The sequence below is a fragment of the Tamandua tetradactyla genome, chromosome 4 (genome assembly GCF_023851605.1).
Source record: "Tamandua tetradactyla isolate mTamTet1 chromosome 4, mTamTet1.pri, whole genome shotgun sequence".
In the NCBI taxonomy this organism is placed as follows: domain Eukaryota; kingdom Metazoa; phylum Chordata; class Mammalia; order Pilosa; family Myrmecophagidae; genus Tamandua; species Tamandua tetradactyla.
Window position 1 is genome coordinate 85,683,502 of NC_135330.1, and position 144,179 is coordinate 85,827,680.

A 144,179-nucleotide genomic window follows, 5' to 3' on the forward strand; every position below is an offset into this window, starting at 1 on the left:
GTGGAAAAGCTGTGGTCAAATGAAATCCATCTTCATGGGCCCCTGTCAGAATGGATGCCCTACTTAGTGCAGTGCTCAGTGTGTACCAAGGTGAGGCCCTTCACCTCACAGGGAAGAGGGCGTGGAGGTGGTGGACTCTGCAGTGTCATCCGCATTTCAAAGTTTCAGGTGATCTCTTTGTTGGATCGCTGTGATATTCCAACTGGCTCTTGCCCCATGATTCTCTTTAAAGAAACCTGTGTGTTGCCTTGTGTGCAGATGTGTAGGTGTGTATGTCCAGGTTTATAGGTGCCCTTAGCCCAAAGGGCTGTGCAAAAAGAGACACACGTTCCGTAGAAATAAAACAAGGCTGCCACCTGTTCTAGGGTTTCAGCATGACTGTGACCAAGCCTTTTCATAGATTTTCATTCCACAAAGGCACAACACTCTGAAACTTTGAAGCTAACAGCATTTTATCCCAACAGGATAAAATTAAACAGGACTCTCTGTGCACGTGATTGCTGTGCTCATATTGCATAGTAGAGGGAGGCGTATTCTTATCCTTTCTCGTCTCCAGTTTCTTCACCCTGTCCCCAAGCCCATGTTCTGTTGTTGGGTGTTGAATGGGCCCATTCTGTGCAGAACCACAGCTGTGCTTCCCCAGACGAGGTTGGGTTGAGACTCCTCTTTTCTAGACCCACACAGCTTCACTGGCTTGTTTGAATTCTTCTAGGATTTGGAAATGGTGGAAATTACAAGGAGAAGGGGAAAATATATTTTCTCTTATTTTCCTACTATGGACTTTACTGTCTTTTCTCAAGCTATCATGTTTCACCTGAAATCTCACAGTGAGTTGCCAAATTTGAAATGCATCAACCAGTTCTCTGCATCTGGAACCATTCAAGCAGTGGCTGTAGTTTGAACAAGTTATGTGTACATGTAAAATATATACATATATACAAGTGTGTGCATGAAAATGTTTATCTTCATACTTTTGATACAATGTATTCTTTATTTGTTAATTTTTAATTATATTTGATATAAATTAAAGGTTTGTTGCAAAAGTTTATATTTAAGAACAGTGTTTAAAAAAAAATAGATCCCAACCATGCAACTCAACTGGGACTTACATAAAAACAAAATTCTGTGATTGGCTAGTTTGCTGCCTGAATGCTATTTATCAACCAAACTTTGAATTCTGCTGTTGTTTCTACAATGACATTTTGTATGAAGCAAAGTCCTTGGATTAAAATAAAACTCAGTAAAAAAAAAAAATCAGAAGCAGAAACACATCCTATTTCTCGGTGGTGTGTGTAAAGGGATTGAGGCCTTTCAGGGCCGGGTGATGACAGGAATGTCTCCATCCTAGTGTGCTGTGTGGGCAGGACTTGCTCTTGAGTAAATGTAATTGGGAGCTTAGCAGAAAAGTGCGTTTAGAGCCTGTTTACACTGGAAAAGTGGGATCAGGTGGAGAATCAGGGTTACGATCAGAACAGACATTTGGCATTAATCAGTCAGGATAAAGCACAGCTCAGGTTGTGGTTGGGGCTGGAGTTTGGATTCAAGTGAGAATTAAACTTATGCTTGGAATTGAGAGGAATTAAGTTTTGATGACCATAACACTTTGGGTTACATTTAGAGGTTAGAAGTTAGAGTTACAGGTCAGAGGAGAGGAATAATATTTAGCTCAGGGTTGAGGTTGGGATTAGAAGCTATGATTTAGGACAACAGTTAAATGAAAGATTAGGCAGGGTGTGCACCAACAGTGCAGGATTATGCAGAGTATTGGAATGAGGGTTTGGTTAGGGTTCTATTAAATAATAGCGTACAATAAATTAGGCTTCCAGTACAGACTAAAAGGTGAGTTGAGGTTAGTGTTAGGATTTATGGTTAGGTTTTAGGGTTTAGGATTAGATTTAGGGTCAGGGTTAGGTCAGAATCAGGGGTTAGGGTTGGGGTTAGAGTTAGGGTTAGGATTAGGGGTTATGGTTATGGTATGGTTAAGGTTACTAGAATAAAAATTAAAGGAAAATACTTAGGCCTGTACAACACAATGAACTCTGTAGTAAATGATGTTCTATATTTGATAGCATATTTGAAAAACATTCTTCCATGAATTATAACATATATTTCTTACTAGTGCAAGGTATTAACAATAGGATGGTATGTTGGAATTCTGTATTTTCTTTTTAATGCTTCTTATTGCTATAAATCTACACCATCTATAACAAAATGTATTAATTAAAAATAGATGCAAACTTCTCTGGAATCCTACTGAGGGTGCTGGTGGTTAAGAAAGGCACAGTGTGCTGGAGGCCTGGGGTCAGAGGAAATGGACTTCAGGGGAAGGTTCCTGAGCCCCCCAGAGTGATCTCAGGTTTGGAGAAAAAGCAAGAGATCCTGGACCCCTAAGTCCCCCCGTACAGGGGCACAGACACTGGGGGGCACAGCTCTCTGGAAGCTGGGGACCTGGTCCCTAATGGCAAAGACAAAATTGCCCTGGACAAGGTAACACAGGCAAAGATGCCTCTATTCCAGGGTGGCTAAAGCAGGAGAGAGACTGGAGCTCCATTCCCAGGAAGGCCTGTGTGAGCTGAGCTCTATGGTCAGGGCAGGGGCAGTGGAGGGTCCTCGTGGGCCTGAGGAGGAAGGGAGGGGTGAGTGGGACACTAGGGATACCTCCAGTCTGAAGTTGTACATTTATTCCCTTGCTGTCCAGGCTGTTTCCCTCTCTGCTATCAGACAGCTGCAGGACTAGGGTAATGGTTGTCAGGCATGGGAGAGGAGAGCAGATGGGGTCAAGGCATAGCTGCAGCTTTGTGGTATATAAAACAGTAGAGATCCCATCCCAGGGTCCCAGGTCAGGCCCAGGGCTTGGGAGAAGGGACTGCGGGTAGGCCCAGGCCCTCCAGCACTTTCTGCTGGGCCCTGCATGAGTTCCCACTTGCTTTGTCGGGGTGCAGGACCCCACGGTACTCGCTGTGGCACTGACTGTGAGGTGGTAAACCTGTGCATGGTTAAAAGATCCCAGATGCTCCCTGCACCTCCCAGAGGTTAATGGCCACCCCAGCCCCCAGTCTCCTCCTCCCCATGGCAAGCTTGGCTCTTCCCTGGACAGTGGAGGGGGAGCTGGGGCTGCAGGGCCCAGGGTGACTTTGACTTGTGGATTTGGCCTGAGCTTGAAGACATAGTCCCTGGTCTGGCTGCCCACTGGGAGAATCAATGCCTCCAAACCAGGGTGTTTCCTTTCTGTGTGGCGATATGGGGGACAGCCAGAGGACACCCCAAAGGAGACCCACCCCATTATGGTGGTCTCTGGAACTCCCAGCTGTCAGCCACATCAGAGAACTGTCCCATTTCATACCCCACCCCAGTCTCATGAAGAAATGAAGCTTGGAACTCCTGTGTCACTCAAGTGAGTCCAAGGGCCTCTGTGAGCAGAGAGGAAGGAAGCAGATGTGGGTGCTGGGGACACCGCAACACTTCCTCTGACTCAACAGGCTGACCAAGGGCTATACAGGCCAGCCAAGAGGAGCTGCCCATGCCCCAGCACAGGAGGTCTGCAAGTGGACAGATGCGTGATGAGTATGGGGATGGCCACAGGCCCTGGCGCCACGGAGAGGCTCCTTCTCTGATGGGGTGCAGGTGTCTGGGTCAGGGCATTGGGATCTGGACTCTACCTTTAGATGGGGACACAATCTTGGATGGGTTGCCCCACTGAGCCTCTAAGTACTTGTAGATAAGTCACAATTCCACCCCACATACATCCAGCATGTTGGGAAGACCAGTAGTGTGGGAAGGCATCTGCTCCTACATGCATCCTAACCCTCCGTCTGTCAGCTCATGGCCCCCAGTCTGGACGTCTGTCCAGACTTGGGTCCAGCCTGACCTGAGTGGAGAAGGTCGCCTGGGGGAACTCCTAAGGCCATGGCCAAGCCTGCCCTGACACCTTCGATTCCCACTGCTGGGCTCCAATTTGCAGAACTCCACACAGAGAGTCAGTGAGGGGCTGATGGACAGGGTGGTCCATACCGGCCCCCTCTGCCAGGTGCAGGATCCCCACATGGATCAAAGATGCAGCATGGGCCTAGGGTGAGGGTGGGTGCAGTGGGGTATTCCTCCCACCCCCAGAGCCTTGAAGGGCAAAGCAGGACACCTGGCCCAGACTCCACCCTGGAGACCAGCCTGAGCTCACACCCTGCACTTGCCTTGGATTGGTCAACAGTCCTCTCCCCAAGCACTGGGACCTCTACCTCTCCCCATCCATGACCCCACCACCCTGCCTGTCCTTGGCAAGATGCAAAGTCAGTCTTCCCATATTAGATGGAATATAAGAAAGGAGGATTTATACTGTTCATTTTTCTCATTGTGTCACATTCATCTTCACGGCCTGCCATTGTATTTATAGTTTACCCTCTGATCCCAGGGATCCAGGGAGCAATCTGTTGGTCTTCCCTGCCACACCTTCTCCCAGCCTTACTAATCATCCCACTCAGATAGGTGTTTTCACTCTGGAAAAGCTGGGGGCTTATGGATCAATATTTGACACACCCCTCATGACCCTGGGAATGTGCAAAACTACTCTTCCTTTTGTATGGGAAATCTGAGATTCCATCTAGGGGGTCCCCATCCCTGGCACACTAAGTACATGTTCCCCAAGGCCTGGCACAGGACCCAGGTGCACTCATTACTGGAATGATTCTGGTCGTGGCTCATTCAATCAACACAAATTTACTGAGCCCTTACTATGTGCAGGCACATTTCAGGCTCTAAGCATAACACAGTGAGCCGGACAAAGATCCCTGCTTCCTGGGCTTCCATTCTAGTTGGGGAGTCAAACAAGGACCCCAGACCACATGAGAAAAGAGGGGCAGGGGCACAGCACGTTAGAGGGAACCCCTGAAGGCCCTATAGATAAGGATGTGTTTCCCATGTTGTAACAGTTCAGGTAACCTCTAGGATAAACTGAAAAGGATAGTGGGCTTTGCATCAGGAAGAGAGGCCCCTGCTCCACAGACCAGGTAGGGAATTTGGAGGACTGTCCCTGGGAGAGGTTGGGCAGGACCCTGTTCCCACATATCTTATGATTTCCACCAGAATCCTGGGTCTGGGGGCCTCCCCTCAGGAGAGAAGGAGTCAGAAGGAGACCTGAATGGGGTCTGTACCTCTTGGGTACATAGGGAGGCTGGTGACTTAGAGACACATCCCCCGAGGGAGCCTGTCCAACATGGAGCTCACCATTTAAGCTCTGACATGCTCTGTTCTCAGTTTCATTTATTTCTGTTCTAATCTCCATTATTTCTTTCCTTTTGCTTGCTTTGGGGTTAGTTTCCTATTCTTTCTCTAGTTCAACCAAGTGAACAGTTAATTCCTTGATTTTTGCTCTTTCTTCTTTTTAGATATAGGCATTTAGGGCAATAAATTTCCCTCTTTGCACTGCCTTTGCTGCGTCCCATAAATTTTGATATGCTGTATTTTCATTTTCATTTGCCTTGAGATATTTACTGATTTCTCTTGTAATTTCTTCCTTGATCCACTGGTTGTTTAAGAGTGTGTTATTGAGCCACCATATATGTCTGAATTTTCTGGCCCCCTGGCTATTACTGATTTCCAACTTCATTCCTTTATGATCTGTATTGGTTAGGGTTCTCTAGAGAAACAGAATCAACAGGGAGCACTCACAAATATAAAATTTATAAGTGTCTCACATGACGGCGGGAACACAGAGTCCCAAACCCGCAGGGCAGGCTGTGAAGTAGACAATTCTGATGGAGGGTCTGGACAAACTCCACACAGGAGAGGCTCTCCAGATGAAGCAGGAAGAGAGCCTGTCTCTTCTGAATCCTCTTTAAAAGGCTTCCAGTGATTAGATTGAGCATCACTCATTGCAGAAGACACTCCCCTTGCTTGATTACAAATGGAATCAGCTGTGGATACAGCTGACACAATCATGATTTAATTCTATGAACTGTCCTCATTGCAACAGACAGGCCAGCACTTGCCCAACCAGACAAACAGGTACCACCACTTGGCCAAGTTGACACATGAACCTGACCATGACATGATATAAGAATGTGTTTTGTATGATTTAATCTTTTTTAATTTATTGAGACTTGCTTTTTGACCCAGCATATGGTCTATCCTTGAGAATGATCCATGAGCACTTGAGAAAAAGGTGTATCCTGCTGTTGTGGGGTGTAGTGTTCTATAAATGTCTGTTAAGTCTAGTTCATTTATTGTATTATTCAAGTTCTGTTTCTTTATTGATCCTCTGTATAGATGTTCTGTCCATTGATGAGAGTGGGGAGTTGAAGTCTCCAACTATTATGGTAGATGTGTCTGTTTCTCTATTTAGTGTTTGCCTCATGTATTTTGGAGCACTCTGGCTCAGTGCATAAATATTTATGATTGTTATTTCTTCCTGTTGAATTGTTCCTTTTAGTAATACATAGTGTCCTTCTTTGCCACTTTTAAAAACCTTTTTTATTGTATAGTATAACATATATAAAAAGCAAAGAAATAAAAAAGGATTAGATTTCAAAGCACTCCTCAAAAAGTGGTTGCAGGATAGATCCCTGAGTTCATAATGGGCTACCATATGATACTGTCATATTTTTCTTCTAGCTGCTCCAGAATATAGGAGGCTAGCAGGCTTAAATACTTTGTTATCATTACAATCAACTTTTTTTCCTTCTTTTTTGTGAACAATAACATATATACAAAAAAGCTATAAATTTCCAAACAACACCACAATTAGTTGTAGAACATATTTTAGACTTTGACATGGGTTACAATTTCACAATTTTAGGTTTCTACTTCTAGCTGCTCTAAAGTACTGAAGACTAAAAGAGATATCAATTTAATGATTTAGCATTCATATTCATTTGTTAAGTCCTATCTTCTATGTATAATTCCACCATCACCTTTGATCTTTCCCTACTTCTCATTGGGGTCCTTTGGGCTATGGCAATTAAAAATTTTTGATATTGAAAGATCTTTCACTAATATTGGGTAGGGAGATGGAACTAACTGATGTTCTGGAGAGGCTGGGCTAGGTTTCAGGACTTATCTAGACCAGGGACCCATCTGGAGGTTGTAGGTTTCTGGCAAGTTACACTACTGCCTGGAACCTTTGTGGAATCTTATAAATTGCCCTAGGTGTTCTTTAGGATTGGCTGGAATGGTCCTGGTTGGGGGTTGGCAGGTTATGATAGGTAGCAAAGTCTACATGAAGCTTGCATAAGAGCAACCTCCAGAGTAGCCTCTCAACTCTGTTTGAACTCTCTCTGCCACTGACACTTTATAATTACTCTTCTTTTCCCCCATTTGTTCAGGATGGAATAGTTGATCCCATGGTGCCAGGTCTGGATTCATCCCTGGAAGTCTTCTCCCACATCGCGAGGGAGACTTTCACCCCTGGATGTCATGTCCCATGTAGGGGGGAAGGCAATGATTTCACTTGCAGATTTGGGCTTAGAGAGACTGAGGCCACATCTGAGCACACCAGAGGTCCTCCAGAAGTAACTCTTAGGCATGCCCATAGGTAATTTAAGCTTTTATGGTACCTACATAAGCTTCAGAAGAGTAAGCCTTATGATCAAGGGTTTGGCCTATTGATTTGGGTGTCCCTAAAGTTTGACACAGTATCAGGGGATTCCTGGATGGTAAGGTTTAATAATTCCATATTCTTTCTCCCCTCTCTCATGGGACTTTACCAATCCTTTTTGACTATTTGGTTAATATACTCTAGGATGTCTCCAGGCATTACAAATTCTATAAAGGATTAAATGACCTTGTTCTAATTCTGTGCTATCTGTGTTTCAGTTGTTCAAATGAGCTATACAGATAGGTTGAATTAGATTATGCACTACTGAAAATTTCAGTTTCAGATCAAGTAAATCTTTCTTCCATTGGCTTCGAAGAGTATGTGTGGTTCTAAAATACTGTTTTCCTTACTCTTATGTTCTGAGTTACTTTAACCCCAACCTGTTTGGCTTCATTCTTATCTCTAAACATCAGGTTATATATATATAAAACAGCCTCTCAAAATCCAGAAGTAATAATCACCACTCGGACTTAATGTGTCTGCTCTAAAAGCTTACAATCTAGGCCTCTGTTTTCTTATAAGCATTTTCTAAAGGTGACCATACCATTGTTGTTTTTTTGTTTCTGGCTTATTTTGTCTCACCAAATGTCCCCCATGTTCATTCACATCGTTGCATGTCTCATGACAAGCAGCACAGCCTTCGTTCATAAGTATACACCATCGTTCACCATTCTACTCTGTTAGTGCGTCCTTCAATCACCTGCATTCATTGGGCATCATGTAGAGGGCTCAAAGTCCACAGTCCATCAACATTCTCAATTTTAGATAATTTCATTGTTTCCAATAGAAAGAAAACCAATAATACACACTTACAAATAGGAGACCTAAATCTCTTCTTAACTCTTGTCCCTTCCCCCATTATTTACTTCTGCTGTTGCCATGGTAGTGCTGATGGTTTCCTTTTTTTTTAAAAAAATTTTTTATTAATTAAAAAAAATTAACAAAAAAACATTAAGATATCATTCCATTCTACATATACAATCAGTAATTCTTAATATCATCACATAGTTGCATATTCATCATTTCTAGAACATTTGCACCAATTTAGAAAAAAACAAAAAAGACAACAGAAAAAGAAATAAAACGATAACAGAAAAAAAAGATTATACATGCCATACCCCTTACCCCTCGCTTTCATTTACCACTAGCACTTCAAACTAAATTTATTTTTAACATTTGTTCCCCCCATTATTTATTTATTCATTTGTTTTTTTATTAATTAAAAAAAATTAACACAACATTTAGAAATCATTCCATTCTACATATGCAATCAGTAATTCTTAATATCATCACATAGATGTATGATCGTCATTTCTTAGTACATTTGCATCGATTTAGGAAAAGAACTAGCAAAACAACAGAAAAAGATATAGAATGATAATACACAGAAAAAATTAAAAAAATAATAATAATAAAAAATAAAAATAAAAAATATATATATAAAACAAAAAAACAAAAAACACAAACAAAGAAACAAAAAAACTATAGCTCAGATGCAGCTTCGTTCAATGTTTTAACAAAATTACATTACAATTAGGTAGTATTGTGCTGTCCATTTTTGAGTTTTTGTATCTAGCCCTGTTGCACAGTCTGTATCCCTTCAGCTCCAATTACCCATTATCTTACCCTGTTTCTACCTCCTGCTGGACTCTGTTACCAATGACATATCCCAAGTTTATTCTCGAATGTCGGTTCACATCAGTGGGACCATACAGTATTTGTCCTTTAGTTTTTGGCTAGACTCACTCAGCATAATGTTCTCTAGGTCCATCCATGTTATTACATGCTTCATAAGTTTATCCTGTCTTAAAGCTGCATAATATTCCATCGTATGTATATACCACAGTTTGTTTAGCCACTCATCTGTTGATGGACATTTTGGCTGTGTCCATCTCTTTGCAATTGTAAATAATGCTGCTATAAACATTGGTGTGCAAATGTCCGTTTGTGTCTTTGCCCTTAAATCCTTTGAGTAGATACCTAGCAATGGTATTGCTGGGTCGTATGGCAATTCTATATTCAGCTTTTTGAGGAACCGCCAAACTGCCTTCCACAGTGGTTGCACCCTTTGACATTCCCACCAACAGTGGATAAGTGTGCCTCTTTCTCCGCATCCTCTCCAGCACTTGTCATTTTCTGTTTTGTTGATAATGGCCACTCTGGTGGGTGTGAGATGATATCTCATTGTGGTTTTGATTTTCATTTCTCTAATGGCCAGGGACATTGAGCATCTCTTCATGTGCCTTTTGGCCATTTGTATTTCCTCTTCTGAGAGGTGTCTGTTCAAGTCTTTTTCCCATTTTGTAATTGGGTTGGCTGTCTTTTTGTTGTTGAGTTGAACAATCTCTTTATAAATTCTGGATAGTAGACCTTTATCTGATATGTCGTTTCCAAATATTGTCTCCCATTGTGTAGGCTGTCTTTCTACTTTCTTGATGAAGTTCTTTGATGCACAAAAGTGTTTAATTTTGAGGAGCTCCCATTTATTTATTTATTTCTTCAGAGCTCTTGCTTTAGGCTTAAGGTCCATAAAACTGCCTCCAATTGTAAGTTTCATAAGATATCTCCCTACATTTTCCTCTAACTGTTTTATGGTCTTAGACCTAATGTTTAGATCTTTGATCCATTTTGAGTTAACTTTTGTATAGGGTGTGAGATACGGGTCCTCTTTCATTCTTTTGCATATGGGTATCCAGTTCTCTAGGCACCATTTATTGAAGAGACTGTTCTGTCCCAGGTGAATTGGCTTGACTGCCTTATCAAAGATCAAATGTCCATAGATGACAGGGTCTATATCTGAGCACTCTATTCGATTCCATTGGTCGATTTATCTATCTTTATGCCAATACCATGCTGTTTTGACCACTGTGACTTCATAATATGCCTTAAAGTCCGGCAGCGTGAGACCTCCAGCTTCGTTTTTTTTCCTCAAGATACTTTTAGCAATTCGGGGCACCCTGCCCTTCCAGATAAATTTGCTTATTGGGTTTTCTATTTCTGAAAAATAAGTTGTTGGGATTTTGATTGGTATTGCATTGAATCTGTAAATCAATTTAGGTAGGATTGACATCTTAACTATATTTAGTCTTCCAATCCATGAACACGGTATACCCTTCCATCTATTTAGGTCTTCTGTGATTTCTTTTAACAGTTTTTTGTAGTTTTCTTTGTATAGGTTTTTTGTCTCTTAGTTAAATTTATTCCTAGGTATTTTATTCTTTTAGTTGCAATTGTAAATGGAATTCATTTCTTGATTTCCCCCTCAGCTTGTTCATTGCTGGTGTATAGAAATGGTACAGATTTTTGAATGTTGATCTTGTCACCTGATGTTGAATCTTGTCAAATGCCTTCTCTGCATCTATTGAGATGATCATGTGATTTTTCTGCTTTGATTTGTTGATATGGTGTATTACATTAATTGATTTTCTTATGTTGAACCATCCTTGCATACCTGGGATGAATCTTACTTGGTCATGATGTATAATTCTTTTAATGTGTTGTTGGATTCGATTTGCTAGAATTTTATTGCGGATTTTTGCATCTATATTCATTAGAGAGATTGGTCTGTAGTTTTCTTTTTTTGTAATATCTTTGCATGGTTTTGATATGAGGGTGATGTTGGCTTCATAGAATGAATTAGGTAGCTTTCCCTCCGCTTCGATTTTTTTGAAGAGTTTGAGCAGAGTTGGTACTAATTCTTTCTGGAATGTTTGGTAGAATTCACATGTGAAGCCGTCTGGTCCTGGACTTTTCTTTTTAGGAAGCTTTTGAATGACTGATTCAATTTCTTTACTTGTGATTGGTTTGTTGAGGTCATCTATTTCTTCTTGAGTCAAAGTTGGTTGTTCATGCCTTTCCAGGAACCCATCCATTTCACCTAAATTGTTGTATTTATTAGCGTAAAGTTGTTCATAGTATCCTGTTATTACCTCCTTTATTTCTGTGAGGTCAGTGGTTATGTCTCCTCTTCCATTTCTGATCTTATTTATTTGCATCCTCTCTCTTCTTCTTTTTGTCAATCTTGCTAAGGGCCCATCAATCTGGTTGATGTTCTCATAGAACCAACTTCTGCTCTTATTGATTTTCTCTACTGTTTTCATGTTTTCAGTTTCATTTATTTCTGCTCTAATCTTTGTTATTTCTTTCCTTTTGCTTGCTTTGGGGTTAGTTTGCTGTTCTTTCTCCAGTTCTTCCAAGTGGACAGTTAATTCCTGTATTTTTGCCTTTTCTTCTTTTCTGATATAGGCATTTAGGGCAATAGATTTCCCTCTTAGCACTGCCCTTGCTGCGTCCCATAGGTTTTGATATGTTGTGTTTTCGTTTTCATTCGCCTCGACGTATTTACTAATTTCTCTTGCAATTTCTTCCTTGACCCACTTGTTGTTAAGAGTGTGTTGTTGAGCCTCCACGTATTTGTGAATTTTCTGGCACTCCGCCTATTATTGATTTCCAACTTCATTCCTTTATGATCCGAGAAAGTGTTGTGTATGATTTCAATCTTTTTAAATTTGTTAAGACTTGCTTTGTGACCCAGCATATGGTCTATCTTTGAGAATGATCCATGAGCACTTGAGAAAAGGTGTATCCTGCTGTTGTGGGATGTAATGTCCTATAAATGTCTTTTAAGTCTAGCTCATTTATTGTAATATTCAAATTCTCTATTTCTTTATTGATCCACTGTCTAGATGTTCTGTCCATTGATGAGAGTGGTGAATTGAAGTCTCCAACTATTATGGTATATGTGTCTATTTCCCTTTTCAGTGTTTGCAGTGTATTCCTCACGTGTTTTGGGGCATTCTGGTTTGGTACATAAATATTTATGATTGTTATGTCTTCTTGTTGAATTGTTCCTTTTATTAGTAGATAGTGTCCTTCTTTGTCTCTTTTAACTGTTTTACATTTGAAGTCTAATTTGTTGGATATTAGTATACCTACTCCCGCTCTTTTCTGGTTGTTATTTGTATGAAATATCTTTTCCCAACCTTTCACTTTCAACCTATGTTTATCTTTGGGTCTAAGATGTGTTTCCTGTAGACAGCATATAGACGGATCCTGTTTTTTAATCCATTCTGCCAGTCTATGTCTTTTGATTGGGGAATTCAGTCCATTAACATTTAGTGTTATTACTGTTTGGATAATATTTTCCTCTACCATTTTGCCTTTTGTATTATATATATCATATCTGATTTTCCTACTTTCTACACTCTTCTCCATACCTCTCTCTTCTGTCTTTTCATATCTGACTCTAGTGCTCCCTTTAGTATTTCTTGCAGAGCTGATCTCTTGGTCACAAATTCTCTCAGTGACTTTTTGTCTGAAAATGTTTTAATTTCTCCCTCATTTTTGAAGGACAATTTTGCTGGATATAGAAGTCTTGGTTGGCAGTTTTTCTCTTTTAGTAATTTAAATATATCATCCCACTCTCTTCTAGCTTCCATGGTTTCTGCTGAGAAATCTACACATAGTCTTATTGGGTTTCCCTTGTGTGTGATGGATTGTTTTTCTCTTGCTGCTTTCAAGATCCTCTCTTTCTCTTTGACCTCTGATGTTCTAACTAGTAAGTGTCTTGGAGAACGCCTATAGGGTCTTTTCTCTTTGGGGTGTGTTGCACTTCTTGGATCTGTAATTTTAGGTCTTTCATAAGAGTTGGGAAATTTTCAGTGATAATTTCTTCCATTAGTTTTTCTCCTCCTTTTCCCTTCTCTTCTCCTTCTGGGACACCCACAACACATATATTTGTGCGCTTCATATTGTCCTTCAGTTCCCTGATCCCCTGTTCAAATTTTTCCATTCTTTTCCCTATAGTTTCTGTTTCTTTTTGGAATTCAGATGTTCCGTCCTCCAAATCACTAATTCTAGCTTCTGTCTCTTTAAATCTACCATTGTAGGTATCCATTGTTTTTTCCATCTTTTCTACTTTGTCCTTCAATCCCATAAGTTCTGTGATTTGTTTTTTCAGACTTTCTATTTCTTCTTTTTGTTCAGCCCATGTCTTCTTCATGTCCTCCCTCAATTTATTGATTTGGTTTTTGAAGAGGTTTTCCATTTCTGTTCGTATATTTAGCATTAGTTGTCTCAGCTCCTGTATCTCATTTGAACTATTGGTTTGTTCCTTTGACTGGGCCATATCTTCAATTTTCCTAGCGTGATCCATTATTTTCTGCTGGCATCTGGGCATTTAATCAGATTTCCCTGGGTGTGGGACCCAGCAGGTTGAAAGATTTTCCTGTGAAATCTCTGGGCTCTGTTTTTCTTATCCTGCCCAGTATGTGGCACTCGTGGCACTCGTCTTTCTGTGGGTCCCACCAGTAAAAAATGCTGTGGCTCCTTTAACTTTGGAAAACTCTCACTGTGGGGGAGGGTGGCCAGCCGAAGCGGCTTGAGGGAGTTCCAGTTCAAATCTCCCAGCCGGCCCGTGAATCCATGCATGGGGGGGCGTCGGCCTCCGTGGCTTGGGGGACCTCCTATCCAATTCTCCCAGCTGGCCAGAGAGGCCGCGCGTTGGGGGAGCGCTGTTTGCCGTGGCTTGAGGGGACCGCCTGTCCAATTCTCCCAGCCGGCCCAGGAAGAAGGGAGGGAGGGACTCTGGCTGCCAGCCGCTCCGGCCCAGGGAAGCACACGCCCCTCGGGTATCTCACCGCAGCGGATTCTCCCTGCTGGTTCAGCCGCTCCAGAATGGGGTACGCTGTCTTTTTGGTTTCTGTCGTGGCTCCAGGAGCTGTTCTGTACCATTTCTATTTCTTTAGTAGCTGTTCTGGAGGAGGAACTAAGACCCGCACGTCTTACTAAGCCGCCATCTTCTCCGGAAGTCTCCGGATGGCTTGTTTTTACTCCACAATGTCTGGGACCTCAGCTTCACTCAGCGGGGTCGTGGCTCCTTCCCATCTCCACACTAGGGCCCGGCAATGTCAAGGAATGAATTCTTGATACCTGCCATGCTGGAGACCTGGGTTCAATTCCTGGTGCCTGCCATTTCCCCTTTCACTTCGGACTCCAAGATGTGGCTTGGCCAGACTGGCTGGTCCCTCAACTGCTGCAATTGCATGTGGCCCAAGTAATCCACGAGCTCTGGGCCCATCCTCCGTAGGTCCCACAGGAATGATGGTTTCCTTTTGAACACAGCTCATTCCATGCAATAGCAGTTTCCCCCTGTACCCTGGACTTAAACACTCTTTATACAAGAATAATATCTTTGAAGTAATTCTTATGAGAACTCATTCATATTTCTAGTGTGAGCCAGTGGGACACGTAGGTCTATACAACACCTTTCAATCTTGTTCATCTTCAATATGGTAATTTTACTTCTAGACCCACTAGAGAATCTCCTTCGCTCCTATCTGTTCCCTTACATGAAAGTTCAACCTCATTTAGCTAATGGTTCACCCATCTGTAGCTTCTATGTATCCCTAAGTCCCCTGTATTCTGTATTATAAGTCTCTGATTATACCTTTACGCTGGTCATAAAAGTGGAATCATGCAGTGTCTGTCCTTTCGTGTCTGACTAATTTCACTCAACATTATGTCCTCAAGGCTCATCTATCTTGTCATGTGTTTCAGGACATCATTTTGTCTTTCTGCTGCATAATATTTCATTGTATATATATACCACATTTTGTTGATCCATTCGTCTGTTGATGGGCCTTTGGTCTGTTTCCATCTTTTGGTGATTCTGAATAATGCTGCTATGAATATCAGTGTGAAAATGTCTGTGTCATTGCTTTCAGCTCTTTTGGGTATATACCAAATAGGGCTATTGCTGGGTCATAAGGAAGCCAATATTTAGTTTCCTGAGTAACTGTCAAACAGTCTTCCATAGTGGCTGCACCACTGTACATTCTCACCAGCAGTGCGTAAGTGTCCTAGTTTCTCCACATCCTCTCCAACATTTATAGTTTCCTGACTGTTTAATAGCAGCCATTCTTTTAGGTGTGAGGTGGAATCTCATTGTAATCTTCATCTGCATTTCCCTTATAGCCAGTGAAAATGAACATCTCTTCATGTGCTTTTGAGCCATCTGTTTTTGCTCTTCAAAAAAATGCCTATTCATATCTTTAACCCATTTTATAATTGGGTTGTTTGTTCTTTTGTTGTTGAGTTGTATGATTTCTTTGTATATACAGGAAATCAAACCTTTGTCTGATATGTGATTTCCAAATATTTTCTTCCATTGAGCTGGCTGCTTCTTCACCTTTTTGAGAAAGTCTTTTGAGGTGCAGAAGCATTTGATTTTGAGGAGTTCCCATTTACAGTGGTCATAAAAGCACAGTAATGGCACAAATATAGCTATACTGAACAATGAACTTAAATGAGTGTTCAGAAATAGACCCTCTCATCTATGGATAATTGATTTTTTTTCACATGAGCAGGCACTGGGAATCAAACCCAGGTGTCCAGCATGGCAGGTGAGTAGTCTGCCTACTGAGTCACTGTGGCCCACCCTGGACAATTGATCTTTGATAAGGTGGTGAAGCCAACCCAACAATGTCACAGCATCCTCCTCAATAAATGGTGTTTGGAGAACAGAATAACTATATCCAAAAGAATGAAAGAGGACTCATATCTCACACCTTGTACAAAAATTAACTCAAAATGGCTGAAATACCTAAACATTAGGGCTAAGGCCATAAATATTTAGAAGAAATTATAGGGAAATATCTCATAGATCTTGTGACAGGAAATGTTTTCTAAAACTTACACCAAAAGTGCAAGCAATGACAAAAGAAATAGATAAATTGAATTTCCTTAAATTTAAAAACTTTTGTGCATTAAGGGTCTTAGTCAAGAAAGTGAAAAGTCAAGCTATGCAATGGAAAACTGTATTAGCTAAGGTTCTCTAGAGAAACAGAATCAGTAGTATATGTCCATAAACATAAAATTTACAAAAGTGTTTCACATGACCATGAGGATATAGAGTCCAAAGTATGTAGAGCAGACTGCAAGCTGCCAGCTCCAGTGAAGATCTCCAACAAACTCTCAGGAGAAGCTTGCTGGGTCAGTAGTGGGATATAAGAGTCCAAGATCTGTAGGTCAGGCCACAGGCTGGCAGGTCCAATGAAGATCTTCAATGAACTTTCAGGAGATGCTGGCTGGCTGAAGTAGGAAGAATGACTGTCTCTTCTGAACTCCCCTTAAAAGCCTTCCATTGAAAAAAGAACATTTTTGTCTTAGAACAGACCATGCCAGTATTTGACTTTGATGAGATTTGTATTGTTTCTGACTTTGTAATGTATTAGTATTGCTACTGAAATGCTTTAAGGCTTTGTGATACTGTGATGGAGTGAATGCATTTTGTATATACAAAAAGCACATCTTTTTTGGGGCCCAGAGAGTAGAATACGCCAGTTTGAAAGTATTACATAACCTAGAAAAGCTATGTTTTAATCCTGATCCATTAACATGGGAGCATAAATTTCTTTTAATCCCTATTTAGCACTGTAGGTTGCTTGATTAGATTATCTCTATAGAGATGTGACACACTCAATTGTGGGTATTAACTTTTGATTACACGGTGATGTGACTCCACCCATTCCAGGTGGGTCAACTTAATTTACTGGACTCTATTGAAAGAGGAAACATTTTGGTGAGAGTCAGAAATGACAGAAACCACAGAAATCATAGAAACAACAGAGCCTAGAATAAGGACAGACGCGTCAGAGCCAACAGAAACTTCACAACAGAGGTGACACACTTGTGGACACATGGAGAGCAGAGACATGGACATTTGGAGATACTTGGAGCCCTGCAGATATTGCCATGAAAGGTTAAGCAAGCCAGAACCATGAGCAACCCAAAGGAAGCCAATAGATGAAAGCCAGCTCTGGAGAAGCAAATTGAGTTACTCTGACAGGAACAAAGGCTGAAAGCACCAAGCCCAGGACTCAGGGACCAGCAAGCATTCACAGCTGACAGAAGAGTTGCAGATGCATCAGCCATTCTTAAATTGAGGAATCATTCTTCAGATACCTCAGTTTGGACATTTCCACAGGCTTAGAACTACACACTTATAACTTATTATATTCCCTTTTTTTAAAGCCATTTCAGGATGGGCCATGGTGGCTCAGCAGGCAGAGTTCTCACCTACCATTCCAGAGACCGGGGTTTGATTCCCGGTGCCTGCTGACAAAAGAAATATATAATTTGAATTTCCTTAAATTTTAAAACTTTTGTGCATTAAGGGTCTTAGTCACGAAAGTGAAAAGTTAGGCTATACAGTGGGAAACTGTATTAGCTAAGGTTCTCTAGAAAAACAGAATCAGGTTCTCTAGAGAAACAGAATATCGTATTACAGCAGCTAGCAAACTAACACAGCATGTAGCAATATGGATGAACCTTGAGGACATCAGACAGAAACAAAAGGACAAATAGCATATGGTCTCATGAATATGAGCTAACGTTGGTGAGTAAACATTTAGAGTTAAAGTTAAGAACAAATGTTATCAGGAGATAGAAAGAAGGGAACAAAGTTAAGAACAAATGTTATCAGGAGATAGAAAGAAGGGAACGAATGGACATTTGATACTGAGGGAGTACAGAATGTTCAACAGCACTGATTGTGACAATCCAGAAATGGACAGGAAAATAGTCTTTGATGGTACCATGATATTGTAAGCACACTGAATTAAGCTAAACATGAGTGTGGTTGAAGGCAGTGGGCTGGGGACATGCATGACACTTGAAGGAAAGATAGAATAGAAAGTCTGGTACAGTATAACTTATCAATACTTAGAGTGGACAATGATGGTGGTTAAATGTACAAATATAAGAGCATTTTTGCATGATGAAGAACAAATGAATATGAACATTTCAAGGTGTTGCAAAGGGGATGGTATATAGCAAAAAATACAATAAAAAACTAAGATCTATAGTTAATGGTAATGTTGGAATATGTTTCCTTGAATGTAAAAAGGGCAATATGCCAAAGCTAAATGTCAGGAAGTGGGGGAAATGGGTGAGAAGTATGGTATTCTTTGTGGAAGAAATGAAAATGTTCTCCTATAGATTGTGGTGGTTAAGACAGGGCTATTCTATGGGGAACCACTGATATTTTATTTAGGCTGTATTGTTAACAACATAAAAGATATGTTAATAAAACTGTTTAAGAATGAACAGAGAGATATAAGTGCTGGAGAAAATGTGGAGAGTGAGATGTACCTATTTACTGTTAGTAGGAAAGTAGAGTTGTGGAGCTCCTCTAGAGGGCAGTGTGGTGACTTCACAGGAGGATAGGGCTGGGGTTTCTGTACGATCATGCAACTGCATAGTTAGGCATATTCTTGGAGTAACTGAGAGTGGGAATAAGAATGGACATTTGCACACTGGTGTTTATGGCAGCAGTGGTTGAGATTTGCAATGAATGGAGGAAGCCATTCATTGTATGCATCAACTGAGAAGTGGAAGGGGGAACTGTGATATATGCATACAATGGACTATTGAGGTGCAGCAAGAATGAATGAAGTTGTGAGGCATACAAATACATGGATGAACCTTGAGGACAGTATGTTGAATGAAATAAGCCAGAAACTAAAAGACTAATATTATAGCACCTCACTAATATGGATTGACTATAATGTGCAAACTCTAAGGATGGAATTCACATGCATGGGCTAGCAGGTGAAAGACTGTTGCAAAGGTTCCTAGATTGAAAGGTATTACAGCAATCACATTTATTCCAGAGTTGTAACAAGTTATTTCTAAATTCTGAGATGCTGAACTCTTTGTATATAATCTGGTTATTCCCTGTAATCAAAGGTATTTGTATGACACCTGAGACTCAGAGCAAAAGTCAGCATTACTCCAATCAGCAATCATTAAAAAGACTGAAAAAGTGATCACACTTCAATTAGAAATATGAATGAAGCTGATCAGGGTAGGAATAAGGTAAATTACACTAAAGTGTAGAGGATAATACTGACAGTATCCTAAAACTTCAATGTCTGTTGTGAGACCTAAGAAAAAGATGTTTATTTGGAGCAAAATGCATATTTTTGGTAGCACACTATCTAATTTAACTTGTATGGTCAGCTTATTCAAACACCATAATTACATGTACCTTTAATAGGAGGTGAAATATTTTTGGTTAGTATGGTATGGTTTGATGCCATGATACATCCCCAAGTAACCTGGGCAGAAGATAAAAAAGTATTTGCAAACTTCCTTTGAGGAACTGGGGTTAAAGGTGCAAATAATAAAGTCCCTCACCTAGAAAGACCTGATATTCTTGCAACCATTCTAGCAACCACTGCCAAATTGATGGGACAGCCCCTTGATCTTTGGGTTTGCCCTTGTGAAAAATTCTTGCAAAGGAGAAGCTAAGCCTACATATGATTATGACTAAGGGTCAACCCCAGAGAACCTCTTTTGTTTCTCAGATGTGGCCTCTCTTGATCACTGCCTTCTCCCCACAGATGGGACATGACTTCCAGTGGTGAAAATCTCCATGGCAATGTGGGATGTGGCTCCAGGTGATAAGCTTGGACCTGGCATTGTGGGAATTGGAAAGCTTTCTTGACAAAAGAGGAAGAAAAATGAAAAGTTGCTGAGAGATTGCAAACAGAATTGAGAGGTTTAGGGAAGTTATTATTATGCAGTATATAGATATCCCATCACAGTTTTTGTGTATTGGAGTAGCTAGAGGAAAATACCTGAGACTGTTGACTTATAATCCAATAGACTTGGCTCTTGAAGATGATTGAATAACTAAGAGCTTTTTTTTTTTTTTTTTTTTTAAGACAGAGAGAAGGAAGGAAGGATAGAAGGAAGGAAGGAAGGAAGAAAGGGAAACATCTTTAAACATTTTCTTGTTTTTTATTGTATTTTTTGTTTTTCCGTTTTTTGTTACATGGGCTGGGGCCGGGAATCGAACCGAGGTCCTCCGGCATAGCAGGCAAGCACTTTGCCCGCTGAGCCACCGCGGCCCGCCCCACTAAGAGCTTTTAAGTATAACCATGTGTTTTAGTTTGCTGGTGCTGCCATAATGCAATATACCAAAAATGAGTTGGTTTTTATGGAGTGAATTTTTTATTTTAATGTAATTTTATTGATATATATGATATACTCAAATATCATGCAATCATACAAAGTGTACAATCACTGTTTCACAGCAGCAGCATATAGCTGTGCATTTATCATCAAAATTGAATATTTTTCCTTTTTGTGAAAAATAATCTACATACAAGAAAGACATAAATTTCAAAGCACACCACAAGCAGTTGTAAAATGGAATTCAGAGTTTGTTAGTATAATTCCACAATGTTAGGCTTTGACTACTAGCTGTTCCAAGACACTGGAGACTAAAACAAATATCAATATAATGATTCAGCAGTGATACTCATTTTTAAACCCTACCTTCTCTGTATAACTCCAGCATCTCCTTTGATCTTTTTCACATTCTTTATGGATATTTGTGCTATGCCAATTCTAAGTTTTTCATGTTGGAAGGGGTTGTTGATAATATAGGATAAGGGGATGGAACTAGTCCATATTCTGGAGGAGCTGGCCCATCTGAATTTCAGGAATTATCTGATCTAGAAATCTACATGGAAATTGTACACTCCAATTTTCTTGCATGCATTTTATAAATAAGATGATATAATGTTTGCTCTTTTGTTTTTGTCTTATTTTGCCTCACCCAATGTCCCACAGTTTCATTCACAACAATGTATGCCTAAAAACTTCATTCTTTTTGTAGACACACAATATTCAATCATATGTATAGCCCATTATTCATCACTCTACTTCTCAGTCAGTGTATCCTTCAGCCACTTCTATCAATTTGGCATCATATACAATGTTTAAAGTCAACAGTGTATCAACACTTAATTTTAGACAATTTCATTGTTTCCAAGAGAAAAATAACCAATAAGCACACTCTAACCAAATAGAAAATCCAAACTTCCTCTTAACTCTTGCCCATCCACCAATAGTTTTACCTCTGATATTGCTGTGGCACTATTGATGTTTTCCTATTAAACATAATCCATAGCATGCAATAGCAGTTTTCCCCCTATGCCCACAAATTATACATTCTTTCTGCAAGATTCATACTTTTGCAGTAGTTCATGCAAGAACTTATTTATATTTGTAGTATTAATTGGTGAGACACATGGGTCTATATAACCCCTTTAAATCATGTCACCTTCAATTTAACAATGTTACTTATAGACCCACTAATGAATCACCTTCACTTCTATCTATTCCCTTACATTTAAGTTCAACCTCATTAGCTAAACATTTACCCATCTTTAGCTTCTGTGTATCTCTAAGTCCCCTGTACTCTGTAGTACAGGCCTCTGATTTTACCTTTATCATAGTCATAAAGTGGAATCATAGAGTATCTGCCCTTTTATGTCTGGCTTATTTCACTCAGCTTTATGTCCTCAAGGTTCATGCAACATGTCATGTGTTTCAGGACATCATTTCATCTTACTGTTGTATAATATTTTATCATATGTGTATGCCACATTTTGTTAACCCACTCATCCATTGATGGGTACTTTGATTGTTTCCATCTTTTGGCAATTGTGAATAATGCTGCCATGAATATTCTTGTGCAAATGTCTGTTTATATCACTGCTTTCAGCTCTTTTGAATATATGTTCAGTAGTGGTATCAATATTTACTTATCTGAGGAAATGCTAGACTGTCTTCCATAGCAGCTGTACCATTAGACATTCCCACCAACAGTGCATAAGGTGATAGTGTAAATGAATGATTATCTACTTTGAATGTTTATATGGTATGTGAATATATATCTCCATAAAATTTCATTAAGATAAGTTACAAATATAATAATAATAAAACTTATTAAAAACCCAAGTAATCAAAACAGCATGGTACTGACACAGGATAATCATATAGACCAATGAAATTTAATTGAGAGCTCAGAAATCTGTCCTTGCATTTATGGCCAACTGTTATTTGACAAAGTGATAAAGACCACTCAATTAGGAAAGATTAGTCTATAATGTAGGAATATTGATAACTTCATTTGCAAAAAACAAACAAACAAACAAAAAGAACAAAAAAGAGAGGATGACACCTACTGTTCTAGCTTGCTAGCTGCCAGAATGGAATATATTAGAAATAGAATGGGTTTTGAAAAGGGGAATTTAATAAGTAGCAAGTTAACAGTTTTTAGACTGTGGAAATATCACAACTAAAGTAAGTCTATAGAAATGTTCAATCTAAGGCATCCAGGGAAAGATACCTTGATTTAAGAAGGCCAATGAAGTTTAGGGTTTGTCTCCCAAGTGGAAAGGCACATGGCGAACATGGTCAGGACTTCCCTCTCAGCTGGAAGGGCATGTGGCGAGCATGGCATCATCTGCTAGCTTCCTCTCCACCTCTCCAGGTGTTTTCCTTCTTCATCTCCAAAGATTGCTGGCTGGTGGATTCTCTGTTTCTGGGTTCTGTGGTGTTCTCTGTTGTGGAATTCTCATGGCTCTCTTCTTCTCTGCTCTCTCTCAATCTCCCACTTTCTCCAAAATGTTTCCTCTTTTATAGGATTCCAGTAAAGTACTCAAGACCCACCTGGAATGGGTATAGACGTGTCTCCACCTAATCCAATTTAACACACACTCTTGAGCAAATCACATCTCCATGGAGATAATCCAGTCAAAGTTTCCAGCATATGGTGCTAAATAGGGATTAGTAGAACAAGTTGCCCTCTCAAAATGGGAGTAGGATTAAGACATGACTTTTCTAGGGATACATAAACCTTTTCATACTGGCACACCTACCTCACTCCATATTCAAAACTCAATTCAAAATGAATGAAAGACATAAATATAAAACCTAGAATTATCAAACTCCTAGAAGAAAATCTAGGGAAGCATCTTTTGTACATTGAGTTAGGCAATGATTAATTAGACTTTCCCCCAGTGTGCAAGAAACACAAGAAAAAAAAAGAGAAAGGAACTTTATGAAAACTAAAAGCTATTGTTTTCAAAGGTCCTTATCATGAAAGTGAAGTGACAACCTATGCAATATAAAAAGTATTTGAAAATTACATATCCAACAAAGTTTTTAATATCCATTACATATAACAAACTTCTTCAACTTGACAAAAGTTGAACATCCCAATTTAAAAATGGTCAGAAGATTTAGTAGACATCTTTCCATAGAAGAAATGCAAGTGGCCAAGAAGCACCTGAAAAGATACTCAACATCATTAGCCACCAGAGAAATGGAAATGTAAATCAAAACAATAAGATACCATTTCACACCAATTAAAATGGCCATTATTAAAAAAATGGAAAATAAAAGGTATTAGGGAGGATGAAGAAAAACAGAAACATTTGTTCATCGCTAGTGGCAATGTCAAATGGTGCAGTCACTTTGGAAAGCAGTGTGACAGTTCTCCAGAAAACTAAAGATAGAACTACAGTGTGGCCCAGCAGTCCCACTACTTGGTGTATACCAAAATAATTGAAAACAGGGACCAAAACTGTTCTTTGTACATAAATGTCCGTAGCAGCATTATTCACAATTGCCACAAGATGGAAGTAAAATATGCCCATCAATTAATGAATGAATAAATAAAATCTGGTATATATATAAAATGGAATATTATTCAGCAGTAAAAAGATTGAAGTCCTGATACATGTGATTTCATGCATGGATCTTCAAGCCATCACGTTGAAGGAAATAATCCAGATACAGAGGGATAGGGTATGATCACAATGATTTGAAACATTAGTATGAACAAACTCGTAGTGTCAGAATCTAGATTATAGATTACCAGGGGATAGGAATTTGGAAGTTAAGGCTTAAAATGTACATGTTTCCTGTTTGGAATGATGGAAATGTTGTGGTATTGGATAAGTGGTGATGGTAGCACATTTTAAACACAATCAACAGCACTGACACATACATCTGAAAGTGATTAAAAGGGAAAATGTTAGTTTGTATATACAATAGAATAATAAATAAGGAAAAATCCATGGGATTGCAATTCATAGAGAGTGAACCCTAACTGAAACCATGGACTGTAGTTATTTGTACAATTATAAAACTTTGTTTTTATCAATTGAAACACATGTTCCACATGAATGCAAGGTGCCTGGGGTATGGAGGCGTTTTGGAATCTTGTATTTTATGCACATTTGTTTTCTAAACCCATAATTTTTCTACCAAAGATAAAAGAAAGAAAGAATATATTTAAAAAATAAATCCTATTGTAATAAACTCACAGCCACTGTGAGCTTATTGTATTAAGTTGGTATTAATGTATTAGGTTTAAGAACAGATTTTTATGGAGTACATAGCTTCAAACCACCACAGTCACTCTATAGTATTCAGATTTTAATCTCATATATTTAATGGAGAACTTTAATTCTTAAACAGATCTGTTTTCCATGTAAATAAAAATCAAAACTACTTCTTAGCACATGACTTGTCAAAATTTTAGATATTTCAGCAAAGTGGACCCAAATTATCAGTTTTACTTAATAGCCCCATTAGTGCTTATAATGCACTTATATGATGCAATCCCTCCACTTCCTATGTTTACTGTTATTGGTTCTGTACTCTTTCTGATTTACTCTCTGGCTACAAGCTGCCATTTCTAGCTTTCATAAAACTTCAGAGTCCTGACACCTTAATCTCATAAGGTTCTACTTTTAATTTGCTAAAAACTGAGAAAACAGAATATTTTGCTATATTAAGTATCAATTTAATATTCTTAGGTCACATGCTAAGCATGTGGCACATGCTCATACACCATTGATATGGCAAGAAATTCAGGCAATGAATTTCAGATATCTCTATACTTACTTCCATATGTTAAAATGCTGAATATTTGATGTTCCTAAATGATCTCACATTATTGTGATTCAGTGTTCAATCCAAACAAATAAAATGATTATTCATCTTCCAAATTTCAAGACTACTAGTTGTTGATTAGATTGCATTAAGCTATTTGATGTTAACAGTATATTAAATACCAGAGACCCAGGTTCAATTCCTGGTGCCTGCCCATGTAAAAAAAAGTATTTTAGAGACTCATAACAGTAGACTTAAAGAGGCAGAAGAAAGAATATGTAAACTAAAGATAGAAGAGTTGAACTCGAATGCTCAAAAGAACAAATGTCAATAAAAATGGGAAAAAATGTAATTCGATGTCAGGAAAATGATAAACATGAAGTATAACAAGATAAGAATTATTGATGTCTCAGAATGAGAAGAGAAAAGTAAAGGTATAGGAAGATGAGTTGAAGATATAATAGAGGAAAACTTCCCAACCCCTTTAAATAACATAAATATTCAAACCAAACATGACCAAAGAATATCAAATAGAATAAATCCAAATAGGCTTACTTCAGGACATATACACAAGAGAATGTCAAATCTTGAAGAGAAACTAAAAGTGATGAAAGCAGCAAGAGAAAAATGATTCATTACAAGCAAAGGAAAATATAAGACTGAGCTCAGACTACTCAACAGTCACCATAGAGGCAAGCAGGCGTGTAAGATATGTTTAAGATTTTGAATGAGAAAGACTTCCAGTCATGCATTCTTTATCCTGCAAAGTTTTCCTGCAAAATTGAGGAAGAAGTTTAAATCTTTGCAAACAATGGTTGTGGAATTTACCAACAAGAGACCAGCCCTACGGGAAATATTAAACGGAGCTGTGCCATCTGAAAACAGAGAGGGATGTCTCAAGGAGGGTACACAATAGAAGAGCATTAGCAAGGGTAACTTAAAGGATAAAAAGTGAGAGAGAGAAGAATATATAGATTTGACAAAAGCTGTAGTCAGCTCTAATAATATTAGATAAAACAAATTTCTGAAATAAAAAACTTGAAAATATTTAGTAACATAGGTCATTACTATAGCAAAGTTGATATGTCTAAAATTTTATATTTAATATTTTTAGAACATACACAGTTTTGATAGCTAATCAATTGTTATTTAAGATAGTTAATATTTAGAATTTAAGTAATTCTGATATCTGTATCTTTAGATTTTACCTTGCTTGTTCTAATTTCAAATTGGTCTATGAAGTGAATTTGTACAAACATAGGCTTCACAATGATTATTGTTTAATATAATTAAATAATTACTTAATTATGCCTATGGCTAAGTTAAATAATACACCCATTTTTGGTGGTTCAAATGGTATTTGTTTTCTTAAATAAAGTTATTTAAACAACATTTAAAAAGTTAAAAAAAAACCCTCCAAACAAAGAAAATCACACGGCCAAATGAGTTCACCAGTGAATTTCACTAAAAACTACATAGCCATCAATCCTATTCAAATTCTTCCAAAAATCTGAATCACAGACAACATTTCCTAATTCATTCTGTGAGGTAAGCATTACTTTAATACCAAAGCCAGACAAAGGAAACACAATAAGATTCAGAATGACATTGCTGTGTGCATTGAGACATAACAAAAAAGTCAAAGATTAAGGATCACTGACAACCAGCCCCAGAATACCACAGTCTTCAGGGCAAAATAATCACTTTTCTCGTGCCTTCATTTTGAACTTCTGTATTTGGCAATGGTTTTTCAGCACTAAAATCAAGAGCATAAGAAAAACAACAAAATGATAATTTGTACTTCATCAAAATGTAATACTTGTTTCCATCATATTACTTTAACATAAAAGAAAAAAAACTGCAACCTACAGAATGGGAGAAAATATTTGCAAGTCATGGATCAGATAAGGGCTTATTATCCAGAACATATAAAGACATCTTGCAATTTAACACAAAATGCCAAACAACTAAAAATGGGCAAAATTTGAGTATGTTTTCCTCCAGAGATGATATATAGACAGCCAATAAGGACAAGAAAGGATGCACAATTTCATTACCATTAAGGAAACACAATTCAATAAAATAAGATACAACTCCAAACCTACCAGAATGTCTGTTATTGAAAATTGTAAATAACAAGTGTTTTAAAAGATGTTTATGAATGACGAGATTTGTTCATTGTTGGTGGGAATATAAAATGGTGCTGGTGCAGCTTCTGAAGGAAAAGGTTCTGTGGATCCCCAGAAAGTAAAGTATAGAATTATCATATGTCCTGGCAACACCACTTCTAGGAATATACTCTAAAGACATGAAAACAGGGACTCAAACAGATATTTGCACATCAGTGTTCATAGCAAAATTATTCAAAATAGCCAAAAAATAGAAGTCACCCATTGTCCATCATCAGATGAGTTGATAAGCAAAATATACTGTACACATACAATGGAATATTATTAAATCACAAAAGGATTGAGGCTCTTATACATGGTATAACATGAAAGAACTTGAAGGTACTATATTGAATGAAATAAGCAAAATGCAAAAGGAAAAATATTTCATTGATATGAGATAATTACAACATGCAAATTTGTAGAGTCAGAAAATAGAATACAGATTACCATGGGCTGAGGTGCAGGTAGAGAATGGGGAATTGAAACTTAATTTGTACAGAGTTTCTGTTCTAGGGTTATTGAAAACTTAAGTAATATATCATTGTGATGGCAGCACAATATTGTGAATATTATCAGCACCATGAATTGTATATTGGCAAGTTATCAAAATGAAAAATTTTAGGTTATATATATTTTACAGTGTAAACAACAAACAAACAAACAGAATTATGTGAAAGAAGAGTGAACTCTAATATAAACTATGGTAGATGGTTGAAAGTAAATTTATAATAGTATTATTTCAACAACTGTAAGAAAAGTACCACACTGATGCACAATGCCAATAGGGAGAACTGCATTTGCAAGGTGGTAGATGAAATCTCTGTATATTCTGCAGGATAAAAAAAAGAAAAAATATGTCATTATACTTCCTTATACAAAATGTAAGGACCTAAACATTTCCAATTTCATTTGTCCCTTTTCATTTCAGCCATTGATTCCACATATATATCTTAACTATCTCCATATGACATTTGCATTTCATTAACATTTGCACTAGATAGAACTATTTTACTTTTTGCCTTGACGTTTGTAGATTACTTTTCTTCTTGTCTCATTGCTCCTTATGAGAAGTCAGCCATAACTGATGTATTCCCCACTCCCCCAGAAGGTCCCTCCTCCATCCTCCATAGGCCCATGACATGTATTTACCCTATCCCACTCTGGATGCTGTGAAGTGTGTCTTTGCATCTTTCCTTTTAGGTAGCTTGGTTAGGATATGCTTCTCGATGTGTATGTGAGTTTTTATATTGAATTTATCTTCTTTCAGACATTCAGAATTTCTTAGTTCTATAAGTGACATCTTTTCTCCAAATTTTATGCAACATCACTCTTCATATTCAACTTTTTGTCCTACTTAGGCTTTGTTCGTGTTTATTTAAAATGCTTTTTGCGTCATTGTCGCTGTATTTGCTTAGCTCCTCAGTTTGCAAAACATTTATTGGCCTGGTTTCAAGTTCACTGTTGCATTCTTCAGTAGGCTCCAATCTGCTGTTGTACCCTTCTGGCAAATTTTTCATTATCATATATTTTTCTTTTCTTTTTGAGCATTTCTACTTAGCACATTATTTTAGTCTGTTTTTTTTTCTCTGCTCTGATTTCCCATATACATCATCATTTGGATCATGTTTTCCTTAAGTCAGTAAGTAAATGTTTAAAGCTCTTTTAAAGTAAAGTACTTGGTCATTGATGCAAACTTTGGGCTCATTTTGAAATGTTTCTATTAACTTTTGTTCATTAACATAGTTCACATTTTCATGCTTTGTCTTATGTATTGTAGATTTTTTATAAAATACTGCACTTTGTGAATGATATGTTGTAGGGAATTTGAATTATGCTATCTTTCCATAAAGTGTATTGACTTTTGTTCCTGCAGGCAATAATTTACTCACAATGTCTTTTAAACCACTCAGACTTTGTATTATTTTTTATTAAGGAAGATATGCTCTGTTTTGTCTTCAATCTTAGGGCATGGTATATTCCTCATGTATTGTCCTTACTACAATTTTTTTTGGTTTAACTTCATGCCTGAGTTAATCAATAATGTTCATCATACTTTTGATGGTAAAGTACTTTGACCATATTGAGTTTCTCTCAACCCTTCATGACCTTTGATATTCAAGTACTGCCCTCAGCCAGATAGTAGTCTCTCCTGGCTGTTTGTTCTCCATCTGCACAAACACAGGTCAACATTCACCTAAGGACCTACAGCAAATCCAAATACCAACGTTTGAGGTAATTTTGTTTAACTATTTTTAAGTTCCAATTTCAGTTTTGGAAACCCAATATTTACCTCCTCATCTCTGTAAAACCTTTATGCTCTGTCCCTAATTAGCAAAGTAGTACAGAAACAATGGCTTAATATGAGGCCCTTCTCATATACATCTGTTATATTATGGATAATTGATCTGCCCTGTCTATTGTCAATGATTGAAAATAGTTTTCACATGCATTTTACACAGGTTGAGAGTGGTTTATGGTTGCAGGGGAATTCTTGGACTACTTACAATGTCATGGCAGAAGCCAAAAACTGACCAAAGATTTAAAATCTCTTCTGATGTCTAAGACAGAATGGTTTGATCATCTAGCTAGATTTTTTACAATTATCATCTTTCCTTTCTTTGAAGGCTCATTCTTTTTTATTTTTTGACTTCTCTAAGAATGCCTCTTTATCTTTCTTTCTTGATAAATATTGTTTGGTTTCATTTGTTTGTAATTCATTGTTATTCTAGTTTTATCATTTTATTTCTCCTAGTTTCTTAGGTTAAATTAATTTATTTTATTCTAGGAGTAGAAATAAGATTATTTAAAACTTTTGTTACTGGTATAATAACATGAGAATTTAATATTTCCAGTAACCATCTGAGTGTCACTTTAAATCACCTGCAGTGTTATGCATTATTCATATCAATATTCTTTATATAAGTATTCTAGAGTTAAATATTTTCATTCCTACTTCACAAAGAATAAGGTAGGCTTTTATTTCACCAAGAATAAGTTAAGCTTGTGATTTTAGTTTAATTTTTTTGAATTTTCAAATTGAAAGGTCTTCCAATATTTGTATTTTGAATATCAATTTTAATATATTGTAGTTCTCTTAGATAATGTTAATAACTTTAGAATGTGAAATTATGTTGAAACTTTTGGACAGTTATAATAAATTCTATAAGTTGTCTCAGATACTGGGAAAGTAAGTTTTCAAAGTTTTTATGCAAATTTGTTACCGTGGACTATATTATTCAGTATTTGCAAATATATGGAAGCTGTTTTAAAGGTGGATTAATTAGACATAGATGTGTTTTGTTCATTATGCCACTTTATTTTATTCACTTATTCAGTTAATAATTCATTGAATAGCTACAATATACTTGAAATTACATACACAGTTTAGCCAAGAAGAAAGAATATTTTTATTCTTGGCACCTATATTCCATCTGGAAAATACAGAAAATATATAAAATTAAGTGATTTGCCATTTAGACTATGAAAAATAACTTTAAAAATTGAAAATATAGGGCAGACTGGGAGATGAGAGATTTGGGGGCAATGGTATAACAAAGCAACTAGAAATAGTAAGGTCAGGGAAGGACTCAGTGAAGAGATGGCATTTGAACAAAACTTGGAGTGGGAATGAGTTAGTCATTAATATTCATAAGAGGAGAATGTTCCAAACAGGGGACACCAGTGCAGAAGCCCTGGAAAGGAGATGAACACTGTAGTTTGAAGAACTTTGAGGAGGTCCATCTAACAAGAGTGACACACTACCACATGTGGTATGGGTCAGTAATGAACCAAGATCATAATAATGAACTAGGTATAGGTGGTGATAACTCCTATGGAGAAAAAAATACTAAGTAGACGTTGTCCATGTAGACAGTAGGGTTAGTTCCCTTAAAAACATAAATCCAGAAAATTCTTCAAGGATTATGTCACATTTGAGCAACCTGAAAGAAGAAATTAAGTTGAGTCATAAAATAGCAGGAAGAAGTGAGGTTCAGACAAATGTAATAATAAAAACAATGTTCTATACCATTAGTTACTTCATGTCCTTTTATTGCAATGTTTTGCATCATTTTATTTTTATAAAATTACATAAAACTATAATGTATTGATTTTGTATTTTGACTCTGATAATCTTAATCTTTTTAGAATGTATTTTTCCTAGCCATTAAAAAGTAAAATTTTACCTAATAAATGAAATTTCATTATATTAACAGTTCTATCCTGTTTTGAAATTCTTTTCCTACCTTGTGTGTTCTTGCTTATTTAGTTTTTTTTAGCTATTTTTAGATATTTGTTCTACTTTACTTTCTCAAATATCCAGGGAATTCTTGACTTCATTTGTGAATGAACCTCTAAACCTTGTGTATGAATATGAGTGACTTCAAAACTACATTATAGCAAAGTATTAATTTAATTTCATTTAGTTTATATGCATTGAACACTTTGGCTTTTAAGAAATTCTTGAAATGTTTCTTGACATAGTATTTTCAGAAGAAAAATCATGTTTTAGTGAACTTGATATAAAAAGTATCTTAATGAAGGTGGGCCATGGTGGCTCAGCAGGCAAGAATGCTCACCTGCCACACCAGAGGACCTGGGTTCATTTTCTGGTGCCTGCCCATGTAAAAAAAAAAAGTATCTTAATGAAAGCTGTCATCATCAGGTTCATGCATCAACTTGGCCAAGTGGTGGTACCTGTTTGCCTGGTTGGGCATGTGCTGGCCTGTCTGTTGCAAGGAGGACATTTCATAGAATTAAATCATGATCACATAAGCTGCATCCACAGCTGATTCCATTTGTAATCAGCTGAGGGGAGAGTCTTCTGCAATGAGTGTGCTTAATCTAATCACTGGAAGCCTTTTAAGGAGGATTCAGAAGAGACAGGCTCTCTCCCTGCTTTGTCTGGTGAGCCCGTCCTGTGGAGTTTGTCCAGACCCTCCATTGAAATTGTCAGCTTCACAGACTGCCCTGCAGATTTTGGACTCTGTGTTCCCATAGTTATGTGAGACACTTTTATAAATTTTATATTTGTGAGTGTTTCCTGTTGATTTTGTTTCTCTAGAGAACCCTAACTAATACAGGAGCTAAACAGATCATAAATTCAAGGAAAACAGAGAGTTTACAGGAACATTGCCCAGGTACCCAAAACTAAATAGACTTTAATAAAAGTTAAAAGTAACTTCATTATTTCCAAAGTCTGATATATAAAACAAATTTTAAATTGAGCATATTTATCAGCATATTCAAAAGGAAACTGTACCAGGCAAATTTCATGCAGTAGGGGTTTTCTGTATGGTGTGGAAGAGAACATGAGAATTGAGAGAACAGACAGAAATAAAGAGTAAAGGAGAGGCAAGGAAATGTATGGTTCATTCTGGAAAAGGTGATATTACTGGGGAGCTATGGGGAATGTCTAGAGAGAACTGCTAGAAAAGAGGATGTTATATCCCAATATAGAAAGAACAGTGAGAAAAATCAGTATAGATATTTAAGCAAAATTTTGGTACAAGTAAAATATATTACTGAGTCTTATGATGAGCAAGTGAAAGTGTGGCATGTTTAGTCCCCTACAAGCAGAAGAGCAGGTGCATAATGCTTTTAAAATGATAATTAGATAATCTTACTAGATATTAAATAATTGAGAAAAGTACTTTAAGTTTTCTATATAAGAATATGTATTCACTGCAATTGCAGCATAAAAATAGTGCATACAAATTAGAACCAAGATAAATATAAATAATATGTGAAAGTTGTGATGTTTCATACAATATTTGAACATTATATTTAGAATGAATGAATGAAAAATTTTGGTGTAAAAATGTATGTTTAATAAGTGCCAATGATGATAATATATTCAAGGCAACCAGTCTTAATCATATACTGTGATTTTAAGGAAAAAAATGCTGATGTAAGCAAAATAATAGAACAACTATAATAATATAATTTTCTCAATTGTAACCAATGACCACGCTAAGGCTTGTGTTAGTTTTAGGGAATTCTGCATTTCCTGCATGATTTTTCTTTGCTGGTGGGATGGCCCAAACTTTGATTCCTAAAGGATCAAGATGATGAGTAATTCAACATGGAGTGGGTTGTTATAGTATTCCATTAATTCTAATCATGAGATAAGGCAGTGCTAAGAGGAGCCCTAAGGGATCTCTTATATTCCAACACATACTATCTCATTTCCATTAGCACTCCAATTTACCTTTGATAAGCTGGATCAAACACCCCCAGGCAGTACAGTAATTATGTTTTTGCCTATTGGTCAGAGGCATGTGGAGATCAAAATGGCCAGATGGCAGTCTTATGTTCCACTTATATGGAATAACTGTTATGTCACCTGATGGAAACATTCCTCCTTCTGGGGAACTCTGGTCCAGGAGAGCATAAGATTACAAGGACAAGAAGCAAAATGTTCCAAGTGAATCTCATGGTAATAGTGATGTGCCAATCACCTTGTGATTACTGCACACATGAAATCTGGCTTTGGAGAAAAAGTACTATTAAGTGCACTCTGATTTAGAGAATGTAGAACCCCTGTAAAACATTTATTCAATTCTGCAATGTATTGTTTTCCTTCTGGCACTGTGACTGAATCTTCATTCAACCATTTCATAGTTCTGTCATTCTAGCTGACTTAAGATGATGGAGAACATGGCAAGGTCAGTGAACCCCATGAGCATGGACCTGATGCACATAATTCATTTTGTTGTGAAATGATTCCTCAAGCAGAAACAAAGCTTATTCAATACCATAACCTTAGATAAGGCATTCTATAAACACATCGATGGTGTTAGCAGAAGCTTTGTTGCACAAAAGTTAAAATAGTAGACCAAGTAAATGTTTTTTCCAGTAAAAACAGAATGTTAACCCATTCATGTATATAGTGAAGAGAGTGGCTACCTGCTCACAGGTAGCATGGCGATCACCTTGGGGAATAGTAACAAATGGAGAACGAGTGTTAGTCTCTACTGCTGATAGACAGGGCATTTAGCAGAGACTATGGCCAGGTCACTCTTGGAGAATGGAAGTACATGTTGCTGAGTGTATATATACAACATGAGGATACACATGTTGTATATCCTCCATCCATAATACTGTGGTCATTTTGTTCATAAGCCCATTGGAACTTGGGGTGGTTGGAACAAAAGGCTGAATGGGATTCACAGCACAGTTCATCCTATCCACTTTTTAATAAAATCCTCCTCTGCAAAAGAAACTGCCTGGTGAGCATTAACATGGGACATAAATATCTTCATGTTTTTTGCCCATTCATTAAGTTCTGTCCACATATCTCTCCCTCATGCCAGTTAGTCTCAAATTTTCCATTCATGTTTCCCCCAAACCCTTAACATAGAGTCAAGAAACTGGCCACAGTCCATGAATATGTATACACATGAACAACCTTTGGCCATTTTTACTTACAAGAAAAATGAACAAGAGCACTGCTTGAATTTTTGCCCTTTGGGATGATTTCTCTCCACCACTCTCCTTCAAGAATGTCTCTGAATAGGGCTGTACTGCTGCAGCTTTCCACTTTCGGGTGGGGTCTCCATAATGTATAAAATCCTCTCTAAACAAAGTTGGAGCTTCTACTTTGTGTAAGGAACTCCCTAAGAAGTCATAGTATAAGCTGGGGTAGAGAAAGTAATGTAGAAAGAGTGAAGGCCATGGACATTTGATCCCCTTCTTCAGTAAATTACTTGTGCCTTCTTTCCCTGTCATAGCCAGAGCTCCTATAAGCCACTTCCATTTGATGATGAAGCACTGCAGTGCACACCAAAATTAATGACTTAATGGTTCAGACAATACCCATTTCATAAGAGCAACTCAGGTCCCATGATAATTGGGTGGCCCATGGTTAAGCATTTAGTCTCTCCAAAGGCCCCATAATAGGTCAAGAGCTGTTTCCAAAAGGAGAGTAATCTGAAAATTATGGCAAGCTTCACTTACAGCTGCACCACATTTCTCATATAAAGTCTCAAACAGCATCTCTATGTGCCACTGATATATCAACTACCCCTGAATATGCTGGATCATTATCGTCTGCATTGCAAAGTAGTTTCCATGACAGTTTGGACTTGTTTCAGAGCCTCTTCTTCTTCTTGTCACCACTCAAAACTTTGAAACTTTTTGGGATACTCAGTAAATGGGCCAAAATAGCACACCCAAATGATATGTTGCCTCCAAATTCTTTAGAGGCCTGGCATTCTGCTTCTCTCTCGCTCTCTTTGGTTTTAGAAGGTGCCAGAGTTAACAGATTTTCCTTCACCTGAAATGGGATATTTTGACACAGCATTCTCCTTTTGATTATAAATTTCATGGATGTGGAAAGTCCCTAAATGTCTGCTCAATTTATTGTTCATTCTCTGACATGCAAATGCCTTATCAATAAGCCTAGAATAGTCCCTACTTCTGGTCAATAGGCTGAATCAGCATATCATCAACTATGGAACACTGTTAGGAAGGTAATTCTGGGAAGTCAATCTGCAAACTAGATTATAACATAGGTCTGTAAATCTACTATTCCCCTGAGGAAGGACAGTGAAAGTTTTTTACTGACCTCAGTAGCTGAAAGCCAATTAAAAAGTAATGGACTAAAATCATATTTACCAAATCAATAGCTATATACCAAATACCTGAGGATGTCTTAACTTGTCCAAGCAATGATATCATGTCTAAACCTCAGCTTCAATTAGAATAACTAACTGGTTATTTTTATGAGAATCTATCTTCCTTCAATATCCATCTGTTTTCTGCACAAGGCAAATAGGAGAGTTGAATAAGAGCATGATAGAATCACCATCCCTGCATCCTTCAAGCTAATATTGGTGGCACTAAACTTCACGTATGTATGTGAATCTTTTTCTAAACTCTCTATTCAGTTCCCTTGATCAAGGTATCTATCCATTCAATAATACCAACTCTCTTGATTATTTTAGCTATTTTGATAAGTCCTAAAATCAGGTTATGTAAACCTCTAAATTTATTCTTCTTTTTTAAAATTGTTTTTACTATCTTAATCCTTGGATTGTTCATATTAATTATAAAATCAATTTGTTAATCTCTGCAAAAATGCTTCACTTAAATTTTAATTGGGTTGCATTGAATCTATAGGTCAATTTGATTACATTAATTAATAGATCTTTTGCTCCAAAAAGACTCCCTACCCGTATCATATTTTGTTGTTTATTTATTCAAATTCCATGGTCACATTTACCTATCCACTAAGTTAGAATCTCATATATTTTTCAAAATTATTCTGAATGTTTTTTATACTCAGATACTGAGTTTATAGCCTGGTACTGGTATATTGATTACTATTTGAGATACCCAGGACAAAGTAAAACCACATAAAACTAAAGCATATGTCCCTTTACTCTAGAGAATATCTCCAATTCTAATATTCTATCACATAGAATATTACAATTATTTGTCTATTGTCAATGACTAACTCTCCTGTTAATACTTCTTATCCATATGTTTACTCCTCTGTGAGAATCCTAATGAGCTTAAATATCTCTCATGCAACAGAAAGAGTAATATTGTAAAATATAAATAGAAAGCAAAGAAGTTTTATTAAACAATTATGAATTTCATAATAGATTATGCTTTCATATGATTTTATAATATAGATTTTTATGGATTTTTGAGAAATTAAAAAGATTTTATTCTAAGAAACAGGAAACTGGATTTCTAGGAATTTAAATTATTAACATAATGACACATGGGTTATATGTATCAGTGCTAGGACTAAGTACCAGAAGATAATTATTTGATTTATTTTCCAATCCTATGCTATATAGTTTTTCCACTGATGGATCACTTTGTATTGAAAGTGCCTTGCTGTACTTTGTGGTTCCAGAAACTTTCACTTGTGTATTATACAGGAAAAAATCTCATCTCATTGCTTTCATTTTGCAGAAGAGAGTTTCTGTGTTTTCTCCTTGGGCATCACCTATGAACTCTGAGATGAGCTTAATTAGCTGTCATAAGTATCCCAATGCATAATATTCACAGTGTATTGTAATCAAGTGACCAGATCAGTTCCAAAAATAGGAAGAAAACTTTTCATTACTTACACAATATTTTAGAACTTTATTTTATTTTACTGTTATCCTGAATTTCAAACTAGACTATATGCTTTAATATTTAAATGGAAAAAGGGTCTCCTAGTTTACTCAAAGTTGTATTAGAATTGAACCACATGCATTTTATGGAACATAGCTGGGAAAATAGGGAGTAGTCTCTATGTATTTAGGTCAATAAATAAATAAGAATTTTCCTTTACTTTTCTTGAAGAAAAACAATAGAATAGTACAGTAGAAATAAGGAACTATATTTACATATTAAAAAATACATAAATATAGAAAGAACTAATTTTCAACCATATATTTAATGTATGACTCTTTGATAACAGAATTTTATTTTCTGACAGGATTATAAATGAATTTTTAATTTAGTTTAATAGTTACCTTATTAATTTCAAATTCATTTAATTTTATTATTTTAAAATTTCATTGTCTTGTAAGTTTGATGGATTTATAAAAAGAATTCATATAGATAAGGATCATGGCTTATATTGTCTCTAGGTGACAATCATTCCATAATTTTTCATGTAACAATGGAATTATATATATAGTCAAGTGGCTTAGCATGTGGTGGGAGAGAAATCTGAGCTTGAATCCTAGTTCTGCTAATTAACTGCATGTTTTGGTCAAATTATATATCAAGCTTCACATGAGTCTTCTTATGAATACAATCATGCTTATTGCTACATAGATTATATAAAATCATTTTCAAAAAATCCCTAGCCTTAATAACCACAAAACAGTATGTGTGTTCTTATGTCTGTATACTACAATCCGAGAGATGTAAATAAAACCATTTTCTCAACTCTCACATAGTTGGATATCTATAATTTAAATAAGAGTTGGATATCTAAGTAAGAATTGAGAAAAAGTTTTTATTCATATCTTTCAACTTAATATTTTAAAATAAAATTTATGATATATATTTTTCTAGTTTCTGTTTCCTCTTAAAGTGAAATAAGCTACACACAAACACAACCAGTTTAACAGTCCTAAAATAATAGCTAACAGCAATACTTGTTTGCAGACCAGAATGGATGAAATAGCTACACTCCATACACTTTCTCTACTCTATTTTCAGTTCATTATTTTGATAGTATGTCTGTAGTAGGGCCTGATTTGCTATAAAATATGCCTTCACTTGTAAACCAATTTCTTGCTCTATAGAGAAGATCAGTCACCAAGAAAATTACATTCTCAAGAGTATTAGGAGAATTTAAGTAAAACATACCATCATACTACTGACATGTGCATAAGCAGAATGTGGTAAAAGAGAAGAGATATTTTGGTCCCATATAACATAGAATATTGGTGTTCAATTTTATTATCAATAGAATGATATTTACTATATAGTTACTTTCATATAGCAATCATATAAATAACTTAAAGAAGAAATATTTTGCTTCAGGTTTAGGGTACATTCATTGCTTAATGCTTTGATTAAAATTTTGATTTTATGACTTCCTGGTTACTTATTTTATTTATTTTTTATTTTTTATTTTTTGCATGGGCAGGCATTGGGAATTGAACACGGGTCACTGAATGCAGCTTGGCCCAATCCATGACATGTGCTTTATTCCTTTAAACACTGGAAAATACAGGGGCTAATGGTTTAATATTGATTCAAGTACCTTGGTCTATGACACACTGAAGGAAAAACAGGAGTTACCCTGCTGAAATCTTATTTTTATTTATGGATACTGGATTAAATTGTTTTCAATTCACTTACAGGTTCCTTTTATTTAATTATTTATTGTTGGCATGCACTCTTTCTCTTCATATTCCAGTGAGTGAGAAAAGTCTGATGGCATAGAGAAGAACATCAGAAATCAGGTAATTCTTAGGGCAAATTTTATAATTTAATTGTGTCAGCAGTAGCTTTTAAAACAATTCTATTAATGATCATTGGGTAATATTTATTTGACAGTTATTTAGAAACTGCATAAACAGCTATGACATTTTAATGAAATATCTATGTTCTGTTTTTGGCAAAAATAGTTCTCAAAAAAGAATCCAAGAAGCAAACAAACAAAAAAATCAATCTAAGGTGTGGCGTGGTCTGCACCACGGAGGAGGCGGCAGCACTGGCAGCAGAAACCAGAGAGGCAGGGTGCAGCAGAGGGAGCTGCAGTGCGTGGTTGAGCAGCTATGGCTCAGGCTACATGAAAAAGGCTTTATTAATGATAGACAACATCATCTCAATACTTACCCAAACTGCTTTGTCACAAAAGAACTGATTGAACACAAAGAGACTTCTGACAGAGAGATGGCAATTAAACTCACGCAGAAATTAGTAGACTGGGACATTGTTCAAGATGTGTGTGGTAAGCATAAGGAATTCAAGGATTTCAAATGTTCTACCACTTTAGAAAGGATGATGGCATCTTCTAATTGGACAATGAAGTGAGGGCCTTCTTGCAATGACAGGATCTATATGAGAAGCTGATGAGCCCTGAAAACACACTCCTGCAGCCCAAGGAGGAGGAAGGGGTGAAATATGAGTGTGCTTTCGTGGCATCTGAATTCTTGGATTGGTTGGCTCAAGAAGGTGAAGACACCACATGGAAAGAGGCAGAGCAGCTTTGCCACCAACTTATGGAGCATGGCATCATACATCATGTGTACAAAAAGTACCTGTCTGTGGACAGTAATTTTCTCTCCCAGTTCAGAGTGAACTTCCATCGGAGGCAGAGACTGACTGAGCTGCTCAAGGGAAATTCCCACCCTTCCAGGGAACCCATGACCATCCTTTCTGCTTGAAGAAGTAAAGTCATGACAATTGAAAATCTAAGAATGTTATGTCAGTCAGCACCAGCAAGGAAATCAAGATCATGTCTGCAGGAAGGAGGAGAAGCAGGAGCAACTGTGGCAGCAGTGGCTGCTTCAGCAGCAGCACTATGCTCTGCAACAGCACCCCTGTATTCTGCAACCCCAAGTCTGTGTTAAAGAGACCTGTCTCTTCTGAGGAACTCCTAACTCCTGGGGTTCCCTGTGCAAGGAAGACATTCACAATTGTTGGTGATGTGGTTAGATGGGGCTTTGTGGTTTCAGAAAGTAAGCCATGCCACATCCAGGCCAGGGACCCCAGTGGCCTTGCAGCTGCTGCCAGAATGAAGGTCTGTCAGTTTGTCACCTCCACAAATGGACTCAATGTGCTGCATGTAGACTACTGGACCAAGAATAATCTGATTCTGAGTGACTCAAGGACAACTGTCATGGAAGTCATGGAGGAGTTAAAGTTCTGAGCAAGAGAACCTCCCAGCTTGCTAGTGACCTAGGGATGATCAAAGCCAGGAGAACACAAAGCAATGCAATAGGCTTTCATGCAAATGGATGGCTTTGGGCAAATGGACCTTTTCTCTGTATATATGCATCTTAATTTGAGTTGCAAACACTATTTGAATGTGGAAGAACCAGAAAATACTTCTTCAAAAAATTATGTCAGTGTATAAAACTTTTGGGAAACAGATTTTTCTACCTGGTAGAATTGCCTTACTAAATTTCTATTTGTAGTTCTTACTCTGTTTTTACCTCAATTCAGTTTGCAGAAATTTTTTGAAATGCTTTTCTTGACAAAAAAAGCAACATGTTAAAATTTCCTTCTTGGAAATTGATAGAACATTGTTTACAGACTTCAAATGTATTCTCACAAAAATTAGCATGAAATTGTTTAATAGCAAATCCAGATTTTATGTAGCTTCAAATTAAAGAGCATGAACAGTTAGCTAGCATTTTGAAGAAGGTTCTAAAGCATTCAAGTACTTAAAAACCATCAAAATTATTTTTTCATAAATCTTACCTTTAGTTGCAACTTTTAAATTCATGTTCTCAATTATGGCATTAGCTTAATTTTGAAGAAGGTTCTAAAGCATTCAAGTACTTAAAAACCATCAAAATTATTTTTTCATAAATCTTACTTTTACTTGCAACTTTTAAATTCATGTTCTCAATTATGGCATTAGCTTAAGAAACAAAACAAAATTTTGTGATGCTATGGGGTGGGGATGGATAGGGCAATACTACTTAAAATTGTGTGCCCCCTTATTTTATTTTTCTGGGCCTAAATCAGTTTGGTCTTTAAGCCAGCTATAAAAGCTTTCTAATTAATCCTAAATGTGTTGAAAGTAAAAGCACAAAAATTTGAGTGTAAACATAACTCAAAATCGAGTTTTCTTGCAAGATATCACTTAACGGGTGTCTCTTTTTCCACTTTTTGTGCCACTTATGTTCTAGGACTTGGTACATATGTGATAAAACTTGAAACCCTAAATTGCCTTCATGGCCTGAAATTTTACTAGCTTTCTGGTGTAACATGTTCTTACAATGTGACATGCTGCTTATTAGGTTAGAGGGGGGTGGGTAAGTATTTTTCCCCCTAATCACCAGCTTGTGCTGTAGCTTTTCAGCTCACTTGTATATATGAATGTTTCTTCTTTTGGTGTATGGAAGAGTGCATTTTGGGATTGGTACATAGAGCAAATTCCTCAAAGTGCTAAATTAAGAAGACAGGGATTGTTAAATTATTTTTAATTTTATATAATGAATTCTGAATGACCAGGTTCTTATCTTATCACACATTAGCAAAGTAAAACACAAATGCTGTACCTCAGCCATTTTTTTGTGATAGGGAGCACAGCATATATGTATTGGTGGAATGTGCATATCATGCTAAAAATGTTATATAAATTTAGCTTTTCTGATTGGTTGGTTGTAGTCAGAAAATAGAATTTGGAAATAATATGGAATGTGTAACATTAATCCTGTCCATCTATGTGGTTTTGGCCCAACCGCTAAACTATCGGGGACCCTCTACTCCTCAGCTTCTCACTGCTTACTAGACAACACTGCCACATGCAGAAAAGGGGCTCGAGCCGGGGGTCTGGGTCCAAGGGGTGCGCGCAGGAGACCTCACTGCAGGTCTAAAGGACTGGAGGCCAAGTCAATTAAGGCATGAAGTGAGGTAGCTTTATTGTTAGTAGATGCTTATGCCAGGGCCACCAGTAGCTAAAGACCACGAGGCTCAGCGAGCCCTGGGTTATATACAGTTTGAGGAGAGGTGGAGTTAGGGCGTGGCCTCCAGGGGAGGGTAACCAATCACACAGGGAGGACGGATGAGTGACTGTGACCATAGAGATGCTGTTCCTGAGTGTACTTGTAGCAGTGGATGTTGGGTAGGTGGAGGACTAAGGAGAAGACCAATAGGGTTAGAGAGACAAGACTGCATCATCACTAGTCTCCGGTGAGGCTTGTAATTCAGAGGTCTAGAAGAACCCGACGTGCCAAAATGGCGAGGGAGGGAGAGAAAGAGACTAAGCCACCAGGCCAAGAATAAAATTATGCCACACATCTACATTGGAGAAATATTGTCTTAGTGTGTTTTCTACCATAAGCCAGGTTCTGTGCTATAACATTTGACATTTGTCTCCTTTCATCTTCATCACATCTCTGAAAGGTAGGTGTTATCACCCTTAAGTTTTAGATGTGAGAACTGCATCTCAGCCAGATTTACACTAGATCCTAAATTCACACATTTGCAAGGGCTACTAAGCAATGTGGCTTGGATTCAAATACATGTCTGTTTGATGTTAAAGCCCAAGGGATCTCAGATTGGTGGCTTTTAATGTTTCAGGAACTGAGCTGAGCACTTTACATAGCTTATCCTTATTGACCTGCAAGGTCAATATCATCATTATCCCCTTTGGCAAATGAGGAGACTGCCCAAGGTCACTGCCCAAGGTCACATGCCTGATAAATGGGAGATCTTCCCATTCTTCTTTAAAAGTTTTTTTAAGATCTTCAAAATATGAGGCTTAAAGGCTTTCTGTCCTCAGATATTCATTAACTTATTAATTTGTTAGTTTATAGGAAGATGGAACTGTTTTCAGAAATGGTATGTTCTTGCCTGCTATTGCTATTTTCTTCTCATATCTCAATGCCCATTACCTTGGACCCCAGCGTATCATGATTGCCACATAACTAAACTAAGCACTGACAAACCTCTCTTCACTCCACACAGCCTCCTACCCTATGAAGTTTCTTTTTATCAGAGGATTTCATTGATGCTCTTGGTCAAATGAAAATGAAGGGAGGAAAAAAAGCAATATTATTTCCTTTAGCTCCCATTACTCTCAGTTTAAAGTCATAATGCCAGAGGATACTAAGTGCTTAGCATTGAAAGAGCTTTCCTTAGCTACCCCTGAAGCCGATATCAACAACTTCACATTGTAATTAGATTGGGTTCTCCTACTTTCCTAGGGGCACTGTCTTGACTGTCTGGCTACAGCATGGGCATTCTCCTCTCTGAAATGTTCTTCCTTCTCTATCTTTATCTGGAATGTTTTTCTCTTCTTGACTCCCCTTAGATATTATCTCCTCTGAGAAGCCCTTGCTATTCTCCATTTCTTGATGCCATTTTTCTGCATTCCCATAGAGACTTGTGTCTGTGTTATAACATTGATGACATTTCCTTTGAAACTGCACCTTTACAGGTCTCTCTCATCCATTATACTCTAAGCATCATTCTATGCACTCTAAGGGACTGTGTCTTGTTACCCAGGGTGTCTATTCCTTTCTCCTAGCTCAGTTCACAACATATGTCAGCTCTCCATTCCTGCCTAACAAACCACCCAAAATCATGGCATATGAAAACACCATTTGTTTTCTCTGTATTCTATGGGTTGGCAGCCAGGATAGAGCTCAGCTGGGATGGCCCACCAATGTATCAGGTGTGGTGGATTGGTTTCACATCTACATTTGTGATCAGTCAGCTGGTCTGCTGGTTGGATGGGGGCTGGCAGGTCCCAGATGGCCTCATGCATATGTTTAGTACTTTGATGGGGCTATTGGCCAAAGTTCTGTGGTTCCACTCCATATAACCTTTCCCCATAGCTAGCCCAAGCTTCCTCATTAGGTGGCTGAGATCTAATTGAGTGATGGGAAAAGCTACAAGCCTTTGTAGACTTGCTTAGAAGTGATACAGGGTCACCTCCATGGCCAAAGCAATTCTCAAGACTAACTCAGAATCAAGGGGCAGAGAAATAGACCCCACCTCTTGATGGGAGGAGATGTGAAGATTGTGTCACCATTTTAATAATACCATTTTAGTAGTACTCTATTTGTTGCATAAGTGACCAAGAAGATACCAAATCCTTGGGAAAGTTGAGCAATCCAGATGCAAATTACTGAACACTGACTGGGTAGTAGGGGAATAACAGGTTGTGAACAAAGCCTAATGCCAAATGAGACTTCAAAGTCAGAAACTTCTGAAATGATAGTGACTGCAGGGGGCCATGAAAAGTAAGCATGTTTAGTCTTCTCATTTACTGATGAGGAAACTAAAGCATGGAATTAATCATGCCAAACTTTATGAGGCTTACTGGGGTCAGAGTCTGGGCCAAATGCCAGTTTCACCTTCCAGCCCTATGGCTTTTGTACTATTGCTGCATTCAGAAGTTACAGTAATGCGATGAAAATGGGCCTTCAGCTCTAGGTCATTTATAAAATAAAAGTGGTCATTACTGGGTTGTTAAATAATAGCACAAAAATAAATAATGGGGGTGATAATTTGATAATTGACCTGCTATAAATTATTAAAAAAAGTTCTAAAATGTAACACCAAGAACTTTCCTTAATTAGCAAAAGTGATGTTCCTAAGAGCTTTCATTCCATATGTTTGTGTGTGCCTGTGTGTATAATCTTCAGATAAGTGAGTGTATTGTGTGTGAGGTTTCTCTTATTGAGAACCTCTGAGAAGGCTTTTTTTGCTCCCTTAAAAAATACTTTTAATTTTAATTTTTTGGGTGTTTGTGTGATGTGTTTATATATTTGTGATGAAGATGGAAGTGATCTTTGTTTCTTCACTAGCATAATATGTGTTGTCAATGTAAATTTGAAAGTGACATTTATTAATTGTATTGTGAAAGACAAAGTTGTCTTTAGGTTTGATCCTATTGTCTGATGTCTCTTAATCTCTGTTGATCAATTACATAAATTGATTAGGGGACTAATTTAGAAATGATGGGTAGTATTGAGAAGATACCCATCCAGTGTAGATTAAATTTAATCAACTTCATGCCATCTTTTAAAAAAGGGCTGTGTTAGAGTGGTAGAAATTAATATTTTAAAAAACCACAGCTTTCACTTCAAATCAGAATCTCACATTTCCAAAAACTCATTCCTTTCAAATATGTTGTGAAAAAAGCTGCTTTGAGGCCCATTTTAAACTGATGGTATTAACTGTTCTCTCTTGCTGAGTATTAATCCTCTCCCATTTGATTGTCAATTAACAGAAACTCCAGAATATTTTGGTTTTGTTAATTGGTTCATCTACTGATGTCATTAATCATAGTTTACTCATGTATGTCTGAATTTCATGTGTAATATATTTTTCCTCAATTTGATACCAAAAGAACAAATCTACAGTGGACCAAAATGAAGTTCTTCATCAAAGTTATTAGATGTTGTTGTAAGATGCATTAACATATATATTTTTAAATTAGTTTGAGATTTATTTGCTGCCTTTATTAAAAAAAATTGTAACACCATACTGGAAATTATGATATGAAATAGGTATGCATGTAGCATGAAATAAATGTTAAATTTTTTAAAACAATGACTTTAGGGTTTCAGCTTTTCCTGTCTTTTAAAACAGATTAGCTATTCTTTTCTAAATCCTAAGAAAAGTTTGCATTATAAAGCTGGTCTTATAATGTGCCAGAAAAAATACATGGGACTCATATCTAATTCTCTAAAGTAGCCAAACATGCCATTTATAAAACTGCTTAATGATAGATGTTTTCTGAAGTTCTACTGCCTGAAAAAATGCCTTAAAATGTTTTTCTGTAAAATACAATCAGTCCAAGGACTTTGCAGAGATAATGAGACTATGAATAAGGAAACATCTTATATTGTCATTAAGTTAAAATTTGAACAGAACAATAAAGGTACAATAAATTGCAAAGGCCAAAATAAACAATTTATTGATATGCATTGCAAGAATGAAAACTGAAAAAAAAGACATTTGACTGTGTTTTTTTGCAAATACATTGCATCTACCTCCAGGGTACCTTCTGAAGGCCTGTTCACCATTATTCTTGAAGGACTAATGGAAACATCATTCCCAGAAAAGAGCACAAAATTGCTTGGTATGAAGGGTTTACCTTAAGACAAGTTGTAAATATAAGTCATTTGGAAACATTTTTAAATTATGTAATTTTTACACCTGATTTGCATTCAAATTTAATACTATATTTGTGATATGAATCCATTTGAAACATTTTATAATTACAATGAGCATTAAATATGGCCAGTATTCAGATGTGTGCTCTCCATTGTAACATTTTTGGATTTAAATTTGAAGATAGTGTACCATGAAAATAGGATATAGGAAACTGATAGAAATAAACTGAAAATAAATATGTATATTGATAGTTTTTTGAAGATTGATTTAAACAAGTGAGTGATTTCTTCCTTTAAATTACACAGGGAAAGTCATCCAATTGGACACAACATCTTTGTCAATGCCTTGGATATCATTATTCCCTTCCAAGAAACAAAGACAAGAATATAGCTGTGTGGACTCTATGTTTACAGGTTGTTGTCTTGAGGACATATACCTATAACATGAAATGTTGCCATCTGACTTGGATACATAAAAGATTCAGTTGAATAATGTGACTCAAGTCACCATGTTTCTATTCAAGGGCTTCATGGATGATTTTGGCATGCAATTTTTACTATTTTTTTATTTCTAAGAGTTTATCTCTTTACTCTGGTAGGAAATTTGGGACTTATTGCATTGGTCATTCAGGATTCCTGGCTCCAAGATATAATGTATTATTTTCTGGGTGTTTTGCCATATTCTTGGATGCTTGATAGTCAATTTTCTGGCAAAGAAAAAAGCCATTTCATTTCATGGATGTGCAACACAGATGCTTCTCTTTGTTACCTTTGTGGCCACAGAATGGTTTCTATTGGCTGCAATGGTTTGTAATCACAAATTAGCAATCTACAACCCACTGCTGTATTCAGTTAACAATCACAATGAGTCTAAGTGCCACTCACCATTGCTTCCTATGTTAGTTGCATTTTGCATGCTACAAAAATGAGAGCATTTTTCATTTATTTGTTCCTGAAATTATAAATGAGTGTATTCAGCATGGGGATCACCACAGTATAAAACACAAAAGCCACTTGGTCCTTTCCCAAGGAGTAGGATTTACATAGTTAAAAATTAATAAAAATAGTAGTACCATAAAAGACAGTGACTCCCAGGTGTTGAGAAGCAAAAGTAGAGAAGGCTTTGCACTTTTCTGAAGTAGACTTAATTATTGGGAGAGTAGACAGAATGTATACCAAGTGTATTGTGATAAGATACACCATTAAAACTAACAATGAAGAGAGTATCGTGATTTTAGTGTCACAAGTTTCAATGTGGGACAGGGCTAAAATCGGGATTAAATCACAGAAAAAGTTATGGATTACATTGGATTTTCAGAAATTCAAACTGTGTATGTGAAGAACATTCTTCAGTCACCTTTCATTCCTTGACCTCTGTTACTGAACAATCATCACATTGAACGGTTTAGAGAATGACAGGAGCTGTGAAGTTGGAGATCTAGGCAAACTATCATAGTCCCTGAATTCCCCCCACAACAGCACTCATATATATGAGCAGAAACAGCATAATGGATACATGCTGCATCTCTTCAGAATCTGTTAATCCCATGAGGTTGAAGTCAAATACATTTGTGTCATTCCTATTTCACATAGTGTTCAAACTTTGTTGAAAAATCAAAGGTGATACTTGGCATTTATGATTTCAAAAGACTTTTTATGTTTATATGAATGTATTAAACTGTGTATCCTGCCAGAATGTAATATAAAAGAAATGGAATGGCTTTAGAAAGGAAATTTATTAAGTTACAAGTTTATAGTTCAAAGGCCATAAAAATGTTCAAACTAAGGGGGGAAAGGGTAGTTGAGTGGTAGAATTCTAGCCTGCCATGTGGAGAGCCAGGTTCAATTTTCAGTCCATGCTCTTCCCCCAGTACAAAAAAAACAAACAGAAATTCAACAATTGGTGCTGCAATATGGCAGTACTCATGTGGAAAAATAATGAAATATGACCCACCATACAGCATGCAAAAAAAAAAAAAGTCCAAACTAAGGCATCCAGAGAAAGATATATTCACTCAAAAAAGGCCTTTGGGTCCAGAAAACATCTGCTAACTAGGAAAGCACATGACTTGTATCTGCTGATCCTTTGGCTTCTGGTTTCAAACATCTTCCATGGGGTCATTTCCCTTCTGTATCTCCAAATGTCTCTGTCTGTCACAGTTTGGAAGTGACTGTTCTACAAGCATCTTGCACCTGAGGTTTCTTAAAATTATTTCCCTTTTTAAAGGACTCCAATAAATTAACCAAGACCCACCTGGAATATGCAGAATCACATCTCCATCAATCAAAAGTCACACCCACAGTTGAGGGCATCACATGTCCATGGCAATAATCCAATCAAAAGGGTTTTTTTCCCCTAAAATAGTGAATCAGGATTAAAAGTAACATCACTGCCCTCACAAAATTGCATCAGGAAAAGACATGGCTTTCCTGGGGGTACAGGACAGCTTCAAACAAACACATTCCAGACTCTAGACTTTTTACTGAGCTCCACCATCTCCAAGATTTAGGACAGTACCTGGACTCTTTGCCATTTCTGGAGCACATGCTCAACACCCTCAGAACAATGGATTATCACCAGGCTCACCCTAATTCTGTTGCTGGAATGCAATATACCAGAAATGGAATGACTTTTAAAAGGGGAATTTATAAAATTACAAGTTGACGGTTTTAAGGCCATAAAACTGTCCAAACTAAGGCACACAGGGAAACATGCCTTGACTCAAGAAAGGCCATTGGGTCCAGAAAAATTCTATCAGTTTGGAAGACATGTGGCTGGCATCTGTTTGTCCTTTGGCTTCTGGTTTCACACAACTTCCACAGGGGTATTTTCTTTCTGCATCTTTAAACATTGCTGCCTGTGTCAGCTCTAAAGCAAATGTGCTCTGAGCATCTGCATCTGTGGTTTCTCCAAAATGTTTCCCCTTTCTAAGGACTCCGGTAAACTAATGAAGACCCCCCTGGAACTGGCTGAATCACATCTCCATCTAAGAAAGAAATCATAACCAAAATTGGGTGTGTCACATCTCCATGAAAATAGTCCAATAAAAGGGTTCCTACCCTAAGATATTGAATCATGATTAACAGAAACATTGGATAAGGAAAAAGACTTACCATTTCTGGCTTATAAAATAGCTTCACACCAGCACAGTGAATGATCTTTCATTATAAAAACTCAGGTTCATATTCCTAGAAATTTATAATAAAGGTGAGGTTGCAAAATGTGTCAAAAAATTCTTACTTTGAGTCTGGGGTCTGTGTTTCAGGAAGGTATGGCAGTGGGACTTCTGGGGAAGATGCCAGTGGTAGTGATAGCAGAAAAAGGCTTCAGTTTCAAGAAGTTTCTGTATCAATGAGAGAATCAGGAGGTCAAGGACCCTGGAGGAATTGCTACACCCTAGTGTATGGTCAGTTTCTAGCTCTATATCTGCTCCATAATAACATGAATAATGCAAGATACCTTTGGAAAAAAATACCACCTGCTATAAAATCTGCCAATTCTGAACTTGGGGGAATTTGTGCAGGACAATGAATCTCACAGAGAGACTTCCCTGGGATCTATACAATGAGCAGCAATCACCAGGGGTCTGAGACAGTCCAGCCAATCATGAAAGCACTAAGATGCAACAAGGAGATGGGTTTTTCACCCTGGTTTCTTAAGTGCATAGCTGGTGATTTTGCAGTCCTTTTTGGGTTTCCTGTAGAAGATGCTGTGAAAGAACAAGGATGACAAACTGACTCCCCCACAAGAATGGTTATGCCAAAAAAGCCAGTTGCAGTTCCATGGAGATTTCCTTTAATGGGTTTATTCCATTATTGGAGCTTGCCTTAGTCCCACCAATCCCAGAGCAAACAGCAGTTAGCCAGATTGACTGACTACATGGCTTTCCTTAAAACTGATTTGTCATACAGAGTTCAGATCTGCTTTCAGAATTGTGTACACTGACAAATAGGGAAATGTAAAATTTTTGTTTTCAATTTATTGAATAAATTAAGCACCTTGGCATTCCTTATTGAGCATGTGATAAAATCCATGTATAATATAATATATATATTGTCTTCAACATTAGGCTGAATAGTTGTTGAAACAATTCTTCTGTAGTAATATTCATCAGTTTGCATGAGACCCATCAATATTATGTGGGGAGGTTATTTTTCCTAGTGACTCATAAACATAGCTTGCCTGTTTAATGTAGAGCAGAGATTGTCGACTGGGTTTTCCCTGCCCTCTTCTTTGCAGCCCTACCACCCCCAGCCCCTCCCAGCACACTCACATCAGCACCATTACTCGATTGTTGTGTGATTCATTTGGGATTTGAGTACTGTCCTCAGAGGGCAATATCACAATCCCTGGGATTCAGACTCACCATCTTTGGGGAATATGCTCTCTTTTTCACTTCACCTCCTGAGAATGCTAAAATATAACCGAGGAGCAAAAGACTGTTTCCTTTAAAAAAACAGTTTAACTTTAAACTTTTGTTGATACTGTGAGTGCATCCATTGCTTGCAGTGGGGAGCTTGCCATGAAAGCACAACTTACTTAAGACATTCATGAGAAATGTTGAGTTATAGTATCTCTTTTCAGAAAAAAGAAAAAGTGTAGCATGCATGATATTGTAAGATAATCTATTTAAGATAAGTGATACACTTGGTACAATTCTCCTCGCAGCCTGTTGGTTGTTTGCATTTATCACTCAGTTCAAGTTCTGTCTTCTAGAGAAACACTGAACAAATCAATGTTTCATTTTTCATGTGACAGCCCTCTGAATATTTGAGCTTGTTTATTGTATCCCCAGGTTAAATACCCAGTGTTCATTTTCTCTGTGTTTGTTCAATAAATACTTAATTCAACTCTTTAGCTCTTTCATCTAAGGTAATTTGTAGAAATTTCACTGTTCTGTTAGTCTTTCTGTGGATACACTAGTTTATCATTAACTTTCAGAAAATATTTTTAATTAAATAGAAATGGGCTACACAGTCATAATTACATGACTCATGTTTTCACTCATGTTGAATATATTTTATCACCTGACATGATTCAACATTGTTTTATGAAGAGGACTTAGGTTTTTATTTGGACAAGCCAAGCATCCTTTTTTTGTCCTTTTGTAACAAATGTTATTCTAATATGTGATAGTTTTTGTATCTGAAAAGCAATTATCTTGTCAACCTTGTTTCCTCTACTCATAATAAATGATATTTGTCCTCACATACCTCAAAAAAAATTATTACTGTGACTGCCAAATGTAAAGCAGGTAGAAACCATAATTTACATTTTATATGATAAAAACTCATATATGTTCAATAATTAAAATGAACCTGAACTGTCATAAATAGTCCCCTTTATTAGCACATGTATCCAGATGAAAATATTAGAGTTGTTATTCTGTCCATTTTTTAGATGAGAATTAGGGTAAAAAATCTTTAAATAGCTTATCCAGAGATATAAACATTAAGTGATTTTACAAAAATTCCTTGAATCTAGAGATCATGCTCATCACAATATATTCCTATTTACAATTCCTTTCAAACAATTTTTTAAATTGATAAATATGAAATAAATAAATAATGATAGTTTTAAGGCATTATTTTCTCTTCTTTGTATCTAATATTATTTCATATCAATGGCAGATAAGGAATTAAACCTTAGGCATCTTTACTGGGTGTATTAATGTTATAGGCCACACACTAATATTAATTTTCAAAAGATATGATGTATTTTAACTTATTTATTTAAATCAAATTTCTTCCAGAAATTATAATTTTACTATTGATAGATGGCTAGTACATTCTGATCCCACAAATTCTATATTTCCATTTCCACAAATCCTGGCATTATTTAGGAAAGACCTAAATGATGTGTCCATGAATATTTAAGCAAGACCCAAATGACATATCCAAAATCTTTTAACTTTGAAAATAATACTTACCATGAGCCTAAAGTGATTAAGTATTATTTGTCTAAAAATGAATCAACCTCAAATTTTCCCCATACTTACAATACGTAGAGCATTTAAGGAATTGAAATTTTCTGTTACATAATTTTGTTTATTTTGAGGTGCTATTTTTAAATATTTGTATAGAGATTTTTGTTTTATGGTGCAGTAAAATAAATCAAACCCAATATTTTGTTCAGATCCTGGTCTAACAGAAAGTTCCCATGAAATTATGTCCCACAAGTATTCCAAGGAACTTCTGTGAACAAAAACAGAGTAGGGTATTCCTTGCCTTTCCCCTGCTAATGTCAAGGCACCTGCTGTTATATTAGGATTGCTGATAATGCCCCATTCAGCTGTCTCTGGGATCAATTTCTAAAGTGCTTGCTTGGCATGTTTCCAAGGACTAATATTTCTTTTTTTTTTTTTTTTTTTTTTTTTTTAATTTTTTTTTAAGACAGAGAGAAGGAAGGAAGGATAGAAGGAAGGAAGGAAGGAAGAAAGGGAAACATTTTTAAACATTTTCTTGTTTTATTGTATTCTGTTTCTCAAGGACTAATATTTCAACATTAAACTTAAATCAGAAAAATCCATCTCTTTTAGAAGCCACATTATTTTGACAGTGATTTTTGGGTATTCTTTTACATCCTTTAATACTTGGCTGGATGATAGAGAATATACTTTTTAGAGAAAAAATTAATTACCTTCTGGATGAAAGGCAAAATCATTTACCACCAAGAATGAAGTACTTCATTTTTCATCATGAATTATATTTAAAAGTGAATCACTATCATGGGAATAAATATTTGCTTATTACACAAAAATTAGAGTACAGCAAAATTCCAAGAGTAAAATGAAAATCATACATGACTGTTATTAATCTTGACATACATTTTCTTCTAAGGAGAATAATTATATGCATTCATGTAATTTATGTGTTGATATACTTTTTGGCATGGCATACTTTCAGTAATATCCAGATTTTTATCACTAAATATTTATGATATGTTGTTCTAGTTTGCTAGCTGCCAGAATGTGATATACTGCAAACAGAATCATTTTTAAAAAGAGGAATTGATTAAGTTGTTAGTTTACAGTTCTAAGGCTGAAAAAGTCCAAATTAAGGCCAGGTTATGGAGATGTCCAAGGTAAGGCATCCAGGGAAAGATACTTTGGTTCAAGAGGGCTGATGACGGTTAGGGTTTCTCTCTCAACTGGAAAGGCACCTGGTGAAAATGGCAACATCTGTTAGCTTTTGTGCCAAGCTTCTTGTTTCATGAAGCTCCCCCAGGGGCATATTCTTTCTTTCTCTCCAAAGGACTCTAGCTGCATGAGCTCTCAGGGTTCTCATGGCTGTCTCTGAAATGTTTCCTCTTTTAAAAGATTCTGATGAACTATCAAGACCCAGCTGGAATGGGTGGAGCCACATCTTGCTCTAATCAAATGTTGATACCCTCAACTGCATGAGTCATATCTCCATGGAGATAATCTAATCAAGTTTCCAACCTTTGGAAATGAAGTAAGTTCATAGGTAATTAAGAACTTAATTGAGCATTTGGTGTTGGTATTTTTAAATTTTAAAATTTAAGTTTTTCTTTAATGCTTTAATTTTACACCTTAAATTTAACTGTAATTAGGTTTATATTTTATGTATTTTTGCATATTTTAAATGCTGTTTTTTTCATATGTTCAAAAGGATCAATTGAATTAATTTGCATTTGTATTTTAATTGTAAAGATGTGTTAGTTAAATTTGTAATCAAATGTTTCAAAAATTAATACTTTGTTTTGATGTCTAGATATTTACAGACTGATCATAAATTCCATTACATGCAGTGGTTATTGTCCTTCAAACCTCAAAATTCCACCCAAGAGTAAATCATCCAAATGAGCTTCAATGCAAATTTTTTGAAAAAGTGAAATGGAAAATATTGTAAAAATGCACAAGCTCAGGAAGGCAATTATTGTAATATTGGAGAACTGCTCAAATGACAAAGCAATAGAGCCAGGGCCAATAAATTATGGCCACAGGACAAAACAAGACCACCTTATTTTTCTAAATAAAATTTTATTAGAACATAACCATGTACATTCATTTATATGTTGTTTGCACCTGCTTTTGCAATACAATGGCAGAGTTGAGTATTGTAGTAAAAATTGTATATCCTGCAAAACCAAAGTTATTTGCAATCTGACCCTATGAGAAATTTTGTCAATTCTCACTATACACGCAGTATTTTATATAAGGTAATTTAAGAAGCTAAACTTGAAAATAATGATGATAGGATATGTATGCCAAAAGATGATGTGAATATCAAAGGATTCTGAGGTACTTGGGAAATAATAACAAAGTCTGAAAAACCCAAACTGTACCAATATACACTTACATAGGGATAAGATGACTTAACAAAAATTGCAGGATATATGATCAACATCAGCAAAAAATTATTTGTAACTCTCTATATTAGCAATGAACTATCTAAAAAGAAATTAAGGGAAAAAAGCATCAAAAAACTTGAAATACTTAAGAACAAAACTTACCACAGAAGTGCAAGAGTTGAACACTGATTACTACAATATAAATTGAAAGATACTACACGTTCATGTATTGGAAGAGTTAATATTATTAAGAAGACAATGTATCCAAAAATGACCTAAAGCATCAATGCTATCCTTTCAAAATCTTAAGATCCTATTTTCCATAAATGGAGATGTCAATTCTAAAAATCCTAAAGAATTGTGCGAACAGTCAAAACAATCTTGAATAAATACAAAGTGGGAAGAATCAGACTTCTCCATTTCAAAACTTGCTACAAAGTTACAGTAGTCAAAACAGTTCAGTAGTGACACAGAATACACATACAGATTAATGTTGTAGAAATTGGAGTCCAGAAATAAATCCACACACCCATGGTCAATCAATTTTCACTGAGTGATAGGACCATTCAAATGGGGAAAGAGTACTATCTTCAACAGATTGTACTGAGCAACTGGATATCCACATGCAAAAGAAAGAAGTTAATTTCCTACCTCAAAACATATTAAAATTAACTCAAACATTGCTCAATGATAAATTAGAGTTCATCAAAATTCAAAACTTTTTACACAAAGATTACTATCAAGAAAGAAAAAACAACCTATAAAAGAGAGAAGATATTTTAAAATCTTGTATCTGATAAGGATCTACTACCTAGATTTTCCAATATGTGTAGGCAGAAATCAGGGGAATATATGTGGCAATGGATTTTAAGGGTGTGGGAGAATGGTGGGAGGATTATATGGCTGATCAGGCTGAATTTATTGATATGGACCCACTAAGCAGAGATTCTGCATTAGGTGTTATAGCTTGAGGGTTTAGAAAGGCATTAACAGTTTGTTTGGATGGATGGTTGAAACATGGATCAAAAGGTGGCCAACATTACCTGAGGTTGAAATGCCAGAACTGCTTTAGTATAATGTAGATGACAGGATCCAGAGGCTTAGAGAGATTGGAATGTAAGAGTGGATTTATCATGCAAAGCCTGCTCTTACACCCCAGGAATGTCTGGAAGATGCACCTTTTACTAGAACACTGAGAAATAAATTTGTGAGACTAGCACCATCATCTCTGAAAACCTTTGAAGTTCACTTCTCTGTAGGTCAGATATTATTGTGGGAAATGCTGTCACTGAGCTGGAATCCTTAAACACAGTGGGGATGACTGGATCCCTAGTTAGCAGAAGCCAGGTGGCAGCACTTAATTGCCAAAGACAGTGGACATGGCTATTATAATAGACAGCAAACTCAAAGCAGGAGTCAAAATAATATGACTTGTAGAGATTTGTGGTGCTGGCAAGTAAATCATGGGGTACCTAGAAATACAATAGTTGGGCAGCCTATGAAATTCTTATTTGAGCTATATAAACAGAAGAGTTTTAGGTCAAGTGAACAGAAGTTTAACCTGAATTACCAAAACACAGAGTCATGGCCCCTTAATCAATTTCCAGACTTGAGACAGTTTACAGACACAGAGCCCCTGAATGAAGGGGAGGACAGGTCCCTTTGGGGGAGAACCCTGCTACACTGTCACAGATTTGTACTGTTAATCTTCTTCAAAACTTTTCCCAAGGAGACCAATGGCCGTTTACCAGGGTAAATGTGCATTGGGGAAAAGGAAATGACCAGACATTTTGGGGATTATTAGACACTGGTTCAGAAGTGACATTAATTCCAGGGAACCTAAAACATCACTCTGGTCCACCAATCAGGGTGGGGGCTTATGGAGACCAGGTGATAAATGGAGTTTTAACTCACGTCCATCTCACAGTGGGTCAAGTGGGCCCCAGACCCATTATGTAGTTATTTCCCCAGTTCCAGAATGTGTAATTGGTATAGACATTCTTAGCAACTGACAGAATCCCCACATTGGTTTTCTAACTCATGCAGTGAGGGCTAGTATTGTGGGAAAGGTCAAGTGGAAGCCACTAAAACTGTCCTACCTAGGAAAATAGTAAATCAGAAGCAATACTGGATTCCTGGAAGGATTGCAGAGATTACTACCACTGTTAAAAACTTGAAGGATGCAGGGGTGGTTGCTGCATCTGGCCTCTCCTATGACCAAAAAAGAGGCACAATGCCTATTTGATCGCTTTGGATTTTGGTGACAACATATTCCTCATTTGGGTGTGTTACTCTGGTCCATTTATCAAGTGACCATAAAAACTGCTAAGTTTGAGTGGGGATCTGAATAAGAGGAGGCTCTGTGACAGATCCAGGCTGCTGTACAAGCTGCTCTGTCACTTGGGCCGTATGATCCAGCAGATCCAATGGTTCTGAAAGTGTCAGTGGCAAATAGAGATGCTGTCTGGAGCTTTGGCAGGCCCCTATAGGTGTATCACAACACAGATCCTTAGGATTTTGGAGTAAAGCCTTACTGTCTGCTGCAGCTAACTACTCTCTTTTTGAGAAACAGCTTTTGGCCTGCTACTGAACCTTAGAAGAGACTGAATGCTTAACCATGGGCCACCAAGTTACCATGAGACCTGAGTTGCCTATAGTGAGCTGGGTGTTGTCTTATCCACAAAGCCATAAAGTTGGGCATGTGCAGCAGCACTGAAATGTAAAATGGAAATGGTATATATGAGATAGGGCCAGAGCAGGTCCTGAAGGCACAAGTAAGTTACATGAAAAAGTGGTCCAATTGCCCATGGTCTCCACTCCTGACACATTATCTTCTCTTTCCCAGACCAGAGTTATGACCTCTTGGGGGAGTTCCTTACAGTGAATTGACTGAAAAAGTGAAAACTTGGGCCTGGTTTACAGATGGTTCAGCATGATATGCAGTTGCCATCTGAAAGTGGACAGCTGCAGCACTACAACACCTTTATGCGGTGTCCTTGGAGGACAGTGGTGAGGGGAAATCCTCCCAGTGGGCAGAACTTAGAGCAGTGCGTCTGGTTGTTCATTTTGCTTGGAAGGAAAACTGGCCAGAGGCATGTTTGTATACTGACTCATGGGTTGTTGCTAATGGTTTGGCTGGATTGTCAGGGACTTGGAAAGACCATAACTGGAAAATTGGTGACAAAGAGGGAAGAAGTATGTGGATAGACCTTTCTGAGTGAACTAAAAACACCAGAAAAAAATAATGAATCATTCTAGGAAAATTGAAGATTGGCCCAGTCAAAGGAAAAAAAACTAACAATTCAAATGAGATGCAGGAGTTGAAACAATTAATTCAGAATGTCTGAATAGACATAGAAAACCTCATCAAAAATAAAATCAATGAATCAAGGTATGATATAAAGAAGGCAAGGAATGAACAAAAAGAAGAAATTGAAAATCTGAAAAAACAAATCACAGAAATTATGATAATGAAAGGTGCAGTAGAAAAGATGAACAACAACAACAAAAAAACAATGGAAACCTACAATGTCAGTTTTCCAGATGCAGAAGATAAGATTAGTGACTGGAGGATGGAACATCTGAAATCCCATATGCAAAAGAAAATATAGGGAAAAGAATGGAAAAATATGAGCAGGGACTCAGGGAATTGAATGACAACATGAAGTGCATGAATATGGGTGTCATGGGTGTCCCAGAAGGAGAAGAAAAATGAAAAGGAGGAGAAAAACTAATGGAGGAAATTATCACTGAGAATTTCCCAACTCTTATTGAAGACTTAAAATTACAGATCCAAGAAGTGCAGCATACCCCAAAGAGAATAGATCCAAATAGACGTACTCCAAGACACTTACTAATCAGAATGTCAGAGGTCAAAGAGAAAGAGAGAATCTTGAAAGCAGCAAGAGAAAAGCAATCCATCATACAAGGGAAGCCCTATTAGACTATGCATAGATTTCTCAGCAGAAACCATGGAGACAAGAAGGCAGCAGGATAATATATTTAAATTATTAAAAGAGAAAAACTGCCAACCAAGAATTCTATATTCAGCAAAATTGTCCTCCAAAAATGAGGGGGAAATTAAAATATTTTCAGACAAAAAATCATTGAGAGAATTTGTGACCAAGAGACCACCTCTTCAAGAAATACTAAAAGGAGCACTAGAGACAGAAATGAAAAGACAGGCACAAGAAGTGTGGAGAAGAGGGTAGAAGTGAAGACTATCTGTAAAACTGAAAAGAAGAAAAGTTAGATATGACATATAAAATCCAAAAGGCAAAATGGTAAATGAAATTACTATTAGTACAGTAATAACACTAAATGTCAATGGATTAAACTCCCCGATCAAAAGATATACACTGGCAGAGTGGATTACAAAACAGGATCCGTCTATATGCTGTCTACAGGAAACACATCTTAGACCCAAGGATAAAGATAGGTTGAAAGTGAAAAGATGGGAAAAGATATTTCATACAAACAACAATCAAAAAAGAGCAGAAGTAGCTATACTAATATCCAACAAATTAGACTTCAAATGTAAAACAGTTAAAAGAGACAAAGAAGGACACTATGTGTTAATAAAAGGAACAATTTGACAAGAAGATATAACAATCATAAATATTTATACACCAAGCAGGAATGCTTCAAAGTACATGAGGCAAATACTGAAAAGAGAAAAAGACACATCTACCATAATAGTTGGAGACTTCAATTTCCCACTCTCATCAATGGACAGACCATCTAGACAGAGGATCAATAATGAAACAGAGAATTTGAATAATGCAATAAATGAGCTAGACTTAACAGAACATTCCACCCCACAACAACAGGATACACCTCTTTCTCAAGTGCTCATGGATCATTCTCAAGGATAGACCATATGCTGGGTCACAAAGCAAGTCTCAATAAATTTAAAAAGATTGAAATCTTACAAAACACTTTCTCAGATCAAAAAGGAATGAAGTTGGAAATCAATAATAGGCAGAGTGCCAGAAAATTTCACAAATATGTGGAGACTCAACAACACACTCTTAAACAACCAGTAGGTCAAGTAAGAAACTACAAGAGAAATCAGAAAATATCTCAAGGCAAATGAAAATGAAAACACAAGATATCAAAACTTATGGGATGCAGCAAAGGCAGTGCTAAGAGGGAAATTTATTGCCCTAAATGCCTATATCAAAAAAGAAGAAAGGGCAAAAATCAAGGAATTCACTGTCCACTTGGAAGAAGTAGAGAAAGAACAGCAAACTAACCCCAAAGCAAGCAAAAGGAAAGAAATAATGAAGATTAAAGCAGAAATAAATGAAATTGAGAACATGAAAACAATTGAGAAAATCAACAAAACCAGAAGTTGGTTCTATGAGAAAATCAATAAGATTGATGGACCCTTCATGAGGTTAACAAAAAGAAAAGAGGGGATGCAAATAAATAAAATCAGAAATAGAAGAGGAGACATAACCACTGACCCCACAGAAATAAAGAAAGTAATAAGAGGATACTATGAACAACTTTATGTTAATAAATTCAACAATGTAAATGAAATGGACAACTTTCTAGAAAGGCATGAACAACCAACATTGACTCAAGAAGAAATAGACGACCTTAACAAACCAATCACAAGTAAAGAAATTGAATTATTCATTAAAAAGCTCCCCCAAAAGAAAAGTCTAGTACCAGATGGCTCCCACACAGATGAATTCTACTAAGCAGTCAAGAAAGAATTAGTACCAATCCTGCTCAAACTCTTCAAAAAAATTGAAGAGGGGGGAAAATTACCTAACTCATTCTACGAAGGCAACATCACCCTCATACCAAAGCCAGACAAAGATATTATGAAAAAAGAAAACTACAGGCCAATCTCTCTAATGAATATAGATGCAAAAATCCTCAATGAAATTCCAGCAAATCAAATCCAGCAGTGTATTAAAAGAATTATACACCATGATCACGTAGGATTCATCCCAGGTATGCAAGGATGGTTCAACATAAGAAAATCAATTAATGTAATACATCATATCAACAAATCAACACAGAAAAATGACATGATCATCTTGATTGATGCAGAAGAGACATTTGACAGAATTCAACATCCTTTCCTGTTGAAAACACTTCAAAGGAAAGGAATAGAAGGGAACTTTCTCAAAATGATAAAGGGAATATATGAAAAACCCACAGCTAGTAGTATCATCCTCAATGGGGAAAATCTGAAAAATTTTCCCCTAATATCAAGAACAAGACAAGGATGTCCACTATCACCACTTTTATTCAACCTTGTGTTGGAAGTTCTAGCCAGAGCAATTAGACAAGAAAAAGAAATAAAAGGTTGCGAAACTGGAAAGGAAGAAGTAAAAATCTCACTGTTTGCAGATGATATAATACTACATGTTGAAACCCCCCCAAAATCCACAGCAAACTACTAGAGCTAATAAATCAGTGCAGCAAAGTGGCAGGTTACAAGATCAACACTCAAAAATCTGTACTGTTTCTATACACTAGTAATGAATAATATGGGGGGAAATCAAGAAAAAAATTCCATTTACAATTGCAACAAAAAGAATAAAATATTTAGGAATAAATTTAACTAAAGAGACAAAAGACCTAGACAAAGAAAACTTCAAGAAATTGTTAAAAAAAAAAAATCACAGAAGACCTAAATAAAGAGAAGGGCATACCATGTTCATGGATTAGAAGACTGAATATAGTTAAGATGTCAATTCTACCTAAATTTGATTTGCAGATTCAATGCAATACCAGTTAAAATCCCAAAAACTTACTTTTCAGAACTAGAAAAAACAATTGCCAAATTTATCTGGAAGGGCAGGGTGCCCTTCTCAGGATAGCTAAAAGTATCCTGAGGAAAAAAAATGAAGTCAGAGGTCTCACACTACCTGACTTTATGGCATATTATGAAGCTACACTGGTCAAAACAGCATGGTACTGGCATAAACATAGATATACCGACCAATGGAATAGAATAGAGTGTTCAGATATAGACCCTCTTATCTATGGACAATTGATCTTTGATAAGGCAGTCAAGCCAACTCACTTGGGACTGAGCAGTCTCTTCAATAAATGCTGTCTAGAGAAATGGATATCCACATGCAAAAGAATGAAAGAGAATCCTTATCTCACACTCTATACAAAAATTAAGTCAAAATGGATCAAAGACCTAAATATTAGATCTGAGACCATAAAATTTTAAGAAGAAAATATAGGGAGACATCTTATAAATCTTATAATAGGAAGTGATTTCCTAGGCCTTACACCCAAAGCACAAGCATTGAAGAAAGAAAGAAAGAAATGGGAACTCCTCAAAGTTAAACACCTTTGTGCATCAAAGAACTTCATCAAGAAAGTAAAAACACAGTCTACACAATGGGAGACAATATTAGGAAATGATATATCAGATAAAGTCCTAGTATCCAGAATATATTAAGAGATTGTTCAACTCAACAACAAAAAGACAGACAACCCAACCACAAAATGGGCAAAAGACTTGAACAGACACTTCTCAGAAGAGGAAATACAAATCAGCAAAAGGCACATGAAAAGATGCTCAACTTCCCTGGCTATTAGGGAAATATAAATCAAAACCACAATGAGATATCATCTCACACCCACCAGAATGGCCCTTAACAATAAAACAGAAAACAACGAGTGCTGGAGAGGATGTGGAGAAAGAGGCACAGTTATCCACTGTTGGTGGGAATGGTACAGCTGCCATGGATGGCAGTCTGGCGGTTCCTCAGGAAGCTAAATGTAAAATTTCCATATGACTTGATAATACCATTGTTAGGTATCTACTCAGAGGACATTACGGCAAGGACAAATGGATATTTGCACACCAATGTTTATAGAACATTATTTACAATTGCAAAGAGAGGGAAACAGCCAAAATGTCCATCAACAGATGAGTGGCTAAACAAACTGTGCTATATACATACAAAGGAATATTATGCAGCTGCAAGACAGAATAAAGTTATGAAGTATGGATAGACCTTAAGGACATTATGCTGAGTGAGATTAGCCAGAAACAAAAGGACAAATACTGTAGGGTCTCACTGATGTGAACTGATATTAGTGAATAAACTTGGAGAATTTTGTTGGTAACAGAGACCATCAGGAGTTAGAAATAGGGTAAGATATTGAGTAATTGGAGCTGAACGGATAAAGATTGTGGAACAGGATTGATTGTAAAAGCTCAGAAATGGATAGCACAATACTACCTAACTGTAATACACTTATGTTAAAACACTGAAGGAAGCCAAATGTGAGAATGATAGAGGGAGGAGGACTGGTGGCAGAAATGAAATCAGAAAGAAAGATAGATGATAAAGACTGATACGGTATAATCTAGGCATGACTAGAGTGTATAATGATAGTAATTAAATGTACAAATTTTAAAAATGTTTTTGCATGAGAAAGAACATAAGAATAACATTACTGCAGGATGTTGAAAATAGATAGTAACTAATATTTTAAAGTTTTAACTTATGTGTGAGACCAAGGCAAAAAATGTTTATTTGGTACAAAATTTATATTTTGACTGGTACATTGCCTAATATAACTTATGTAGGCAGCTTAATTGAACACCATAAGTACATGGAACCTTGAATAGGGCATGAGATTTTGTTGGTTTGTCCAGACTGATGCCCTGATAAATCCTAGAGCGATTTAAACAGTGAATAAAAAAGTATTTGCAAAGTCAATCTGGGGGAATGGAAAGAAAGGGGGAAAATTCAAATTCTCCAAGTTGAATTCTTGATATTCTCACAAGCAGTGGGGACAAACAAAGCAATAGGGTGAACCCCCAATCTTGGGGTTTGTTCATAAGAAACTTAACCCCACAAAGAATAGGTCAAGCCTACCTAAAATTAGGCCTAAGAGTCACCCCCAAGAGAACTTTTTTTGTTGCTCAGATGTGGCCTCTCTCTCCAGCCAACACAACAAGCAAACTCACTGCCCTTCGGTCTACGTGTGTCCTGACTCCCAGGGGTGTGGTCCATCCTGGCAACATGGGACAGAAATCCTAAAATGAGCTGAGACTCAGCATCAAGGGATTGAGGAAACCTCAACCAAAAGGGGGAAGAGTGAAATGAGACAAAATAAAGTGTCAATGGCTGAGAAATTCCAAACAGAGTTGAGAGGTTATCCTGGAGGTTATTCTTATGGATTAAATAGATATCACCTTGTTAGTCAAGGTGTAAGAGAAGCTGGAGGGAACTGCCTGAAAATGTAGAGCTGTGTTCCAGTAGCCATGTTTCTTGAAGATGATTGTATAATGATATAGCTTTTGCAATGTGACTGTGTGATTATTAAAACCTTGTGTCTGATGACTCCTATTATCTACCTTTTCAACAGATGAGTAAAACATGCAGATTAAAAATAAATAATAGGGGCAACAAAAGTTAAAATAAATTGAGTTTGAAATGCTAGTGATCAATGAGGGGCGTGGGGGAATGGTATGTATGAATTTTTTTCTGTTGTCTTTTTATTTCTTTTTCTGAATTGATGCAAATGTTCTAAGAAATAATCATAATCAATGAATATGCAACTATGTGATGATATTATGAATTACTGATTATACATGTGGAATGGAATAATCATATTTAAAAAGTGCATTAAGTAACATTGAATTTTAAAAACTGAACAGTATTGCACTTGATTTTGTTGCAATGTAATTCCTTCAGCTTAAACATGAAAGCATGTCCAGTTCCAATGTTAAAAATAAATTTCACTGTCCAAATAAAAAAAAAGAAAAACACCCTCACCAAATAGGAAATTTAAACCTCCTCTAAACTTTTGCCCCTCCCTCCTTCATTTACCTCTGCAGTTGCTGTGGTAGCATTGATGTTCTCCTATTAAACATAGCCCATAGCATGCAATAGCTGTTATGCCCCTGTACCCTGCACTTAAATATTCTTTGTTACATGAATCATACCTTTGAAGTAGCTCTTGCAAGATCTAATTTATATTTCTAGTGTTATTAAGTGGGACACATAGGTCTATACAGCCCCTTTCAAAATTGTTCATCTTCAATATGGTAATATTTCTTATAGACCCACTAGAGAAATGCCTTCCCTTCTATCTATTCCCTCACATAGAAGTTCAACTTCATTAGCTAACCATTCAACCATTTCTAACTTCTATGAATCTCTAAGTCCCCTATATTCTGTGTTATAAACCTCTGATTTTATCTTTACCTTGGCCATAAAAGTGGAACCATACAGTGTCTATCTTTTTTTTCTGGCTTTTTTCACTCAGCATTATGTCCTCAAGGTTCATCCATCTTGTCACATACTTCAGGGTGTCATTTCATTTTATTGCTGCATAATATTGCATCATATGGACATACCACTTTTTGTTAGTCCACTTGACTTTTTTTTTCGTATGCTGTATGGCAGAGGTCACATTTCATTCTTTTTCCGTGTGAGTATCCCATTATTGCAGCACCATTTCTTGAATTTTGTTTGTTTGTTTTTCTTTCTTTGCTTTATTGTTTGTTTTGGGGAGGTACATGGGCCAAGAATCAAAACTGGGTTTTCTGCATGGCCAGTTCCACTTGTCTGCTGATGGGCATTTGGTTGTTTCCATATTTTGGTGATTGTGAATAATGTTGCTATGAACATTGTTGTGCAAATGTCTGTTTGTGTCATTGCTTTCAAACTCTTCTGGGTATATGCCAAGTAGTACAAGTAGTGCTCTTGCTGGGCCATAGGGCAATTCAATATTTAGCTTCTTGTGGAACTGCTAAACAGTCTTCCGTAGTGGCTGTACCGTTAAACATTCCCACCAGCAGTGCATAAATGTCCTAATTTCTCCACATCCTCTCCAACATTTATAGTTTCCTATTTGTTTCATAGCTATAGGAATAATCATTCCTATAGATGTGAGGTAGTATCTCATTGTAGCCTTGATCTGCATTTCCCTTATAGCCAATGAAAATGAACATCTCTTCATGTGCTTTTGAGCCACCTGTGTTTGTTCTTCAGAACAATATGTATACATATCTTTAGCCCATTTTCATATTTGGGTTGTTTGTTCTTTTGTTTTTGAGTTGTATGTTTTCAATATCAAACTTTGTCCAAAATTTTATTTCCAAATATTTCCTCCCATTGTGTTAGCTGTCTCTTCATCTTTTGACACAGTCTTTTGAGATGCAAAGGCATTTGATTTTGAGGAGTTCCCATTTATCTAGTTTTTCTTTTGTTGCTTGTACCTTGGGTGTAAAGTTTAGGAAGCTACTTCCTATTACTAGGTCTTGAAGATTTTTCCCTACATTTTCTTCTAGAAGGTTTATGTTGCTAGCAGATTATACATGCTTCTTTTCTCCACATGGACTGCTTTCCAGGATAGAATCATGAAGAAGTCTCAATCAGTTTTATATTAAGAAATCATACAATAATACTTTAACTACAATGAAGTGAAGTTAAAAATTGACAACAAATGAAGAACTGAAAATGCCATGAACATGTGGGAATAAAACAACCTATGCTTACTTTACATTCACAATATGTCAAGCAAGAATCACAAGAGAATAAGTAAATATCTTGAAGCAAATGAAGGCAAAACCAATACATGCCAAAATTTATGGGATGTAAAGTTGCAGCCCAAAGTGAAAGTATAATTCTAATGATTATATTGAAAAGTAAAAGTCTCCAATTAGGGGTCTACCCTCACACTTGGAAGGACTACAAAAAGAAGGGCAAATTAAACTCCAAGTAAGCAGAAGGAATGAAATATGGTATATTAGGGCAGAGAGTAAAATAATAAAGAATAATAAAACAACACATGGAACCAACAATTCCAGAAGTTTCTGTTCTTACAAAATTTAATAAAATCAGCAAGCATTTAGATAGTATGCATGTTTGAAACTACTATGTATCCTAGAAAAGCCTTTTTTTTGCATGGGCTGTCAGGAGGAATCGAACTTGGGTCTCTGGCACAGCAGGTAAGAAAGCCTACGTTCTTTTATTTCAAATTCCTGGGAGTAGAACTATTATTGTTTGGGAATTTTCATTAGGTTATTTCCCTGGAAATGTGACCCCACCCATTCAAGGTGGGTATTACTCAACTTATTGGAGTCCTTTAAGAGGGAAACATTTGTAGAAAGCTCAGACACAGCAGCTTGTACAAAGAAAATTCCCCAGAAAATGCTCAGCTAAGAGCTCCAGAGTTTAGACTGGCAAAGCTAAAAAGGACTCATAGAATTTCAGAGAGAAGCCCAGTGGAATCAGAAGCTAAGAGTTATGAAACCCAGTATCAAAGGACCAGCATACATTGCTCACATGCTTTCCCAGATGACAGATGTGTCCCAGGTGACAGTGGTCTTTCTTCAGAGTCCAGGTATCATCAGGTTGATGCCTTAATTTGGGCATTTTCATGGCCTTAGATTTGTAATTTTTAGTCTAATAAATCTCCTTATAAAAGTCTATCCATTTCTGACATAATGCATTCTGGCAACTTTAGTAAACCAAAACAGATTTTGAAAACAGAGAAGTGGGATGCTGCAATTTGCAAATGCCAAACATGCTGGTACAACTTTATTGAGGGATGAGTGGAAGATTTGGGAAGAATTGTGAGATGCTTGATAGGGAAAACTCAGTTTTCTTTGAAGAGACTGTCAGAAGAGATTGTTAGTAGAACTATGGAAACAAAAGGTTGTTCAGAAGAGGCCTTAGACAGAAATAATGAATGTGTCATTCTAAATTGGAAGGAAGGTGGAGTAGTTAGGTTAATTGTCACTCTTCAAAGGTGATGGTGCCCAGTTCAGTGGCTGTGGACTTAAATAATTAGAATATGAATTTCTTCTATGGTTGTTTACATCTGTGTATGGCTAAGGCTAGTTCCTTCCACAATGAGTGAGACTTAAAAGGAGAAGTAGAAAGAGAGGATCTCAGTGCAGCTCAGAGCCAGACATTTGGAGATGCAGAGAGGAAAAGCCATTGGAACCTAGTACAGGAGAGAATGCCAGCAGATATCACTGTTGCCCTCTTGTGTGACAGAGAAACTCAGAAGAAAACAAGTTACTTTTCCTCTGAGAAACTGTAATTTTGTAAGTAAATAAATCCCCTTATTAAAAGCTAATCCATCTCTGGTGTGTTGCTTTCCAGCATCTTTAGCAAACTAAAACAGATTTATTATACCAGAGGCATTAGGTGCTGCTGCATTTGCAAATACCAAATATGTTGGAATGGCTTTTTAAGTGGTTGAAGGGAGGATTCAGGAAGACTGTGAGGAGCTTGATACAGAAAACTAGAACACTTTAAAGAGGGTGTTGATGGCAATATGTACTCTAAAGACATTTCCATTGAAGCCATGGAAGAATGTGGTGTTGCAGATTGGAAGAAAGGTGACCTTTTCTTTTGAAGTGACAGATAGCTTGGCAAAATCGATTCTTGGTGCTCCATGGAAGGGAGAAATTGAATATGATGATCTGGGATACTTGGCTGGGGGAGTTTCCAAGCTACATATGAAGGATGCAGCATGCTGTCTTCTTGCAGCTTATAGTAAAATGTGACAGGAAAGGACTAGGCTGCAGATTGAAATTTTGGGTGCAAATAAACCAGAAATTGATGATCTGGAATATTCTGGGTTTCCAGAAACTAAGATGCCAGAGATTAGTGCCACATGTGAGATTTTAACCAAACATGTAACCAGTCAGTCATTATAGATCAAATGAGGTTTAGAGATGGAGTCATCCAGAAATGATTTGTGTATGGTAATACTGTCTGATGGCTTCAATTCCTGTATGCTGCATGTCAAACCAACAGATTATTTCTGAGACCTATATAAACAGATCCATTGCCAATCTGGACTAAAAGGGACAGAGAGGTGACAGATTGAGGGAAGACCATCCTCAGAAGCAGAACCATGGAAGCTAAGATCTGAAGCCAAGAAAACTCAGGTCATGAGAGTGGATCCACCTGTATATGTGGAGGGGTGTGAGTTTGAACTAAAGACAGAAGGCATGCCTTCTACCTCAATGTTCAGAAAGAGTTCTGGTGACCCATGTTTAAGAGAGCATGGAGTCATTTGGTGCCACCTAGATGCTTGATGAGGGTGGGGCCATAAAAGGTGGTCTCCCCAGTGTTTCCCAATATTGCAACTCTCATGCCAGGGTTTTTGGAGAACAGAGCCACTGTATAGGCCCTTGGAAAAGGTAACACTTGTATTTTCAAAAGCCCTGAGGATGAATGACTCTCAGACTTTGAAATCTAATGGAGTTAGCTCTGCAGGTTTTCAGAATATTTTAGGTCTTGTGATCCATATTCCTTCCAATTTTTCCCTATGGGAATGGGACCATTTATCCTGTGACTGTTCCTTTATTTGTGTATCAGAACCAGAGAAGTTGCACTTAGTTCACAGATCCACAGCCAGAAGATGACGTAGTTTTAGGATGGACCATGCCTGTGACTGAATTTGATAAGATTTTGTACTGTTTTTGTTTTAATATTGTACTTGTATTATCATGGAAATGATTTAAGGCTTTTGTGTTATTGTGATAAAAAGAGTGTATTTTGTAAAGATGTCAGTGCATTGTGTTCAGGACAGATGATCATTGTTAGGAAAAAATATTTATTATTGTTTTCTGTTTAGAGATTAAGCATGGTTTAAGGTGATGTATATAGTTGCCAAGTTGACAAGGAGTAGACTGAAGTAAAGTTCAAGTGTCAGTTTGGTCAGGTGATGGTGCCCAGTTCTGTGGCTGTGGACTTTAATCATCAGTCTGTGAATTTCATATATGGCTGATTACATCTGTGGTTTATTAAGAGGAGTGCCCTCCACAATGAGTGAGGCTTAAAAGGCAGAGTAAGAAGAGAGGAGCTCAGTGCAGCTCACACTTAGACTTTTGGAGATGCAGAAAGGTGATGCTCCAGGGTAAGCCACAAGGACCCAAAATTCAGGAGAGAATGCCAGCAGACATTTCAGTGTGTATTCCTGTGTGACAGAGAAACTCAGAGGAAAGCTACCTGCCTTTCCTTTGAGGTACTGTGAATTTGTAACTAAATAAATTCCTTTAATAAAATCGAATCCATCTCTGGTATTTTGGATTTTGGCAGCTGTAGCAAACAAAAATAGAAGACAATTCTTTTTTTAATGTGCAGGTGATTTGACAAAATCGAGTTCTGGTGCTGGAGGAATGTAATAATTTGAAAGAGATAAGCTGTCATATCTATTTGGAGAAGTTTCCAAACTAAATGTGGAAAAATCAGTATGGCTGCTCCTTGCAGCTTCCAGTAAAATGTGATGGGAAAGGAACAAGTTGAGACCTGGACTCTTGGGTGAAAAAAAAACTGAAATTGATGGTCTAGAATAATCTGAGCTTCCAGTAAGTGAGATCTTAGAGAATAGTACCCCATGTGAGGATTTCAACAAATATGGAACCAGTAAACCACCTCAGGAAAAGCCAGAATTGGAAATGCAGTTACCAGAAAAGATTTGCAGAAAGCCCTATATCTGGTGGTTGTGATCTCTGTATGCTGCATGGCAAGTGAACAATTTTTTGCTGTATGAATGGAATGACTGCCAGTCCAAACTGAGAAGTAACAAGAAGGGACAAATTGAAGGGAAAATTATTTCGAAGGCAGAACCATGTAAGCTAAGGTCTGGACCAAGAAATCTTGTACCAGAAGTGTGGCCCCACCCTTGCATGGACAGTGAGATTTTGCCCCTGTGGCAGAGGGCAGGCCTTTTGCCTCCTTGTGGAAGAGCGTTGCCACCTCAGGGTTCAGAGATCATAGAACACATTCATCAGTAAGTGAGGAGAGCCTGGCAACACTGACCCCCCACTGTTCTGAAGGGATGGGTTTGTGCCCCAGAGATGGCAGAGAGTCCAGGTGCCACCTGATTCTCCCCAGTGTTGCACCCCAGTGTTTGCAATGAACAGGGCTGCTGCATAAGCCCTTGGAAAGGGTGGGACTGCCATTTTCTCAACCCTGAAAATAAAATATCATTCTGTCAAAGATTCAAAAACATTGAAAACTAATGGAGTTTTCCCTGCAGCTTTTAGTACTGCTTGGACCTTTGATCTCTTTTTTCCTTCCAATTCTTCCCTATAGAAAATGGAACATTTATCCTACGACTGCCCTTCCTTTCTATATTGGAAGCACATAACTTGTTCTGCAATTCACAGGTCCACAGCCAGAGAATAATTTTGCCTTAGGACAGACTATACCTATAATTGAGTTTGATGGGAGTTGGTACAATTTTTTAATTTCTATTTGTATTTGTACTGTTTTTGAAATTATTTAAGATTTCTGTGATACTTTGATGGAATGAATGTATTTTGCATTTGGAAACAAAATGATTTTTGGTTTCCAGAATGTGGGATGTACTGGTTTCATAATGTTATGTAGCTGAGAAAAGTCTATGTTCTTTTAATCCAATCTTGACAGGGCAGACCTAAATTTGGATGGGACATTTTGGTTAGGTTGTTCCCCTGGGGATGTGACTCCACCCATTCAATCAGCTTACTGGAGTCCTTTAAGAGGGGAAATTTTTGGAGAAAGCTCAGACACAGATGCTTACAGAGAGAAAATGTCCCTGGATATTCTAAGATAAGAGATACAGAATTTGCCATGGAGAAGATAAGAAGGACCCACAGGCTCTTAGAGATCAGGCCATTGGAATCAAAAGATGAGAGCAACAGATCCCAGGTGCAAAGGCCACTATGTGCCTTCCCAGCTGACAGAAGTGTCCCAGATGCTGGCAGCCTTACTTCAGAGTCCAGATGTCACCCTGTTGATTCCTTAATTGGGACATTTTCATGGCCTTAAAACTGTAAATTTGCAAGTTTTCTAGTTTGCTAGCTGGCCGAATGCAATATACCAGAAACAGAATGGCTTTTACAAAGGGGAATTTAATAAATCGCTAGTTTACAGTTCTAAGGCCCATATAATATCCCAATTAAAGTAAGTCTACAGAAATGTCAAATCAAAACATCCATGGGAAGATACCTTGGTTCAAGAAGGCCGATGAAGTTCAAGGTTTCTCTCTCAAGTGAGAAGGCACATGGCGAACACAGTCAGGGCTTCTTTCTCAGCTGGAAGGGCGCATGTGAACACTGCATAATCTGCTAGCTTTCTCTTCTGGCTTCTTGTTTCATGAAGGAAATGCCTGGGAGGCATTTTCCTTCTTCATCTCCAAAGGTCACTGGTTAATGGACTCTACTTCTCATGGCTATGTTATTCTTCTCTGCTCCCTCTGAATCTCCTGGCTTTCTCTTTTGTCATTTTCTTTTATAGGATTCCAGTAAACTAATCAAGACCCACCCAATGGAAGGAGACATGCCTCCACCTAATCTGCCACTCTTGATTAAATCACACCTCCACGGAGATCACAGTTTCAAACATATAATATCGAATAGGGATTAGAAGAAATGGCTGCCTTTACAAAATGGGATTATAATATGGCTTTTCTAGGTACGTACATTAATTCAAACCAGCACAGCAACCCAGTAAATCCTCTTGTAAAGGCCAATCCATTTCTGATATATTGCATTCCAGCAGCCTTAGCAAACTGAAACAAACTAGTTCAAGCTTGTCCTTGCTCTCCTTTGTTTCGCCTTTAACTCTTTCTCCTGTCTGCCCACCTTGCTGACCAATTGTTAGGGCTCAGAAGCAAACCTCTGACTGTTTGCAGAGCCACATCAGAATAACCTTGGAGGCATGGCCTCTTGGTCTCCTGTGAAATGAGGTCCAGCCTGTATGCACCTTATCTAATCCAGCCTTACTGTGAAAAAGTTCTGCCTCTGCAGTTTCAGGCAGACTAGTCAATGCTCACTCTGCTCTCAAAGATGCTGGCTCTGGGGCCCAAAGAGAGCTGTATAGAAAGCATTCTGATAAGTAATAAACAGTTCCTGGGGCAGAAACTGTGAACCAAACTTTGTAGCTTTGCAAGATATTAAAAATAATCTTGCTTTGTTATACTCCCTAAAGCAATTCCCATGTAACAGCACAAGAAATATGTGGATGTCAGTTTATTTGGGACTCTTGCTCCTGATGAGCTTGAGTCTCCTAACCCCACTTAACTAACTTCTTGTGTCTGTTGCTTCTTAATTCTGTGGGGTGGCCCATCTTCTACCCTGTTCCCTAGGGAAATCCCTGCAACCAATAGTGCCCTCAAGACAACCAATAGCCTTTATAGACGTCACTACCTGCCATCGGTGGTCCCAGTCTTGTTCCTAGTTATACCAGGTTCCTCAGATTTCCCTTTAAGTTCTGAGTTCTCCCTTCAAATGACTACATCCAGCGGGTTGAGTAGTGACTTTTCATTTATATCCTCTCTGTTCAGTATGGTCCTGATGCCCCATCTCATCCTTTCATTGTGAGATCTAATTCTATGACTTATTAGACCAATAACTCTGTGAATGTAGGCACAGTGTTTTTTTTTTTGTTGTTTTTTTTTTGGTTTTGGCACTTAGAAGGTGTGCTGGTTTGAAAGGATGTATGTACCCTAGAAAAGCCATGTTTTAATCCCAATCCCATTTTATAAATCCAACCACTTCTTCTAATCCCTATTCGGTACTGTACGCTTGAATCTGTAAGTAGGTCATCACCCTGAAGATGTAATCCAATCAAGAGTGGTTGTTAAACTGGATTAGGTGAAGACATATCTCCACCCATTCCAGTGGATCTTGATTAGTTTACTGGGCTCCTATAAAAAAGGAAACATTTTGGAGAATGCAGGAGAGTTAGAGAGAGCAGAGAATGCTGCAGCACTATGAAGCAGAGAGTCCACCAGCCAGCGACCTTTGGAGATGAAGAAGGAAAACACCTCCTGGGGAGCTTCATGAAACAGGAAGCCAGGAGAGAAAGCTCGTAAGTGATGCTGTGTTCACCACATGCCTTTCCAGATGAGCGAGAAACCCTGAGTATGTTTGTCATGTGCCTTTTCACTTGCAACAGAAACCCTGAACTTTATTGGCCTTCTTGAACCAAGATATCTTTCCCTTAATGCCTTAGATTGGACATATCCATAGATCTTGTTTTAACTAAGACATTTTCTTGGCCTTAGAACTGTAAACTAGCAATTTACTAAATTCCTCTTTTTAAAAGCCATTCCATTTCTGGCATATTGCATTCTGGCAGCTAGCAAATTAGAACAGGAGGCATACCATACATATATGTTAAACCATTAAGTTTAACATGCTTGGTCCATAATTAGCACACAATAAAGGATAACACTTTTTATTTATCCAGTACCCAGAATCTTCAATATGAGTGTGTGGCCCTAGAAAGAAGGTATATAAGCAACTTGCTTTGACTATCTGGTTTAAAAATTTTATTCAGTAAAGTTGTTTTCTATACCTTGGACAGTATTTGAATGGTGTGCTGGTTTGAAAGTATGTATGTACCCTAGAAAAGCTATGTTAATTCTAATCCCATTTTGTAAAGGCAGCCATTTCTTCTAGTCTGTAGTCAGTACTCTATGTTTGAAACTTTAATTAGATCATCTCCCTGGAGATGTGACTCAATCAAGAGTGGCTGTTAAGCTGAATTAGGTGGAGGCCTGTCCCCACCCATTTAGGTGGTTCTTGATTAGTTTAACGGAATCCTATAAAAGAGGAAACATTTTGCAGAATGTGAGAGATTCCAAGAGAGCAGAATGACATAGCCATGAGAAGCAGAGAACCCACCAGTCAGTGACCTTTGGAAATGAAGAAGGGAAATATCTCCCAAGGAGCTTTCATGAAAGAAAGCCAGGAGAGAAAGCTAGCAGGTGATGCCATGTTCACCACATGCCTTTCCAAATGAGAAAGAAACCCTGACCCTGTTCGCCATGTGCCTTCTCACCTAAGAGAGAGCCTAAACTTCAGCAGCCTTCTTGAACCAAGGTATCTTTCCATGGATGCCTTTGACTGGACATCTTTAATTGGAACATTATCTCAGCTTCATAACTGTAAACTAGCAATTAACTGAATTCCCCCTTTTAAAAGCCAATCCATTTCTGGTATATTGCATTCCAACAGTTAGAAACTAGAACAAGTGGTCTCTTGGGCCCCCACATCCACAGCTGTCCCTGCGAGATCTAAAAGTGCCTTGAGTTCTGTAATTAGAAGACTTAAGTGGCCTGAAAAATGTTGGCTTGTATCTCATGGCTCACTAATACCTTTATTTGCTTCTTTTCTTCTTCCCTATACGACAGTCAACAAAAGTACCTTTTTCTACTGCTGTAAAGTGATACAGATTCTTTATAAATCTTATTTTTTCATACATTTTTGTATTTAGTTTCTTGTTTGAGAAAAGAGTTAACTTTGGTTTAGTTTTTGCTAAGAGCATTTATTCTATTTTCTTTCATGTCTAATTTAAAAAATCACACAATTCAGCCATGAGTGAATTAGTATACTGCATTTTGGTATGAACATGTTGCTGAAAGTTGTATGGTATGAAACAAATCATAAAAGACTTTCCAAATTGTTAAATGTGCAACCTGGGAATAGATTTTATTTTTATTTTTTTCTTAACAGTAAAGTTTATTGAGGTGTGTGCTCGGTTCCTGAGGCCCAGCTGTCTCTGACCTTTGATGGAGGTCTGGCCTCTCCCAAACCTTCACATTCCCAGTAGCTCCTGTCCTAGTGTCTTCACTCTCAGCTAACAGTGATGTTCTGGGGCCAAGAAACAGGCTAAGACAGAGGTGCCATTGATCCTAGACTTCTGGCACCTGACTTCTGTGGAGCTATGCTTGTGGGGGCAGATGGCTAGTGCAGTGGTCAGGAACTTCCACCTCAGGTTGAGGAGGGAAGAGTCCAGTTTCTCTCTACCTCAGAGGGTGTGGTTCCTGCCCCTAACAAAAGAGAGAATAATATTAAATATAAATAATTTATACACAATGGCTCATACAAAAACCTGTGGGTTAGGGGAAGGTGATGCCTCTTCCAGAGGCTGAGATGCCTAGAAAGGGTAGAAAGGGGGAAAGATACATCTGCCCCTCCTAGTATCTGAATGACAATGCTCCAAGCCACTCAGGGCCTGCTTGGCACAGAGCCATGCCTTCAGCCCTGACTTGTGCTCACAGAGGAGCGGATGTTGCCAGCCATCCCAGGAGTCCCTAACAAACACCATGCAGTGAGCTCCCACCACTACCCACTTGCCATGGGGCAAGAAGGAGCCTGGGGGCTTGGCGGGCCCAGGTGCTGGACATCAGGACTGCCACGGCTGCCCACAGTGCAGAATAGTGTTCTGGCACTGTAAGTGCAGGAGCTGAAGATCTCTGGCAGACCAGCCAGCAGCTCCTATGGGGACAAGGTCTCCTGCTGCTCCAACAGCTCCCTCTCCAGCAGTTCAGGATCCCCGCAGAAGACTTTATCCACAGGCCTAGATCTTTGAGCTTTATCTATGCCTTTCAAGTGAATGAAGTCATAGTCCTCAGCCAGCAGGATGCCTCGTACTAATTGTTGTGTCCTGCTGGATCGTCCTCCACTTCCCCACCCACTGGAGTCCCTTCTACTTTGGAGGGCCCCTAGCCAGGCAGGTGAGGCAGGGGTGGGGGTAGGGGCCAGTCTTGGATACTGCCCTTCTGGCCTGGGAAAGGAGAGGGAGCTGAAGAAGGGCTGGGGGCCTCTAGACAGGCAGGGCAGGTAGAAGGGAGAGGGATAGGCTCTCACTCAACCAAGGGCACCCAGGGTGTGTGGATTGGGGATAGCTTCTGGCCAGAAGCAGTGTCAAGGTGTCCAGGTCATTGGAGGCTGAGACTCCTGGGGGCTCTGGAGAAGGAGGTGCCTCTGGGCCCAGCAAGCACAAATGGTAGATGCCCTCACCCCTACCTCCCTCACTGGCCAGCATGTCCTTGGGTACCTCATATAGATTGAGAAGGGCTGATATCTATTTCAGTTTGTGGGGGCAGTGTATGAGGGGGTGGCTGGTTCCCAGCCCCACTCCCAATTCAGATCTGGCTTCATTTCTGTAGTTGGTTTTGCATAGGGAGCCTCATCTTCTCCTGTCAAGTGTAGGGTCACCCAGGTGGGAGGGTAGATAAAGGGGGAGAGAGAGTCATAACGGTCACTGGCAGGAACCCGGAGGGCAGTGGGGGGGGGGCACATCATAGATCTCCAAGGAGTCTTTGGGAGAGCCAGCTGGGTCCTATTGCCTCTGAGGACCTTGTAGATGGGATCAGGGGAGAGCAGGCAGGGGCCAACCAGATGTCCTGAGGTGGGACAGGGCTGAGCTGGGGGTGGTACTACATGGCCATGCTCAGATAATGGCAGGGCTGCGGGTGCCTGAGAGAGGCCGAACTTGGGTATTGGGTCAGCAAGAAGGAGCTTCACTCTGTTGCAGAGCACAATGCCCTACTGGCCGTGCAGGGAGCAGAGGCACCAGCTATCCAGCCCTCCAGTGCCCTCCCTCTGCAGTACCCTCAGCACGTCCCCTCAGGGAAAGACAGCTCCTGGAGAGTCTCAGCAGTGTTTTTGTAGAGTGCCCATTCCAGCTGGGCGAATGTGCCTATGGTCATGGTCTCGAACTCCCCAGCACGCCCTGCTACAGACCAGGATCGGTTTCGCTGACTTCAGCAGCAGCTGCCGGGCTCCATTGGTCCACAGCCTCCAGGCGACGAGGCGGGTCCCAGTGGGAGAGCCTGAGTGGTGGCTTCCACCAAGGTGGGAGGAGGAGAAAGAAAACCCACAAAGGTCCCCAAATGAGAGGCATCCTTGCCCTGCAGGAGACCGAGCAAGTCCGGCCCAGGCGCCGCTAAGAGACTCACCCAATGGTGAGCGCTTTGCGGGTCGCCAGGGCTTCCCGCGAGCTGCCGGGTTGGCAAGGCCCCCGGAGCTACTCGCCCAAGGCTGCGGAGGCCCCGGGGTCCGAAAGGGCCAAAAGCAGCTTTCCACAGCCCGGCCAGGCGAGGAGGGAGGAGCTGGAGCAGCGCTCGTCGCTTTTTCGGATGCTCGGGTCGGCCCAGACGGCTGGGCGGTTGGGCCAGGCGAATGCGTTTAGGCGCCAGTCCTCTCCCTCCGGGAGCCGCGCGGGAGAGCCGCGTTCCCAGGGCTGTGGTTCGTGCGCCCAGGGGACTGCAGCGGGCCGGCCTTGGGAGAGCCCAGGCGTCTCTGGGAATCAAGAGAAAGGCCACAAAGCAAAAGAAGTTGCAAAAATCCTGGGAATAGATTGTCAAATATTTTCAAGGTTTTTTTTAAAAAAAAATATAACTAGTAACCTCATCTAATAAATGATACTTTAGGAGTTCACAATATTTATTAATAAAATACTATAATATTTATTGTATTGTTCAGCCTTTTCCACGGTGTCCGTCCTAAGGGATTCCTATTACATTATATTTCGTTCTCTATATTAAATACAACTAAAGAACCATTTACTTCTTGCCCTTCTGTTTAATTGATTTTAGCATTTTTTACTTTCTTTGTTTTCAGTCAGTCTTCTCTTTTTTGCAATATTTATCTGTTCATCTTTTTTTTGCTTGGCCTCACTGCCTACTCACTCTTCTCTTTAAGGTTCCATGAACACATGTTTCATGGCTTCCGTGTGTTTTAGTGTATAGTTCAGTCACTTTTGCAGTACCTAATCTTTATTTAAATGTATAAACAGAGAAATTGAAAATTCTTCAATTAAATATCCCAGTAATTTTAAATTTCATTGAATTAACGTATGTGTTCATAAGGTACACACTTATTCAAACAGGCAAAATATTATGTTATATAAGGCAAAACCCCTTGTTCCAGTCTTCTCCAGTTTTAATTTTCATTCCCCAAAGAAACAACTTTCATCTATTATTTACCTTCATATTTCTATAACATGTCTCTAACACTGTTTCTTACTTTTTTCATTTAATTCTTACCCATTTACTTCCTACTATAGAAGGTGAAGAGCTGGCTGCATTTCCACTTGACAAATATCCCCTTCTCCCATCATCCTAATCTAGAAATGGCATAATTTTATATCAATTTCAGAGTTTAACAATGTATATTCAGAGCTGAATTTATGGTGTAGTTGGATTATTTCTCTTTTCTGCTAGAGAAGTTTTGTTTTCCCTCACTACGTGTTTTCTTGATTCTCATCTGCTCATATTCTAGGTATTTATCAATAATCCATTCCCCTAAATTCTGATGGAAGTATAAGTCACATTTCAATTCTAAAGAAATTATCTACTTAGGTTGTTTCTTTTTTAACTTTTCCTTTGGCCTGGAGCTGCATTAAGACTTCTGTGGCTCCAGGAATGTTAGTCTTTGTCATCTCTTTCCTTCTTAAGAAATATAAAAATATCTTACAACTATGTTGGTGTAAAGATTATCATAATCCAGGTTAATCCATTATTATATACTCATTGTTATTCCATTCATCTTTCCCTCCTAATTTTAAAAGCTATTAAAGTGCAAAATTGTGTTGGTCCAGAACAATGGTATGGACCCAAGGCGCTGAGCCTACTGTGCCTAACAGATGAAAAGGTCCCTTGTGGGAAGATGTCAATTGATCCTGGAGCTTTCCTTTCTCTTGCTCTGATAAGAACTTGAGTTTGCCCTTTACTTTCATCTCAACAATTTCACTTGTGTTTTTTATATACTGAAATCCCTATTTGGGGAATTGCATGTCTTCTTATTTCTTGTATTAAGCCTTCAATGGGATGGAGTGCATCTTTGCTGATAATCTGCATTCTACCTAACAAAATTTTATTGTGATTTTCTTCCTATCAATTCTATTCATCCTTGAGTTTCAACCTTTTAAAGGAATCTCTTTATGATCATTTCAGTGGAATCATGAGAAGAAGTAAGTAGAGTGTAATTGTCCAAGATCATTTATTGATGATTAGTGGGAAGAAGTTCACAAAACTCTTATATGAATTTTTATGAACTTTTTAACTTTAAGCTAGATTTCTAGAATCCTCAGTAAATTAAATTGTGTATGTAAGGGTGTGTGTTCTAGTTTGCTAGCTGCCGGAATGCAACACACCAGAGACGGATTGGCTTTTAATAAAAGGGGATTTATTTTGTTGGTTCTTCAGGGGAAAGGCAGCTAACTTTCCACTGAGGTTCTTTCTTATGTGGAAGGCACAGGATGGTCTCTGCTGGTCTTCTCTCCAGGCCTCTGGGTTCCAACATCTTTCCCCGGGGTGACTTCTTTCTGTATCTCCAAAGGCCTGGGCTGAGCTGCAAGCGCTGAGATGAGGAATGCCGAGCTGCTTAGCTGTGCTATATTGCATTCTCTCATTTAAGCACCAGCCAATTAGGTCAAACATCACTCATTGCAGCAGACACTCCTCCTAGCTGACTGCAGATGTAATTAGCAACAGATGAGGTTCATGTACCATTGGCTTATGTCCACAGCAACAACACTAGGTATGCTCACTTGGCCAAGTTGATAACTGAATCTAACTAACACAGTGTGCATGCATGTATATGTGTAGAAGATGAGAGTAGGTATCAGCTCTAGGCAAAGAAACATAGGACAGACTTAATTTTATGTTATTATTGTAATTATTTAATCACAAATTTAATCTGCATTACTCCTCTGTTATATTTTATAAATAGCTTGAGTTTAAAATCTACTCTTCCTTTTATACATTGACATTAAATATCTGTTAAAGCAACTTCCTTTCAGGAATGAATAGAACCTGCTTTGTATGGAATATTTAAATAATTTTTCAAAATACAGCAGGTCCTCTTTCTTCTGGTTGTTAAACATAGTTGTGTTCCACCTGCACAAACTAGGAAAAGCTAAACCCTAAAAACTTAGGAAAATTTAAAGTCGTATAAAATTTAGAGTTTCAGGGCTATAAAAATTAATCTATGACCATTTCAGTTTTATGGATCTATTTCCTTCTGATATTATGCAGACATATTCTCAAATCAGTCTATTTATGTTTATAATCCAAACAAATGCAATGGAAAAGTGTTAAGTGCCTTTTTTTCATTCCATTTTTTTTAGTCCAGACTCTTTTCTGTGCAAATGGCAAAAACTCATCTCAAAATAACTGAAACACTACAGATAATTTGTTTCTTTGAATACCTGGAAATTAGGAGGGTTTCTTCAGCTCCTAGTTAACCAGGATCAAGTGTGGATATCAAGTGATATTGTGTGAGTGATATTGTGTGTGTGGATGGGTGGATGGATGGAGGGATAGATTAGATATATAGATAAGCAGAGAGATAGATAGCAGAGACTTGGAATATTTCTTCCAATTGAATTTCTAGGGCAGTCGTGTAGGGGGCCTAGGGTTATAATCAGTATCCAGTATACAAGGGTCTGTGGTGCAAGCTGTGAAGTCATTTGCTTGGTGATTGTCTTAGTTTACTAGGACTTACATAGCAAATATCCCATATTGGTTGGCTTAACCAATATTCTCTCACACTTTTGGTGGGTAGAAGTCTGAACTCAAGTTACCAGCAGGCTTTTCTCCAAAGTCTATAGCTTTTTGGTGGTATTTTGCCAGCAATTCCTCTGTCTCATGGTAATCTGTCTCTTTCTCTCTCCAACTCATTACTACCATGTCCACGTTGCCTTTGTTGATAATGACTCAAGTCATATTGGATAAAGGCCCACCCTCATATAGTTTGGCCTTAACTGACTAGTATCTTCCAACATCCTATTTACAAGCAAGTTCACCTCACCAGACAAGGGGTTGGGTCTTGAGCATGTCATTGTGGAGGACACAATTCAATCTATAACAGAGGTGGGGGTACAGAAGTCCTCACTAGATGAGTTGTCCCATATGGTTGTGCGACTTGATCCTAGATGTATTTCATAGGATCTGGTTCTCCATCCTTCTTGCAATCATTCCACATACCCAATATCATTATTATACATTCTTTTTCTGTTGAAGTCAACCTGATTTAGTTTCTGTAACTAAGACCCATCACTTCCCTGTGTTAGTTCACCATTATTTCCATGTCTGTTAAATTAAATGATATATTTCTACACAGGAAGATGGAGAATCTTTCAGTATTAGCTGGAAGAGAGGGCTTTGGAGAAGAGGTGTATGGTGGGGAGGAGGGGAGTTTATTCAGCCACAGTGAGTCCAGCAGGCAGTAAGTGCCTTCCTGGAAGTCTGTAAAAAATCAGGCAAATGTTAGTTTAGCAAGGGTGAGCTGCCAGCCATAAATACATACTTCCCTTCCCACCTTTGTTTCCATATCTCTGGTCCAACCAACCATAACCACTCACCTGGATTATGGCAATATTCCCTAGTGTTTATCTATATCTGTCCCTGTTCTCCCTACATGCTTCCTCAGAAAACAGTTACCCTGTTAAATTTTAAAATTAATCATATCAGCTCTCAGTGAAAACCCTCCATTGCCTCCCCATTTCTCTCAAATTAAAGGTCATAACAGAGTCCTAAAAAGCCCATGTTTCCCTCTTTCTAATGTTCATTTTAATATGTGCTTGGTCTCTAGATGAATCAGTGCAGGGGGTGATGCTGGGTGGGAAGGGACCACCTTAGTCTGTAGCTTTGGTCCCAAACTCCTTTTGAAATCATGTCCTCCTGGAACCCTTGGAGCATCTGGGCTATTCCAAAGTGCAAAGGTCATAAGTGACTCAACAGGAATTCAGGGTTGTGATGCAAGGTACTTAGAGCTGATTTTGCTGAGGCCCTTTTCTTGGTCACAAGTGCTGCATCTGTCACTGAGCCTAGTCTGGGAAGAGATGTGAAGTGGCTGATCAATAGGGGCAAGGTCATATCAAAACACAAAAGTGTAAAATGAAAACTAAACTCATCACACCCCAGGTGAGGGTGAAGGCAGCCTATGTGTACCATTCTGTCTATCTCCACTACCCCTCCCAATTTCTCAGTAACAGAAAGAGCTGGTAATAAAGGAAGGGATACAGAAAACATCACCATCCACAAGCCTATAACCACTCACTCCCAAATGGGCTACAGTGTTAGCAACTTGGAGTTCCTTCATTCTGCCTGTCTCCAGCCCACAGAGAGGTGACTGTGTCATGATAGGAAGACAATGAATATCAAGAGATGAGATGGGTAGGAAGGGAGGAATTTGCAACTGCGGAACAATCTAGTGCCCAGATTAACCATAGCTAAATGAGGAAGCAGTGGGAACAGGGATGGCAGGGGAAGGGTGCCAGTGCCCCTGTCACTGTAGGTGGACAGGGACACTATGTCTCTTCTCTCTCTTGGAACAAAATAGTTTCCTTGAGTTTGTGTCCACTCTAATGCGAGATAATCTTATTTTGTGATCCTTAATATAATTATATCTGCAAAGAATTTTTTTTCTCCAAATAAGGGAACATGCAGGTACTGGCAGTAATATCAACACTATTCAACTCATAATAGTTACCAAAGGAGAATCTAGATTAAACTTCATAGATTTGCAGGAGGTAATTTCTTTGCTGAGTTCTTTTAAATAAAACTGTATCTTTACTGAGAGGTAAAAAAAAATGACCTGAAACCACATCATTGTAAAACAAAAAGCAACTGGTATTTGATTCAATAAATCAAAAAGAGAAGGAAAAAGAACTGAAAGGAAGTTTAGAAATCCTCCAATCTAGCTTTATTTCAGGGATCAGAAACAACTGGTCAGGTAGGAATTTTTTACATTGTTTTTGCATCTTTTATCTATTGTTTGGGTACACTTTTTGAGTTATTCTGTACCAGGAAGTATTATTTGAACATGTTAATTTTGACATGCAACATTCTAAGTTTAGAATATGATTTATTCTGTTAATCTAATTCATATTTCTAGCCTTTTCTTAATAGCTATAGTTTTAATCAAATTATTTTGTCCTCAGTGTTGGATTATACTCTCTGTTTTCAATGGAATAGGAAAGTACTTTGCATTTACAAATGTAAAATTGTAATGCTTGTGAGAATTATAATTATAGGTAATGAATGCAGGTAAGTGTTTTGTTATACTCAATTCAGTACTTAGAAAGTAGATGAGTTATTTATTTCAGTCATAACAAGGATTATAGGATGAATGTTTATGCAGTTTTAAAATTAAATAAGAAATGCATTTGGAAAAAATCTAAATTCAAAGGGAGGACTGGTTGATCTTCCACATTTTTCATAAAGTGTATAAAATGTAGTACTGGTACTTGGCATTTTAGGAAAGAATGCCACAAATTAAAAGGTGCCATTTATTTTTACTAATTATTTATTTTAAAACAGGGATGCCTATCAACATGTATGAGCTGAAGATAAATGTTTTGGTTAAATTCTCTTAGGCATTTAGAAGATGGCCATTTGCTGTTGAATTTTCTAAGATATGAAATAGGTAAAATAACTATCTAAGGAATATACAAACTCAGATATTATAGCGTATCTGATCATTTGGCCTTTAATTTCTCAAGCTCCTTTACCAAGCTCATCTTCACATAATCATTCCACTTCTAAAAATTGGGAAGGGTAATCAATTATAAATCATTGATTTAGAAATAATCTAAATTATTTCTAATGTTTGAGCATTTTTAAAGAGTTGCCATATAGATGTTTTTGACAGGAATTTTAAAAATCAGATTTTGTTGAATTTCTTGATTTAAAAGTGAATATAAAATCATGTATTGAAACACTCAATAGCACAAGGAACTTATTGTTCTCAAAGTCTTATACATAGGATTATTTTAAGGAGTATCATGTAAAGATGTAAAAGGTGCATGGGCGGTTCAATGACAGAATGCTTGCCTTCTATGCCGGGGGTTCTGGGTTCGATTCCCACATCATGCATCCCCCCCCCCACAAATTAAAGATCTAGCCCATCAATTACTTTAGCATTAGAAACAAATCCTTTTGAACTGATTCTACCTTATATGAAATGCATGGTTATGGTGTATTTTTTAATGCAGCATTAGCAAGGTTCCAGTGTACTGATTCTTTCAGCACGATTATTTATGTTCATCTTAATGGTTACCCAGAAATCCTTTATAACTGCATCTGAATAAGTAGTTAGATGATTGGAAAATACAATTTTCCTCAGTTAAAATATAATATGTCATTATGGCAAGAGACACTAATTTTGCTTTTTGGGCTTATCCTTCCTTTATTCTGTTATTTCTATTATTTTCCCTTATTAAAGTTATTTCTGGAATATGGCCAGTCTGGTCTGTCATAAATTACTTATTATAACCCATGTAATGTAAAAACTTGACAGAACTTCTGGTTCAAACTTGACTGCCACACTTCTTGACATTATTTGCTTCCTAATTGTCTGAATTGATGGTAAAATTGTGTTGCTGTTAAAGATTTACTCGTTGTCAGATCTTCCATTTTCAAATTAGTTTTTCTTAAAAAATACTGAAAATTTCCAGATCTTAATTGTTTTTCATGTCACTTTTTCACAAATTTCAAATATATGAGGTCACCAGAAAACTATTGAGTGTCTTAGAATTATTTGATGTTGCTATTAATACAGTAAATATAGAGATAGGTATTATATATGAATATTGCATTATGTAGACAAGGTTTTTCCAATGATAAGAGTGAGATGCTTTAAGAAGTTGTTGAGCCAAAGTTACCACCTACCCATACTTATCATCATTCTTGGGTACGTTGATATCTGTGGAAAACACTTCCAGAACCCTGGTATTTTCCTAATCAATTTCTATCAAACCGCTCTGCTCCAGCTACCAAAACAGACTAAAAGATCAATACTGTTCCTTCTAAAGTATTATTCAGTAACACTGAGCCCTCCTTCCTGAATCATATGTTTTTACTTCTGCCAAATAAACTTGTCCTATCTTGTCACTGTGACATCTACTTGTTTTGATTATTTTGCTCTATTAGCTGTTCCTTCCCTTTCCAGATTATACTTATCTTCCTTATATTGTTTAAAACCTGTCATAATTTTTTCCCTTGCAGTTGTTATTCTTTAAAGTTGGATGGGCAGAGTGCTAACATTTTCATCTCAAACTGTACCCAGAATTATTCTAAATATTGTGACAAAAATTATCTCATTATTCTGCAACAGAGCCTAGAAGATAGAATTGGTTTCATGTCTGATGAAGGACTTGTACACTAAAAACTACAGAACACTGCTAAAAGAAATTAAAGAAGACCTACATAAATAACAATGTGTCCCATTTCCATGGACAAAAAGAATTCATACTTTTAAGATGCCAACCTCTTAAAAGGCTCTACAGATTGAAAGTAATAGCTCTCAACACCCCAACAGCTGTTTTTCAGAAATGAGGAAGCCAATCCCTTAAATTCATAAGACAGTGCAAGTTTCCTTGAATAGTGAAGTCAGTATTGAAGAAGATCAAAGTGGAAGGTATCACATATGCTGTCAGACAGCTGTGACAAGTATGACAAAATGGCTGGCTTAAAAAAACAAGAATATTTTGGCTCATGATTGCAGAAGCTAGAAGTCATCAAGGGATTGGCAAGGCAATGCTGTGTCCCCAGTGTCTATGGCATCCTGTTAGTGGTTTGCTTACAATTCAAAGGTTTCCTTCATTTGCATTGCTGCGTGTTGATTTCTTTCTCCTTGTGCTTACTTTTCTGGTTTCCACTGACCTTCTGCCATATCCCTGTGTTTTTTCCTAACTGCATCCAAATTTCTTCTGCTGACTCCAGAACTATGGATTGTGGCCCACTTTGATTCTGTTGGGCCATACCTGAACTAAAAATAATGTATTCTAAATGTCCCATTTACTTGAGAAAGACCCAAAGGAATTCAGATTAAAATTGAAAAATGTTTTTCGTTGGGATATAAAATCAAGCCTACAAAATTTCCATGATTTCAAAACTTACTACAAAGCTTTTAATTTGAAATTCAAACAGAATTTCCCAGGAGATATTTTATACTTTGAAGATATGAATACACTACTTAAGAAAGTTACCTTGAAGAAAGCAAAGTTTTTATTTAGACACAATTATTGAATCTAAGTATAATCACTGAATCTCAAAATTTCACTTGTCAAAATATCTGTAAAACAAAACCTATATACAGTGCACAATGGCATAACAGACACCATATCCTCATCCCACTTTCAACAAATTTTTGTGATATTATAGATAAACTGTATTTCCATTAACTCAAACCTGATCCATTCCCATCTATAGGAATCACTGTTGATTTTGATGAACTTCCTGAGTATTTCCAAATCATTTTTTAATGCATTTACTCTTGTGCAGTCAGGTACATAAATTAATTTACTATGTATTTCCCAGTGATATGGATATATAATTTACCATAGTTGATCCATAAAATCTATGTTATTTTGTGATTAAATGTTTTTTTCACTCAGCAGTAAAAAGCTTATGGGTGAGTTCATGTACTTAAACTAAAGGATCATTTTATTCCTTTTGAGTCTTCTCAATTCCAAACAACAATGCAGTTCACATCTCTTTTAATGCTTCACTTTGTGCACATAAAATAATCTAAATTGTCTTTATGTTGTCAGGATTGAATCCTTAGGTTCTTGATTGTGTCATGAGAATGAGTTCAAGGACATAGCACAGACTGAACAAGCCAGTAGAAAGTTCATTGAGTTTACATGCAAGAGGAGCATGTGGGCACTCTTGAAAGAGGAGAGGTGAGAGGTGTACAACTTGAGAGCAATCTGCTTTTATTGTTTAGCTTTACTTACTCTCTTCCTCCCCCCTTCTTGTTAGATCAAAATGGTTGATTAACAAAATTTTCTAGTACCCTCTCCATTAGGTCTTAACTTCACAAAACAAATCTTTGAAAAACATATCTTAGAAATCAGGGCTCATTTTCCTACACTCACACCTCTCCAGGGAGGTGACCAGTGGTGGATAGTACATTTGGGTGGGCTGGCTGCTTCCCAGTGTTTTTTTTTTTATTAAAAATTTTTTAAACATAAAAACATACAAACATGAGCATTCCATTCCTGGTATATAATCAGTAACTCACAATATCATCACACAGTTGTATATTCATCACTATGATCATTTCTTAGGACATTTGCATCAATTCAGAAAAAGAAATAAAAAGAAAAAAGAAAAATCTCATACATACCATATCCCTTACCCCTTCCTTTCATTGACTGCAGTATTTCCATTCACCCAGTATATTTTAGCCTTTGTTTCCCCATTCTTTCCCTATACCCCTTATCACTCCCTTTCATTGATCACTAGCATTTCAATCTACTAAATTTATTTTAACATTTGTTCCCCCTATTATTTGTTTATTTTTAATCCGTATTTTTACTCATCTGTCCATACCATAGATAAAAGGAGCATCAGACACAAGGTTTTCACAATCACACAGTCACATTGTGGAAGCTGTATCATTATACAAGCAGCCCAATGTTGTGCGTAGGTGGATGGCCTCAGGCAGGACTTCTGTACAGGACAAGCAGTCATGACCTTGATCAATCACCCTTCCTCATGGGCCTCTTCACAGTATCTTCTCTCCACTCTCAGGTCCCTGCTCTAGTCTGCCTCTTATATAATAATGGGGTATCACATGAAAAATGATGAAATGTGACCCCACCATACAGCATACAAAAAATATTGTGGAAGAAGTTTACATGAGTATTAAATGAAGGGAATTTGAGACAAGTGTTTATGTACCAGAGGTAAAACTTGAATTGAAAAAGAGAAAATACAAACATGGTGAATATGATAAAATTGATCCATGATTTTAAAATTTTTGATTAGTCGTTGCAGAGAAAACTATCAGCCATAATGCAATTTTTGCCAATCAGTTCAATAATGTAACTGAATTCACAATGGTACAGGATAAATAATGCAAAATTTGGAGTCTATGAGTACATATGTATGGCTAAGATCAATGAGTAAAAGCTGTGTATGATGTTAGACACACTCGCACAGTCTACCCCTTAAAATATTAAGATGTTTGAATAATTGAGAAGATATAATAATGTACAGACAAAAGGAAAATTAAATACATGAAGCAAAAGTATATAAAGAATTTTCTTTAAATATTTCAATGTTTGATTAGTAATAATTGAATTTTTTCATCAAATCTATTTATTTAAATAATGCGCTGTTTGTTTGTTTGTTTGCATGGGCAGGCACCAGGAATCAAACCTGGGTTTCTAGTATGGCAGGCAAGAACTCTGTCTCCTGAGCCACCTTGGCCCACCCAAATCTATTTATTTAAAAAATTAACAAATAATGACTCTCAAAGTTAATATTATAACAGGTGCATTGAAAAATAAACATAACCAGATGTTCCATCCTTTAACCACATTTAATATATTTTTTGTGACTGGTAATATGCGCTCAAACATTATACTCTGCAGATAAAATCCCATGGATCCTTTCTTGATTAAAAGGGCTATAAAGGTAGGTTTTGTATTGCCTCTATCTTTCACATACCCCAAATAGTATAATTTTTGTAAAACATTTCTAAATGTCACAAATATATATTTTTCTTTGTTGTTTTCCAATAAATACAGGATTCCAGTTCTTAGGTAGAACACTACATACATCAAATGCAGATGGATACATTATATTCACCTATGCAATAGACAAGAACAAAAGTGTTTAAAACTGGAGATTTCATGGTAGAATTGAACTTGATATTTTATGTTCTATCTCCCTAAATATTCTGAAAATGACCTGCAATTTTGTCTTACTTGTAGAACAACAAATACAAGTTATACTATGAATATGTCTCATTAAATTGTTTATATGCACTTATTCTGGTGTTACAATCCATGGAAGATGCACCAAAGGGGATATTCCATGATTATTTTCTGCTTCAAAACAGCAATACAGTAATTCACTCAATAATAAAGATTAAATGGTTATGGAATAGTGTGAAAAAATAGTGTTGCTTGGTACTGGGTCAAGATGATGTCTCATAAAAATAATGTTTTAGCAATAGATAAAACATCTTTGGGAGAGCAGTGATATTATTTATTGTGGAATTAAGGGGTGGGATATGGAAGGAAAAAACTATGAAAATTAATTTTGGTCACTGAATTGAGACAAAAGTTATTTATTCAGAACTTGCTATAGCAAGGAATGCATCCATCATCACTTGCATTTGGCACAGTTTCAAAGACAAACAAGGAAAGGGAAAGCTTTATAGTGGAATAAAGGAAATACTTTAAATATACTTTGATAGAAAGTTGTTAGCCTGGGAGGCTGGAAATTGGCTTTATCGAAGCAGGGCATGCTAACAGATTATTGGAGGGAGCATATTTGACTTTCCTCAGTTGATTCTAACTTGGAAATGGGGACAAATCTTAGGAAAGCTGCCAGTTATTGATCAGATCTTGATATTGTAGGTCTGTTATTACAGGGATTGTTGTTTGACTTCTGGCATAGGTACTGCTGATAGTGGCCAACTCCTGAACCTATGGCTGTAGGTGGTGCACTAGAGTTTTCTGATCTGATTAATGTTCATAGTGGTTCATATTTTTCTGGTTATAGCCCATTTGTCTATATAGTCTCTCATTCCTCCTTTTTCATCATTCTCTGGGTTGTGATGTTTACCAGTTCAAAGAAAGCAAGAATCCAGATCTTCAGTGCTCAGAAATTGTTGCATCACCTTCACATCCAACTGCCATCACACACCTTGACTGTGTTGTTGCATCATCTTAGTGCTCATCTGATGAGAGAACAGCAGCAAAGAGAACTTATGGCTCTTGGCAGAATGCAGCAGACCAGCATCATGAACCCTGTGATAGATACAAGAACAATAAATAATTCTGGTAAGTGATTCAGAACCTGGAATACCAATTGCCCAATTCAAGTCAAGAGAACAGTCCTATAGACCATGTTGATCAACCTTTGAAAGCCAAATAAGTTTTTCTTTAAAGAATGCATAAGCTATACAACTTTGCCAGTTTCATTATGACAAGTGCAATAAGAAGTTTTAGCAATGGTATAGACACCACCAGGACAGGCCAACAAGAAATCTAGATCAGTGAGATTGTCCCTCATGATTTGTGCCAGTGAGCTGAGACTGAGCACTACTCTGATTGTTAGAATAAACAGGGAGTCAGCAGTTCCACAGAGTGTATACTTTAATAATTCAGTGGCTTCATTTTAGTGGCTCACATCTGAGTTGTAATTTGCAGCCTTGTCATTTTATAGAAATAGTTTGCTTTTGGTTTTGGTTTATTAACCAGAGGAAAAGCAAGTCTTGAAATAGTATTTCCAAAGTTCGTGTTAGTCTGACAGAAAGAGGGCAAGCAACTTGGTGACAAAGGAAATATTACACAATCAGGGCACATGGAGACCCGGGAGCTAAGCAGTTGCTCACAGCACAAGGTCAGAACCAAGGCCTCACTTTAACGGGGCTACACATTTGAATCTCTATGATTCTCTCTCAGATGGCAAGTATTCAACCCACTGACCTATGAAAATGGTTAATTTAAAGTTTAAAATTATCTAGGATCTGAGCAATAGATTATAATAATTTCTTCTTTTTCAGGGAAAGAGGGATGCTAGCAAAGTTAGATGTTTCATTGTTTAATGTGAGTTATGCATGTAGGTATAAGTGGTCTCTTTTGATGAAATCAGAATTGCCCAGAGGGTTTTAGCATGTGGTCTGGTGATAGGTTGCAGTTGATGAGTTGGAGGGCAGTGACACCTGCTTGGGGTAATCTAAGAATGGTATTAGAAAAGTGTAAATTTTTAGATGTTTGTTCTTCTAGTTATTTTCCTTTGTGCATATAGTGCTTATGTTTAGGTATACTTACATTTTTACATAATTTTTATCATAATGTCTTTTTGGAAAAATTCTGATTTTATTAGTAAGTATTAATAATACACTTTGACCTATATCATATGATACTTTTTAAAACACAGATTTGCCTATATTTTGCATTTACTAGCACAGCATAACTAACTTCTTAAGGAGTGTACATAGATGACCAATGGGTGATTTTAAGGAAATAAAAGGAAAGCATGATGGAATTTGCCTAATAAGTTTTGGAGAGCCATGTATTTCATGAACATAGCAGATATATTGTTGTATTCAATCCACAATGTTGTGCAATTTGATTAATTATTTTAGTGTAGTCTTACATTTTATTTAAGAAACATGACAGAAGAGAGTAAAAATCAATGTTGAATGAAGTAAACATTTTATGATTCATTCAATGTTCCAAACCTCACTTCCTCTCTCTATAACCAGGTAAAATGTCTGGTGAATCTTTTGTTAATTGATGATAATAAAATAAATTTTTATGTAGCTGTTTTTGTTTGAAGCTGTATGGACAGGAAATATCACGTTTTTAAAGTTAATCCATTTCTGTGGGTACAAATCCATTGTAAGTAGCATCTTTTGGTGAGTAGGATCTTAAGTGGAGATGTGGCTCAGCCCATTCAGGATGTGCCTTAACCCTCTTACTGAAGTCTTTATAAGAGGATAAAAGACAGAGAAAAGATGCAGAGTAAATTCAAAGAAGCTCAGAGACAAGAAAAAACACAGAAGCCAGACAGTACACTGCCAAAACCAGAAGCTCAAAGCAACAAAAAATAGGAGAGAAGGGAGATACCAGCAGAGGTCACCATGCATCTGGCCATATGACAGAGGAATTGAGCATCACTGGAATCTGGTCTTTAGTGAGAAGTTACTGTATGTTGATTCCTTAATTTGGGTATTGTCATGGCCACAGAACTATAAACATATAATTTAATAAATCCCCAGTGTAAAGACCAACTCATTTCTGGTATATTACATTTTATCATATTTAGCAAACCAAAATAAATTTCCTTACCGAAAGACTAGGATACTATACTTTTAAGTATTAAAAATGCTGGTACAACTTTGTAAATGGATATGGGGAAGATTCTTGATAAATTTTGTAGTGCTACATATAAAGGGTCTATTGCTTTGAAGAAACTGTTAGTAGAAATATGGATGCTAAAGGGACTCTCAGGGAAGCCATAGATAAATAGGATGAATAGCCACTGCAAATTGAAAAGAAGGTGACACTTGTTTTAAAGTGACAAAAAACTTGTCAAAATTGAGTCCTGGTGTTGGTGGAAGGCAGAATTTGAATGTGAATGAGCTTGGATATTTAGCCGAGATTTCTAGACTAAAGGAGGAAAATATGCCCTGGATTCTCCTTGCATGTTATATTAAAATGTGAGAGAAAAGAGAAGTTGAGAACTGAACTCCTGGGCACACAAACACACTTAAACCATAACTTGAAAATTTGGAAAACTTTGAGCTTCTGTAAGGTGAGTTTCCAGAGAATAGTGTTTCATGTGAGGATTTAGCTGAACATTGATCCAAACAGTCCATTCAGTACAAGTCATTTGGTGGTCCAGAACGTGATGGTTTGAAGCTGTATGTATCCCAGAAAAGATCATTTTCTTAAAGTGAATCCATTCCTTTGGGTACAGACCTATTTTAAGTAGGGTCTTTTAGTCAGTAGAATCTTAATTTGAGATATGACTCACCTCATTAAGTGGGTTTTAATCCTCTTACTGAAGTCTTTTTGAAGAGAATAAGAGACAGAGAGAAGACACAGAAAAAAATTCCAGAGAAGCTCATAGACAAGGACTGACAAAGAAGCTCAGAGCAGGAGAAACTGAAGCCAGAAGCTGGAAGCAACAAAACCTGGGAAAGAAGAGAATGACCAGATGACATCTTCATGTGCCTGGCCATGTGACATAGGAGCTGAGGATCACCAGAAGCTGGTCTTCAGGGAGAAAACATTACCTGTTGATGCCTTGATATGGACATTTTCATGGCCTCAGAACTGTAAGTTGTAAGTTAATAATTCCCATCACAAAAATCAATCCATTTCTAACTTATTGCATCTCACCAGCTTTAGCAAATTAAAACAGCAGAGGAAGGAGAGGAAAATAAATTTGTAAAAGTAAATGGATGGGTTGGGACATGGTGGCTCAGCAGGTAGTGTTCTCACCTGCCATGCCAGAGACCCGGGTTTGATTGCCAGTGTCTGCCCATACAAAAATAAATAAAAATTTAAAAAGTAAATGGATGATAAAAAATATAAATGGATCAGATAATTGTACAATGACTCTGAGGTTCAAGTACATTTTCAAGGAGTAGTAGTGGAATCACCAGTAGCTATTGTAATGGCAAGTATGGAGGTATACAGAAATGAAATATTTTAAGCCATAGAAGTGAATATGATTCTAAAAGAAATACAGGAATTCCATTACTACTTAAGATGTAGAAATCTGCCACGAACACTTTTTTCAAGCCTGACAATTTTAAAAAGCCAATAATCTTAAAAAACATACATGTCTTGAGCCCACCAATGAATAGTAATGTTGGCAACATCTAAGAAATCAATTACCAAGGAGGGACAAGCCCCTCAATGAAAAGGAAATGGGATAAATGAAGAGCTTCACTTTAGACAGAGGGTAGGAGAAAGAGGTGGCTACTATCTAAGCAGATTGGGAGAATATAGATAATTTTATATAATTGTTAAATTTATTTATGGGCTACAGTGCCAACTGGGAAAAGCACTGAGATCTAGTATAAAAGGATTTTCATTCATTTTCAATATTTTCTCTGCAGGTCTCTACCAAATGCACCAGGGAAAAATGGGGCATGTTGAGAGAATTCAGACAAGGTCAATAAGCAACACACAAAATACTAAATATCTTCCTTTTCCTCTCTTAATAAATGAGGAACTGGTATTACTTAACCACTTCTAGCTTTATTCTTACTTTTGTTTGCCAAAATAAGGTAATAAAATTTTTCTAGTCATGGAATTGCTTCTGCTTTCTGACAGCATTTAATTGAATAGCAAATTTTGGTTTCTTTTTAGCCTCTCCCTGGTTACCCAATCTGACTTAGAATCCTATAATAGGTTCTTTAAAGCTTTATTTTATTTTATTTTTTTTAACTTTGAAACTGCACACTTTCTCATGTCATGGGTTCTTCTTCACTGCAATGGGAAATAAAATCACATTGTTCAACCACAGGTGTTTCTGGTGGTCTATGACTAAAGTAGAGGTTACAATATAAAGAGGAAAGGATAGAAAACATGCATGTATATATGAGGAATTTTACCAAAGGGATGAAATTAAAAGGTAAAAATGCAAGAAATAGAACTTTAACAAAGCACACATATGCAACACATATAACAGAAGAAACAAAAAACATCCACCAACAGTATCATCTATAGCATCAATAAAAACAAGGAAAGATTCAACAAACTTTATGATAAGGCAATAAGAATTTATCAAACCAAAAAAAAGCTTTTCTAGTTTGCTAGCTGCCAGAATGCAATATGCTATAAATGGAATAGCATTTAAAAAGGGGAATTTAATAAGTTGCAAGTTAACAGTTTTTAGGCCATGGAAATGTCCAAATTAAAGCAGAAATGCCCAATCTAAGGCATTCAGGGAAAGATACTTTGATTCAAGAAGGCTTATGAAGCTCAGATTTTCTCCCTCAAGTGGAAAGTCATGTGACAAACACTGTCAAGGTTTCTCTTTTGGCTGGAAGGGTACATGGTGAACACAACATCATATTCCAGCTCCCTCTCCAGTTTCCCAGGAGGTGTTTTCCTTCTTCATCTCCAGAATGGCTGGTGGACTCTCTGCTTCATGGTTCTGTGGTGTTCTCTGTTGTGGCTTTCTCATGGCTCTGTCATTCTTCTCTGTTCTCTCCCAATCTCCTCCGAACTGTTTCCTCTTTTATAGGACTGCACTGAACTAATGAAGACTTACATCAAATGGATGGAGACATGTCTCTATCTAATCAAGTTTTGTGGATATTAATGCACATTGATTGAGTCAATCTCCATGGAAATAACAAATCAAGTTTCTAACCTACAGTGCTTGTTCTAGTTTGGTAGCTGCTGGAATGCGACACACCAGAGACGGATTGGCTTTTAACAAAAGGGGATTTATTTTGTTAGTTCTTCAGAGGAAAAGTAGCTAACTTTCATCTGAGTTTCTTTCTTTTATGGGAATGCACAGGGTGATCTCTGCTGGCCTTCTCTCCAGGCCTTTGGGTTCCAACAACTTTCCCCAGGGTGATTCCTTTCTGCATCTCCAAAGGCCTGGGCTGAGCTGTGAGTGCTGAGATGAGGTATGCTGAGCTGCTTTGGCTGTGCTATGTGTGCCCTCTCATTTAAGCACCAGCCAATTAAGTCAAACATCATTCATTGCAGTAGGCATGCCTCCCAGCTGACTGCAGATGTAATCAGCGACAGATGAGGTTCATGTACTATTGGCTCATGGCCACAGCAACAGAACTAGGTCCCTTCACCTGGCCAAGTTGACAACTGAATCTAACGACCACAGTGCTGAATAGGGATTAAGAGAAATGGTTGCTTCCACAAGATTGCTTAGGATTAAGTCATGGTTTTTGAGAGGTTACATAAATCCTTTCAAACCAGCATATTCCTCCTTCTGGACCCTAAGAAAGACATGTTTTATCCATATACAAAATATATTCATTTCATCACAATATCAGAAGACGTTAAAGCATTTCAGTAACAATCAAATGCAATACAAGGTTAAAACTAGTATAAGGTCTCATCAAAGTTAGTTGCATGTGTAGTCTGTTCTAAGGAAAATATCTTCTGGTTCTGGACCTGTGAAGCTCAAACAAGTTATTTGCTGTCAATATAAAAAGGAGGAACAGTCATTGGATACATATACATATTTTTATAGGGAGGAAGGAACATAAGGGTCACTGGACCCAAGCAGTTTTAAAAACCTGCAGGGCAAAGTTCATTAGATTCCAAAATCTGAGAATCATTTATCTTTGGGGCTTTAGAAAGCAGCAGTATCACCTACACAGAGGCCTGCCTCTCTCCAAATGCAACCTTAGGAGACACTGGGGACACCACCTTTTTCTAGGCTTCACCCTCTCCAAACATTGGGGCTGCAACCCCTCCATGTGGTGGCACATGCTCTCCCCAAACCCTAGGGACTGTGCTGCACCCTCTCAGGCCTGATGTGGTATGACTCTTCCACAGCAATGAGGCGGAAGGGCCATCCTCTGCCTTCCAGACAAACTCACTCTCTCCACATGCTTGGGTGGATCTGCTCTCCTGGTCTGAGGCTTCCTGACTTCAGACCCCAGCCTCTATAGCTTTGTCTCTGAAGTTATTTTTCCTCCAATGTGTCCCTTCCCTGTCCCTCTCAGTCCTGGCTGGCAGTGGTTTTCTTTATATAGATCCTGCAACATTCTCATTAACTTTCTATTCAGTAGCCTCAGATCATGCCCATCAGACATAAGGAGTTTCCAGAAATCTTTCCTGGATAACTCGATGTTCAATCCTGGCTTTCTCTGAAATGACTGACTGGTCCTGCATTTGACCAAAACCTCACATGGGGCACTATTCTCTGGGTCTCCCTTCCTGGAATACCAGAATTTTCCAGAATATCAATTTCTGGTTTCTTTGTACCAAGAGTTCAGTTCTCAGCTTAACTCTTTCCTGTCACATTGCACTATAAGCCGTGAGGAGAAACCAGGCTGCACTTTCCACATTTAATTTAGAGATCTCTTCTGCTAAATACCCAAGTTCATGGCTTTTAAAATCAGCCTCCCAGCCAAAGTCATTAGTCAATTTTGCCAGATTGTCTGCCATTTTAAAACAAGGTTCACTTTCCTTCCAGTCTGTAATAACACACGCCTCAATTTTGTGTAAAGCTTTATCAGAAGGGTCCAGATTTCTACCAACCATCTCTTCAAAGCATTCTAAGCCCTCTCTATCAAGTTCCTTACAACTCTTCCAGATTCTTCCCCTTATCCATTCAAAAAGCTGTTCCAACATATTTGGTAGTTGCAAACTGCAGCAGCATCCCACTCTCAGTACCAGAATCTTTTCTAGTTTTCTTGCTGCAGGAATGCAATATACCAGAGATGGAACAGCTTTTAAAAATGGAATTTAATAAGTTGCAGGTTAACAGTTTTTAGGCTGTGGAAATGTCCCAATTAAAGCAAGTCTATAGAAATGTCTAATCTAAGGCATCCAGGGAAAGATACCTTGATTCAAGAAGGCTGATGAAGTTCAGAATTTCTTTTTCAAGTGGAAAGGCACATGACAAACATGGTCAGGCTTCCTCTTTTGTCTGGAAGGGCACATGGTGAACACAACATCACCTGCTAACTTCCTCTCCAACTCCCCAGGAAGTGTTTTTCTTTTTCATCTCCAAAATGGCTGGTGGACTCTCTGCTTTGTGGTTCTGTGGCATTCTCTGTTGTGGCTTTCTCATGGCTCTGTCATTCTTCTCTGGTCTCTCTGAATCTTCTCCTTTCTCCAAAAGGTTTCCTCTTTTATAAGATTGCAGTAAACTAATCAAGACCTACCTAGTATGGGTGGAGACATGTCTCTATCGAATCAAGTTTTGAGGGTATTAACCCATATTGATCGAATCACATCTCCATCAAGATAACCCAATCAAGTTTCCAACCTATAGTACTGAATATGGATTATGAAAAATGGTTGCTCCCATATAATTGCTTAGGGTTAAATCACAGCTTTTGTAGGGTACATAAATCCTTTCAAACAAGCACTGAGGCAAAAAAAAAATAATATGCAAAAAGTACCCAACAGCTGTGGTAAAATATGAAACAGTATAATGTACATATAGTAACAGTCCTACAAGGTTAGAAAGGGAGTACCTAAGAGGAAATATTTAAGGTGATAATGATCAAATTTTTCTGAAAATAAGGACAGACATCAAACCTAGTATCTATCAAATTAATGGACCCCAAGAGAGTTAAATAAAAATGGCAAATCAACACAAAAACCTATCTAGATATTTTGGTCTCACATCTGAATGAGAAAGTAAGTAAATCATGAAGGCAGTCAGAGGATAGTACATATCACGTGCAGAAGAAAAGCTATGAGAATACACCAGACATGTACACATTAAAAATGAATCAAGCCATGGGCGGGCCACGGTTGCTCAGCAGGCAGGAATGCTTGCCTGCCATGCCAGAGGACCCAGGTTCGATTCCCGGTGCCTGCCCATGTTAAAAAAAAAAATGAATCAAGCCATAATGAAATGAGGGATGTTAAAAGTGCTGAAGATGATAACTGCATTTGTAGCATTCAATACCCAATGAAAGAGCATTCAAACATAAAAAAAGGCCCTTTCAGGAAAATTGACATACACACACTCACACACACACACACACACACACACACACACACACACAGAAATAATTTATAACCACGAGCCTTATGCTTCAAAAATTTTACAGGCAGACAGAGTATGATAACAAAAGGAACTTTTGTCTACTCAATGTAAAAATGTAAAATGAAGGTAAATATATCAAATATTGGATTTTGAAAAATAATTGACTAAGGGAAAACTTCATTGATGCATTAAAGGGCTTTAATCATGTATAGAAGTAAAATTGATGGCAAAAATAGTGCAAAGATTAGGAAAGATAAATTGGATCTTTCCTACTTGAAGGCAAATAACATCTAGAACAAATTAATGTGAAAAAAATGGCAAATAAGAATGAATGAAATTGACAGGCCCTGATGGCTCAACAAGGAGAGTTCTTGCCTGCTATGCCAGAGACCCAGGCTCAATTCCCAGTGCCTGTCAAGGCCAAAAAAAAGTATGAGTGAAGTGATAACACTATAGTAACTCACATATTTTGAAAGGATAGTAATGAAATGTCATAAAGGTCCTTTTGGTGTTAAATTTCCTAATTTAGAAAAAATATACAATTCCTTAAAGATACTCTCACCAGAAAAATAGATAACCTGAACAGTCCTATATCATGAAATTGAATTTTTCCTTAAAAATCTACCACATTACAAAAATGTGGGAATTCTTTTTACAATATGAAAACTGAAATGTGGACAGAGTGTTATTTGAAACATTTTCAGCCATGAGTGAAAAGCAACATTTTCATCCCCATGTTGCTGTTGGGAATTAGAGCAACAATCTTGGGTCCCAGGATTACCTCATGGAAAAAAGCAACCCACAGACCCTATTCAGCAAAAGTCTCCACTGTTACAGCCAAGGATGATACTTTCTATGTAGTTGAGCCAAGGTTTTTCTGAATGCCTTTCTCACACATGGACAGCCTGTACCAAACACAGTTCTCTCTGTAACCCCAGTCACATCACATCATAAATCTTTCCTTCCATTTCAAATAATTTATTTCTGTAAATAGGACTATACATGTGTGTTTGGAAAGATTTGGCTGATATTACCAGAGTCACACATTCTTCTCTCAGTACATCTAAAGGATTCCTGCCAAAAATATACTATTTTCAATGAGCTTTAGCTTTTGTTTATTTGTTTAAAACATAATAAAGCAATGATTCTATTTTTTTCTCTAATAATAGTAATAAATTTCTGGAGAACAGGCTTATCATAGGTTGGTGATGGAGAATGTGAGCTCTATAGTCAGACTGGCTGGGTTCAGATATGAGCTTGTCCTTGAAGCAGTGACCTGAGCATGAACATGTTCTATAATCTCTCTGAGCCCCAGTAGTCTCATCATATGTAAAATTCAGCAATTCAGACACATTTATTGAGGCACTGTTCTAGGTGTTGGGGACACAACGTTGAACAACATAGGTAAAATCATGTGCTCACAGAGTTTTCATTGTGGAGGAAAACAGAGAAGAAATAAAAGGTATAAGCAAACTGAAAGATTAGTTGGGGTGAATTCTATGGAATACAAATGCAGCAAGGACCAGGAATGGGGGCAGGGGTGAATTTAAATAACATGTCAAGGCATGGTCTTATAAGGAAGAGAATGAAAAAAGATTCATGCAGTTATCTGGAGGCAGAGTACTTCAAGAAAAAGAGAAAATGGAAAAGTCCAGGTAGCATCTGGACTAGCAGGTATAGAGAAGTGTGAGGAGGCCAAGTGTGGCCAAAGTGAGAGTGAAAGTCTCCATGACAAAGGATGAGTTTATGGGAGCAAGGAGGAACAAGGCCATTTAGGATATGGAAGCTCTTCTGAAAATACTGAATTTTACTCTTAGTACATAGGAAATCTTGTAGTTTTTTTTTAAGACAAGTGACATGATCATACCTACTTTTTTTTTATCAGTACACTTCTGGCCCCTACATTAAGATTAAGCTCAAAGAGAATGAGGCAGAATAAAGGGAAACAATCTAGAAGGCTTCATCAATAATCTAGTGACTGAGATGATGGTTTTTTTGGCAAGGTCAAGGCACAGGAAGTGTTGAGAAATAGCCACCCCTCAAAATATTCTGTACATAGAATCAATAAGACATGCTGATGAACTGGATGTGAGGTGTGTGATATAGAGACAAAAATGACTCAAGTCTTTGCCTGAACAAGTAGGAGGATGGCTTTCCTTTACCAGATATTAAATTGTAGATCCTGTCAGTACCTATTTGAGAGTTCTTTTGTGAAGATAAACCAGATTAATTGTAAACCTCAAACCCTTTAAATATCATTTGGCATTCAGTAGATGCTGTGTAAATATAATTTATTTTTTCACTTATTACATAAAATCAATCATCTGCAAACAAAAGCTATTGATTATATTTTGTTATGCAGTACTCCAATTTTACTTCCTTCACCACTATTTAAATAGTTGTACTATTGAAATACATAGAATTGCATCATGGCCTCACAAATAAAAGGATTTCAAATACGGTATAAAGAGGAAATTTTAGGTTCTGAATATATCCTACTAGAGACAAAAAATAAGACTGTGCATTGCAAATATTGAATCCTAATGTAAGCCATGGTTCTAATTAATAGCACAATTAAAATAATGCTACCACCCTAATTACCACACTTATATGAGGTGTTAATATAGGGGAATTTATTGGCACTCTGCAATTTATATGCAAGTTTGTTTTTTCTCAAAACCTTCAACTTCTCTAATTAAAAAAACATAAATATACAAAGCATATGTATATAGACAAGCATGCTTTGGGGATCTCTGAGGGGAAAAACCCCAGACCATATATTACATTTTACATAAAATATGATCCCCAATGGTATAATTAGGCATAAGAGAGAAAATGCAAACAGTTGTGTTTTTAGATTGCTCAAAGTAATGTTATATATATTTAATAACAACATAATTGCTCATTGAAATATATTAGAAGAGGGTAGGGTATTCTTAATTTAAATAAAAAGGCAAGGATTTCCTGAAGTTATTATTGCCTAACAAATTTATAGGCTCTGTTCACCAAGGTTGTCAATACATATCAATGGATATATATTCTAAACCAATGAAATGTACATAAATGAAAGAAAGGTCAATTCAAAGAGGAATTGCAAAAATATATAGATTCTAAACAACAGATTTCAAGTAAAAAATGTCATAATGAAATCATTCATGTAGTATTATATCTGCTAAGTTAAACTTTTCACATAAATGAAGAGGATAAAGGAAAATAATACAGATTTTAATAATTTGAATAAATCAATAAAGAGTGATGAACCAGTGAAAAATTATTAAACATTATTATGCCTTAAAACAGAGGTTAAAATTTATTATAATCAAATTCTTAGAACATGGGGAAAATATTTTCTTTTATAAACTGAATATCAAGCAAAATTTGAGCTGCAATTCCAGAATTTTTAAAGGAAATTTGAATGACCTACCTGATGAGAATTTATGAGATTTCACATAATTAGGACTTATTATAAATCCTTACCATTCCAAATTTTCTGCAATTGAAAATTGTAAAACAAATAAGCCAAGCGTTTAACTTAAGAATTTGTTTCTAACTAACAAATCTGTAGATATCAGGATCAAAACACTGTTTTAAATTATACCAAATGTAAAAAAGAAGTAATTATTGAAGTTTGTTGAGATCACAAAATGGTAGGATTTTCAAATGGTTAGCAGATAGGTACATGAGGGATATTACTGCATGCAGATTTTTATTCTGATTAATTCACTAAATTTCAAATATTAAACATTGAAGGATCTCACACACATACCAAGAAAACATTAATCTCCCTACTTTAAATGACAAGGTAACCACCAAATGATATATTGAAAAGTATAAAATTAAAAGTGCAAAAGAATAATAAAAAGAGAAACATTTGGAACATGCTTGTAATATAAGCATAAAATATGTAAATAGACCATGAAAAAGCTATTAAAATGGTGTTAGAATATTTATATTTTCTTTAATATTTAAAAAATTTACAACATTTTCTGCAATGTTCACATATATTTTGTCTATAAACATACTACCATAATATTTTCCTTTACTCTAACAACAAATGTTTAAAGTACTAATTTCCAATTTAACTGCTTGATTATAAATAAGATTAACCAAATTAGTTATGAAACAACAGTAAATATTTTCATAAAGAAATACATTGTGCATTCAAATTTTATAAGACTTTAATTATTCTTATGATGGCCACAAATTATCAGTACTGCATTAAAGTATTTCACATTAGATGATTTGATTTAAATTTTACAGTAACTCTATGGATTTAGAATTATAAATTTTCTTTTACATTTAGCATTCTAGGCTGAATGAACTGAAAAAAAGAGACATTACACAGCAATGGGATTGTTGTATGAAATATACATATTTCTAAAAGGATACATGTATCCATTTGAACTGTATTAATGACTCAAACAACTCACTGTTGCCTACTTTATTTGTAAAATGATTCCTACATTCCTATTGCAGTTTTTGTGAGTACTTAAAGTTTTAAATTGTGTCTGTTTAAAATGAACTTTTAAGTTTTGCATAGTTTCATTGTTTTCTTTTGAAACCTTCATGATTTTTTCTTAAGTTACTAGATCATTATAGTCCAATTTTTCAATAGAAATATATGAGCCACATATATAATATTAAATCTTCTAGAAGCCCTATTTAAAGAGGAAAAAGTTGAAATTAATTTAGTAATATATGTTATTTAATGAAATATTTGAAAAATATTATATTTTCAACATGGGGTACTGCCCACATTTCAAGTGCTCAGTAACTGTACATGGCTGGTGGCTATGACATTGATGAGGATAATTTTAGTGTATTTATCCAGCATAAGACTTGGCTGGTGCTTAATAGTCATGTGCTTGGTTAAAAACATATGCATATTAAAATCATTTTTAGCTCCAATTTTTATTAAAAATAAATTTAATACATGAATATGGAAAACTAATTGAAATTATCATGAAAAGTGAGAGCTGAAAAGTAAGATTATTCTTTAATCCACACTATTTCTTTTCATCAAAAGTTGTTACTCTTATCTCTTAAATATTCAGTTGAAAAATATGCTTATTTCTATATCTGAGAATAAACATTTAAAATTTCTACCCATATAAAATCTTACACCCACAGATCAGTGCTATATTCAGTGCCAATAAAGGAAAAATTAAATGAGATACCATTACACTCTTAATGGAATTGCAAAAATTAAAAGGACTGGCAATACCCATGTGCTGGTAGGATATGGAACAATTTGAGCTCTTATACACTGTTGTTGGGTGAGTGTATTGCTACAAAAGTGGTGAAAGAAAAGTACAAAAGTGTTGAAAAAAGCATGTCATTATTTAGCATATTTGAAAAACCACATACTCTCTGCTAGCAATTCCACTTTTAGGCATGTATCCTAAAGAAACACTTGTGCATCTCCACCATGAGAAATACAGGTGAATATCTACAGAGTCATTAATCATTATAACCCCAAACAGGAAACAACCAAAATGTCACAAATTCACAGTATTCACAAAAAAATGATAAATAGCTGCATACATAGACAATGAAATATTACACAGAAATGAAAATGATGGGACTATAGCTCCATACAACAGAATGGGTGTTACTTAGAATTCCAGAATGTGTTGAATGAAAGACAAAACTCAGAAATACACTTGTATAGAATGATGCCGCTTCTCTAAAGTTTGAAATGCCCTAAATAAAGGCATATATACATACCATATATATATATATAAACAAGCAAGTGACTATTACAAGTATCAGATTGTTAGTTACCTTTAAGGAGGAGAAGAAAGGAGAAGATATGTGAATGACTGGACGTGGATTCTTAGGCCCTTGCAATATTCTAATTTTTAACTGGTGTGTTCTGTTCACCTTATAATTATTCTTTTATGTACACACATACACATATTTAGAAAGTACATTTTATAATAAAATTGAGAAAATGAGAGAAAAGAAAGTGAGACAGAGAGAGCAAAATAGCCCTTGAGTATTGTGATAACTTTATGCCGGATTTGGTCTATACATTATCTGAATCTCAAAAGAATACAAATGACAGTTTACCACATATTTTTTTGACAACATAAAGTATAGTGCTATCTTCCCAGGTGGGGAAAGGAAAGTTTTCCTCTCCCAAACCCCATGATAACTTAGCCAATCTGCGAACATAACTTCTCATCCTTCCTCCAAATATCTGCTCCACCCAGGCAGTTCTTGGCAACTCCATCTTTGCAATTAGTTAGGCTAAAGTCCTGTGGTCATTCTTTTTTGGGGGGGAGGGGGAATTATTATTTTTTTAATATTTGTACTAAGAAATCTTTACACATTTACAGGCCATCCATAGTATAAAATCAATGGCTCAAAATAATCACATAGTTCTGTATTCATTACCAGGAGTATTTTTAGAAAATTTGCATCACTCCAGAAAAAGAAATAAAAAGAAAAATAACCCGTATACCTCTTACTCCTCCCTCTTATTGACCACTATTATTTCATTCTACCCATTTTTAACTTCTATGCACCCCCCCATTATTTTTATCCTTATATATTTTTACTCATTTGCCAATACCATGGATAAAAGGAGCATCAGACACAAGGTTTTCACAGCCACATATTAAAAGCTATTTAAAAAAATGCTATATAGTAATGCAACCATCTTCAAGAATCAAGGCTACTGGATAATAGTTCAATAGTTTCACATACTTCCCTCTAGCCACTCCAATACACATAAACTAAAAAGAGATATCTATATAATGCATAAGAATAACTTCCAGGATAGCCTCTCAACTCTGCTTGAAATCTCTTAATCACTGAAACTTTATTTTGTCTCATTTCTCTCTTCCCCCTCCTGGTCAAGAAGTCTCAATCCTATGATGCTGGGTCCTGGCTCATCCTGGGATTTCTGTCCCACCTTGACAGAGAGACTTAACCCCTGGGAGTCATGTCCCACATAGCGGGGAGGGCAGTGAGTTCACCTGCCAAGTTGGCTTCGAGAAAGATCTGAGCAACCATAGAGGTTCTCTGTGGGTGAGTCTTAGGCATAATTAAAAGCAGGCTTGGTTTCTTCTTTACAGGAATGCTTCACAGATGCAAACCCCAGGATTGAGGGCTCAGCCTACTGAATTGGTTGCCCCCACTGCTTGTGAGAATATCAGGAATTCCCCAGATGGAGAAGTTTAATATTACCTCCTTTCACCCCAGTCACCCAAAGGGATTTTCCGAATATTTTTTGTTCTCGTCCCAGATTACTCTGTGATATATTGGGGTATCATACTAACCTGTACAAACAACAAGATCTCACGCCCTATTCAAGAGTCCATGTAATTATGATGTTCAAATAAAGTGACCATACAAGTTAAATTAGATAATGCACTACCCAAAAAATTTTGCGCCATATAAACATCCCTTCCTTTGGTCTCACACAGAAGTTGAAGTTTTAAAATATGGACCCATATCATCTTTTACCCTGTTAGATTTGTATTTAGCTTAGTTCTATCCAGATAAGGTTCCTTCATACCTCTAGTTGAAGTCTGATCACCTTTTCAACTTTTTTACCAGGGATCATCCTTCATTCCTCACTTTCTCTCATACCCCACACCTCATGTAGGAAATCCTTTGGCTCAACTTTCAAAATATATCCAGAATCCAACCACTTCCAAACCCTGGAGTGAGCTCCACAGTCCCTGCACTTCCTGCCTCTCTTGTCATTTCTTCTAATCCTCCCCTCCTTGCCCACTCCCCTCCAGCCACACTGGCTTCCTTGCTATTCCTTGAACATGGCCAGAATGCTTCCACGTTAAGCCATTGCCCTGTATCTGGTATGCTCTTCTGTAAGTTATTTTCAGGTTAATTGCTTAAATTCACTGATGTATCCTAAGCATCTAGAACATGCCTGACTCATAGGCACACAATAAATGTTTCCCTATTGAAAGCAAAAAGCACAATATCATTTATATGTAACTTAAAAAACACCTAAATAGCCTAAAACAAAAAATAGCCTAAAGCTTTTACAAGGATATACACAAATGCAAAGTCATGTCTCAAGCACATTAGCATAAATCAGATAAATAAAAGAGATGGTCCCAACAGTATCTATTGAAATAAGTTGTGTGATTAAAAATGAGATTTTTTAGATGATAAATCCAAAAAACAAACAAGAAAGGAAACTAAGAATACAGTTGTTTTTAAAAAATCATCCAATCTGATAATATCTACATTTCACTGTTTATTCTTTTTATATGCATTTCAATTTTAATTCCTTTGGGCTTAATTCTACCATCTTATTTTTGTATTATTTATGACATTTTAGCTTCTTTTTAAAAATCATTTTGCTTCTTATTGCATTGATAAAGCTTTCTTTATTTTCCCCTTTTTTATTTGCCTTTCTTAGCTTGGAAGTTGCACATTCTAGTTCTAGTCTTTTAGACCCTAACCTTACACAATGCAATGATCATATGTACATAATAAAGTCTCAAGTTAATTTCTGGAACCATGTACCTTCATGATCTTAATTTCTTTTTATACTATTTTCAGTGTTTACCAATCACCCTCTAACTACAGCTTTACCATATCATAGGTGACTGGATTTGTCAAGATGTCATTTTTTCAGGAAAGACCCCTGGGTGAATGCTTCCTTAATTCATGCATATCTGAACATTTCTTTCTGTTGCCTTTATCCTTGCTTGTAAGGTATTACATTCATGGGTTATGTTCATTTCTCTTAAGATCATTATAAATTCTGCTCCTATTGTCTTTGTATAGTTATATGGATTTCTAAGGACAGAAGCCTTTTCCATACCATAAATATTTTGTTTTTCTTTCTTAATTGACTAAACAATTCCTTTTTTATTCAAGAAGTTGACTACCATATGTTAGAAACCTGTTACATTGCACTACTTTATGAAGTGCATAACCTTTTGATCTAGACATTCACCTATTTCCTTATATCAGAATATTCCCTTTTAAATAATACTTTTTTTGTTCCATTAGCTATGTTTTTTATTTCAGCTGTATGGGTTATTCTTGGTTTCATCATTATTACCCACTCTGTATTTATAATCCTCTATCCAAGTGCTTTAATCACTTTTTCTTACTTCTCTGCATTCACATTATTATTTCAGGGTTCTCTACATTACCTCTTCTGCTACCTATTTTTCTTATGTTACATACAATACTCTATCTAGGCTATCCATTTTACCTGTGAGTCCAAATTACTTCTTCGCTCTGTGCTGTTGTTGTCCCCTCAATTAGCTTCCTTACCTCTGCATTTTCCTCTTTTCACTTTATTGTGCTATTTCATCATTGGAAACATGTTGTACAATGTTAACCAGTTTGTTGACACCTTGGATTTGAGTTTTCTTTTAGTGTTTCTTTGATAAGAAACACTGACATTTTTCCTTATATTCTCAGGTATTTTTTTTTCTTCCAGAGTTGATTTTTTAAATTTCACTTTTATATTCCTTCCTATCTCCCTTTCACCCAACTTCTTTGCATCCTTCTTATCTTTCTTCTCTCTCTCTTCTTCTCTTCTTCCTTCCTTTTTACTTGCAATTGTATCTTTGCAGTGATGACCTGCTGTTTTCATTCATCTCTCTATTTCGGCCTTCCAATAACTCTGATACAGTGTTGGTGCATTTTCCCTGATATTCTTTTCCAATCTGATTTAAAATAAGCAAACAGAGCTTAATTTATCTGTAGTTGGAGTCCAGGGATGTCAAAGAAGAACTCAGCATAGGCTCTGAGATACCTTAATTATTGGATTTGGTCTCTGTGCACCCTTTTTCATTTCTGTGAAATATTTTGCATCAGATTTAATTCCCCTAATTTGAAACCTAAATGTATCTTGTTTCCAGTATGTGGTGCATATCTTGCAAAGAAAATAAAGTGGAATCCATAGCGTTCCTTTGCTTGTGAGGTGATTTGTCTAGCTAGTTCTCTTGTCAAATCCTCCAGCAGTGATTTCCACTTTCTCCCCAAGCACTGGAGGGGAAATGAAAATGGAAGCAAAAACTGGAAGCAGAATTTTAAGGATAACTAGTTTACCGACTGCAGGAGTTGGGATTTGTAGGATTGGGGCAGTACATGATAAAGGGGAATAAGTGACTGGAATTTAGATGCTTAGACTCATGGTCTCTAGATAACCATTCCATATGGCCCTCTTTTCCTCTCTCACAGCATGAGTCTTATTTAAAAAAATTATCTCCAAATGTTTTGCCTTCCAACTGGAGATAATTAACACTGGGAAAGATTATTTATTCTACTTTCCCTTCATACATCCTTCCTTTTTGGAAAATCTAAAATGAAGTCTTGGACATTCTTCCTACTTCTTCTGAGACATTGACATGTTGGGGAGGGATTAAGAATCTAGAGTTTTGTTGACATTTTTCCTAGTCTTCCTGCATCTCTTAAGCTTGCTTCTTTTCAAATTGGGAGGAAATATCATAACATCAAAGGACTCAAGGTGTAGAAATAGATCTTTCAAATCATGTTTTATTGTATTTTCTAACAGTAGGTTAGGCAGAGATTCAGTTTTAGAACTACTTTTTTTTTTTTACATGGGCAGGCACCAGGAATTGAACCCGGGTCCTCTGCTGAGCCACCATGGCCTGCCCTTTAGAACTATTTTTGATGGTAAGTACCGGTAGCTACTCAGCAAGAAGAAAAGTCAGTTGCAAATAATATGGTATAACTAAACACATGTAACTAGCCACTGAAAAAAACTATTATACTCTAGATTTGTCCTATTATACACCATACTTTTTTGTCTACTAAGCTGCATAAAACAATACAGAAATATCAAACATATTTGTCTTAAGTCTTTTGCAGTGATGACAGTTTAAATCAACTAACAAATTTTAAGCTAATTTTTAAAAGAATTTTATAAGGAATATAACATATTTTGGCCAATTAATCATGAAAAGAGACTTCATATTGTGGATTCAAGCTGTTATATACTGAAATATCATATCCAATTTTTTTGTGAAAGAGAGCAAGGGAGACTTCAACAAATGTCAATGGCTTATCTGGTGTTAATATGCTATTACTATACTAAGTGTCTTGTTCCTCATAAGGAAAAGCTTTTTTAATGCTCCATCACTTTCCAAATCAGCATTTTTGAGAAACTACCAATCAAAGGAAATTGTGATTCTTTGAGTCTCTCAGCTGTAGCCTTTGTAACCATGGAAACCAAGCCAAATTGTTACCAAGGTTACCTTCCTTAAGTCATGATTTCACTCTCATTATCAGTTTTTCCTGGGATGAATAAATTTATTAAGGGTTTAACATAAATAGTGCTGTCTTTCTGTATAATGTATGGCTTCATATATGATCATTTTAAATTTTCTCCCATCTTAAATTAAACATAACAGGATTTATTGTCTATGATAGAGGAATCAGACACTCATGTGACATTATTTTGAGTGACTGATTGAGTGCATGAAAAGAAAAGTAATTTAACCTTGAGATGGAATATTTCCCCTTATTAAAGTGTTACACAATAACTTTTTTTAATAGCTTATGGTTACTTGCTCTTTTTTTTACACAACTTGATTCTGCAGTATCGCATGCCATAATATTATAAATGTTATTACTGGCCTTCAATTTGGTAAGCAACCTATGGATAACACATGGAGGACCTGATAATAGAAAGAAAGGACAGAAGGTCCTTTTTAGGTTTATTATAGAAATCTTGATAACAGTAAAGCAATTGTTAGTTTTTACAATATTCATGTATAGAGGAAGAAGTCTGATTGCACTCAATGGCTAATCTAATATGGTTGAGGTCAATAAATACTGTTTAAATGGTTAAATCAGAAACCTGAGGCATAAGGATATTTTTAGGTATTAAGCATATTTCAGATAGTTATAATTATATTTTTGTGTATTTTAAAATATCTTCTGATATCCATCCAAAGAGAAAAAAAAAAGCAAATTGTTAAGAAGACAATGAAACCACGGGTTTGAGGTTAGGATATAAACTCATATTTTAAAATTTTGTTTGATTTGACATCTCCATTTTCTGCAGTAAGCACTTTTAATTATACTTCAAGATTGTTCTGGTTTTGTGGTTTAGAGTTGTGTCGGTCACAAATAAAGTTTAAGGATGTTTATTTCTCTCTTTATGAAGACAAACATAAGCATAAGTGCTGGATTTTCTATGATGATCTTATTCGTTACTCATACTTTCTAAATTGCCACTCTGTTCCCTTTTTTCTATTAGGGAGAAAGTAGCAAAAGTTGGAGCATGAGCGCATGAAGTTCTAGCATGTACCATGCCTATGTGTGAATGAAGGAAGGACCTCTGGTAACAAGGAAACAGTTATTTATTGTTAAATCAAATAAGATGAGGAATCCTATTTACATTGAGATTATTTCTAAGTTTGTGGATGCAGTAACTCAGTCTGCTGGACAGCATCAAAGGAACAAGAATATGACTGAAAACTGGAACCCACAAGGAGAAGTGCATGGAGTTGGCTGCTTTGAGATGGGTGAGATGGGGAAATAGCTACTCTGACATCATTCTCCTCCTGTTCAGAACTCTTCATTGGCTAAACTACAACAGGAAGTCAGAGAGCTTGGAGGCTGAATGGATTAAAGAAGCCAGCTTCGCAGGACAGAGAACAAGGTAGGGATGGGTGGAGAATGGCTCTGCAGGGACAAAGGGAAGATATCGGTCATGGAACCCTCACCTGGAGACCCTTCTAATTGTGTTGGAGACAGGACTTTACTTTCATTTGTCAGAAACCAGTGGTAATAAATACACAATTCTATGTCTACAAGGGAAATGGTGTAGATATTGCAGCTTTGTGTTCGGCATAACTGGCAGTCATAGATAGCAACCTGATGTTTGAGCAAAAACTCAGAATGAGGAACCTAATCCCACTACATGCTTAATGTCTTTTATTTATAATGCCAAACTAACAAGTAAAATTGAACTACTATGAATTTAAATTTCACTGCCTCACTAGAGCCACATTAATGGAATTCAAAAGGTGAGAGCAAACCCCATCAAGGTGCCATAGGCCCTAAAGTTCCACCCTAGCAGGAAAATTGCTTTCAATTCCACTTTTATAGCTCTTATTTAGAATACCTATAGGGTTCATACTACAGGAATAGTGACTTTAAAATTTCTTTAAAAACATCTTGGGGCAGCACTAGATTTCTTGATTTCCTTGAGAAAGCGAGTGTTTGAAGGAGGGAAATGGGAAAAGGAAAAAGATGAAGGTAGCCAGGTGAGATGGTGGTGTCTTCCCATCTCTCAGATTTATCTGATTTAAAATTTTCTTGAAAACAATTGATTTAGAAAGTCTAAAAATTTTCTGATGAATTTCCTCACTCAGAATTACCTCTAACATGGATAAAGCTTTCAAATGATATTATGGCAAGTAAATGAAGCAATACTCAGTTTTCTATGCACATAAAACCCAGTGCCCCTGTTTTGTTCCACAAAGCCAGACAGATCATTAAACAAATTTGTGAGGAGTTCTTTCTGAAAGCAAAAGTGAGAAACAGAGTAGAGTATGACTTCTCAGACTGCAGATTATTTTCATGTTCGTTCTCAAGATCTGGTATTTGTCAGTTCTATTCTTTTGGTTCTCCCCCTTTGGTCCTCTTATATTTATCAAGAGAACAGTTTTGAGGACTTTATTGAATTTCTAAACAACTGTAATCTGTCCATTTACTGTGTGAGTCTGTTGCATTTTGATGTCTAGAAGATACTATAAAATTACCAAGGTAAATGGAGGTGTGATCCATGCCTGTTCTCTGACGCAGAAAACCTTAAGTGACTCCACCATACTTGTGGAGAAAGAGTTAGGGGACAAATAATTCAAAACAGTTTTATCTTTATTTATGATTAAGGTGGTGTTACCATAGAAGCCCACCATGCCCTTCTTATTACTGTGCTGGAGGAAAGGAAAGCATTAGTTTAAAATAAACAAATAAAAAACTTATATCTGAAAGTTATCAGTTTTTCAAAGTTATTGTATTAAGCAAAAGAAAAAAAAAAAAAGAAAAAAAGACACAATATGTTTCCAATGAATTCCTTATTCTGCTGATATTTTGTTTTATGTTTGCATGTATTAGTGTTCAAGAAACTCATAGAATGAGACCAGTTATTTAAGTCAAGTAGAAACAAACCAATAAAACGGTGACAAGCAAGGACTGAAAATTATACTAGAACTTGGCTGAAAGTATTTTTAGATAAAGAAATTCAGGTAATGGCTTACAGATCAAAGTTGTTTTATTTTTATCTCATATTTATTTTCTCTTCTTTATAATCAGGAGGAATCTGGAAATGTTACATTGGCCTTTGTATGTTGCTCCTCAGAAGCCTAATTAAAGTACAAAAAACTAATGATAGTGCCGTTGAGGTGGTAAAGCATCTCCAGGGTTTATGTAATGCCTCATCTCCCTAACCCCAGGCACATTTTACAAGTAATTTGGACAGATAAACCCAAAGGAAAGGCGATTCCACAAACTATTTCCAGTAATTCATTGTAATGTTTAACTGACCTCCCCTTCTCAGCAAAGAAGTTCTTAAATCTGTGTGAAATGCTTCATGCAGCAATTTAAATATCACATGAAAGAAAATGTGAAGCAATATTTTTCTCATTCATGCTTCTGTTAGTTGTTGTGTCAGACTGTCTCCTTCATTGAAATAGAAGCGTCCTAAAAACTGTGTCAATATTTGTCTTCTCAACTTCCTCCTCGCAACCCTCAACCCCCCACATTTTCTACTTAGACCAGTGCAATCTGGCTTTCACTCTCCAGGTCAAAGGCCTATCACTTCTCTCAAACTGCTGTTTCCAAGGTAACATATGGCCCTCAAGTTGCCAAATCTAAAAATGCTTTGAAAATCTTATTCACTTGACCTCCCCTGGTATTTGACTGTGTTGACAATTTCTTTGTTTTGAAACACTTTATTTCTTGGCTTATTTGCCATTATTTCTCCCTGGTTTTGCTTTTAGGACTCAAGCTTTTCTTATATTTACCTAACTTTTAATTTCTATGTTTCCCCATGCTGCGTCCTTGGTAATCTTTTTTATTTCCTCACTTAATACTCTCTCCCTGAGCAATCTCATCCACATGTAGTGCTCTTACTCTATCAATTCTAAACCCCAAATTAGCCCGCACCTTTTTGGTCTTCAGATTTGTGTAGTTGACAAGGCATCTCCTTTAGGGTGATATCAGCATCTTAAATCAACCTTTTAAAACTGAATGCAATATGGCTTCTGCCTCCCCACTCCACCCTGTTTTAACTGTATTTCTTATTTTGCTAATGGTAACATGATCTCTTAAGTTGCTAGCTAGAAATGTGTGCATCCTCTTTGCCTCCTTCCTCAATAACTCCTCATATCCAGACAGCAAATCCAGCCCATGCTATACTACATATTTAATTAATTCCATTTTTTCCATTTCCACTACCAATATCTTGGAATATGCATATTGCTTCTAATTCTGATTACTTCCTTAATCTTCTGTCTGCTCCCACTCTCATCATTGAATCCATCATCCATATTGCAGACAGCCAACTATCAATATCAGAAATTTATAAATGACATAAGCCCTCCCCTTCAATGATCCTCATCAACTTCGGGGTAAAAATCTAAACTCCTAAGTATGGAATACAAGGAAGAATCATCATTTTGTTCTAAAATTTCGATTTCGTCTAACACTGTCTTTTTTCTTCTTCCCACATCTTCTTGCTGGTTCTCAAAAATTCTGGAGTTTGCTTTATCTCCATTTATTTGAAAGTGCTATTCCATCTGCTTGGAATATTAGTTCTTTCTTCCCCTACTGGACTATAATGAGTAATCTTAGGTTAAATTACACCAGAAAGTCCTCTGAATTCCTTGTTTTCTCTCAAGATAAGTTCATTATTTGCACCTGTAGACTTATTTACATATTTTTATCTTAGTTCCATCACACTGAATTATTATTTTTTTGTGTGTGTTGTGTAAAGCCGGTGAATGACTCTGTATTTTTGTTTCTTTTTCTGTAATCCTTTGCACTATCCCTAGAATATAGAAGACACCTTCTAGATGTGTCAAATTCTGAAAATAAATTGATATTGTAATTCCAAAATTTTGCCAATATATGTTTCTAAACAACAGCAGCAACAAAACAAAACAAAACAAAACAGTCAACAAAGTGTGAATACTTATGAAGAGGACTGGATTTCACCTTAAAGAAACAATTCATAGTTAAGGCTTAAATTTCCAGTGCAGTACTTGGTATTGAATAAAGGATAGGACATAGGTTATTTTCTAAAAATAAAGACCCACTTAAAATTTCTGGGACTATTTAAAGTTTTAAATATTATAAAGATGTGTACATAATTACCCATACTGATGTTCTATGAATTACATACACACACACACACACACAGACAACTCCACACTTCAGTTGGGTTTTCAACAATTTAAAATCTCTATTATGTGCCTTTTATGGGCCATCATGGTGTCGGGCATACGTCTTAGAACTGAATGAAATAAATATGTGGCTCTTTAATGCCTCTTGGTCTAAAGACTGTGGGCTCCGTGTTATCTATCAATTAGTGGCTACCATGCCATCATGCCCTTACCTGTCATGACTTTTTTACCATGCTGTGCTATAGCTGCCTGTTTCCTTAATGTCTCACACATAGTGTCCAAAGGACAGGGAGTCCCCTCTGTACTGTTGATGTATTTATGCAGCACAATAGAGATTCACTGCCTTGAATGGATTTTCTCAAATACCATTTACCTACCCCAATATTATATAAACTTGATGTAAAAAGAAGATTCTTCTTTTCCATTTTTAGTTTTATTTTCATACTTCTGCATTTATTCTCCTAGCAGGTCAAGAACTTTTAATTAAGAGTTTCAAAATATGTGTTTGAAATTTATGCCCAAAATGGAAGGGCTCAAGTGAAATGCAGGTAGTTTTTGATGAACATATGGGGAAAGACCTATAAATAGTCTGATATGTTGAAATATTACCAGCTTTGCCAAAAAGTATCTGGACATCTTCTTGTGGCATTTCAACAAGGATATAAACGAAGTGACAATTTACTGAATTTTTTCACTTAAAAATTCTTATCATTTATTTTCATTGGGCCGATTATTGTAATTTAAAAACTTGTTAAATGATATTAGCTTATGCATCACAGTGAAAATCTTGATCATCATTTCTAAGATATTTTACCTGTGTTAGGATAAGGATATTCTGTGAACTCTTTGATGTTAGAAAATATTGATGCATACACACAACTTCAGTTTATGGGACTATTCCATAGCTTTTATCAGATTCTTAAAGAGGTCTGTTTTCCCCAAAGTATTAAGAACCATAATGACTATACTCTTTGTCTTATGTTGAAATTTTTAACTTCTGCTAGAAAAGAAGAATTTTCAGAGACAATGCCAAATTGATGCCTTGAGCTAAAAAGACTTTTTGTTTTTGAAATTTATAATAATGCAGAAAGGCAAGCTCTTTTGATGCTGACCCTATGAGGGCATTTCTATTTGTATTTGAATAGATTCATTTCCAAAGTTGAAGGGTAGCCCAGGTTCCATTACTATGCATCCCAGAATATGCTTGAGATAGCTAATTAGGGTGCAAATTTGTGGTAGTATTTCTGTTGACCTGGGCATGTATTCAATACAAACTGAAATGAGCCCCTCAACTCATTTCACATAGGCCAGCTAACATCTGCCAGATGGTTATAGCTTTCTGTAACTATTAAACTAGATCACATTTGAACAAATGACTTAGATGATACAGTGTTTCAAAGCTTCTTCTGAAATTTCTAGCATGTCCATGGAGATTAGCCTTAATGAAAAACTACATTAATCTATCTCATGCATTGTGATTAGCCCAAAATGGATAATTTTCTCTCACTTTCACCAAAGTCAAGCTGAAAATGCCTTTTCCACTTTCATATAATGCTGATAAATCATCTAGAAGATTTATCGGTATAAGAGCATCTATTAAGACATCAAAATTAATTTCAATTCCCTGAGATATCTTATTTTAATGAACAAATCCATGATCCTGTTCTATTAATTAGCATGCTTAAGGGATAAGTTTGAGATGAATTTATTTCTAACAAAGAATTTATCTTCTAAAATAATAAAACAAGCATTAACAATCTCAATCTAGTTTGTTGATACTTTTAATAACATTCTTGAAATTCTATCCAGAAGAGTAATAGAATTAATATTCACTATTTTAAATTTAAAGCTTTATTTTGGATATGCATATATTTTAAAAGCCTCGTTATTATTGTCATCATAGTTCTAACATTGTATTTTTAAAGAGTATTAATGTGAGCACAAGTTCATTTGCTATGTTATATTATTAAAGTTTCTATTGGGTATAAACCTTGTAGTTACCTCACTCCCAGGTTGTTTTTGGATGTGCCATATGGTATGACTAGGAAGTAAAGAAAGTAGAATCTGCAACTAACTCCCTGCTTGTCCAAACATTATGTTGCTGATAATGATTTTATTATCAATTTTAGTTGTTAGGCCTGTTTTTGGTCTTAAGACTTCATTACTCATTAATGCTGCCTACAAAATAACGGCATGCATGAATTTTCAGGCAGTGACAGAGATTGGATATACATTTTCAGATAATGAAACTTCAATCACTATTTACTGAATATCTACCATCTTTAAGGCATGTACAAGAGGGAATACAAAGATGTTGAAGATGACCGTCTCTCCTCTTAGGAAACATTTTAAAAAATTGCTTGAATGTATTTATTTTATTTTTACCATAAGCATATATTTCTTTCAAAGTGGAAAAAAAACAATTTTCAAAATTATTTTAAAAACACAAAATTATTGTTCAATATTGTGTACGTACTGAATGCCACAAATTCTCCCTTTAAAATAACTTTATGTTATGTGACTTTCACCTCAATCACAAAAAAATAACATGGGGAATATTATTATAGACCAAAGAAGATCAGAGCCATAATAATCAAGTGAATTTCATAAACCTAAAATGGACCATAGTTTAAAAATATATCATTATAGAATATGTTAGTTGATATTTGAAGAAGGTATGACATAATTAAAATTTTGCATTTATGTAAACCCAAGTAGATTAATAGATCCACATCAAGTGATAAATTTATTTTCTAAACAAAGTTATTTTTGAGACAGTGGAACAATACATGCAAACTGGGGCTCACAAGGACATATCATCACCGTAGATCATCAATGGTGACTTAAAAACATCATCAATAGAGAAAAGCAGGCATTTTGTATTTTACTGAACTTTAGATATAACTATCAATTTACAAGAAATCCAGCGGTCATGGGCACATTTTAAATGACAGCTCAGATACAGAGTCAAAATCCAGACTATGGAAAACTACAAGACAGACAAGCTTACTGTTTTTTACATGTGTGTGTTTATTTTTTAACAAATAAATGCAAAAAAATGTTAAAAGAGATGGAGGACAGCATTTCTTTGAAGAGATTTAAGAGATATGTCATTCAATTGACATACAGAGATCTCATTTACATATACTTATCCAAACTGATTCAAATAGATTCAATATGAAAAAGTCAGAACAGGCATTCCCCAGAAATCCCTATAGACCAGAAGTATTAGAGAAGAAAGAGGAGGTATTACAGAGAAAATGGGATTTAACAAATGAATATGGCTTCTGAATATTCCTTCTAGCCTCCAGTGTTTTGGAGTAGCTAGAAGGAAAATCTGAGATGATGGAATGGTAGCCCATGACAAACTCTGGAATATGTTCTTTAACTACTTGTCAAAGTGTGTTTTGAAAATTATTGCTTTGTTCTTTCTTTGCTTTGTATATATGTTTTACATAAGAAAACACTAAACAAATTAGAAAGCAATCACAACCACTTATTTGTGTTTCATGTTAAGTAATTATTGTAAATTACTTCAGCTATTGTTCTTGTTTTGATTTTTAAAAATCTTTATCATTTACAAATACATATTGAAATCATTAAGTTATATAATGACTGATATTGACTTCAAAATAACATGGAATAGGGAGAGGGTGGAGTAAAAATGAAAGATGGTTGCCATGGATTTATAATAGTTGGAGCTGGAGAATAGGTATGCTTTTCTATACTTTGAAATTTCCTATAATTAAAAATTTTTAATAGGACATGAATACCAACTTAGCTTATTCTCAGATTTTCAAAACAGGTTCCGTTAAAAATGCTATTGTCTGGTACCCTGGTCTGTGTCCCCATCTGCAATGACAACACATACATATATACATACATACATACATACATATATACATAGGTATATTTAAATACCTAGGCACACATATATACATATACTTAAAGCAAGAGAATATTTATGTCCTTTGTAAATTTAATCTTTGTTTCATAAACTAATCACAAACTGGCATAAGCCTGCAAGCATGAAATCTGAAAACGTAGCTGCAATTAGGTGATACCACCATTTGAGCACATAAAACTTAGCTGAAAAGACAATTCACAGCTTTGTTAAGGTATTTCACACCTGTCTTGTCCTCAATCCTATTTCTGGGAATAAGTATTGTGAGGAGAAAAGTACTTTCAAGGAACTTCTGAGTTATTAGTGTATGCCACACTAAGTAGACTGAATTTAAGATCAGGGCTCAAATTCCTAACCAGAAATCAAAGCAAAAACCCAGTTCTAAGAGGTGGGTGAATTTAGCACAGCAAAGATAGGAGAATGCTGACTCAGGAACCCTAAGATTATTCCAGAGGTCTCCTTTCTCATTACTGCTACATGTAGTAGATCCAACTCCCTGAGGCTGCATTCCTGGTTCCTGCTCTCTTACTATAAGGAAGATGACAAAATACACCATTGATGATATTTAGCCTTTGTTAAGCACTTATTATGCCCTACACACATTCTAGAGATTTTCCTATGTTATATGCTAGAGGAATACTTGATATGGATGAGCTCAAATCAGTGAATTACAGTTATTAACATTTGATTATAACAATTTTATAAAAAAAAAACATATTTAGAGAGTTGAAATAACTTCCATGAACTTCCATAAGCAGTAAATTGCAGTGCTGGGAATTATTCATTAGTGCCTTCATTGAACACATATTTGATGCTGTAAACATTCACCTTAATAAAATCTCTATAATTTTTGAGCACTTAGTAGGTGTCAAGAATTGTATTCATTGCTTTCATCGTGATGTCAAAATGACCACTGTGTCATACTGGGCAAGTCATTAGGCCTCCTGTTCATCATAAACATCATCATTATCACCAGCTCACTGAATAGTCACAACTTCTTATGGTAGGTGTATCTTACCTTTCTACCACTTGCTAATGTTGGTACTAGAGCAACAAATTGGCACTTCATTTCCTCATTGACTATACATGCTAATATTAATACACACTGCAAAGGGGCCTTGAGGGATTTAGAGAGTTAATTAATGCACTGTGTCGTTGACATGGTAATCATATAGAATTGTCTTAAATCAGCGAAGCACCTAACTGATGGGAAAGGGGACAGATAAGTGTGTCTTTGCCTCCAGAAACATAGAAAGAACAGAAAGTCAAATATGCTGTGTAACTCTAATTTCACATTGATCTTCCATGATTTCAATTTCATTTTTTTAAGTTGCTTTTTTTGGCTTTTTAAAAGGGGAATTCAAGAAGTTAAAGCTGTTTTTGATGCCCATCGTAAAATAATTATTTTAATGAACAAGGGAAGTCAATGTATTATAGTAAAATGACATAGGGCTTGGGTTTGAAATTAGGTAAACCTGAATAAGAGTTCTGGTTTCATCCTATAAGATCTGTGTGTGATCCTAAGTAGTTTATTCAAGTTTCCTGGTCCTCAGAAACAGTATGAAAAGATTTAGATTTCCTATTTCCACAGCTGTTATGTAGATTGTCAGACAATGTACATCATAATACATAAGCTGTTTCAATCACATAAATCAGACCCATTAATTTTTTTGTAGAGAAAGTAGGGCTCTACAAAAGGACTTGATCCTAGGCTTTTGCACCCCTTTTATGTACAAATGCCTCAAAAATACGTCTTCTGAAGCTATTTTAAATTCACTTCCATTTGTTGGGGGGAGAAGGGAGGGGATTTCAGGTTTTGTTTAAAATTTGTGTCATATATTGCTGTGCGAGTTGACATCACAAAATATGATGCAACTCTCTACATATTAAGCTCCATACAGTCATAAATTTGTACTCCAAGCTCTCAGTGACTTCCATAGGCCTTGGACTTGTAGAATGATTGCAGATCAAGCCATTTTGATATAATGTCATTTTTAAGTAGCTTTTTCCTATGGGTAGGAACATGCTGGGAATAGTCAACCACCTGCATAGCACACACCTAACCGTCAGGAATGTTGCTCCTATTCAAAACATTCTCTGTTCACATGTGAGTGTTGACTATGGTGAGAGACTTAAAAAGACTTTCAAGAAAATCTCTGTAGCCACTCTTCTCCTTATTAGCACAACACAATTGGAGGAGTTTCATTAAAATCCTTTCTTCTAGAACTACACATTGCATGCTTTATTACAATAAATTTGTTATCAACTGGACTATTGCCCTTCTGTGCATGCAAATCATAGTATCTTTTCCTTTGTTTTAAAATCAGCTTTTGTTTGCCAGTGAAGATTTATTTTGCCAGCAGAGCATAGTTTGAGCATACACCATAAATCACTAAGAGCATAGACTGAAAACATATGTTTCAAATTCAAACAGCAATGATCTGCTACTTATGATCCTGAAGACAGTAAACATTTTTATCCAATCAACCAGAATCTAAAGAAATTCAAAGAATAAAAACTCTGGAATATACAGGCTTTTGGATATCAAATTACCTCTGAAACCCCCCCCACCCTGAAGTACCTCTAAAAATCCATTTGAAATACTGCTTCGATATTCTAAAAAATCAGTAATTTAAACCACAAGTTGAGCATTTTTACTGCTTCCACTGCAGACTGTCATTTTTTGAAATGAAAATGCTAATGATACTGAAGGGGAAAGCACTAAACAGAAGAGATGCATGAATGAAAGCTTGGATTGGCTAGACTTGCTGGTTTGATCACTTTCTCCCTCACTCATCTGTGAAAAAATGTCTTTTAGAATCAACTTTCATTTCAGTGTTTCTAAAAAATGCACTTCTCTGTTGTACATGACATGTTTCTCCATAGGAAGTTAAGGAATATGCTGTAGCAAGACATTTTACAGTAAATATGAATATAGAATATAATACCAAGTTGGCTGTATTATTTCAGCATAATCTATAATGTTGGGACACCTTTCAAATACTGCCCAGAACACTGCGGAAAAGAAAATCCTCTAGGCTAAGTTTTCCTATTCCTATCACTGTACTAAAACACAAGCCACAGTAAAGGCAGCCATGAGAACTGAGAGGAATTCCATTCAGAAGAAAAGTTTTTGTTGCATTTGAAATTTATTTGTTGTGTTCAAAGATTTAAGAGATAAAGGTGTGAATCAAGGGCCATCACCTTCTCTATAGGATGCTTGCTTTGAATCTGCCCTACCTAACATAGGACTTCAGCAGGAAAGCTTGGTGAATGTCAGGGTAAAATCATTTTTGTCCAACAACTGGGTATTGTGGTTAACTAGATATAGAATGCCTAAAAGAAGAGTCAGGGAGATAAAGCCAACAAAACAATGACTGCCAATGAATAGTCAAACATGATTCCATGAGTAGTGGAACTGATGAAAGAGAAAGCTTGTCCCATAAAGTAAGATAGTTAAAAGAGACTTAAAGAAAATCTTTTAACAAGTTTCTCATGTCTTTTCTAAAAACCCACAGTTACCGAATTCCTACCTGCAGCAAAATTAAGCCAAGAAACTTTTATTGATCAGTTCTTACTGATCAATATTATAAATCACCTATTTTTCTATCTGGAAAAAATTCCTAATGGGAGATAGACAAGGAGAATTCAGCCTTTGCTGATTGTTTGCAATGTTCAAGGCATTGAGCTATAACTGTGGATGGAAAAAAGACAGCAGTCTCAGAAACATTAAGCCTCAATATATCCATTTAGTGGGGATATGAGATCTATCATAGAGAGTTGCTAGTAGTAAAAGAGACAAAGTATGCCACTTTCAAAACGCCTGATGTACATAATATGTACTCAATAAAAACCCAGTGCTAGACATTCAGTGGGAAATGGGGGTGGTACACAGATAACTTTAAAGAAAAACAAGATTGTTTTGATAAAAATTAGCATGGTAGAACAGAAGAGTTGACTGATAGCTAGTTCACCAACTTATTTAACAAGATTACATAGTATCAGTGGCCAAGTTGCATTTCCTTTGCTGATTTTGTCTTCTTCCTATCACAGCAGGCAGTTCTAGGAGAACTCCAAAGGTTTATAGGAACACCATTTTAAAGAAAGAGAAAGTTTTCTTGGGAGGGTCACACCTAAGCTGTCTCATGGGTATGCATGTAAAGTTTCCAGTAGGTGAGCTATTATAGAAGCTTTTCAGATGGGAGTCTAGCATATGAGCAAGTGTTGAGAGCAGGAAAGCCCAAGGCATCTCCAGGGAATGTGCAAGGGCTCCCTGAGACAGGCTTAGCTTGAATAGGAGCAGTCTACACTTCTATGCACACAATCATGGCCTAGAGATGGAATAATACAAGTAATATGTGGTCCCTGGGAAGTTTTATAAAGTTACAAAGTGGGCACTTCTATTTTTAAAAAATCTTAGGGCTTCAGTTGGTGAGCCTTCTTTTTTGAAGAGGTGGAAAGGAAGTTAAGGCTCAGAGAAAGTTGAATTGAGATGATGAAGGGCCTTTTATAAAGTGCTAAGGTGTATGAGCTTTCTCCCACAGGTAAGGAGGGGAAAAGCGTGTCCAAACATGCTTTAGGGAGACAAATTTTTTGTTGAAAATAAGTACACTGATCTGCATAGGGAGAGACTATGGAAAGCAGGCCTTTTCAAAGGTTTGTGGAACATCCTAGGTGAAAACAATTCAGGCTTTGATAGTCAGGTATGAGGATGGAAGAAAGAATTTTGCATTTTAGTAAAAATGCTTCCCCTGATCTTTTGTGTAACCTCTTACTAAAAGTTAAAAGGCCCAAATGTAAACATGGGCTTAACTGGATGAGGAGTTCTGTTTAGGTAGCTGTGGTGGTTGGATTTAGGTGTCATCTTGGCCAGGTGAACATGCCTAGTTATGTTGCTGTGGACATGGGCCAATGGTACATGAACGTCATCTGCTGCTGATTTACATCTGCGGTCAGCTGGGAGGCATACCTGCTGCAATGAAGGATGTTTGACTTAATTGGCTGGTGCTTAAATGAGACACCGCAATGTAGCACAGCCCAAGCAGCTCAGCATTCCTCATCTCAGCACTTGCAGCTCAGCCCAGGCCTTTGGAGGTGCAGAAAGGAATCACCCCAGGGAAAGTTGTTGGAACCCAGAGGCCTGGAGAGAAGACCACCAGAGACCATCCTGTGCCTTCCCACGTAAGAAAGAACCTCAGTTGAAAGTTAGCTGCCTTTCCTCTGAAGAACTAACAAAATAAATCCCCTTTTATTAAAAGCAAATCCATCTCTGGTGTGTTGCATTTCAGCAGCTAGCAAACTAGAACAGTAGCCTATATACATGTAAATTCAAAGTTTTAACAAGTTTTCCTTTCAAATTTGCATTAAAATTATTTGTTCCATTTTGATCTTATCATTATTGATTATGCCACTATTTCATTAGCATTTGAATTTGAGAAGTGCTGGAAGACAGTTTGGTGACAATTTGTCATGACATCTCTGTTGGGTGGGAGGATGACACACATCATTATCATTATTATTAAGGTTTTCTTTTACAGCAGGTACGATGATAAATGATTTACAGATAAACAGAGACAAAATACTCAAGTTATTTTTATCAAGTCAATTAATCATATTGACTTAATGTCCTGTTCTGTTATTTAGCTTTTCCCCTTTAGATGTTAGTTTTAGATCTGATTTTAGAATAATTATATTGGGTTCAAACTCTAGAACTCTACATTAACACTTATATCTCCTCTGAAAAAGTATTAACATTTTCAGTTCAACTTTAATAACTGTAGTTCCTCTATTAGGGTGACATTTTCCTCCAAAATATTTGAAGTAATTAAAGTTGGAGAATAAAAGTACAGTAAAACTAAAATAGTTTCTTTTAATATTGAAAAGTCTTGCATCAATGATGGGCAAAGAACATAGTAGTCACCTTTTTCTCCTCCTATAGTTTTCCTTTGTGAATAGAACAACCATAAACATCTGCCAAGTCAGAGAGTTTGGATTCACTCTTGCTTTCTCTCATCTTTAGCTTCATACAATCAGTCACCAAGACTGCCACTTTAGTCTCCTTTATACATAATAGGTTTACTTTGCTCTAGATACAACCTGTGCCAATATTATTTCTTTCCTAGCAATTGCACCTCCAAACTTTGTGAGGTTAGGGCCTTGTTGTATTCCTCATAATTCTAACCTCAGTATCCTAGCATAGAGCTTAGAAATAAAGTAGCATGCCATAAATTATTTGGAGGAATGGATGTTTTGGTCTATTCCCACTCTTGCTATTTTTGAAAACATTTTCTACATTATTGTCAGAGCAACTTTTCTGAAATACACATCAAACGTCATCCTGTCTCCCTTTGCTTAAAGTCCATTTGTTAGTATAAAGTCCAAACTGTTCTCTATGGGCTAACAGAGATTTTATTACTTGACTCCTGTTTAACTTTCCTTATTTTCCCTACACCATCCTTCTATCTAAATTAAACTCCCACTTGTACTGGACTTTCTCTGTCATCTGGACTTTGCACATGCTATTTATCTACAACATGCAACCTAGTCTTCCAGCCGGTACCATTTAGGACTTTAGGGAGTATCTTTTTCATCCAGTGACATCCTTGGTCTGGTGCCTCCTATTTTTATAGTTCCCTTGTTTCTACATCTTGCAAAGCACCTTTTAAACAGTACACAAGCTGGCTAATACTGAGTCTCACCACTAGTTTTTAAGTTCCCTGAGTGTCAGCACCATGATTCATGGGACCACCATGAGTCATTGTCCATAAAAATGAACAAAAAATGAAGAGTGTATAATATATATTTTAAAGAATATTGTGCTAAGAATGATAGGTTCATGGCTTGAGAGCATCCTATAACTGTGTAAGTTTGAATAAATCAATTAATTTATTACCTTAAGACTATTTTCTTTATTAATAACTAGGAACTGATAGAGCCAAGGTACATCTTCCTATCTCTTAGAGTCTTTGCTGTAGGATATAGAATGATAAATGAACAGAGTAGGGCAGCAATGAGGAGGGAAGAAAAACTGATTAAGATACCTAGGATAATATGTTCTATCCTTGATATCTAGAGTATCTTAATTAGTACAGTATTTTTTTCCTTTTTTGCTTAAAATTTAGCTTGGTACATTTCTTCACTACCTTGAACTACGTAAATAACCAATACGGAAGGAGACTTTGAATACAAGCCATCCTGTAACACATTCTCCCAAAGATCAGAAACATGCAAAATTTGCTTTCCTTCAGAGGCTGCCTCAACTTCCCCCAAACTCTACCTTCAGATTTGCTGATTAGGCCACGCCTCCAATGGAACTGGATCAACCTGTCCCTGAAGACCAACTACACGTTCTGGAGCAAGAGAGAAGGAACTACAATGGCAGCTATAGTAACTGGTTGTTACAGCGATATATTATTTGGGAATATTAAAGCTACTATTAGACCTTCATTTGTACTATTCTAGCTATCAAGAATGACAGAAGTCAAAACCACAAGGAGTCACCACACCCACTGGGATGACTCTAATAACACTAGGTACCTAGTGTTAGCCCATGCATATGGGGATACTGGAACAGTCACACATGTTCTTGGGAATGTAAATTGGTGCAGCCACTGAGGAAAACCGTTTGGTGGTTCTTTAAAAAATTAAACATAGGGTTCCCATGTGATCCAGCAGTTCCACTCCTAGGTATACATCCAAGAGAACTGAAAATATATGCCCACTCAAAAACTTGTACATGAAGATTCACAGTGGATTATTTATAATAGGCAAAATGTGGAAACAAAACAAATAACCATTAATTTATGAATAGATAAAAATGTGGTATATTGATAAAAAAGAAATGAGGTTCCTACTCCTGCTAAGATATGGATGAGCTTTGAAAATATTATATTAAGTGAAAAAAGATATAATTATATGAAAGGTACAGAAAAGGCAAATCCATAGATTCAGAAAGTAGATTAGTTGTTTCCAGGGGCTGAGTGAAGGAGGGTATGGGGAAAGACTGTTAATGGGTATGGAGTATATTTTTGGAGTGATGGAAAGAAATGTTCTAGAATTAGAGAGTGGTGATGGTTACACAATTATATGAATATATTAAACCACCCAATTGTACACTTTAAAACAGCAAACTGTATGGTATATGAATTATAAAAACAAACAAAATCAAATAAAAGGATACTAGAAGTGGGCTTTATGGCTAGGATTCCTAAATATTGTATATCTTTACTCCAATTTTTTTTGCATGGGCAGGCACTGGGAATCAAACCTGGGTTTCTGGCATGGCAGGCGAGAGAATACTACCTGCTGAGCCACCGTGGCCCACCCTAAATCTTTTAAATTGCAAGGATAATACTTTCCAGAAGATTAAAAAAGAAAGTGTGATTATACATTGCACATGTATTTTTAAAGGTATTGCATAAAGTTCTCAGCAGATGAATTCATGGACTTGTGATACATGGAATTTATTCTTGGGATGCCTATATCTTTAAATGATCCAGGTTTTCACTTAATAGAAATCAAATTGACATTTATGTACATATGTAAGAGAGATTTTTCTCTACATTTTGTAAAAATTTCTCCTTTAAAATATTAATTACAATAGTATACAGATCTTCCTGGTATTTCTTTTATGCAAATCCTTTATCACTTACAATAAATAGACATTTATATTATCTTTCTGAGGAATAAAATGAAAAACAGAGTGGATCAAAATATTGAATAGTTATAGTTGCAACATTGACCTCTAGCTCATTTTTCTCCTGTAGGGGATGTTAATAAGCAATTTCAAGGCTTAGCCTAGCATTCCTTTCATAAATTCACTTTTCTGCTATCTAGCATAATTTCTTTACAAAATCTTCCAAAGACTTAGTAATCTAAAGACTCCAAATGGAATGAATATGATTTTTCTTCATCCTTAAGATAAATTTTCAGTTTACATACATTTCAATTTCTGTGATGTAACAATTTCAAATATCTCTACAAAATAGGTTAAAAACATCTTTTGAATTAAAACAGTAAATACTTTCATTTTCCATGGACATATCTCCAAGGCTAATGCTACTTCAAAGACATTTTAGAGAGCACATAATTTGTATTTCTCTCTAAAAATATATATATATATAAATACGCACACACAAAAACTCCCAATTCTCTGTGGAACAAAGTGGAAACAAGAACATCCAATCATACGCAGATATATATTTTGTTTGATAAGAAAGCAGTGAATGTTTTTGATATTGTAATTTAATTAAGGCCTTCTAATCTTTTAGAAATAGAGTTTTGAAATAGTTAGATTTTTCTCAAACTTTAACACAAAAATGTAAATCAATCCAAAATTCATTGTGTAACTATAGTCCTTAGCTTCAATTGCAACCTGATGTTTTGGTCAAAATTATATATTAAAATCCTCAAAAAAGTGTTGAAATCTGGGTGTCAAAATGGTCATAAGGACAATCATTTGCATTTTACTCTCTTATAAAAAGGTGATGTGTGTGCACCTAAGTTCATTTATAAAGGACCTTGTGGTAGTTTGGAACTATTTATACCCCAGAAAAACATATTTTTAAAGAAAGTCCATTCCTGTGGGTGTAAATCTATCGTAAGCAGGAGCTCTCAATAAGGCTACTTCAGTTAAGGCATAGCTCTGGGTGGGTCTTAATCCTTTCACTGGATTCCTTCACAAGAGAATCAAACCCAATGAGAGAGAAAGCACTGGAAGCAAGAAGCTGAAAGCAACTGAACCTGGAGGAGAAGGGAGAGACCCTGCGGTGGAGGAGTCAGGGATTGCAGGCAGTAAGCTTTTGGGAAGAAAGCATTACCCTGATGGTGCCTTGATTTGGACACTTTTCTCAGCCTCAAAACAGTAAGTTAATAAATTTCCATCGTTAAACCAACCCATTTCGTGCAGCCTAGAAAAATAAAATAGATCTACATTCTTCAATGGAATAGTTTCGTTTGTTTACATGGTGAATTTTCATGTTTCAACTATAGATTATGAAATGAAAAGATAAACTTTTACTTCAGTTATGAAGAACAACCACCACCACCTTACTTAGTCAGGGTTTTTTTGTTACTTATTTTTAAAAGAACTAAAATTCTTCATGTAGTTCATCAAACACCACAAACATCTCTCTAGAAATTAAATAAATTGGATATTGAAATATTCAGTTGTTACATTTTACTAAATTATAATCAAAAGCCAGTTGCATGGTAAAATTGCATAAATGCTAAACCTAAAATTCTCTCATTAGAAATATTTTTTACTATCTAAACTTATATTTGTGTTATGTTTACTATTTTTACAGTTCAGAGCAATGCATAAGTTAGTAATTAAACATCCTCTGATTAGTTATATTTATCTTCTCATAATTTCATAAGGGTTTTCCCTTTGATGCATAGGATTATTATATCTTTTTGCCTGTGAATGCCAAATAACATATGTTAAAGTGAGCACTGTAAAAACATGTGTACATTAAGATACAGTGATATACTGTATCAGAGGTGATACATGACAAACAAGCAGAATATTTTACATTTTGAAATGCATTTTAAGCTTTCTTTTATTCACTTAATTTAGGCTTCAGATTTATTTCTCAGTTGCACACTGTAGAATAGCTTCACAACTCAAACAAAACCTTCAGTATAAAAATGACAACCCTTTTGTTTCCACTAAATCCTTGTTCTGTCATCCAATGGCAGCGAGCTTTCCAGTCACGTTCCCTGCCAGTCCTTACCAGTTTGCCAATTATACAAGCTGCTTCCCAGGCATCAGACACAAATTCCACAAGACTGCTGTGCAAGCGTACCCTAATTAACCATCAGTTTAATTAGACAATTTACTGTGTAATTAGCAGGCAATTAGTCAACACCTCTCAGATGTTATTGACTGCTGTGACAGCCTTTCCTTCTCTGCACATTCCAATACACAACAGCAACCATGTTTCCAGCACTCAAACACTGTACAATATGATTATGGGTGGAGAAGAGGGCAATATTATATAACAAAGGGAAAAATCAATATGTACCCTGTCCCATTACTGAACTGTTTATAAACTTGTCTGTTTTTTAATACTGGAAGTCCAGTACTCAAGATACTTTTGGTACTTTCTTAATAATGTCTTAATGAGGTTTATTTTGTTTTAATGTAAAACACTTTGAAATGCATTTACTTCAAATTATTCTCCATGATTGGCTATTCCTACAGTAATTTGAGTGAATTTTCCTGATCTGTGTGTAGGAGACCTACACGATTAAATCCTATTAATGTTAATAGCAGTTACAGGCACAAATCCTCACAAACTGATGGAAGGTCCTCTAGGGTTGGTAAGCATTTCCTTTCAGTGAACTAATAAGAGGTTCAGAAACCAGAAACCACAACTAGTTGTTTTAACATTTACATTGACACTTATTAAATTAACATGAAATTGTGTTTGCTTTTTTTTTTTAATGTTTTGCTCTCAGCCCCTTATGTATTTCACGTAACACCCACTTCTCTTTGCAGTGCAATTGCTGACCACTATAAAATACTTATAATTTTCTGGAGATTTCAAGATTGGTAACTAGTGGAACCCCAACAAATATAAGGCAGAATGCTTCTTTATCTTTCTTTCATTTTAGAAGTAGTTGAGAGGAGAATACATTTTGTTGAATTATTTAAAACTCACAAAATCATTTTACTGGAATGGAACAAAAAGAAAGAATTCATTACCACTCCTTTATAGTTGATTCTCATCTACATTTTCTGATTTGAACATAAACTACTTATGACAACCAAATTATTTCTGTATTATTTCAACTTTCCCATTAGCAACAGTTCTCTCTCTCACTCTTGCGCTCTCTCTCTGCTTTAACTTAAGGGCCTGAAAATTCTTGGCAAAAAGAACAGTAAGTGAAAAGGACATAGAGAGAATGAGCTGACTTGTTAGAGGAGTCGAGAGAAGACCAAAGTGGTAGAACCTTAACTGGTACAAAGTAAAGTAAAGCAGAAGGAGGAGTTCAACAGCCTACAGAGGTATATAATAAAGTGATTTGTACAAGGATTTTGAATTTTTATTTTAAGGCTATTGAAATGTTTTAAGCAAATGAGGGGCATCTGATTCATGTTGTCAAACACCAGGCTGGCTTGGGTGGAGGCTGGAATGTAGGGGAAGAGTAGGAGTAGAAGCTGGGAGATGGTTTTAGGAGCTGATCAATATTCAATAAGAAATGATGGTGAATTAGTTAGGGTTCGCTAGAGAAACAGAATCAATAGGGAACACTCACAAATATAAAATTTATAAAAGTGTCTCACATGACCGCAGGAACACAGAGTCCAAAATCCGCAGGGCAGGCTGTGAAGCTGACTAGTCCAATGGAGGGTCTGGACAAACTCCACGGGAGAGGCTCCCCGGCCGAAGCAGGAAGAAGGCTTGTCTCTTCTGAATCCTCCTTAAAAGGCTTCCAGGGATTAGATTAAGCATCACTCATTGCAGAAGACACTGCCTTTGGCTGATTACAAAGAGAATCAGCTGTGGATGTAGCTGACATGCTCATGATCTAATTCTATGAAATGTCCTCATAGCAACAGACAGGCCAGCACTTACCCAAACAGACAAACAGGTCCCACCACCTGGCCAGGTTGACACATGAACCTGACCATGACAGATGGCTACCTGGATGGGGTGGTAATAGTTAGGAGATGAATTCTTACATGTAAAGGACACAATTTTAGTCATTTTTCTATTACTTAATAAGTGATTATATAACTATTCATGTTTTAGTTTGACATGCAGATTGTGATAACTATAACTTTTACTGATGTGGTGTTTTGCATGATACAGATAATTTTACTTCTTTTATTTATTGATTTTTAAATTAAATCTGTGCATAATGAGAATATCATGGTAAAGCAGCTATTATGGTATTATTTTATAGGTGAACATGCTGAGGTTTAGAGAAATAAGTAATTTGACAGACACATTACTTAGGACAAAGATGAACCTCCACACTTTCTTCAAACAAAAGAGGGAAATTCTAACACTTGAATAATAACTAATATTATCTACAATTAAAAATTTAAAGGGTTTGGGTAGGCCATCGTGGCTCAGCAGGCAGATTTCCTGCCTGCCATGCCAGAGACCTAGGTTTGATTTCTGGTGTCTGCCATGCAAAAAAAAAAAAAAAAAGAAATAAAATTAAAGTTTTATTTTACCCTTCCAGCTTTTTTGCATTCAAGCCTGTTTTCCTCTTCCCAGAGTATAATACTTTAATGTACAAATTTCATCTACCTCTGGTGCCTTACCATTTCTCCTTTCTTGATCAAAAGAAGGTTTCAGGTCAGGTGGCGGCGCCGCAGCCATGGAGGGAGGCGGTGGCGGCGGCTGCTCGGGTGGCTGCGCTGGGAGGCGGCGGTAAGCGGCTTCCACGCCCCCGGCCTGGCCCCTGCCCCCCGGGACGGAGAGCCGAGCAGCCCCGGCTCCGGGCTACGGACTATGGGCGAGCAGCGCTGAGCACGGCGGGAAGAGCTGAGAATGAAGCGGAGAGCATCACACAGAGGAGCTGGAGAAACGTCGGCCAAGGCGAAAGCTCTGGGAAGTGGAATTTCCGGAAATAATGCCAAGAGAGCAGGACCGTTTGTCCTTGGTCCCCGTTTGGGCAACTCGCCAGTGCCAAGCATTGTGCAGTGTCTGGCAAGGAAAGACGGCACGGATGACTTCTACCAGCTGAAGATCCTTACCCTCGAGGAAAGGGGGGACCAACGAATAGACAGCCAGGAAGAAAGGCAAGGCAAGATGCTGTTACACACCGAGTACTCCCTGCTCTCCCTCCTCCACACGCAGGATGGCGTGGTGCAGCACCACGGGCTCTTCCAGGACCGCACCTGTGAAACTGTTGAGGATACGGAATCCAGCCGAATGGTTAAGAAAATGAAGAAGCGCATCTGCCTCGTCCTCGACTGCCTCTGTGCACGTCGCTGTGACTTCAGCGACAAGACTGCCGACCTGATCAACCTGCAGCACTACGTCATCAAGGAGAAGCGGCTGAGCGAGCGGGAGACGGTGATCATCTTCCACGACGTGGTGCGGGTGGTGGAAGCCCTGCATCAGAAAAGCATTGTGCACAGGGACCTGAAGCTTGGAAACATGGTGCTCAATAATTAGAGGACGCACCGGATAGCCATCACCAACTTCTGCCTTGGGAAGCGCCTCGTGAGCGAGGGGGACCCGCTGAAGGACCAGAGGGGCAGCCCTGCCTACACAGTCCCGACGTGCTGAGCGGCCGGCCGTACCGGGGCAAGCCGAGCGACATGTGGGCCCTGGGCGTGCTGCTCTTCACCGTGCTGCACGGCCAGGTCCCCTTCTATGACAGACCCGCAGGAGCTCTTCCGCAAGGTCAAGGCCGCCGAGTACACCATCCCCGAGGACGGGCGGGTTTCTGAAAACACCGTGTGTCTCATCCGGAAACGGTTGGTTCTAGACCCCCAGCAGCGCCTCGCTGCTGCCGATGTCCTAGAGGCACTCGGTGCCATCATCGCATCTTGGCAGTCCCTGCATCTCTGAGCGGGCCTTTGCGAGTGGTTCCTGACATCGATGACCAAACGAGCAACTGCGGACAGCTCCCAGGAGGCGAAGGTGACGGAGGAGTGCTCCCAGTACGAGTTTGAGAGCTAGGTGCGGCAGCAGCTGCTGCTGGCTGAGGAGAAGAGCTCCATACACGAGGCCCGGAGCTGGGGGCCCAAGCGGCAGTTTGGCAGCGTGCCCCCCGTGCGACGGCTGGGCCACGACGCGCAGCCCATGAACCCCTTCGATGCCGCCATCCTGGCCCAGCGCTACCTGCAGAAATAGGACAGAGCCGCCTCCACCGAGGCACCTGCACCGTCCGCCGCCTCCTCCCGGGCCCCAGCCAGAGGCCTGGCTGTGGGGGTCCTTGGGGCCAGGCCCCATAGTGCTGAGCTCTCCCCCACGCAGGCATGGGGACAGGGACGGGGACAGCCCAGGTCACACACGGGGTCAGCAGAGGTACCACATGGCTACCTTTCGGAATGATTGCCTGATTGTTTGCTTTTTTTAATCTGAGAAGCCTAGATAACTAATCTGCTTTTAATCATGTTTTAATCTAAAAAAAAAAAAGGTTTCAAAATACAATGCAAACATTTGTTTATTCACCCACTTAAGAACCACATAGTAAGTGACTACCTACCTCATGCTAGATATTTAAGAAAATTCAGACATTTTTGTGGCAACCCCACAGAACTCCAATGATCAGGAGCATAAGTGACCAAGCTCCATGCTTGCATTTGTGCTGTGTCCGTGCTGCCCATGGTCTGTTCCCAGTCAACCACAGAGAAAGGCTATAGCTAAAGCAATTCACCCCTGAGAGACACAGGGGCTCCCTGGTGTCTTTGCTGAAAACTACTTAGTGTACAAGGTACTTTGGGATATTTCTAGCTAACCCTCTTTCCTTCTGTCTTTCACTTAGAATCCGATTTAACAGTCGTGTCTTATGGTTGGCTCCATCTATATTTTCTTTCATAGGCATTACACCTAATAGAATCCTGGCATGTTTAATTGCATCTTGTTTCTTGGAGGACCTTGTCATGGTCAGGTTCATGTGTCAACTTGGCCAGGTGGTGGTACCTGTTTGTCTGGTTGGGCAAGTGTTGGCCTGTCTGTTGCAATGAAGACATGTCATAGAATTAAATCATAATCACATCAGCTGCATCCACAATTGATTCCATTTGTAATCAGCCAAGGGGAGTGTCTTCTACAATGAGTGATGCTCACTCTAATCACTGGAAGCCTTTTAAGGAGGATTCAGAAGAGACAGGCTCTCTTCCTGCTTCTGCTGGTGAGCCTCTCCTGTGGAGTTCATCCGGACCCTCCATCGGAATCATCGGCCTCACAGCCTGCCCTGCAGATTTTGGACTCTGCATCCCTGTGGTTACATGAAGCACTTTTATAAATTTTATATTTGTGAGTGTTCCCTGTTGATTCTGTTTCTCTCAACCCTAACTAACACAGACCTGGACTAAAATAATCCTGCTGCTTGTAAAAAAGTTACATGATATCCACAAAAGTTATGGGTAAAAAAATCTCAGTTTGAGAGAGATTTGGTAAAATGCAAGGATTTTTTTCATAGCATATTTTCATGAAATTAATTTTATCAATAACTAAAATTCAATACAGATTTGAGTAATGTAGCAGAAAATTAAAATGTTAATTTTGATTGTGACCCTAAGGGAAATAGAAATCAGTTACAAAAGTAAATTTTCCTCTTGGAGAAATGTCCATGGAGATGACAAGAATGTGCATAGAGCACTCATATCCTTATCCAGTAAGGGTGCAGAAAAGAGTTAGGAATGTTGCACACAATAGAAATGATTTTTTGAAGTGTGCTGATAGTTCCATCTCAATCAAAGCCCCAGGAGAAAGATGAGCTGAAGGAAGCCCCTTAAGGGGTATTGATATGTGTTCCTTTCAGTTTTCTTTCATATTTTGTAGGCTGGTGTACAGGAGAAAGTGTCTCACTCTTGCTTGATACATCTGTACTGTGAGAACCAAGTTGTATGCTGTTGGAAGTTGAAAGGAATGTAACTAAAGGAAGTGTAACTACTTCTGGACCAGCCTGCACTTCTAGGATTTTTCAGTGGATATGGGATATGTAAGAGTCTTCTGTGGACTGGTTAAAGAATCCATATAAAAATAAGGGAGGACGGGCCATGGTGGCTCAGCAGGCAGAGTTCTCACCTGCCATGCTGGAGAACTGGGTTCGATTCCCAGTGCCTGCCCCTGCAAAAATAAATAAATAAATAAATAAGGCAGTGTGAGGTCACCTTAAGTTATTTTCAGTAGGAATTCTCAAGAAGGCAAAGTCTCAGCATGGAAAAGCTAAAGAAGTCAAAGAGTTCGTAGGTGTTGTGTAAGGAGTAAGCTATGACCAATGCATCAAAAGAACTATAGGTCAGAGTTTCCTAGAGATAGAAAGTATTTCCAAAGAACCCATAAAAGCACTCATGAGAAAGAGTTAGCCTAAATAAAAGTCTCCTAAAGAAGAATATTATAGTTTTATATGATTATATTTATGCTAACAATTTAAATTGGTTCTCAGGGGTTAGTGATATTTACCAAATTCATATTTTCAATATGCTGAAGAGTGTTGTACATCCCAAATTACAATTGTCTTGCTGATTAACCTAGGGAACTAGTCAATCAAGAGGTACTTTCTGGCTCCACTATTTGCAAACCATTCTATCATTGCCTGAAGTAACAGGACCTCCCTTCCCAAGGCTTATATACAGGCTAGGAAAAACAGAAACAAATCCATAAAGATTCATTCAACCTGAACTGTATAGACCATAAACTCTATAATAGTTCAGAGCACAGAGAGAAGACAACCATGGGGTGAGGTAGCTACAGAGGTCATCACTGGCCTTGAAAGATGGTTTGGATATTGATCATTATACAAAGACAGCTGCCTTCTGGTACAGATGATGCAAATACAAGTCAAGTGAATAGACTAGTTTAATCATAAAAGAGGATGTGTATGGGAGAGACATGGAAGTTGTTTAAATGGTGACTGGAAGTGATAATATGATTAACATTAACTCCCAAATTGAATTATGTGATTCCCCCATTTGAAAATCTCTTCAGATTTATTGTTGTCTATATAATCACAATTAAACTCCTAGTCTAGAAGGCCTTTTCTACAATCTCTATAGCTACTTATACCATCTTATGTTACATTATGCTGAATCTTAAATATTTTTGTGCTCTCATTTATGAACATAGATGACTATGTGCTTTCTCTTCTGCCTAGAAGACAGACATAGCTCAAATGTGAAGCCATTTTCCTTAACTTTTAAACAAAAAAGGAAAATACTTTTTACTCTAAGAAGCTCTATTGCCTCATGTCAACATCCAGTCATTTTTTGTCTTTTCATTAATTACTTTCTGAACTAGAGTTTAAGTTTTTCAGACCATAGACCATTTCTTTATACATACATAAAGAATACATATGTACATATATATGTGTGTGTATGTATATATATATGCACACAAACACGATGCAAACACATATATATATACACACAACACACATATACATACTACATGATTAGGGCCTAATAACGTTTGCTGAGTGAATTAAATAAAAAAAGAAAGTAAATAGAAACCATTAGCAAGAGTTCTCAGGATTTTTTCCAATCTAGTCCATTTACCTAAAAGTGGCACTTTACTTGATGGCAAATTTTAAGTGAATTTTAATTTTTATTGGAGAGGAAATTTGGCAGACGAGAACTGAGAAATTATTCCAGACATATGAGATATTGTGGAAAAACATGCAAATGAATAGGCAGAGCAGGATAAAAAGGGCAGTAGACATAACTGAAGTGAGAGAAGCAGATGGGGAGTAAGGTAAGAAAAGGTAATTAGTGTGTGAAAGGGCAGTTGGGCTAAACATTTCATTAAAAAAAAAACAGTATCTTTCTTCAGCATCTAATAACACCTTATTTCAAAAGTAGTGGTGATTGGCTATGAAGCAGTGCAAAATAGAAGGAAAAGGAGTGTAAACAGAACTGTGACTTTAGTAAAACTGAATAGATCTTGCAGTAAATTAGCTGATGTAGACCTTAACAAAAATTTGAAAGTTATCACTGAGTTTCAACATTAAATTATTTAAACAGTATGTAAATATTGTTTTTATCTCCTTTTCTTTTAAAGAAGGTAAAGAGTATCCCTACTTACGAATGACTCTTTAAAATCTTGTTAAAAACCAACAAAAACAAAACAAAAAGAAAAGAAAACAAAACAAAAACCCAAAGTCAAAGAAGGCATTATGGAACTTAACTCATGTTAATTTCAGCCAAAAACTATATCATCGTAACAGACCTACAATATGGATACCTTTAATTAGCTGTATTTTAAATCTCCAAAAGAGTTATGTGAGACAGGATGAGAGTAAAATCAGTTTCTCAAAGAGCAAGACTGTTCTCTAAGGAAATTTACATTAGTCATAATTATCAGAATTTTCCATTAACCTTAACACCAGTTGCTCTAAGGAAAAAAAGTTACTGAATAAGAGGTATTTTCCATTACAAGTTAGATTCTTCTAACTTGATCAAATTTTGATCAAGCCAGATCAAAATTTTACACATCAATTTATATTATCAAAAGTCTATTTGAATCTCACCTTGTCTGTTCTACCAAAAACGATTAACTAATTAACAAGTGTGAAATCACAGTCTGAAAAGGAAAAGAGGTGAAGAATTATATTGGAAAATTTAGAATAAATCGAAGGGGTCCAGGGCATGATGGGTTGGAAAATAAAACTATCCTTTATACTCAGTTTCTCCCTGATGGAAATAGATTCTCAAAATCAGAAATGACGTCAGGGTAAAGATCAAATGAAGGGTGTTCTCTAGGATACTTTGTTAAGATCTTAGAAAGATTTAAGAAAGATCCTAGTAGATTCTCTCAGGTAGACAATGGGGATTCTAAATATCTTAAAGGCATTGTATCACAGCCACAGAACATACCCAAAAAAAAAGGTTTTTTTCTCAAAAAGAATTGCGGATGTACCTTCAGGACATGGATTGGCTTTTAATAGATTCACAAGTTCTTAAGAGCATTTTATGATATCACTGACAGCCACAGTTAAAAGAGACCATTCAAAATGATAAGAGAAATAGAGAACCTTAGCTTATATGGATAGGCATGAATTATAAAAGCTACTCAGCTAATGATATGGGCCATTTCTTAAAAAAAAAAAAATTCAGAGGATAGAATCAAGAGCCCAGGGGCACAGGCAACAGTTTTAAAAGATAATGGATTAGAGAACAATTCCAAAGGAGCAGAACTGGGCCCAAATCAAGGAACATTCTCTGTCCCTATAGTAGGGGGCTTGAGAGTATGTGCCCAAATGAATTTCAAAGTTGCTATGGCCTAATGACTGCTTTGCACTTTCTCTTTCTCCTATCTGTGAATGAGAGCATCTACTGTGGTTATCATGACCATATGATTTTATGTTGGGTGGTAGATGAGTTGTCTTTCCCCATCACAGAATCCTGGATGAAGAGAAGGAGTCTTACATGCATTTGTACCTGATACACATCAAAAGATCACTGATGTTGAACCTAATGCCAGGATTGGATGATATTTTGGGTGTCTTGAGAAAGGGTGGTTTCCTTTCACATATGAGGAAGAGGATATGAATTACCAAGACCAGAGGGTAGATTAAGACAGGCTAGTTCAAAATTGGTAGTAATAATTTTTCCTTACTGCATGCATGCATCTTTGCAATATGATCTAGTTGTTATTCCTATGAATAAAAGTATATGGCATTTCCCTGCATCTTGATTCTGAGATTGCCTCAAGATCTGCCTTGATCAAGAGAATATGGTGCAAATAACAATGGGTGATTGTTGAGCCTTTGCCTCAAGAAATCTTCCAACTTCCCCTCTTGTCCTCTTGGAACACTGCCACTGTGAGCAAGCCCAAGTTAGCAATCTTGAGGACGAATCACCGTGAGATGAAGAGAGAGAGGCCCAGCCATCTCATCAATGATAGAAAAAATGGAAGTCCCAGACACATGAGTGAGGTCACCTTGCTAGGACCCAGGGAATCCTCCAACTGACTGCAAATGCATGAGTGAGCCCAGCATACACCATGGGAGGTGGAGGAACTGCTCTTCTAAGCTCAGCCTGTATTGCCAGTGCATATAATTGTAAACAAATAATTAATTTTTTTAAGCCCGGGGCAATTTATTTAACTTTGCCAGCCTATCACTGTATTAAAAAAAAACAACAAACAAACAAACAAAAAAAACCCCTACCTTATAGGGATTTTGAGTATTGAATGAGAAATTATGTGAACAATGCGAAAAACAATTTTGCAATGCCAATACATTCTAGTACTCACAAATAGTTAATGACAAAAACAACAACAATAACCTTTAATGTTAAAAACCATATCCGAGATAGTGATTTAGAGGTAGCTGTGGATAGAGAGTGGCATCTCTGAGACCAAAACTCTTTTCCCTGCATTACGCTGCCTTCCATATTTGTTAGCCTTTCTATAGGGTATATGTCTAGTCGGAAAAAATCAACCATATTTTAATATCAACAATTATTTATGTTAATAAGTTAAACTACTTTATCCATGATATCTCAGAACAGATGGAACTTATTAAAAGGCAGACTTAGAGGCAGTGAAAGGAAGATATTTGAAATATTAGATCCTTCCATAGTTACAAAAGGCTGCCTTAAGGATCTAGCATATTATTTGTTACTAAAATGACTCAAGAACAGGTTATATTTCTTCTATAAGGCTACTGACATATGAGCTTAGATATTTTGGCCAGATTATTTTTATGTACTTTCCTAATATTGTATGATAGTAGTCTGTTTTCTCAAATATTTTTTGCATTTTTAAAGGCTAAGGGCAACAGCTTAAGTCTTAAAATACAATCCATACATTCAGAAATTCCTCTGATGTTTTCATTTTTAAACATGCAGATATACTATACAATACATCACTAAAGCAATATAGGATGAGAAAATTTGAAATCGGTCTTTTCTTCTTTGAGATCAATATTCAAAACAGTTAATTTTTTTATGTGTTGTCTGTCCAATCGTGTGAAAAAAATAAATTCACTATGCTGAACTTTTTATTGCCCCCAAGAATCTATTTATTTGCTTAACTCATTTCTCCAACAAATATTTATGAAACTTTTATCAAAGTCTTTTTGTACTCTAAGCATCCTGTTATGATAAGGTAATATTTTATGGAAACAGCTAAAATCAAATTTTGACTCCAAATAAGTGAAGACTCAAATATTTCTCGGCTTTTAATTTTAGTTTTCAGCATTTTATGATGATTTCAGAATGTATGCACATATTTACCTAACATCTGATATTTATTGAAATAAAATATATGTACTCAAGATATTATAAAAAATCAATCATAAGTCTACTTTGATATCTATATATTGTTTACAAATGAAATGAACTGTTGCTTGGGTTTGGATTTTATTTCAGATAGTAATAAACACTTCCTTGTAATTTTGTTTAAGTGTACAGTGATAAAGGCATATATATATATATATATATATATATATAATTCAGCATTAAATATTATATATCTGCAGCATGTAATCTGTTCTCTGCAAGGACAAAATTTATGGAGATAATCAGCAAAAACAAAATGTTTTTATCTATTTCCTTTCAATATAATGAGACCACAGATCAAGAGGCTTTTATGTAAAGTAAAAGCATTTCTAATATTTCTAGCTAAACACACCATTTATCTGGTGTGTTATGATAATTTAGCTTTACTTTTTTCTTAACTGGCTGATTTATCCCTGACTTCTTTTCATTGAAGCTTGAACCCAAAATATATTTAAAGAGAAAAAATATATGAGATTATATTTTAAATATCATTTTATAATTTCAATTAAATATAAACTAAATCTCGAGAAAAGCAATCTAAGGATTTTGTGACATTTTTTGGAGGAAGGACAGCATTAACAGGGGCCATCTTTGATGTTATTTAGCACAAAAGCAAACCCAGATCTTTTTCTACTTGACATTAAAAATCTGATAATTTGCCTCCCTAAAGAAAAGCACACACAGCTTTTAGACAGACTGCACAGTAAAGAATAATAATATTTTTGTTTACTGAGATATCAACTGGCATTTCACTGTAAGTCAATGGCCTATCATTGCTACAGCATATTAGACCTCAATCTGGCACCTACAAATGTCAAGAGTATAAAAAAATATAGGATGAAAATCAAAAGCATGTTCCAAATTCCCCCCAAAATAAAAATAAATAAATAAAAAAGGAAACAAAGTTCACCTACACATATTTGCCGAAGAGATCAGTGCAATACTCAGCTGTCAATCTAGAAAAACGAGGGAGACACACTGTCAGTAGGACAGGATAATAACATTTCCAGCAGATGTTCAGGCAGGGCTCTAATGTTTACTGAACTCCCTTGGTAAGCACTTAATTTCTTTATCATATGCAGTCTTGGCAAATCATACTTCATCAAAACTGTATTGTGAAATATATGTCATATGATAACAAAACTCCATAGAATAACCTTTGTCATACTAAGAACATCCAAATTTCAAATGTCAAGATTCTGCATTTTAATACATTTTAAATAGCTTCTTGAATTGGCATAATAAATGATAACAAGGCTTATTTAAATTGGTATGTTAAAATGTTACACAAATAGATAATATTTTAATAGACATATTTGTTAAGAGGCTGTGGGATAACCATGTATTCGTATACTGAGTTGTACAGCACAACGTTTCATCAATAAGAAAGCACAGACGTTCATAAGACATAATTATATTCTTACAAAAGTATTAATCACTAATTACAGCCAATACAAGAAAACAACAAAAAATTAGCTCTCTTTGAAGCAAACTGACTACTTCATAAAATCATGAATGGAGCAAAAATCATGGTTTGAAAATGGCAATATATAAGCTCATGGTGTTATCATTATTTTTGTCGTTACAATCTGCACAAATATGTTTAGAATACTTTTTTTGCACAAATATTTTGTTATGCCCACTATGAAAGAAGATAAAATAGAGCTTCTTAAAATCTCCCATAATTATGTTTCACATGCCAAATTTAATTTGCATTTGTTTATAACTCTTCTTTTGAACCAGCATCACAAACTTCTGAATTGATAGGTTAAATTCAAATTGGAGGTTGAGAAGGAAGTCGGTGTCTACATTTATTTCTGCTGGTGATCCTAATAAGGGCAACTGCTTCTAGGTTACTGAAAGAGACAGCATCTCAAATCAATGCATGTCACCAACAGAGTAAAGACAGATGTCTCTGATTAATCAGAATTCAATTTTTATAAGCAAAAAACCCCAGCAAATTGAAAGCAAAAATTTTTTTCCTACAATTCTTCTCTTGTGCTCATTAGCCTCCTAATATCATTTATATATTAAAAATTTAAATAGAATAACAAATATATAACCATTAAATGCTATCTGGGACTCAATTTTAACCAATAGATTAACCATTTAATGATGGCATCACAGTGGCTCTTAATGGACAAACTAAAAAAAGGCGAATGTATCATCAATATTTCATACTGGTTGTAAACTCACTGTAGTCTAAAACTGAATCTACTATGCTACATTTGCTTTACAATATTTTAAATAAAAGTATTTCTAAATTTTCAGCTGATTCACTTGAAAATGAACTTCCCCTTAGCTTAATAATTAAAAATAAAAATATGCAAGAAAGTGTATTTTCATGCACTTTTTTCCCTAACTTTTGAGGAGTCTCTAGATGTCCTTGACCACATTTATACATAGCATCTTGTAAAGCTGTCAGAATAAGACAGCCATAGTGGTTAAGCCATAATAATGCCAGCTATTGATCCTAGGAAGAGGAAAAAGAGAGAATGTGTTTAATGGGGCATGTTTGTTCTCTATTATTTTCTTTGCCTAAGGATAAGGCTGATTTAAATAATGACACCTTATTTTCAGTCACTAGATTCATAGATTCTAATGCATCAATTATTACTAACTACCAGTTAATACTAAATACATTGATAGATTTAGCATCTACAATTTCATCAATAAAAGGACTAAGAAATGTTAAATTCTGCTGTTCTTTTCCAATTCAGAACCTTAATAAGGATGCAACTTTCTATTGGATAAATCATTTTACTTTGAAAATATGCATTTGCTCTTTATAAAAAAATTTAAATGTGCTTTCGTATTGTAAAGAATCAATCTCAGTTTTAATATCTAGTTCATTTCTACTGAGTATACCCAGTTTCAGGATGAGGACGAAGTTGTACTACTATGTGAAACTCAAGGCATTTACATTTTAAGG

At 36.8% G+C, this 144,179-nt stretch overlaps 4 pseudogenes; 3 read left to right on the forward strand and 1 right to left on the reverse strand.

The window, feature by feature from the left end:
* Positions 1-3,284: 3,284 nt before the first annotated feature.
* LOC143680330 (DEP domain-containing mTOR-interacting protein pseudogene) lies at positions 3,285-41,047 on the forward strand (annotated as a pseudogene).
* A 9,036-nt stretch (positions 41,048-50,083) lies between these two features.
* Positions 50,084-50,733, forward strand: LOC143680331 (COP9 signalosome complex subunit 8 pseudogene; annotated as a pseudogene).
* Positions 50,734-76,038: 25,305 nt separating this feature from the next.
* Positions 76,039-77,629, reverse strand: LOC143679339 (embryonal Fyn-associated substrate pseudogene; annotated as a pseudogene).
* A 55,035-nt stretch (positions 77,630-132,664) lies between these two features.
* On the forward strand, positions 132,665-134,506 carry LOC143679110 (serine/threonine-protein kinase 40 pseudogene; annotated as a pseudogene).
* The last annotated feature ends 9,673 nt before the right edge of the window (positions 134,507-144,179 follow it).